Source organism: Rhinopithecus roxellana, chromosome 6 (assembly GCF_007565055.1).
Source record: "Rhinopithecus roxellana isolate Shanxi Qingling chromosome 6, ASM756505v1, whole genome shotgun sequence".
In the NCBI taxonomy this organism is placed as follows: domain Eukaryota; kingdom Metazoa; phylum Chordata; class Mammalia; order Primates; family Cercopithecidae; genus Rhinopithecus; species Rhinopithecus roxellana.
In genome coordinates, this window is record NC_044554.1 from 55796019 (window position 1) to 55940197 (window position 144179).

At 38.0% G+C, this 144179-nt stretch overlaps 1 protein-coding gene and 1 non-coding gene across 3 annotated transcripts; one reads left to right on the plus strand and one right to left on the minus strand.

Annotated features, from left to right (window-relative positions):
* The first annotated feature begins 5889 nt into the window (after positions 1–5889).
* On the plus strand, positions 5890–116157 carry PTN (pleiotrophin). Of its 2 annotated transcripts, none has more exons than XM_010356318.2 (5): positions 5890–6316; positions 89024–89139; positions 90395–90568; positions 92688–92849; positions 115426–116157. In XM_010356318.2, exons 2-5 carry the CDS (start codon positions 89025–89027, stop codon positions 115479–115481), a joined length of 507 nt encoding a protein of 168 aa, XP_010354620.1. In that variant the 5' UTR covers positions 5890–6316; position 89024; the 3' UTR covers positions 115482–116157. The 2 variants fall into 2 exon arrangements, with proteins under 2 accessions (XP_010354620.1, XP_010354621.1); XM_010356319.2 differs by having other exon boundaries at positions 115429–116157.
* Positions 62706–62783, minus strand: LOC115898466. Its single transcript, XR_004058193.1, has one exon. It is a non-coding gene; the product is annotated as a small nucleolar RNA SNORD81 (small nucleolar RNA).
* Positions 116158–144179: the final 28022 nt, after the last annotated feature.

The following is a 144179-nucleotide window of genomic DNA, read 5'->3' on the forward strand; positions in this document are numbered from 1 at the left end:
TACTGTATAATAATCTTGATTATTGTAGGTTTATAGTGAGACCAAGTAGAGTCCCCTAGCTTTTTTTTATTTCAATCTTTTGTTTGCCTAGTCTATGTCCTTTGCACTTCCGTATAAATTTTGGTTTCAGGTTGTCAATTTCTATAAAGGCACTTACTGGGATTTGGCTTTAATGATATTTAGTCTATAGATAAATATACAAAGAATGTATGTCATAACAATCTTAAATTTTCAAATTGCGGAACATGTTTAGGTGTTTTATAAGTTATCTCAGAAATGTTCTGTGGTTTTCAATGAATAAGGCTTGAAAATATTTTGCTAAAGTTATCCCTAAGTATTTCTTTCTTTCCTTCTTTCTTTTTTTTGAGATGGAGCCTCACTCTGTTGCCAGTCTGGAGTGCAGTGGTGCGATCTTGGCTCACTGCAACCTCCGCCTCCCAGGTTCAATCGATTCTCCTGCCTCAGCCTCCCAAGTAGCTGGGACTACAGGCGGGTGCCACCACGCCCAGCTAATTTTTGTATTTTTAGTAGAGATGGGGTTTCATCATGTTGGCCAGGATGGTCTCGATCTCTTGGCCTCGTGATCTGCCCACCTCAGCCCCCCAAAGTGCTGGGATTACAGGCATAAACCACCAAATATTTCATATTTTGATAATTGTTCATCATTAGAAATAAAATTGATCTTTATAATATTGACTTGTATCCAAGTAAAGTCACAAATTAGTTCTAGAAGCTTTTCTGTGCATTTTTGATCAATGTCTATGTATATACTCAAGTTATCTGAAAATAAAGTCAACCATGCCCCTCCTTTTCATTTTTTTTTCTTTTTCTGGACTTATTTTATTGGCTAATATTTCTCATTTAATATAGAATAAAAATGGTAAGAGTGGCCATTCTTGCCTTGTTCTTGATTTTAGGTAGAAAGCATTTACTTTTCCTATTAAGTATCCTTTAGCTTTCTGTGGATATCTCTCATCAGAACAAGAGTAGTCATTCATATTCTTAAGTTGATGAATTTTAAATTATGAATGGATGTTGAATTTTGTCAGATGCTTTTCCTATATATATTAATGTATTCCCTTTTCCCCCTGCTTAATCTTTAAATATGAATTTTACTTTTTACATGTAAAACCAAACTTGCACTCCTGAAATAAATATCCAATATGATGCATAGTATTACACTTTTTATACATTAATCACATTGATATAATGATATTTGTTAAAGACTTTTTCATCCATGTTCATTTTATATTTTGCTCTGTATATTTGGTTTTCTTGTAATGTGTGATCAAACTTCTTTTGACATTTCAGGTCTAGTTTTCTGTGTAAGTCTGAGTGAGGTCATTGTCTAAGACCTGCTCTTTCAGAACCTTGATTTTAGCAGTTCTTGGCAAAAAAGACAAGATTGAGGGTCTTAAGTCAAGCTGCTTAGATTCATAAGACACTGATAAAGTCCAAATTTATAACTTTTTAGGGTGAAATTGTAGCAAGCTTTGTTTGCTTCCCAAATTCTGTTTACCTCTTCCTTGTGCTGACATAGTCTATGTGGCTATGTGACTAGAGAAGCTGACCTATTCTGCACTATAATTTCGGTCTATTTTAAACTTTTTAAGCCAAATATGATTGGAGCTCCTTGAAATCATATTAAAGAGCATTGGGCTGCAAATTTGAAAGTGCCGAGTCAAAAGATAAGAAGACTTCCGTTCTTGAAGACTTTGAAGCATTGACTATCCACTTGTGTTGTTTGTGAGATAAATTCCTAGAATTTCTAAGCCATCTTTATGTTTTTTAATGAAAAATCGTAATTATTATGAAAATATATCTAATATAGAAGTAAATTTTGTAATCTTGCCACATCAATAAAAAACAAAGTAAAAGGTTTGTTTTTAATACCTTTCAAATATTTCAGAGAGAGGGAGAGAGATGTATTAATGGGGCTTCTAGAATGCTGTGAAAGTTTGATGAATTGTACTTTTACATTCTAGGGATACTGAAGAACCTGGAGTGGCAATTAAGAATTCTAAACGTCCTGTCAAGTAGGCAATCAAAGAGACAAGCTGACAAATTTTTCATCAGGTTCCTTCACCTTTTTTAACTTCATGCTGATCACACTGCTCCTTGCATTTGCCACTGCAAAATCAGCAACCTCATTTTCAAAATACCCTTGGGACATGTTATAATTTCTGTGATTTCAAATCACCTTGCATTAGTTATATTTTGGCCTGGTAACACTCATGCAAGGGGCATGTTCATTACACCTGGAGAGGCTGAGAGCTGACATTAGCAAACCAAAGATACTGCTGACAGGAGCTTGCGTAGGCAGAGAAAGTACTAAAGAGCAAGTTTGGAGTTGATTATTTTGCACAAGAAACAGGAACAAGGGGAAGACTTTTGAGGAGTGGGTTAGTGTAGTAGCCTCCTACTGTGCTCTCTGCTTCTATCCTCATCCTCCTGTGCTCTATTCAACACAGCAGAGAGGATGTTTTAAACCAGAGTCAGGTTTAGTCACTCTTCATGGCGTCCCACCTCATTCAGAGCAAAAATGAAATTCCTTACAGTGGACAAAGGTCTTAGGTGATCTGGCCCATTACTTCCCTTAATGCCTGCCTCCTCTCACTGAGTTCCTGCCATGGTGCCTCCTTTTCTTCCCCAAAAAACTTGGGGCAAGGTCAGACATCAGAGTCTTTGCCTTTGTTGATGCCTTTGCCTACAAGCTCTTCCCCCAAATATTTACTTGGCCAGCAGCCTCAATTCTTCTAAGTCTTCTGTCAAATATCATCCCAATGAGACTTTTCTCCCCCAAATTGACACTTTATCTTCCATCATTGCCTTATTTTTTCATGTTACTTATCACATCTATTAAAAAATTTTAATTGACTCATTAAGAACAGCAACATAGGGCTTGATACAGTGGTGTAGTACACCTATAATCCCAGCATTTTGTAAGGCCAAGGTGGGTGGATCACCTGAGGTCAGGAGTTTGAGACCAGCCTGACCAATATGAAGAAACCCCATCTCTACTAAAAATACAAAATTAGCCGGGCATGGTGGCACATGCCTGTAATCCCAGCTACTCGGGAGGCTGTAGCAAGAGAATTGCTTGAACCTAGGTGAGCCAAGATCACGCCATTGCACTCCAGCCTGGGCAACAAGAGTGACACTCCATCTCAAAAAAAAAAAAAAAAGAAAAAGAAAGAACAACAACATAAGCTATCTGAGAATAGGGATTGTCAACAGTTTTTCTTCATGGTTCTATTAAGCTAAAGACTTAAGTGCTTAAAGGATATTAGCCTAATGAATGAAATCACTTGGACTCTGGAATCAATAGACCCTAGACTATGCCCTAGAATGAAATTTGGATTTGAAATTGAGTATTTCACTGTGTATTAAAAAACATATTCTACTTCAACTTTCATGAAAATGCTGGATTGAATTAAATTATGACTAATCTCAATCTCATAAATTTCTATTTATTAAAAAAAAAACAAACTCTCTTTAATCTGTCTTTGCATTTTAAAAATACCATGGTGAATAACATTAGGTTTTCTTAACCTCAGCCCTGTTAACATTTTGGGCCAAATAATTCTTTGTTGTGGAGGTGTCAGAGGCGGTAGAACCAGAGCAACTCCATCTTGAATAGGGGCTGGTTAAAATAAGGCTGATACCTACTGGCCTTCATTGCCAGGAGGTTAGACATTCTAAGTCACAGGATGAGATAGGAGGTTGGCACAAGATACAGGTCATAAGGAACTTGCTGATAAAACAGCTTGTTGTAAAGAAGGCAGCCAAAGCCCACCAAAACAAAGATGGCCAGGAGAGTGATCCCTGGTTGTCCTCACTGCTCATTATATGCTAATTATAACATATTAGCATGCCAAAAGTCACTCCTGTCAGCACCAGGACAGTTTACAAATGCCATGGCAATGTCAGGAAGTTACCATATATGGTCTAAAAAGGGGAGGAACCTTCAGTTCTGGGAGCTGCCCACCCCTTTCCAGGAAAACTCATGAATAAACTACCCCTAGTTTAGCATACAATCAGGAAATGACCATAAAGGTGGATAGCCAGCAGCCACTGGGGCTGCTTTGCCTGTGCAGTAAGCATTGTATGATGTTTAACTATGCATTGTATGATGTTTAACAGCATCCCCAGCTTCTACCCACTAGATGCCAGAGCAACCTCTTCCCCCAATTTGCGACAACCAAGACTATCTCCAGACATTATTCACTTTTCCTGGAGGGCAAAATTGCTCCCAATTGATAATCACTGATGTATGCAATTTTAGTATATACCTATCTGAATAAAGGGTGATATTTTTGATATAACATATGTAATTGAGTAGAAATCATAGGAATCTCCTGCATACTTTATCAGCCCTATAGAGAGCACCTCAATCAAGCCAGCATTGTTCACCTAACTGGTAGCTAGCTGTATGTTACATTTGTATATGTTAAAATAAAGCTGAAGAACAGAAAGAAAATGGATAGCTCTTTGTTCAATGCCTTAGAAATTTTGCCCCTGTGGAGTGTTAATAGAATGCTGAGACATCTTTTTCTGTAAAGGGACTGGGCAAAATACTAATAAAAATGACAATGTGCATTCCTCCACACTTTATACAGGTGAAATCCGATTAAAACAAACAATGCTTTCTTCATACGGAAGTGGAATCACAAAAGGAAAATAGGTAACCTGAAGCCTGTGTATAGAAGAAAGGAACACAGCTTCCTTTTTTAGTTATTTCATTTGAGAATTGTATGTGGTATGTGTACAAAGGTTTTGGGAAGGGGGATAAACTGTACGTGTGTAAGTGCATCTCTGATGCTGTTCCTTTTGAAAAGCTTGATTGACTGCTTGATTGAGTTTGTAGAGCCACCTCTTTGGTTCCAGCTAACTTCTCCAAGGGACATTTCTACAGGTAGCAGTCAATATAAGAGCCCCAAGTCCCTAAAAACTACTTGCCACAAGACAATGCTGCTAGTTTGGGGGTTTAAGAATACTTCCAAGTAAATACGTTGCTTAATAAATACTTGTCAAATTGAAATGAAGGGATGTAACCTCAGAACTATGAAAAATGCGAGTCTATTTTACAAGCAATTTGGGATGGACACCATCAAATGATAAGCTGAGCTGTAAAAGTAGGTAAAAGGAACTAGCCAAGGAGCAGGAAAAGCTGATAAGTGGCAGAAAATGTTGAAATTTATATTTTGAAAATGTTTGGGTGAATTTGTGTAATACGTCTTAATCCTTTTACACAATACTTTTATCTCATCTATGTCATAAATATTTACCTATGCCTTGCCTTAGCATCTTTCCTCAATTGAATGAAATGAAAATTCCAGAGATGCAAAGCCCAGCCTCCAAGTTTTACAAACCTCAGAGTTTGAGCTACATTGACGAATCCTCTAAATTCTTGGGTGTCAAAAGCATGTTACTGAATAGGTTGCTAAAGTCGCCAAGGAAACCAAAAAAGGAAAGAGCTCTCCCTAAAGGTAAGTAGCACTTAATTGGGAACTTTCAGACGTCTGTCACTCTTTGTGACAATTGAGGAAAAGTACTTTGTACATTTTGTGCTTTGCAGGTGAGATGTGACTGACAGCTGAGTAACTGCCTCTGTGTATAGGGAGGGCTTTTGTGGGTAGAAGAAGAGGCTGGTTTGAAGAGAGTGCTTTTTCATCCTGAATATCATTAAAGGATTGTGGGGGGCCAAAACTGTAACCTAAAATGCCATCAATTGTCCATTTAAAATATCTTATTTGGCAAAGTGGCTTTGCACTCATCTGAAGAATAGATCATGGGTGGAGTTTGGAAAAGAAAGGTTGTGTTTGGTCTCTGCTAGAAACAAAATAAGGTACCATCTCATGGCCTCTTGGTTCAAATCCGTTTTCTTTCTTGCTCCGCGGGGAGAGACTGCCCCTGGAGTATTCTGCTTTTAATAAGCTTCCCAATCAGCTCTCGAGTGCAAAGCGCTCTCCCTCCCTCGCCCAGCCTGCGTCCTCCTGGCCCGCTCCTCTCATCCCTCCCATTCTCCATTTCCCTTCCGTTCCCTCCCTGTCAGGGCGTAATTGAGTCAAAGGCAGGATCAGGTTCCCCGCCTTCCAGTCCAAAAATCCCGCCAAGAGAGCCCCAGAGCAGAGGAAAATCCAAAGTGGAGAGAGGGGAAGAAAGAGACCAGTGAGTCATCCGTCCAGAAGGCGGGGAGAGCAGCAGCAGACCAAGCAGGAGCTGCAGCGAGCCGGGTACCTGGACTCAGCCTTAACAACCTCGCCCCTTGCAACAAAGGCAGACTGAGCGCCAGAGGGGACGTTTGCAACTCAAAGTAAGTGAGAGGAATGTGCGATTTCTCGAAGGGCTCTTCGATCGAATTTGCCTTCACCCTGTGCCACTTTTCTGGGTACCAGCAGATGATGGTAGTAGGAGTGAGAGAGGCTGCCTGGTGTCTTTGCTGATAGGACTGCTTTCAAAACTGACTTGCTCCAGAGGCTAAGGGAGGCGTATTTTGGGGGTTTCAGGTTAGGTTAGTTAGGGTGTGCTTAGGTAAGTGAAAGGAAAGAAGTTTTTGTGATGTTAAGCGTGCATTTGGACCGTGTTCCAGCTACCAGCTGGAGAGCAAGCCAGGGTGGGCTGGAGAGTGCATCTTTGCTTTTTGTAAAACCTGGAGCTTTAGTAGGTGTGTCTCTGGCTGGGTAGTTGGAGAGAAAGTACGGCGGCCTGAACAAGCAGCTCTCATTTTCCCAACCTCTCTCTGGTTCTCTGATTGCCCCAGGGCCCGCCAGCCCATGACTCTTAGCTGGCATTTCTAGGTAAGCTGTGGGGGTTTGTTCCTCCCAGTACTAGCTGACATGGAACGTCTCTCACAGAACTACTGGCACCCGTCTTCCCACCTGACAGCCCAGGAATGGTTCCAGAAATGGTTAGATCCGAAGTTTGGAAGACACACCTGAAGTCCCGTCTCTCGTTTGAATGCAAATTTAAAGAACTGCCCTGTACATAGACCCCTTAAACTTTTAATTTGACCCACATAAATTTAGGATATATTTGTTACTAATTTACTAGATTTTTAGAGTTTCTGAGTTGTTGTTTCTAATAAGTTAAGAAAGTATTTTTTGAGAGGAATATATTCAACTCCTTTCTTACTTAATAGATGTAAAGTGAAGCCTTCTCTGTCCTCTCCATACACACACACACCCCTTTCTCCATGACATAACACAACACAACGCACACACACAGGAACACACACATGCAGTTTATATACACTCTAGTGTTAACTCACCCTTGTATTTGTTAAGAGCTGCTTTGTAAGTTTGGGGACACATTCAGAAAATAGGAGGGGTAGGGTTCCTAAGAGGAGAGAACATTAAAGCTCCAGTCCTTGAGCATCTCTCATGTTAAGAGTTATCAGGCATTTTGCTTTAGCAGCTTGAGAAAGGGGTGATGTGTGCATGTGCGTGTGTGTGTGTGTGTGTGTGTGTGTGTGTGTGTGCTGGAGAGAGGGGTATGGGAGGAGATTCAGGAATTACCAAAAAGAACTTTTGAACTAATAACATAATGAAGCAATTTTATGATCTTAGGCAAATGTGGAATTGATGAAACAGCAGGGCAGCAGGGCCCATGTTAGCCCCTTAATTATCTGGGAATGCGTTGATATGTAGGAATATTAAAAGGTACTGACAATGAAACAAAACAGAAGTCTCCCGATGCAGAAAATAAAGCTGTGTTTTCCATCTTCATTATGTTTCTTTTTAAGTAAATTATGCACTTTAAAGGCCAAGTCTTTTAAAAAATATAGTCCAGTTAAATTCAGAGGAAATTTGAATTTTTTTTCTTCCTTTGGGACATGAGTTATTTCAGACAGGCAGTATTTGTACTCTTTCATTTAAATTAGAAGGTGAGAGTTTTAAAACTTGTATTTTTTTAAAAAAAAAACTCTAATGCCATTCTTTTGTGCTTTAAGAAACTTGGGCCTTAAGTTCTCGTTCTCTAATTGTACTTTAAATACATAGAAGGTGATCTTTTTTCTGCCACTGCTCACTGGTTCCCTTTAGACATCTTTTTCTGCATTTAGTGAAAAGCCACTATAAGGAACTCCCACCTGAAGTCACATATAACAGCATTAGGTGCTGTGTTCCAGCTGTTTACTTCTGGATGCAAATGCATTATATTCTCAAAGCTAGAGCTTGAGATAAATAAAAGCACTATTAAATACATAACTTTTTAATTATCTGACTTTAAATGAGATATTGTAGAGAATTAGAGTAAAAAGGTATACCTAACTATACTTATAGTCTAATGTATTATATGTATTATATATAATTCTCTGTTTTTTTAGGCCTCTTTCCATAAGATCGTGAGATTTGGAATAATAAACTTATTAATTTATTGATATTTTCCACGTGCCTTATTTGGGCTTCACATATAGCAACATATAACAAGATCTACATTTCTTTTTAATGAGCATTTTCATTTTTTTAAAATTTCAGTCAAGTCAATGGCCTGGTTTAAAATTTCATAAAACCTAGTCGTTGAAAACAACAGAGAGAAATAAGATCCCCAGATAGCTGAATCATTTTTTTAAATAAAATCAATCATAGATATCAAATATTTTAACTTCAAATATTTTATTTTTCCTTTGAAGATGTTTTTGCTTTCTCACTTACATGGCATTCTCACATGAATTCTGATCATCTTCCCATTGTGGTGTTTTTAATTACCATTCAAAACTTTCCCACAAAACTGAGTTTACCTGGCTCATTGAAAATGGTGTGATAAATTAACAATAGATTGAAGGCCTGAAGTCGGAATTCAGAATACAAATTCCAGTTCTCTAAACAATTATGCCTTTTAATATGGCAGCATAATGATATGGGGAGTTGTTCCTGACTTCTCTCCGGAAGGAGGTGTCCAGACTGAAACCACCCAATGTGATGAGTGCAAACGTCCTCCACACCTGAGTGCAACTCGGCCCAGTTTGAGATGTGCTTTTCTCTGGAGCATGAGGCTGAGTGGGAGCCCTCCAATGGCCTTTGTTCCATGGCTTTGCTAGTGATGTTGAGTTGGGCTTCTTCACAAGGGTGAGGAATGTTTTTTCCTCTGGTTTCTTTTCTAAATGAATATCGAAGAGATTTTGTCTCCTTCTGGCACGAGGTCATGTCACTGCTGTGGGAGGGGAGGTAAGATGATACTCAAATATGAACCTTCTTTTTATGAGCTAGGCTTGCTTTTTTCCATCCGGAGTCAATTGGCTTAAGTGGAATTTGGGCCATGGCCTCATGGAAAGTTGTCTTTCCTTCTGATGTTTATGGATAATTCAAGTTTCCACCCACTGGGCAATTTTTCCATCCACTTCAAGCCAGTCTAGTGTGCGGCAGAGTTTTCATGGTGTCATTAAAATATTTCTAGATTGTAAAATATAACAAGCCTCTTTTTTTTTTTTTTTTCTATTTTGGCATTTAGTAAATAAGAGATTAAAACAGTAGCTTAAAAGGGTAGCTATGCTGAAATCTTATCAGAGGGTATTATAAACATGGTAATATTGTGGACTTAATTATGTAGATCACATTCACCACAAATCCCTATTTCTTCAGGGTGGACAAGGAATACAATGACTCCTTCATGTTTGAGATATTTTTAGAAATAAAATTAATTCATTTTTCTAGGCTTTATTTATTGAACCATTTTTTTTTCATAGTGGTTTGGATAAAGTGATATCTCAAATAGAAAAAACATCATATCCAGTTTTCTAAAAATAAAATTCTTAGATTTTTTTTAACTTCACACATGGTGTAACAAAAAATCAATTTCTGTATATTAATCTTGAGAGAACTGAGTCCTAGTAACTGACAATTGGGCTCTTAATTCTAAGAATTGCTCTTAGCAAAAGCCAAAACATCATTTTAAAACACAAATAGCATTCTGGGTCTCTAACCCTTTGCTCCCTTTTCTTCCTGCTTTTATGTTTACCTATTTCTCCTCCTTTCTGTCATTTCTCTATTAATTCTGTTGCCACTATTTCCTACCCACAGGTCCCAGAACGTCTTGCCCAATTCCCTCTTGCTATAATGGTATACATTTCTCTATGTACAGATATACCAGGAATGTCTGCCCATATGTTGGCATTCTTGGAAACTTGGACCTTCCTAGCTGGTGTTTTCAACACCAATGCCCTCTCTACTGATTCAGTGGTATTTTTCCCTTTTCTTTTTTGACTCAAGACCCTGGCTAAGCGTCAGCCAACATTTTCATCACTGCAATGTGTTGACCTCATTCTCTTCTCAGCTTCCCAGTATCAATGTAGCGGTGCAGCTAGAGTTACTCATCTCCATCACATCCTCTTGGGGTCCTACTCCAACAATACAATTTTTCTTGCTCCTATGGGCAGCCAGTTTAACAATATTTATTGTATGTATGTTGGATGCCTAATACTACATTGTGCTAGATAATGTAGCATGTTTAAGAAATAGCACATGGTGTCTGTCTCTATGGTTCGACAATATCTAATACTTTGTGTTTGGTAAGTGGTGTGAACTTGTGAAATTCTTTATTAGAAATGTATTTAAAGGAGATCTCAATTAAAATCCATTATACCCTCAACCATCTCTGGAAAAGATGCTTTAAAAGTCACAGGTTGCTAACCCCAACCTTTTATGATTATCTCATACTGTAACCTCCTTGATATGTTATTATCTTAATGTTTTCCTAATTTCTTTGGGCACTCCTTTTTTCACATTTTGTTTTGCTTTTTTTCCCCTCATCTTCCAAATGTGTACATTTATTTCCAAATATTTCAGTTTCCTGCCTTCCTCTCTCCTCTCCAAATGCCTCAGTATTGTCACAACTGTTCTTTGAGCTTTAACTCTTTCGCAAGGAAAATTCTCAAATCTGAAGAGAATTGAAGGAAGATTCTCTCTAATGAGCTCTAGACTTACATTTTTAATATTTTTTCAATGAATACTGAAGGAAATCATTCGGGCACAATTCTATTTGGAGGAGGAGATTGAAGTAAAGGACTTCCTGTTATTTTATTTTTATCCCTACCAGACTTTTATGGATAGTGACTGCCATACTCTATGGTAGGTGGTATGATGAGGGACACAGGACAAATATGTCTTCAAGCGGCTAATGATCTATTCAATATATATGTAAGAATATTAAAACACTAATTACTACAACACAAGTTAGAATAAGATATGTACAACTGTTGCCCTAAGCAGTTCCAATGACAAAGGGATCACATTTTTATGAGAAAAAGGAAAGTGGAGCTCACAAAAGGCTAAATGGTGCCCAACATCTATTTCAAAAGCATTATGTCTGTTAATTCCTTTAATGCTGTTTATTCTGGAAGAGAAATTGAACTCCTAATTCCTTCATGTTTTCATTTCACATTTGCCACATAATGTAGCAGAAACAAATTATTGGAAGTGACATCTTAAGAATTCAGACTGAGTTTTATTTAGAATCAATACAATTTTTAAGACATGGCACTCACTGTAGATGTCCTTTTCAGGAAAATTTATACCAGACGAGAAGAGTGTCCTTTAATGAAAACATATACATGAAGGAAAAGAAGGCAAATCCTTGTACTTCAGCTGTGGAATTTGGATGAAATCTTGAGTCAGAAATTGATGGCACTAAAGGTTTTCCAAGGCAAATGCCCCTCTAGGTGGAGCTGTATTTCTCCCCTTCTCTTTTCTTCAAAGTTTCCTCGTCACCCCTTATAGTGACTTCAGCTCCTCCTTTCTCACCATTTGACACCAGCCCCACCCCATCCAACCTATGTACCCTGTTAAGGCAGAGGCTATCTCTCATTCTCTCAAGAACCCTAGCGTATTTAGCATAGAACCATTGAAGATGGCAAATGAGCGAGAAAATAAATAGGCAGCTCTAAATGCCATTCATTCTCTTTGCCCATGTTGTTCCACCCACCTTGACCGTCTGTGTTCTATGCCCAGTCCCCTCACCTTACCAAACAACCTGGTGCCAATTTCCTGTTTAAGCCCAAGCATTCTCATGCTCAACTTTGAACTTCCAGAAACTTCTCCCACTCTCTTTCCTTCACTCTCTTCATTCCAAATGTCATATAGGCTTGCCAGTTCTCTAGAGTGTCTTCCTAATCATATTTCACCTTGATAATTTTAACCTTTTCATAGTTTCTGATTCAAGACTACCTTCAGAATGCAGAAAACCTTACTTACCTCTTCTTTAACAAACCATGTTATTCAAAGTGACAAAGCTAGTCATTTGAAGCATTATTTTCATTATAATTTCTATGTAGCTATAAGATCTTTTTCTCAGAATGTTTCACATTTATTTTTTCATCATATTTTTGTAACTCTACTCAGGTAGACTGAGTGGGATTTTTAAAAAATTGATACAGAAATGCAGGCTTAGAGAAGTTAAGGGGGCCACATTCAATGACATACAGATATGAAAACAAAAGTCTTAAAATTCCTGGTTTGAGTTTATTCCTCGGTAATATAATGCCATCTTTCTTAGGCTAATAAATTGATTTTATCTCCCATTTGTCTCTCATGTCAAACCCCAAGTCCAATGTATGTACAGTTAGAGGTCAAATAACCTACAGAAGCAGTTGCCTGTCTTCAATGTTTATCAGATTAACTAGGGTCATGTGTAGGTGCCAGCTGCCTGGAGCCCATCTTCAGTGGTTCTGATTTAAGAGGTGGAATCAAGGAGCCTGGACATATGACAGGGCATTTGGATACAGATGATACTACCTTTTCTACATTAGAAAAGGTAGCCTTGGCCGGGCGCAGTGGCTCACGCCTGTAATCCCAGCACTTTGGGAGGCCGAGGTGGGTGGATCACGGGGTCAGGAGATCAAGACCATCCTGGCTAACACGGTGAAACCCCATCTCTACTAAAAAATACAAAAAAAAAAAAAAATAGACGGGCGTGGTGGCCTGTAGTCCCAGCTACTTGGGAGGCTGAGGCAGGAGAATGGCATGAACCCGGGAGGCAGAGCTTGCAGTCAGTCGAGATCACGCCATTGCACTCCAGCCTGGGCAACAGAGCAAGACTCTGTCTCAAAAAAAATAAAAAAATAAAAAAAAAAAAAAAAAAAAAAAAGAAGAAACGGTAGCCTTGGTGGCTCAATATTTGAGCTACAAGGTCCAAAATATTGAGATATAAAGTACTACACTTCTTAGTAGCTCTGTGACCATGAGCAAATATTGTGGTCTTCCTTATTTCAATGTTTTTATCTTTAACATGGGAGCACATACTTACCTTCTAGGACTGACGTCTAAGTAGTAATGGAGAAAATCAATATGAAGTACTGAACATACAGTCTGATTGCTGGGAGTGTTTGAGCAGGAAGGTGAAAATAATGATCAAGGTGAAGCAGCACCAGATGCATGTTCTCACTTCTTCCCCCTCCTGAATTGCTTTTCTTTCTCATGCCCACTTGGCATCTGCAACAAACATACAAGCAAAATCCTAGGTGGAATTCCATGCTTCTTGAAAGGTCTCACCCCTCCACATGCTCATACCATTTTCTTCCTTCTTTCTAAATGCAGATTGAAAATCCTTTCTTCTGGAAGGAAACATATGGAGCATGGAGCATGTGATCATGCTCAAGGCCTGGGGGTTGGGCAGGCAAAGTCTCCAATACAGACTCTTTGACCTTATGCTTTCCCATAAGGTCTAGGAGAGCATTTTGCATACAGGAGACTCCCAGTCCAAGAGACAGGCACCTTATTGCTGACCTTAGTGATGCTCATAACCACATTCTCTCTGACCCCTGCTGATAGAGGTTTCAGTCCAGGGAAGGAGTTAAGATTTGGAGTCAGGAACCAGCATTTCACCACAGTCCACCTGCTGTTTGGTAAGGGCTGTTGAATGTGTTACTGAATCTCCTGGAATCTTAGGTTTTTTAGCTGTAAGTGAGAAATGATGATGATGTTACTTATTTTGCCAACCTCATAGGTTGATGGTAGAGGTCAATGGTCACGATGTAACGTCTATAAGCTCCAAATTGTTATACTGAACATGAACTGAACTTAATAAAGTCAGTGGGGCAAGTTCTGCCTTTCTGGTTCCCCAATCCTGCTGTTGTTATTGTCATTTTCTCAGGACACCCAGAGATTGCCTCAGATGCCTGAAGGTAAGTTTAACTGACAAAGTGAGGAGGAGGTAAGATGTGTGACAGGAATGAAGAAAAAGAAATGAGTCATACTAAAAAAAAAAAATAGCAGGAAGACATCTTAAATGAGGCTAAACTGAAACAGGCATGCTTTCTTTTACTTCAGATCATGTTATAGTTCCTTCTGAAGTGTCTTAGAAGCTACATGTCACTTTTTTTGAATTGGTTATTCTCACTAAATCTAACCCTTAGTAATTGGCTAGCAGCAGTTCATTTACATGATAGCTGGATAATTGTGCTTCTCAAACTTTCATGTGCTTACCAGTCACCCAAGGTTCTTGCCAAAATTCAGTAGGTCTCCAATGAAATCTCAGAGTCTGCTTTTCTATCAAGTTCCCAGGTGACTGCAGTGCTGCTGGCTTGGCTACCTCTCTTTGAGTAGCAAGCCACAACAGTTTAATTCAACAAACTTGAGGGAACATGAGACAAATCAGAACTCTCCAGTCATGATGTCCATAGCTTAATAAAAACAATGAGGATCATTGTCAGTAATGCTTCTTGCTATATGCAAAATCTTCTAAAACTTATATCTTTCACCAAATAATATTTACAATGTATGATTATTTATGAAAGAAAATTGCGGACACCACCTGATTTGCTATTGACTTCACTGAAGTTCCCTTAAGCGTAAAAAGACCCTGGCCAGATGTTGCACTTGGGCCTCCTTCCCAGTGCTTCTGCTGGGGTCTTTCTCTGAGAAGGTGTCAATGATCCAAATGTTGCCTTCTTCATTTGCTTTAAAAGCTAATGAAAAGTGTTTAGAAAACTTCATTCTTAATATGAAAAAGATACATGTAATATGTTGACTTAGTGTTAGAGTCTTCCCTACTTTCACATTTTAACTTCTATAACTGCATTAGACTCTTTCCTTCCATACCATAATGGAACTAGACCACGAATCATCCATCTTTGTGACTTCCTTGAAGACATTGGGCTGCCCAGAGAAAGAACCAGGGCTTTTTGCTTCAGAGTCCAGATTTAATTAATAAGGAGCATATTGTGGTAACAGTCTTAGGTAACAGAGAAAATCCTCACTCAGGCTAAAACAAATAGAAGCTATCTTAGTCTGTATTCTGTTGTTATAAAGGAATACCTGAGGCTGGGTTATGTATAAAGAAAAAAGGTTTATTTGGCTTATGATTCTGCTGGCTGAAAGTTTCCAGATTGGGCATCTAGTGAAGGCCCCAGATGGCATCCACTCAGGTAGAAGGTAAATGGGAGCAGGCATCACACAGAAAGAGAGGAAGCAAGAAAGACAGGAAGGTACCAGACTCTTTTTTAACAATCAGCTCCCAGGGGATCTAAGAGTGGGAACTCACTCACCCCCCGTCCCAAACCACACCAGGGAGGGCATTAATCTACTCATGAGGGAATCCACTCCCATGACCCAAACTCTTCCCATCTGGCATCACCTCCAACATTGGGAAATCAAATATCCTCATAAGGTTTGGTGGGGACAAGCATCCAAACTGTAGCAGAAACCACACAAAACTTTAGAACAGTGTTTTCATAATGGCTTTCCTATTTGATGTGAATATGGCTTTTTTCAAGACATAGCCATGGGATCATTGTACCCAGTAGCAGAATCATCTCTAAGGTTTTAACATATGGTGACCCTCATTTGTGAGCTTATGAACATCAGATCGTTGACTTAAAAAACATATCTTGCATCTTGAAAGAACCTGTTTTCAAGGGTCAAGTCAGCTCCTCAAAAAATATTTATTACAAAAACAAATTGTCCTCTCTGTGCAATGTATTTCTTTAGATATGTTTCAAGGGATTCAAATGAGCCAGCCTGAAGCTGCTAGAGGAGAGAAACGGGTAGTTTATTAGGCTACTTTTAACACGTGTCTATGCTTATATCTTGAAACAATAAAATAAAGCCTTTCTTCCCATTATCTTTTCTTATTTACAATATACGTTTCATTATTGAATAATGTCTCTGGGAATATGCAGACTCTCAAATATAGCTCAATGCAGGTCAAATGTGTGAAAAGTTTGATTAATTTTAACGATGTGAAAAATAATGAAAGATTTTTTTTCCACTATGAGGTTGCTTATTAGGAAATCACAAATGTACCTGAAGAAACACATTATTTTTCCCATTCTACAAACATACATGTTCGTGGTACAAGATATTCAAATTTTATAAAAAAAGAAAACTTACTTATAATTCTTAAAATAGTCTCCACTATTAGCACCCTGATACACCTTTACAGTTTCTCTGATGTAACTTTTAAAAATAGTTAGATGTGTAATTGGGTGTCCTGCTTTTTAACAGTGTTATTGATGCATGCAATATGTCTTAACAGCTATGCACATGTTAACATGTGCACTTGATTCTACCAAATGAGCCAATTAAGATGGAAATTCAATTTATTTAGCTTGATATGGGTAAATTAGAATCATAAAAAATGCTAAGTAAATTAATGTTATGAATGCTCATAAAAGAGCCAGCACTGGAAAAATGCAAACAAACAAACATCTCATAAAGCAAACAAACAAATACAAATCTTTGTCCCTGCAAAGGATGTGCTGTTTAGATGGGAACAAATAATCCTGGGGAACTTAGTGTGTACCAATTAAAGGTCAAGCTGAGTACACATTGTCTTTCTTTCTTACCCTAAAGGACCCTTCCATATATCCAAGGGTAAAGGTCTCCCCAGGGAAGACACAGCTGCCTGGTCCCACCCAGGTTGGATCCAACCCCTTAGCTCCTCTCAAGAGCCTGAGAAACTTGTGAGTTGCTGTGGGGCCCAAGGGAGTGGGCCTGATGCACTGCAGGTGGGTAAACTGCAAGATCAGCAAACCTCTTTGATGCGTTGTCGCTCCAGGGCTTGGCATCCTTCAGGGAGTTATTTGCTCTGTTATTATTTGGAATGACTAGTGAACAATTGGCTTGAGTTTAAAGTGAGTCAGATCAAATTTGGGTTTGACCACCACATTCCCGATTGCAGAGGAGGAGTGAAAGTCAAATGCGTTTAGTATCTGTGCCAGTATTGGGATTCCCACCAACTTTGGCCTGAAGTGATTTTTTAGCCTTTTTAAATTGCGGCTTTAGTCTGATGGTTAGGGAATTATAGTTGGCCTTCTGATACGTGATATCTGGGGATTTGAAGATGTGCTTCAAGGCTGTCCTAAGTGAATGTGGTTTGGAGAAGCAGATTAGAAGCAATTCAGCAGGAGTAAGTGGGTAGATGTGCATTTCTACCAATTTCTCTCTAAACAGACAGATCCACATTTCCTAAAAGCAGGCTGACTCTGTGGGTTTCTAATGTCTCATCCAGTGACATTCTTTCACAAGATGTTCAATGGAAGCCCTTTATATCAAAGGCAGCAAGACCAATAAGACAAAAGAAACAGCATTGGACTTGAACTGAGGCTTTAGAGAAAACATCCAAGAATTCCATAGATAGAAGCCCTGTACCTGGAGAGAGGAACTGCAGACCTCACAGAAAATTCTATCAGATAGCACTGAGGCTTCTGCCACTAAAAAGGAAGTATTAAGCATGCCATAGGGCCCTTATGGCCCATCTGGCTGTCATGGTGTATCCTAAGGAGATTCCTCTAGGGTGAATTTGCCTTCTTTGTTTTCCACATCTGCTCGGCTCCAGGTGCATCTTGCCATAAAAGTCCCATGAAATCACTCCAGCTCTGTGGAGCAAACCTGGTCCTCTTCTTGTTCTTCTCAGAGGGAGTGTTTCAAGACAAAGCGATATCTGCTGTTCTAATGAAGAGTTCCTTCCCAAAACAGGGCCTGAAGAATCTTGGGTGCAGAGTCTGGAGTTAGACAGTCTGGTCCCTGAAGCCAACTCTTCCATAAACCTTTCTACCCTCTAACACATTGTTTTCATTCATGTCCTCCCCACCTTTAGTGGCAGATCATGAAAGCAGGAGACTGAAATGTGCTTTTTGTGGGCTGGAGCACATCAGGGTTCCTTCAGCCAGGGCTTTGCTGCACACATGCCTTCTAGATTTGGGGACTGGTTTTCTGCCTTGATTGCTATTTGCTATAATGTGTGATGTTCAACATTCTGTTTCAGTTCAGAAAAAGTTTAGGTTGGGTATTTCTCCCCTTCTTCTTCTTCTTCTCCTTCTCCCTCTTCTTCCTCCTCCTCCTCCTCCTCCTCCCTTCCTCCTCCTCCTCCTCCTCCTCCTTCTTCTTCTTCTTCTTCTTCTTCTCCTCCTCCTCCTCCTCCTCCTCATCCTTCTTCTTCTTCTCCTCCTTCTTCTTCATTTTTTTGAGACAGGGTCTTGCTGTGTTGCCCAGGCTGGAGTGCAGTGGTGTGATCTCAGCTCACTGCAACCTCCACCTCCTGGGTTCAAGCAATTCTCTTGCCTCAATCTCCCATGGAGCTGGGATTACAGGCTCATGTTACCACACCTGACTAATTTTTGTATTTTTAGTAGAGATGGAGTTTCACCATGTTGGCTAGGCTGGTCTTGAACTCCTAAACTCAGATGATCCACCCTCCTCAGCCTCCCAAAGTGCTGGGATTATAGGTATGAGCCACCGCACCCGACCGACTGGCATTGTTTTCATTTGGAGGTTTCCATAAGAAGCTACTTCAATTGCCAATCTTGCATCACTGTCTTTTATATTTAAAGGAAGTCACTATATTAATTTTGAGTTTCACTGGCTGTGTTTCTTGTTGCTGAACCCCATTGTTTGTTCCTACGATTGTGTCTAGGTCCTTCACTTTACCACTTCCTGAATATGCATTGAATATGGATATTGCTGAAAATGATTGAGTACCCACTATATGCCAGTTGCATATAGTACTCAATCCGTGCTTATTGTTGCATAGAATTGTAGTAACCTTTTACTAGTTTCTATTCCACTGTCTCCTAGGTCTGGACCTCCAGAAACTCTGGCAAGAATTAATATTAACTGGCCGGCCTAGTGCAAAATTGTGACATGAGTAATCATTTTCTTTGGCATCTCCAGCTTTTTTCTTCTGCTCTGTCCTTTGTACTTAGAGGATGGTTCCATCATTAGTGCTCAGGTACCTGGAGCCAAGCTTCTGCTGTTGTCTGAAGAATACCTTGTCCTCTACCTTCACCCTGGACAGTGGCATCTCTAACTTCCCTTGCTGTGTTCTGAGGACCCATGGCAATAAGTCAAAATCAAGACCTGCCAGCACCTCTAAGACGTTGTTCATAGGAACTACTGAGAGCAAGGAGACTTGCTCTCTTATCACCAGCTAGTTATAGAAGCTGAAGACCTTGCTTTCTGTTCTTATTATTTCTCATCATTTTAAATTTCTGAGCACAATTCACCAGCATTAATAGTACTGTCATAATAGCTACTACTTATTGAGTGCTTTCTATACAGTGGGTAGCTCAATACTAGAACTTTACATTCAGTGCTGGGTTAAATGCTCCCAACAGCCCTATGGGGTAAAGGCTATTTTTCTTCCTAAATGAGAGAACCGTGTCTCAGAAGTAACTTGTCCAAGATCAAAAGCTAGTAAAAAATAAAACTGAGGGTGTAGTCCAAATATTTCTAACCACAAAATTTTTAAATGTCATACTCTTCTACCTCCATTCCCCTATTCAATGTCAAGGGTCCAGTGAGTACCTGAAGATATTTTGGTTCACGATTCCTTTCTTCTCTCTAGCCAGTATCCAGGAATATTTCTTCACACTATGTCATTTATTTCTACCTCCTTATGATCAAGAGATTACCGTGTTTTGGATAAAGAATTCTGCCATTAGATTACCCTCCTTGATTGTATATGATTGTTTCATTCCCATTGTTTTCTCAAATACCAGTTTGCCTGGCGTGGTGTTTCAACATGCCTGCGTTGAGGAAAGGGACCGCTGGGAGTACAAGCAGGAGGGTGTCTAGGAACTGCTCAGTCTGTTTCTCCGGCCTGCTATCACCTGACTAAATTGTTTGTTGGATTGCTGTGTTCTATCCCTGGGGGACTGCCACAATGCCGGGTTTGTTTGTGTTGAGAGTCTCTGGCTTTGATTAGCAGCTAGCTCCAGTGCAGCTGAACATACAATAGGGACCAAAGGATGGGAAAAAAAAATCCTGCTACAGTTTCCCATTGGAAAGCATTCACTGTCAAGCTTGGACATCCAACAGTGGGGACACAGATGAACAGAGGCTGGGAAAGGTTAGGTGATGGATTCTCCATGCCCTGCAGCCTGTTGTGTGTGATAGGTCATTCCTTTACATGAGCCTTGAGCCTCTATTTCTCTAAAATGTCTTTTATGATTCAGGTTTGAGACTGGTATTGATGTAGTTTGACAAAGGGCAAAACCTAGAAAGCTGCAAAGCATGAAGGAATCCCAGGATTACAACAGCTAGGGCAAAAGCAGTGAAAATGATGCATCTATCTTAAAGGGCTAGTCACACAGTAAAATTTATAAAAAGGTCTTTAATCTGGCAACATGGAAGAAGTTAAAATAACTAGGACTATAATTCTTCAGCTGAAACAGGGAAGTAAGACATTTTTATTTTATAATATAGTTAGTGATTTCCTTTACCAAACTGATAACATAATTTATATTTCTTCTCACTGAATTAAATATTAAATCTACTGCAAGTACCCATACCCCCCATCCAGTAGCTGAATAACAAGGTGTCTACCTGAAGTCAAGAGTCTCTCATATATCCTTAGAGGGCTGCTTCAGTTATCCAGGATTTTTAATCAATAGAATGTCTGTCTGAGACACTGGGCATGTTCCAACAAGATGCTGTCCATGATCCTGGCCTGTAGGCATCTTAGTTGCATCCTCATAAAAGGGACAAAGCAGACTTAGAGCTGGAAAATCGAATATAAAATGAAATGATAAAAGAGTGGTTCGGTGGGTTTTTTTTTCAGAGAAGGAAGACATTCTGGTCTGGAGTGAAAAAGGGTGGCTGCATGTAAAGGATAGATTTTCTTTTAGAAATGGGATCTCGCTATATTGTCCAGGCTGGTCTTAAACTCCTGGCTTCAAGTGAGCCTCCTGCTGTCGCATCCCAAATTTCTGGGAAAGGGTAGGATTTTCAAAGGCAGAGTTGCATTGTGTATGGCAGAAAGTCATGAGGAAAGCATCTCAGGTAATGCATGAAGAAAGAGGAAAGCCAAAGAGATGATCCAAGGCAAGACCTCAGAGGTAGAAAACAGAAGGGCCTGATTTGTGTAGAGAGTGAGTGGCCAAGAGTGGAAGCGAGGGTTAGAAAAACAAAAAAGGAATGATAGCAAGACCCTTCAAGTGGAAGCTAACCTGCCTGAATTATATCAAGTTAGATGGTAAGGAATCACTGAAGGTTCTCCACAACAGAGAAGAAAAGAATTGGTAAAAGTAAGGCATAAAAAGATTATTTTTAAAGAAGTAACAGATCAGAGGTGGAGAGAATCAGTTATGTTTTGAAAAGTAGTGCTTTGTATACCACCCCTCATCCACCCCTTGATCCTTTCACATTCTGGAAATCCTGTGCATACTTCAATGTTTTGCTTAAATACCGTCACCTCCATGAAAATTTTACCTTTATTCCCCTAGTTAAAATGATTACTTACCCCTTTCTCTGTTTCACAACTTTCTGTGGTTTTCCTTTTATAGTCATTCATTCATTCATTCATTCATTCATTTAAAAATATGCAATGAACACAATGAGCTGGGCTCTATGTTAAGTATCAGGAATACAGAGATGAATACTTCACAGTCCCTGTTTTTGAATCGGACAGTCTAATTGGGGGGAGCAGGCAGGCACAGGAATAGCTAATCAGTGCAATTTCAGTGCAGTGAACTAGATATGCACATATGAAAGCCCATTGGAGAGACATTTTAGTCAGCTGAGGGTGGATTCAGGGGAGGCTTCCAGGAGGTAGTGTCTCCTGACTTGTGTTTAAATATTGAAAAATATAAGGAAGAAAGTGTGAGTTCTGGTAGAGGCAACGGTGTGAATGCTTACTCATTCTTATCTTATAACAGTTATCTTAGATGACTATCTCTCCCCACTGCACTATAGATCTCTTAGCCAATACTTTATACAATAACAAATGAATGAATAAATAAGTGAATTGCTGCTGCCTTGGTGTAAGTAGGTAGTTAGGACGGATTCTTTCTGGACACACCATGAGGTAAAATAAAGGCTATCTGTAGTCTAGACATTACAATGGGAGGGTGAGTACGTGAAGGGTGAGTAAAAAATGAGATGTTGAAATTGATCAATTTGGGAGAATTCTAGTGCCATTGATAGAAAGGGGAAATCTAGACAAAGAGCTGATTTGGGGCAAGAGAGTGTTGCAAGCCTAAAGGAATTGTGGAGAGACAGGATTATCCTAAGAACTGAGCATGAACTAGGTGCAGGTTTCTGAGGTCTCTCCGAACTGTGGACACCCGCGATGCCTGGGAGGCCTTTTAATGAGAAGTAGCCTCAGGCTTGTAGCACTTGGTAATTGGTGACTGGGTTCCCATCTAAGCTGTAAATTTCTAGTCTCATTACTGCACCTTCCTCCTCCTGAGCATTCACAGCATACTTTCACTAGAAAATGTGGTAAGACCGTATTCACCATTTAATTTTCTGAGAAAAGCTTTTTATTACTTTGCTTCTTACTTTAAATGTTCCTTGGATGCATCAGCTTTCAAGAAAACTCTAGAATCACGTCTAGACATTTCACATGCACTGGAATGGTTTGAGGCCATGTCTTCCAAAAGAGGCCAACTGGCCGAGGAGAGGCTTCTGTAATTTCAGTAACTGCATTTTAGATTTGCACTGATTCACCCATGCAGAGAGGCCAGCTCTTTTCTTGAAACTGCTCATTTTCCTGTACTCAAATGAATGACCTTCTGCCAATCATGCATGGAGTCATGATTTCTGCAGCCAGTGGAAAAGGTAGTTACTCATGGAACTCAACCCCAGGGTGACAGCGAAAGCCAGATTGTTATGGCTTGGTAAATATTGATTAAAATATGTGGAGAAAAACAAAATGTTGAACTTTTATCAGAGGCAGAAACAGTCTCTTATGCTCCTTGTTGAAAAGGCCCCTGTCCTGGGTGAGTGTTTCGTGTTGGTGATGTTGCTTCTTGCTGTCCATAGTCAGCACCTCCTCCTCCTCCACGTGCCCCGCTGGGACGTGAAGACACTCCCTTCCTTTTCTGTGTTTTCTTTCTCACTCCAGGGATCCTTCTTCCTAGAGAGGGCAGAATCAGTGGTAAATGGATCATTTTCAGTTTTCTTCCTTTAAAATTATTTTTTCAGCTTTGCTAAAAGAAAAGAACGCTCAGGAAGTAAATATTGTCTGGCTTCCAATCCCCAATTTAATTATCAGTCAGAAGAGGCAGGAAATGTCCTGGGGACAGAGATCAGACAAGATCTTTTCTAAGAAAGCCATTTAACACAGGGCATGTTATACTTAATGTTGTTCCAGATTCAGATTTAGTCAGCAATTCCTGGTCCAGATAATCTGGGGCCTGGGAGGGTAAAATCTTGCAATTTCACTGAAGCTTTGCCTTATCTGCTTCCTTTGACCAATCAGGAAGCTTCTGCAGGATGAGCCTATTACAGTACAATTAAAACTCTTTTATCTGCAGATGACCCAATTGATATTTCATACTCTGTTTCATACTCTGAAACAATTCATACTCTGTTTTGGCCTTCCATTAACAGCTAACATCCATGTAACGTTTTATTATTGACAAATTGCCTTCCTATATCTCATCTCATTTTATCCCCCAAACAATTCTATGAGATCCATTTTAATATTATTACCCTCTCCATAGATGAGAAGAAGGAGGTTTCCAGAATGGAGAGTTCTCCAAGATTTCTTCAAAAAGGGAGTGTGACAGTTGCCTCACTGACCTTACAGGATCTTTGGAGGGAATTATCATAACCTGTGAAAGTATTTTGCAAAAAAATTTTTTTAAAAGTTGGCATTTTGTTATTTTCTGTATATGCATTATTTGGCTTAAAACATCAGCATACACAATCATAGAACATTGTCTCTTACAGGCGGATCACGAGGTCAGGAGATCGAGACCATCCTGGCTAACACGGTGAAACCCCGTCTCTACTAAAAAATACAAAAAGCTAGCCGGGCGAGGTGGCGGGCGTCTGTAGCCCAAGCTACTTGGGAGGCTGAGGCAGGAGAATGGCGTAAGCCTGGGAGGCGGAGCTTGCAGTGAGCTGAGATCCGGCCACTGCACTCCAGCCCGGGTGACAGAGCGAGACTCCGTCTCAAAAAAAAAAAAAAAAAAAAAAAAAAAAGAACATTGTCTCTTAAAGAACAGTTTACCTGTTCTTTAGAATCTCATGGGGCTGTGGTCTCAAATTGTCCCATACTTTATCTATGAATCAGAATTTTTAGGTGAGGGCTTAGGAAGGTTAATTTTTGTTTCTATTTTTTATTGTTTTTTTAGAGACAGGATCTCACTGTGTTGCCCAGGCTGGAGTGAGTGCAGTTGCTATTCACAGGCATAATCATTGCACACTACAGCTTGAGCCCAGGAGTTCACTCCTGGGCTCAGGCGATCCTTCTCTCTCCACCTCCCGAGTAGCTGAGACTATAGGCGGGCACCACACTGCCCAGCTTAAGAATGTTAATTTTTAGCAAGGCCACAGGACTACTTTCAGACACACTAAAGTTTGAGAACCATTTTGTGTGTGTGTAATACATTTGGCATATATCAATTGAAAATACGACCTACCATGGCACTAGAAGTCTTCCAGATTTTGTTGGAATATAATAGATTCTATGTTATAGACCAGCCTCTACAACTGGCTAATTTTGTGTTAAATCATCTGAATTTTTCAGGCTTCTATTTCTTCATTTGTAAAACGAATGACCTACACTAAAAGATCTCTAAGATTCCGCTAATTTCTTTGATTCAGTGTCTGTGCTCTTCCTAGATTATGATCTGTGGATTCTCTTCTCTCTCCCCATGGAATACTCTTCTGATTGTGTTTAAGTTGGTGGCTCTGCAGCATCAGCTTCACCTAAGAACTCATTAGACATGCAGATTCTCAACTAGTAACCCTAACTCTGAGGTTAGGGCCAGCAATCTGGCTCTTTAATAAGCCCTCATGGTGATTCTAATACATGATCAAGTTTGAGACCATTGAGATAATCCTGATTAGTAAATTCAAGCATATAACTACACAGTTACAACATTTTGTTTTCTTAAACTTAGGCTATGGCTATGACTATCTACTGCTGTCTGTCTCACAGGGAAAGACATTAAGAAAGCAAAATCCCTCTTTGTTTTTAATATATGACTTCCAAGGGTAAAAACTGAACTTTCCATGTTTTGAAAGTAGCTTCTCTCATACATTAAGGTATTCAGACATCATTGGAAAGTTTGGCAAAGAAATGAAGTTTTAAATTACTGACAGTCTTCACTTTACCATAGTAAAATTAATTCACACCAGTCCCCCAACAGCATAATTTATTAGTATATTAACTAAAAGTATATAAAATACTTAAATTGCATAAATACAAATTTCACTGCTAGCTGCTCAATCTACAAATCACCACATACATAACAAATTTGCTTTATAATTAGTGACCCATCACATCCCTTCTTTCATAGTCTGTCTGTAATTGGTCACCGTGAATCTGTTATTCACTTTAGGCACAGGCAGCAAACCATGTACTTTTGTTGCCTCCTTGTCTCACAATGATAAATTCACAAGACGTTTTTCAAAAATTGGTAATCCAAAGAAGAAACTGGCCAACAAAGATGAAAGTGCAGGCAAGAAAATAGGAATAATGTAACACTGGAAGTGAAACTCAAATCAAACATAAGTGGAGTTACAGAAGTAACTGAAGGTGGGAACATTGATGCTGCTGCCACTGGAGAGACTCTCCACGTGCAGCCAAAGGCACTTAGGAAAGGCAAATTAATAGCTATAAATAAGGAAATTGTATTATGACTAAGAGGATGAAACTGTCCTGAGGGAATTGATGCTGACAGTAACTCACTTCAATGGATTCTTGGATTTATTTTATGACACTGAAAGAGTGAAGAATAAAACGTTGGAAGCTAATCCAAACGTAGAAAGGTGTATGATGATTTGCCAAGGCACGGAAAAATGCTTATTCTGCATTGTAATGTGTACTATGAGAAAAGAAAAGCAAGCTGTTCTAATGACTCTTGATAAATATTTTACAAAACCAAACATTTTTACATCTCAATATTTCTAATGTTTTATGTGGCAATATACTAAATAAATATCAATTTTACTATATTTTAATTTTTCTATACATTTATGAATACAGAGTTTTTAATGATAGGTCATAGAAAAAACATAATTTTCCTATAGATAGTTAAGGTTGATCTTAAAACAAGGTGAGTTTTATGGTCCTAAACTACTATGCATAGCAGGAACTGCTTGAATATCTTAAGTTTCAAATATAAATACTTTGAAAGCAAGTGTATTACTCCAGAACTCATACGTCACTCCTAAAAAATAACTGTATGAGCTGATATGTTTTATATTTTTAAAATGGGCTATAGATGTCACCAATTGAAAACCTCCATCCATTGCTTCCCTCAATTAAATATTTATTGAATGCCCACATGTTATTCTTCTAAACCCTGATAGCACAGGAGTAAACACCTATTAGGTATCTGCTTTCATTGAGCTTTTATTCTCAATTAAGGAAAAGCAAATAAGTAGGAAAAATTTCAGCAAGTATTAAGGAAGAAAATAAAGAGGATAATGAGATAGAAAATGACTGTATGTACGAGGGAAGGAGGGCTGGTTTAGGAAGGAGAGTGCCAGGGAAGGCCTCTAAGCTTCAACCAAACACATTTCTGTTCATAGGCTGAGATAAAATAACTGTTTCAGTGATTAAGTCCAAAGTTCTTACTTTATAACTTATTGTACAATGTGTTTTTGAAAATTAAATAGTTAAATATTTAATCAATATTAAACACTTTTTTTATTTTTAATTATCCTAGTCACATACAGCCTATTTTAAGTAAAACATATTTTAAAAGCTAATAATTAAGTTATAAATAGAACATTAATTCTATGCTATGGTAACTTCCATAATTTGAGCATTAAAGAATATTTTATTTTTGCTGATTACATATGTTTAAATCTGGAGTCACACATTTGAATTCCGAAGACTGTGGCCGTAGCATTACTGAGAAATGATTACTAAATAGTGTTGTGACAAGAAGAAATTATTTCTGGTAGTGATTAAACAGAAGAAAAGCCACCCAGTCTTTAATTACTATCAAGCAAAAATCACATTGTTATACAGAAATAATAAACCTATATATAAAATATCTTTGAGCATCTACCATCCAAGAATTTGGCATCAATGATAAACACTATTAGTGCCAGAAGAAATATTGCCACTAATTTTGCAATTAACACATGAGCATGACTAAAGACACTGGATTTCCTTTTTTAGATGATGAAATATGAACTGTGATAGGGAGAAATCGATATAAAAGATGTGGTTAAAAACGATATTAAAGCCAAAGAAAGATGCAAACCATATTTGGTTTAAAGGATTTTATTCTTTCAAAACAAACATCTCTTTGATTCTTAGCCAAGCTGTGAGCAGGTATAAAGTCTTCCTGTAAGCCAGTTTGACAAATGGTATTAACCTCAGAGTTTAGAGGAGAGAGAGTGTGGTGAACATGCAGGGTCTTTGCTTGTTTAGCTGTGCATGTGTTATATAATTCAGGACCGCCTGGAGCATGAAAACAAGCTTGGCAATAGCAAGGGAGCCCTGATAGCTGTTGGGTTGTTTTCTTAACTGTCCATTAGCCTGGATGCTCTGAATGGGACACCTGTGGACACAAAATACATTGTTGAATATTCATTATAGAACCACAACACAGTTGACCTCAAAGCTTACTTTGAGTCTGTGAAAAATAAAGCCAGAAGTTATAACACAGAGGGTTCTTCCAATCCAGCTTGCTCTGCAAGATGAATAACCACCATATCAAGATGTGTGAAGAGGAATGACAGGGTATCCTGTGGGGCAGGTTGACAATGAGCTGCAGGACTAGAGAAGGCAGAGCAGGTTTCCGTAAGGCAACTGCTGTTACAAATAAAATTCAATTGACAAGCCAGTGTCAGAAAATCAAAAGAAAGCGTATAATGCAAAATTTTTTTAAAAAATCCCCAAACCTATAAATGTTATAAAAGTTCATTTTTCTGTATTCAGTATTTGGAGTCCTTTTTTTTAAAAAATAAATTCTAAATTTTGCTTTAGTTCTCTTTCTCCTAGCTAAACACATTCCCAGGGAATTTTTCCCATTTTTATTTCTGTCAACAATAGCTTTAAGTTTGCCATGGAGCAAAAGTGCTCTAAATCTCTATAATAAATACAAGTCACTACATACTTGATTGTGCAAGGAAGAGTGTTAAAGAGAAAAGCACAATGCTAAATTTTCCTAGAATTGTGAAATGATCCAGTTACGGTTGCACTACAGTAGATAAGCTAGTTAGAAAATGGAGTCTTCATTTTAAAGTTGACACTAAAATGTTCTGTTTTAGAGAAAGATTTTACAGTCCTATGTGTGGGCCTTATTCTTTCCATCAGGAAGGTAAGAAGTAAGTATGAGCATTAGGAAGAGAGAGTGCCTGTGAGTGTGTGGGTGAATTTTGGTGAAAGATGAGTAGAAACAGAAACAATTAGAATACTGTTTTATTCTCCCATGGCATAAAGGTATAAAATAATAATCACACAGCCGGGCGCTGTGGCTCAAGCCTGTAATCCCAGCACTTTGGGAGGCCGAGACAGGCGGATCACAAGGTCAGGAGATTGAGACCATCCTGGCTAACCCGGTGAAACCCCGTCTCTACTAAAAAATACAAAAAAGCTAGCCGGGCGTGGTGGCGGGCCCCTGTAGTCCCAGCTACTGGGGAGGCTGAGGCAGGAGAATGGCGTAAACCCTGGAGGCGGAGCTTGCAGTGAGCCCAGATCCGGCCACTGCACTCCAGCCTGGGCGACAGAGTGAGACTCCGTCTCAAAAAAAAAAAAAAATAATAATAATAATAATAATCACACAATTGAGGATGCTCAATGATTGTCATTTAAATATGAATGCATATATTTATGTCTTCCAAATTAGCAGAGACATATCGTGCAAGGGAATTTTGGAGCTAGAAGGAGAGAGAGATTTGTTTTCTGCCTTTTTGAATATCCTGGGAACACAGACATACAGACATGCGGCCTTTTAATTAGCAGAATACTTGTGGAGGGGATTACCTAGAAGTATTGAGTATGGACTGAAAAACTGACCTAGACCACGTAAGACTCCCTTTGGCCCTTGGATGTTACACTATAAGCTAGTTGAATGCTATCCTAAATGTACAAGACCGTAATGTCAAGGAGTCCCAGCAAAGCTGTATGAAGCTGCAGTACAGGTACCCGCCCAGCCCATTGTGGCAAAAGTACACAGGTCTTGCCCCTAGCTTTGGGGTCTCCAAGTCGTGGCAGTTTGTCCTGCTTCTCATCTGTACAGGTTTCAATACCTTTGTGGACACACAGAGACATTCTGAGATCCTGATAAAATGGAAAACAAAACCCCCCAGGGAGACCTCCTGAGTTTTCCATTTCAATGACTATAGAGGAAGCTGAAGGAGGAGGACTGTGGTCTTGGTGAAATGACAAAGATGTTTGCTTTCAGTCCCTTGGAGTGCCTTGATTCAATGTCAAGTTTTAAGGAATGTCTCCCCAAAGAACTCTCGGGTTGTGTGGTATTAAGTCTCCCTTTTTGGAGACTTAAGTTTTCTGAGAACAAATGGAAGAAAGTAAAAGATAACCCTTTGTAATATCTCACATTTACCAAAACCAGAGACTGATAAATGCTTTATCTGTGTGACTCAATTAGTTCTCACAAGAATTCTGTAAAGTGTGGAAACTAATTAATCCCATTTTACAGATGAGGAATTCGAGGCTGAGGGATGTTAAATAAACTGCAGAAGGTCTTTGGGTTTCAAATACAAAGACTTTGAAAGCAGTTATTTCCTATTACTCCAGAACTCAAGTAGTCAGCAATGATGCGGTATCTGTTGAACTAGAAAGCTTAGGTCTTTTTAGGTGGACAAAAAGTAGAGAGTGGTGGATAAAGTAGAGAGAAAGATAGATGGATCAGAAAAAAGTCTCCCTACAGTAATTTAAACAGGAAGAAGCATGACAGTAGTCACTAAAATGCCAGAAAGCTGACAAAAAATCTTGGTGTTGGTGATGGTGGTGGGGAGGGAGAGTTTATTCCACTTACAGAGGGCAATGCTTACTGCTTTTACATACCTTATCTCACTTGAGGCACTACTATTCCATTTAGAAATAAGGAAACTGAGGTCTCAGGCAGGTTAAGTAGATTTCTCAATGATTTCAGCCAATAATTAGCAAAGGCTAAATTTGAACTTAGGCTGTCTGACTCCAAAATCAATGTTGTGTTTACAACTTCATGGTGAATGAAGGCAGACACCCAGAAAGATGGAGGAGGAGGACCATATCATTCAGATAAGGCCTGTAGTCATTTGTTCATTCATGTATTCATTCACAACGTACACATTGACTTGTCTCACCTTTCAAAGTCATGGCAATAGAAAGTTAAATGAAGCGTAGAGCCTACCATTTGTTTTCTTAAAATGATATATGATGAGTGCAAGTATATAAAAAAGTTAATATTTAATGTGGAACCACAGATAATAAAATGCTGTATGAAATAATCTGTAGGATTCTACCTGACTTTTCTGCTCTTTGAAGTCTCTGGAATTGCTGGAGTTACAATTAGGGCCAGCCTGAGAGAGATAAAGTGCTGGAGTACTTGGTTCATTCACAGCCTTTTCTTCAGTGTGCTCTTGGCCACTAGATTACTCTGTTATTGTATTTATTTTTAAGACGAGTCTTACACTGTTGCCCAGACTGGAGTGCAGTGGCATGACCTCAGCTCACTGCAACCTCTGCCACTGAGGTTCAAGCAGTTCTCCTGCCTCAGCCTCCCAAGTAGCTGGGATTACAGGCATGTGCCACCATGCCCGGCTGATTTTTTTATTTTCAGTAGAGACAAGGTTTCACTATATTGGTCAGGCTGCTCTCAAACTCCTGGCTTCAAGTGATCCACCAACCTTGGCCTCCCAAAGTGCTGAGATTGTAGGCCAGAACCACTATGCCTGGCCATGATTCCTCTTGTGGAGAAAGGGTCAAGTCTATCTTGTCTAGAAAATTTTCTTTCATCCCTCCAGCCTACCTGGCCACCCACTCCTTGAACTCCCAGGGCACTTACTCATCCTGAACCTTCCTCATCTGTACTTGGTCACTCATGCCTTGGTTGATGCATCTTCCTGCAAAGACTATAAACTATAATATTTGAGAGAGGGACGATGCCTTCCCCCACCCCCTGAAAAAGAAAACCAGAGTCCTCTACCATGCAGTATTGTTTACATATTGAATGCCCTACATGTAATTATCATTTAAGTACAGAATTCTTTCCAGAAGGCCCTATGCAATTCAGAGAAAGAAAGAAAATAAACACATGATGACCCATCAAAGCATTTGTTGATGTAGGACTAGAACATTTTACAATTTCTGAGATGAGAAGGAACTCAGTAAAGTTCCAAAGTCTATAGGATTTCCCAAAGATGGCACTCCCATGTGTGTGGTCAGGAGATGTGAGATAGGGGTTGCTAGATGGGGGATCTCTGGGATTCCTCTCACACTCTTTACCCACATACTCACACAGACTGCTTGGTTAGAAAATTTAAAGAAGTCATTATGATTCTGGAGGTGCTTGGGCATTTATAAAATTCTTGATATTAAAATTTAACTTTCACTAACTACATAGGAAAAAAACGTAAAAATCATATTCTGATTTCTGCACTAAGGGCACCCAAAGATGGAATGAAGATAGCCCCCCATGGCTGGAGGCAACTCCCAGGAACAGAGGAAGCACAGCCTGAATCTGAATGGCCAGCCTCTGCTCTCCCTGACTCACCCAGGCCGATTTTCATCAAGCCTGACATATGGAGTGATAGATTTACAAACACAGCCTCAGAAACACTCTAGGTGTCTGATGTAATTTCTGATTAAGATTGCATGCATTTGTGGAAATGAGAGAGAGAGGGGGAGAGAAAGAGAGAGACCACCAACCTGAGAGGAACCCCACCTCCAATGGAGAGGCTGGGCTTGGAGACAGACAAAGCAGTTAATTGTGAGCAGTTCCACTAAGGGGCCTGGGAAACTCTAACACTGAGGAATGGCTGTGACCCATTTGGCACGGGCGCCGCTGCCTTGCATATTTCCACATCCTAGACGGTCAAACACCTGGGTTACCTCATGAGTGCAGCCCTGTTCTTAGAGATTTATGATGTTCACCCAACCTGGCAGCTGGCTAATTTGCTGGAAAGGTAATGCTCTGGCAGCCCAGTCTGCAACCCAATGATCCCCAGGAGGGCTTTCCTCTCCTGCTTATGCTCTTGCTGAATTGCCTGGCCATTTTCTGCAGAAAGCAAAGTAATCTCCACTCTCTTTTGCGACTGCTCAATCCTCTGGTATCTGACATGGGTCATTTTCAAAATCTGCCCCCTCCTGTTGGAAAGGCATGAGGCCCCTGTTATTAATGAAAGGTGACCTTGGCCTGCCTTTATAAAAAGTTATCTTCCATTACATCACTTGACAGATGCAATCATGAAAAATGCTTGACTCTGAATTTCTCAGGAACACTTGTTAGGCCTCCAAAGAGGCTTTCTTGTAAGACTTACATTCCCTGAATATGGACGATGCCCTCAAGATCAAAATTCTAGGGGCAGAAAATGAGGTGTAGGATTTGCACCTTGCTCTAAGTTTGCACAGAAATGAATGGAGAGACTGAGAATGGAGCTGAGGCAGTTTGAGTTTAGGGTTCTCAGAATTTTGATTTCTAACAAGTTCCCAGTTGATGGTGATATTGACCGTCTGGGAAAAGTATTTCAGACCTGCAGAGAGAATCTTGGAATGAGTTGCCTTGAGAGCAACAAGGGCTTTCAGAGCTGATTCTCTTCAGAGGTTTACTGACTATATTCAGTGGAGGCTGAGGATTCTGAAGAGGTGCCTCAGGGTAGATGCAGCAGGCAAGAGGAGATCCCCCAGTTAGCACAAGAAATGATCAGAGCAGATATTTTTATCAGTTGTGTATTTTGGAGTTTTAGACATGGTTGTATTTGATAGGAGGTTTTTGCTACTTAAAATAAAAGTGAAGCTACCAATCTAGTAGAGTGCATTTTATTTTCAATGTGCAAAAAAAGAGGCAGAGGCAGAGACTTAGGATCACAGAACTGCATACCTAGGCCACCCCAGCATATAATGCTACCTCCCATCAGCTATACCATGGGATATTTTTACTACATTCTCGTGTCCCAGCTCCAAAGTCGCCCTTCTTTTTTTTTTTTTTTTTTTTTTTTTTTTTTTTTTTTTTGAGAGGGCGTCTGGCTCTGTCGCCCAGGCTGGAGTGCAGTGGCGCGATCTCGGCTCACTGCAAGCTCCGCCTCCCAGGTTCTCGCCATTCTCCTGCCTCAGCCTCCCGCGTAGCTGGGACTACAGGCGCCCACCATCACACCCGGCTAATTTTTTTTGTGTTTTTAGTGGAGACGGAGTTTCACCGTGTTAGGCAAGATGGTCTCAATCTCCTGACCTCGTGATCCGCCTGCCTCGGCCTCCCAAAGTGCTGGGATTACAGGCGTGAGCCACCGCACCTGGCCTGTATACTCTACCCTGGAGTGCTGAGGATGTGACCCTGCCAGAGAATATTTCTGTTTCTCAGTTGGCTCCACAGCAGGCTGTCAGTAAGGAGTGTGAGAGGGAAACCCAGAGTCACTAGGTGGTTTAGGATTCTGGGTGTTTGAATCCAGCTAGATCTCCCCTTTCCACATTTCGGGAACTCCCTTTCCAATGTCCCAACTTGCCCATGAGAGAATTGGTGAAACTGTGACTTCAACTTAATTTGTAATTCTGCAACACACACACTTAAATGCTGTGCTTGCTGTTCAATAATATCAGTCCAGAGGTTACAAGAGATGAGATTCATTGAAGGCTACCACGTAAGTCCTCATCTGTGGTTTGTAATAAGAATTTAGACTTGAGCTTGCACTTTTTTTCTTTTTTTCCTGTAAGTGTTCTGGGGCATTCAGGAGAATCCATCCCACACCACAGTCCTCATAGTAATCATTACTTTTGTAATGGTCAAGGACAGCAGCCATCTGGGCTCTTAAGGCACTTTCTTCAGGAGGTAATTTGTCACAATCAACCACAGGTGTTCATTTGATTAGTGGTGTTACCATTGCATGGCATAATTATTAGCATCCTATTTTGCATTGGCAAGGAGCCCATCACCGTTCAAGCCCGAGTACACAGCCAAACCAATCCCTCTATCCCACCTATGAGAGTCTGATTCCTGACCTTGTGCCGGCTACCAATTTCTATGTGTCAGGATCAGCCAAGAAATACACCACATCAATTACTTTAATAGAATGAGCATGAATAATAGTTAACAATGTCTAAAGTTATTAATTATGTAACTGAAATAAAACATGGAGGAGTCATCTAGTATCACAAAGCAGCATGGGCTGGGTGCGGTGGCTCACACCTGTAATCCCAGCACTCTGGGAGGCCAAAGCAGGCGGATCATGAGGTCAGGAGTTTGAGACCAGCCTGGCCAACATGTTGAAACCCCATCTCTACTAAAAATTAAAAAATTAGCTGGGTGTGGTGGTGGGTGCCTGTAATCCCAGCTACTTGGGAAGCTGAGGTAGGAAAATCATTTGAATCTGGGAGGCGGAGGTTGCAGTGAGTCGAGATCACGCCATAGCTTGCATTCCAGCATGGGCAACAGGGTGAGTCTCTGTCTAAAAAACAAAAAAAAAAGCATCATGCAAAAAGCTGGATTTGAACCTGAGAGATAATACCATAAAAATAGGCATAATGTGTACCGCACATCTGTATATACCGTTTCCCGTGACTTCTAAGTCCATCCAATCTCACGAGAGTTTGTGTTATTGCAGCACTTTTCACTTGCTTCTGCCATGTAAATTTTGCATTGTGCTACACATATTTTTATATATGTCTACCATCCATCAATTGCTGGTACCTCATTGGTGATCTTATTTGTCTTTGCTATATGCCCTAGTTCGTGGAACAAAGTAAGTTAATGCACACAGAAAAGAGGAATGACCCATGATACTGCTAAGGCCACTTTAATGAATGGAGTACTCAATGTACGCCCTATTCTGGAGAGCCTGTCTTCCTGTCTTGGGGTTGTGTCTTTTAGGGTACTACAGAGCCTTCTGGAAATTTTAGCAATGCTTCCTTGTTTAACACTGAGCCACAATGACTCTAAAAATAGATATTTTCTTCTGCCTTTCTAAATGAGATTTTCTAGTCCTGCTCATCACTCAGCAGCTGAACAATAGAATTACAGATGAAAATATAATAAATAATACGTAATTTAAAATACAATAAAATAGGTGAGACTATCTTCTGCTTCCCAAATGTGATTTCTCAGACCCTTCTCAGAAACCAGCACCTGATGAAAAAGGCTGAATAATAAACCTACGTCTGGCCCGGTCCGGTGGGTCTGTGCATGGTGAACATCCAATTCTGAGGAGATGTTAAATTCCAAGAAGGCATAGGTTCTTTTGAATTTCTAAGTGGATTAAATGAAGCTTATCCGTACAACAGATAGGATATCTGTAGTACATTAGCTTTTATAACCTTGTAGGAGATAAGAGAGGATCTTGCCTCCTGATTTTCAGATTAGTTACTCGTGTGAGTTGAAATTTTAAAAGCTTAGTGTGAATTTATTTATTTAATCCTTTGATAGTTATGAAAGTGTTGGCTGGGAGCAGAATTTGATAATAAGGGAAAGAGTGAGTATAGGTCAATTTTTTAAAGTTGCAAACAATACAATTTCCTCCAGCTATTAGAGTTTAAACAGTGAGAGATGGATTAAGGGGGAGAGCTAGCTCCCACAATTACTGGGATAGCTGAATGAATAAATTCAAAGCTGGACTTCTGGGAATAGCTCTTAAAAACACACAGCGGAGACACAGGCCTCACCTGCAAGCCAGATGCCATACACCGTGCCTGTGTCCCCTCGTGACTCAATTCCCTTATGAACGCATCTGAATGGCAATTCCCTAAGTCATCTCCAAACTAGTTGTGAGTTAGGCTGGGATATGTAGTTGTTATTTCTTTTTAAAAGTTTGTTTCATTTTGTTTTCTGCTTTTTACTTTTCCCTTTCTGCTTGCTGGAAGAGAGTTGGAGTGGATATTGAGCAAGCCAAGACATGATATATACTTGGAGATGGGGAAATCAGAAGGCCCTCAGTGAAATGTCTCTTTGGAGACATATGTGGGGAGGGCTGCCAGGAGGGCTCAGTTTCAACAAGATGGGTGAGAGCGGGGGACCTGAAGGGAGCTAAAGGAATCTACTAAAAACCCTGTAGGAAGTACCTAGAAGTATTTTGTAACAATACCACATTATAAATAACACCTGGCAGAGTATATAAATTATTAAATATCGCAGTATAAAATTATTTTATAGTTTTCATGATTATCACAATAATACTGTGTGACAGGTAAAGAGTAGTAAATTAGTTTGAATTAGTTTTAATATCACCTAATTCATTCACTACCCAATTTATATGTTTTATACATTCGTTGTATAGGTAGTTATTTTAAACTGGAGTGTAACTTTTTTGAAAATTTAAGAGTTTTCAATTTTTTTTTTTTTTTAAAGTGGCATTTTCTAGCCTTTTTCTTACTTTTTTGTCTGTTTTTGGACCAGGTGTTGAAAATCTCTCCTGTAGTTAATAGCTTCATATTATTCAATAAATATGAGAGAGGGGTGGAGGAGTGGTAAAAAAAAAATTAAATGGCAACAGTTTTCCAAAAGATGAATATTTAAGCTGAATCTGAAAGCTGAGAAGACTGTGGAGACTGCAAGTAAGCATCAGGTGAAGGAAGTGAACGGGCAGGATAAGCCACCCGGGCAAAATGTCAGCAGGCATAGTGTGTCTTTGAGCATCTTCTATTTCTCATTTTAGTAGGCTCCTGCTGCTTAGTTCCTTGTCTCGTTTACCTGCTCTCTGTCACTGGTAGAAAAGCAAGTAAAGCACCCTTAAGCAAAGCTGTTCTAAGAAATGTGCATCACAGAAACTCCCAAAAGAGAAATGGACGGATTCGTTTGAATGCCTCATTGCTGCACAGCCTAATTTATATTCACTTTCACTGGAGAATGATTAAAACTGTATAATTAAAAAATTGCCTTCGCTATTGGCACTCAAAATTAATTTCCTGTCCTTTAAATGGGGAGACATCACAGTTCTCTCATTAGCAATGTCAGGTAGGTTTTATGGATTAGGGATTAGGGATTTTATGGATTATGCATTAGGGATTAGGAGTTCCCACCTGTGTCTTAAAACCAAGTCCATCAACTTTGTATGACATGGTCCATTGATGATATACAGGCATTCCTCATTCTGTCAGGCTTTGCTTAATTGTACTTCTCAGAGATTACATATTTTACAAATGGAAGATTTGTGGTAATCCTGCATTGAGCAAGTCTATCAGCATCATTTTCCAATCGCATGTGCTCACTTTGTGTCTCTGTGTCATATTTTGGTAATTTGTACCATATTTCAAAATTTTTATTATTATTATGTCCTTATGGTGATCTGTGATCGGTGATCTTGATGTTACTGTTGTAATTGTTTTGGGGTATCATGAACTACACCCGTATAAGATGGCGAACTTAAAATAGATAAATGTTGTGTGTGTTCTGACTATTCCATTGATAGCTCATTTCCCTGCCTTTCTTCCTCTTATTGAGCCTCCTTATTTGTTGAGACAAAATAATGTTGAAATTCAGCCAACTAGTAACCCAACGATGGGACAATGGCCTCTAAGTGTTCAAATAAAAGGAAGAATTGAACATCTCTCATTTTAAATTAAAAGCTAGAAATGACTCCTCTTAATGAGGAAAGGCATATCAAAAGCCAAGATAGGCCAAAAGCAAGGCCATTTGTGCCAAACAGCCAAATTGCCAAACACCCTTCAAGCAAAGGAATGGTGCTTGAAGAAGATTAAAAATGCTACTCCAGTAAATACATGAATGAAAGCAAAATAGCCTCATTGTTGATATGGAGAAAGTTTGAGTGGTCTGGATACAAGATCAAACCAATCACAACATTTTTTTCTGTCCAAAGCCTAATTCAGAGAAAGGAGTTAACTCTCTTCAATCCTTTTTTTTTTTTTTTTTTTTTGAAATGGAGTCTCCCTCTGTCACCCAGGCTGGTGTGCGGTGGCACGATCTCAGCTCACTGCAACCTCTGCCTCCCAGGGTCAAGCAATTCTCCTGCCTCAGGCTACTGAGTAGCTAGGGTTACAGGTGTGTACCACCATGCCCAGCTAATTTTTGTATTTTTAGTAGAGAGGAGGTTTTGCCATGTTGGCCAGTTTGGTTTCGAACTTCTGGCCTCAAGTGATCCACCACCTCGGCCTCCCAAGGTGCTGGAATTACAGGCTTGAGACACCGTGCCTGGACTCTTCAGTTCTATGAAGGCAGAGAGAAGACAGAAAGCTGCAGAAGAAAAGTTTTAAGCCAGCAGAGATTGGTTCATGAGGTTTAAGGAAAGTAACCATCTTCTTAATATAAAAGTGCAAGTGAAGCAGCAAATGCTGATGCAGAAGCTGCAGCAAGTTATCCAGAAGATCCAGCTAAGATCATTGATAAAGGTGACTACACTAAATAACACATTTTCAATGTAAATGAAACAGATTTCTATTAGATGGCCTGCGGTAGTGGCTCATGCCTATAATCCCAGCACTTTGGGAGGCTAAGACAGGTGGATCACGAGGTCAGGAGATTGAGACCATCCTGACCAACATGGTGAAACCCTATCTCTACTAAAAATACAAAAAAAAAAAAAAAAAAAAAAAAATTAGTCGGGCATGGTGGCCTGTAATCCCAGCTATTCAGAAGGCTGAGGCAGGAGAATCACTTGAACCAGGGAGTTGGAGGTTGCCGGGAGCCAAGATCGTGCCACTGCACTCCAGACTGGTGACAGAGTGAGACTGTCTAAAAAAGAAGAAGGAGGAAGAAGAGGAGGAGGAGGAGGAGGAGGAGGAGGAGGAGGAGGAGGAGGAGGAGGAGGAGGAGAAGGAGAAGGAGAAGGAGAAGTCATCTAGCACTTTCATAGCTAGAGAGAAGTCAATGCCTGGCTTTAAAGCTTCAAAGGAAAGGCTGACTCTCATTAGGGGCTAATGCAGCTGGTAACTTGAAGTTGAAGCCACTGCTCACTGACCATTCTGAAAATATTAGGGCCCTTAAGAATTATGCTGAACCTACTCTGCCTATGCTCTATCAAAGGAACAACAAAGCCTGGATGATGGCACATCTGTTTACAGCGTGGTTTACTGAATATTTTAAACTCACTGTTGAGACCCACTACTGAGAAAAACTATCCCTATCAAAATATTATTGCTCATTGACAATGCACCTGGTCACCCAAGAGCTCTGATGGAGATGTATCAGGATTGTATTAATGTTTCCATGCCTGCTAATACAACATTCATTCTGCAGCCTATGGATTAAAGGGTCATTTCAACTTTCAAGTTATATATATTTTGCAATACATTTTGCAAGAAATGAAAACATTTTGCAAGGCTATAGCTGCCATAGATGGTGATTCCTCTGATGGATCTGAACAAAGTAAATTTAAAACCTTCTGGAAAGGATTCATCATTCTAGATGCCATTAAAAACATTCCTGATTCAAGGGAGGAGGTCAAAATAACATTAGCAAAAGTTTGAAAGAGGCGGATTCCAACCCTCATGAATAAATTTAAGGGGCTCACGACTTCAGTGCAGGAAGCAATTGCAGATGTGGAAACAAGAGAACCAGAATTAGAAGTGGAGCCTGAAAATATTGCTGAATTGCTGCAATCTCATGATCAAACTTGAACAGATGAGGAGTTGCATCTTATGGGTGAGCAAAGAATGTGGTTTCTTGAGATGGAATCTACTCTTGGTGGAGATGTGAACATTGTTGAAATGACAACAAAGTATTTAGAATATTAATAAACCTAAGTGATAAAGCAGTGGGAAGTTTTGAGAGGAGTCGCTTCCATTTTGAAGGAAGTTCTCCTGTGGGTAAAATGTTATCAAACACCATCACATGCGACAGAGAAATCACTCATGAAAGAGTGAATTGATGTGACAAACTTCATTGTCTTATTTTAAGGAATTGCCACAGCCGCCCCTGACTTCAGCAATCAACTGCCCTGGTCACTCAGGAGCCATCAACATCTAGGCAAGACCCTCTACTAGCAAAATGGTCATGTCCCATTGAAGGCTGAGATGATCATTAACATATATTAGCAATACAACATTTTAAAGTTAAGATAAATACTTTTTAAAGACATACTGCTACTGAACACTTAATAGGCTGCAGTGTAGTATAAACATAAATTTTGTATGCACTGGGGAACCAAAAACATTGTATGACTTGCTTTATTGTGACATTCACTTTAATTGCAGTGGTCTGGAACCCAACATGCAGTATCTCCAAGGTATGGCTGTAAATCAGTTTCCTTGGCCATTCCAGTCCTCCAGGTCACAGAAAATTGTATGTAACCCTCACTCTTTACTCTGCTGTAGGATCTATTTCAGTATGTACTTTGGATCCTGTCTTTCATATTTTTTCTTTCAGTCCCTGCATCAAATGGTCATTTGAACTGGTAGAATAAGTGAACCTCTTAGGTTTAGAGGTAACTTAATTTTCATCTGGGCCTGCCAGGGGTCAAAATGTCAGTCTCAGACAATTTAGGGAAACCAAGTAAGTTTAGGGTTATCTGATTGATTCAAATCTTCCTATCCCTGCTTAATATTTATTATCCCTAGAATAGTGTTTATGCCCCACGGAACTTACTGACAGCCGATGTGCTGAGGGGAGATGGAGACATGAAGACTGGATCAGGAGCATCTTGTCCTTGGTCATCATCTGCCTGCCATAAAGGTTAATTCTCACCACCTCTTAGGATATAGACTGTGATTATTACCAGATCACCCTACCATGATCTCAATATCTGTCACGAAAATTCACCTTACCAAGCTCTGAACCACAATACCCAGTAGCAGCCTGGCAGAATCTACCACGAAAAAGAAAGAAAGTAGATGGATATTCCCTCAAGTGGTTTCAAAAGGTTTTAGTCATCCAAATTGAGAAACTAGTCACTACTGTAGTTTGTATATATGTACGTTATGTACATTTGTATTTCTGTGACATAGTGATGTTAAATAGCAGGATTCATTCTGTACTGATTTTTCTTTTCCTATTGGTAAGTCCAGTCTTCCTATAACCTTTCTTCCTTTGGATGGCTAGACAAAATCATAATTTAGTTCTCAAGAGAGGGCAGAGCACAGGAAAAGACAATAAAATTCATGACTTTTGAGTAAAAATTCATGACTTTTCAGGGCATAAAATTCATAAAGAAAATAAACAATGAATTAGCTCAGTGAGAAGTAGTTCTTCCTCTCTCTGGGCTAGATAAAGATGCAGGCTGTAAGAAAAGCAGTCAGAAAGAGTAAGATTGCAAAGACATAGGTGTGTCCCTTACTAGGGATCCTGTACCCTTCCCTTTTAATAAAAGAGGACAGAAAATATAATCCTATGTGCTTTAGAGATTTCATAAACAGATGAAGCTGTTTCTCCCTTCCAAAGAACACAGAAAATCTTGTAATATCCTTTCCCTCTAACTCATGGCAGGAACAAGGGCAGAAGTAGAAGCAGCTGTGGATGGGATTGGAAGTGGAGTGCAAGGGTACATTCTGCCTCTGGCTGTGCCCTTCATCAGTGACTTTGGGCAAATTACTTAGTCTACCTTTCCGTTGGGCAGGGTTGTTGGCATTGGTTTGTGTTTGTTAAAACACACTATTAACTTGAATCTCAGAATCATAAGCCATATTATATACAGAAACCAACAAAATGGATTACTCACATTAAATATATGTGTATACATATCTGTGGATGTAATATATATTTATTAAATATATATATAGTCATAGACATATTTAGTTTGAGTTCTTAATTATGGACTGAATTTTAATGAGCTGTTTGTGGTCAGAAATAAAAATTTAAAAAATGGATTGTTGGAATAGAAATCAATGTGACTAAATCAGCTCTTCATTCAACTAGAGGCATTCTTAAATCAAGTGTAGGTGACCTTTTCATTAAAAAATTTGTGTAATGATTTCTTCTATTATAGTAATATTCAATTACTCCCAGGTACCAGGTTTGGAGACTCAGTGAATGATAACTTTACTAGTACAATATGAACAGGTACCTTTCCTGAGTTGCCCTAAAAAGAAACTTAGATTGTCAGGAACTGAACAGCTGTCAGATGCTGTGCTTCAGTGGGCCCAGCATGATGAAGTGTCAATGAGGAGGGACAAGAATAAGAATAAATTTTCGTGGAGGCTGAAACTATCCATAGGGAAGATAAAATGTCACATGAACCAAAGCCCAACCTTTAAATTTGATATTCAAAGTAGCTGCCACATATGCCATTGATAGCTGATTGAATTTCAGTTTTTCTACTGAGCATTGACTGCTTGTGGCATGTATGGAAAATTGGCACATTTCAAAGGGTTGCAGGTGGACCTCAAACCCATTATTTTCATATGAGGAATCTGAGGCACTGGAAGGTGAAGTGACCACCCAAGATTGTGTTCCAGGGAATAGTAAAGCCAGCACTAAAGGTAGATATCCCTGTTTCTAGTGCAGTGATTTTCCCGCCACATTTAGTCCTGGCTACCTAATAATGGTCTGCTCTCATGACATACTAACATGAATGTGATCTTTCCAAAACAGTAAGTCAGATTTTATTTTGAAGATGTATTTAGCTCAAGGGTTGTCATGTTTAGTGATGTAAAGTAAAGATAAATAAATTCTAGCAAGGAGGTAAATAAATTGTGAATACATTTCCAAATCTGCTGGAAGATGAAAACTCAACTATTTTTGTTATCCTTGGTTCAGATTTTTGTTTCTACAAAAAAAAAAAAAAATTGGTGAGTTGAGCTGTATTGGCTTTGGCATTTTTTCAAAGGGTTTCTTTCATTTTGCAGAAGACCTCATTTATTCCTAGCTCTCCCTGCTCCCAGGGGGTTGGAAACTCAGCCAGGGCGTTTGATTTATATAATTAGCCTTTCGTGAGTATGGATGGCCTCTCACTCCAGCATGAAGTGAGGTGAATTTGAGGAAAAACACTCTTCCTTTATCCTTCTTTCTACACTCCCTCCCAACTCTCATTCTCATTTGTAACCCGATTTACAAGGGAAAGCAATGATTCTGCAATCCAATGTGATCTCACCCTGTCAGAGCTTTCAGCTAGAGAGACTTAGAGCCCATCAATTTCATAATAATGGGTGAATAATGACAGTCCCCTTGGTATTGCTCTCACCCAAATCCCCATTTAAAGAGGGCGACTGGAAGGACAAAGGCTAGTGTTTCAGGAAGGGCAGATTTAGGATAGATCAGCCATGGAAATCAGCATTGGCTCACATGTCCAGGACCTAATGAGAATCTGGCAGTGGCCCAAAATGAGTTGAATCCACTTTGCCTCTGCATTCTAGTCCCTTTTTGGGTTCTTTTCATGAGAATCTGTAGAATTATAAGGGGAGGAGGTGAGGAAGCAGTGCAGGGAGTGGGCACTCACAAGAGTATTTGCTACAGATTCATCTCCAGTTTCCTTCTTATTACAGTGACAATGGATAGAATCTCTGATTCTTCTGTTAGGAATTCTTCCACACTTATTTCTATGTCCTATTTTGGAATTTTTGGAGATGCTGAAGTTCCCTGCTCCAGGTGGTGGTAACTCCGTATACTTGAAGTCCATAAAGCTGCCATTTGATTTGAGCTCATTTGAATTTGCCAATTTGACTGTCAGCCTCTTTTATCTTTTTCCAATCGTAATACATCATCTTCTTCATGCACATTCTTATATTCTTGAAATCTGACAGTCTTAGAAAATACAGTCAGAGAGTGTCAGTAGAGATGAAATAAGAGGAAGAATGTAAAAAGCTATTTAGGACTAATGGCACATATCCTGACGAAATACTTAAAAAATCTATTTGAAAGTAGCTGGAATATATCAGTGAAGAAGTAGGGGAACTTTATTTGCTGCAAGAACAATCTTTATCCAGCCCTAATGGTGTAGATGATGTCCTTTTGGTAAAAGGAGAATAGTCTGAAAGGTGATAGAAACAGCGTCTTGTCCCACCGTATTTGATCTGAAGCATGTGGTAGTTACTCTGATTCATATGGAATGAAAACGCTTTGGTGTACTAATCTCAGAGCCAGCATTCATATGATAAAAACAAAACAGGATTTCAGATATGATTAATAGGTTAAAGAACATTTTCATCTTGTGGAAGGGGAAGATGGTGAATGCTACAGAATTATTGAGCTCTACTTAGTTTTGAGGTTGATGTGAATTTAGTGCTGATTTTTATATTTTAAGCTCTAACATTCTCAGACTGAGAGGATATACTCTGTGCGTGTCAGCTTCTGTGTTGTTATCAAGTTGGCTGAACGTGAGGACATTGGCCTGTCTGATTTGCGTCACTTTCTTATGTTGTGGTTTGGTTCTGAGCACATCGAATTGCTCAACCATGCTTGTTAAAATACAGACTAACTGCATGAGTAGTCTAAATAATATAGCCACTATAACTTTCTCTCTGGTATGTAAAATAATTTCCTTTAGATGAGTGTTGAACTTTATGGGAGTCTTTAGTTCCCAACTCTTAGCAAATGTCTTTTTTCTGTCAGCTCCCAAACAGTGCCACCAGGATGCTTTAAGAAGACAAACTCAGAGGTTCTGTGGCTTTTCCTTTTGCTTCTCCTCTAGATGCATGCCTTTGTTTTAGGAAGATGTAAAACAGGTAGTAGGCATTCATTTTTGAAACTATTAACCCCTCAGTTTGGAGAGATGTGCTATGCTGCTTTTCATCTTCAGAGTTTTTATTTTTGAGAACTCACAGCTTGCATTCCACATGAACTTCCTTACTTCTCTCCATTTCTTTCCTTGGCATTCCTTCTCTTTTGCCCTCCCTGTTTTTTAGTTTTCTTTTTAGGCAATAAAGCTTTCTTCTTCATCTCCTGCTTATTGATGAATGAGTTTCATTCATCTTTTTCTCTCTCTTTTTTTGATGGGGAAGGGGAGCGGGGTGGTCTATGAATAGCTATAGACTTTGCCTGCTCCCATTTTTCCACTTGGCTATTCAGTTCCATGGAGACAGAAAGTGGAAGAGAGCAGCAGGGTGGGAGGCACCAGGGTCAGAGGTCAAGAGTGGCCACCTTTTGAATTAAAGTTTCTGATTTCCACTGTGGTTAGCATATTGTAACCCAAAGTAACTGTGCAAGTACTTGGCTGTCAGGAGGCTCAAAGCAAAGGGAAGGAGGAGAAAAAAGAAGGGAAAGATCAGAGGAAAGGAGAATAATGCAAATCTTGGGGTCAGTTAACAATATTTGCAGTGTTTTTAAAGATAGTATTTGGTAACTCCGTATGGGAGTCATTATTCTTTGAACCACGCTGCATATCTTCCCAAGTGTTGGACTTGGAAGTACATTGTGCAGTCTAGGTACAGAAGATTACAGCTTTCCCACCTTATACACAACTTTATTTAAAACAATTTAATTATGTGGCAAACTATTGTGCAACATCAAATCTTTTTTTGTGTTGGGGGGAATGCAACATATGCAATTTACTGTCACTTCTTACAGACTTTGCAAGACCAGCACTGAAGAGGCTATTAGTATCCTGTTGGGCGTTTTATATGATCTTAAGCTTAGCTGATTTAGTTTCTTAGTGGTTGTCTCATAGTTAAACTGCAAGAAATTCTATAGAAATAGTCAACGAATGAAATTTGTTTGCTTTTTCAAACTCATTTGTGCTGTTTAACACCCTAAATATAATTTTGATGAGAACTGGATTAACATCAGAATCAAATTATGATTTTCCTACTGACTTTTTAAGGGGTTACTTTCCATTTTATTTGTCTTTATGCCAATAACACAGACATCTACAGTGTTTAATAACTGTGTGTAGAAACGGTAAATGATGAACAGATAAAATTTATGTTTTTTTAATATCTTAAGCACTTTTATATGCTAGGATAGTACTTGGTTTATATCAAATAATCTCAATGCAAATTGCGAGTCATACTAAGAGAAGTCTCATGTGATCAGCCTTCTAGTTTTGTCTGGGGGAAAGGATTCCATTATAATAAGAATTATAATCTGACTGAATCCCAAAATATAATGATTGAACCTGAGTCTACAATAAAAGAAAAGGATATTACATAGAAAAATTCTTTTCAAATTGTATAGCTCATCAGAATTACCTAGGAAATAAATTTTTTCTTGCTAGGTCTCATAACTGGTGATTCAGATGTGAAGCTTATTTGTAAACTGCTGTCACAGGGAATAAATCTTGCAAGTAAACTCTTCAAGTCTGAAACACATAGTGGAATTCAGAGCCATATACAATAAAATTCCATTATGACAACAATGAAAAGTACAGTGAGAATGTTATAAAACAAAACATTTTCATGTCTCATGCAGCTGGCCTATGGAAACAGTGCCTTATTGATATGATTACAATAAATACTATACAATGAATAAACATGAACATCAAGTGCTTTCTTTTTGAGACCATACAAGTAATAGTTATTGTTTGATGAAAGAACTAAATTGCATACAGCTTACATTGAGAACAGGGAAAGCAGAGCTGAACTGATAGACTTTTGAGTTATTTTGAGCTATTTATGCCACTGTGTCCTACCATTAAATGGCACATCCTATATGTTCCAGTTACCCCCTGCACAAGAAAATGAGACAATTCAAATGTAAATGCCTTAGAATTATAAAAGCAGCGGATAAATATAAGATGGAGTTCACTATTACATTGTTCTTAACAAAATTTCACTACAATAACAGCACTAACAATATTGGACAACTTCTGACATTCCTTATCAAAAATATTAACCTGGAAAACATACCAAGGGAGTAGAGAGGAGAGGAGGGCACTGATAGTTTCATAAGACTCCTTGTGATATTTGGTATAAGTTGGCAATAAACCCAATTATTTTGCATCCATTTCCGAATTCCTTTCTTCATTGCTTTGTCTAATTTATCCTTCTGAATTTTTTTCACTGAATTTTGGCTGATTGCTAAAATCTGATTGCTGCTTCTTTTTATTTTAAAAGCAACCACATTCTTCCTTTTACCAGTAGTTAAATATTATGTTACCATACTGACAAGGTTCATGCAATTTGGCCACTAGAACTTAGAGGACATGGTACATTGCCTCTGGTTTTTTTCTTACTAGCTGTGTCAAATTATTGATGGCATTTAGCTGCTCTGAGGGTTAGGCTTCATGTGTGGAAGATGGGGATAATACAAGCTGTCCTGTGTGCTTCACAAAACGGTTGGGATCAAATATGATAATAAGCACAACATCTTTTTAAGCCATAAATTACTATATAAATAAAGTGACTTATTAGGGTTTACTTTCTTTCTTTACTTAACTGATTTCTTTTAAATCTCCAGATAATTTTTACTTTATACAGAAATAACTGTTAATGCTATTGATTTCTTGAAAAGAATGCTTTTAAGATTTAATGTTGAAAAAACAATAACAAAAATAGTCAGTTACTAGTAGTCTTAAGGAACATATACTGACATTTTCATTACTATCCTGAATTTTTGACAAACAAGAGTAAAGAGATTCACCGTTACCTCTACCTAGCTGGATCTTAGTCTTCAAATGCCAAGATGCATTTTAAAATTTTTACATTAATTAAAAAGCGAACAAAACAGGATAAAACATGCTTTTACTACTGAGTTCAAAGAACAAGCAAACTGTTCGCATGTTTGATTTTTTGTTTGTTTTAATCTAAGTTCCCAGAGTCCTGCTCATTCTGTGTCTATAAAGGAGCTCATTGGTACTTTCCATGGGAATCCAACATTTAAGCTTCTGTTCTGCATGGTGTTCTGCACTGGGTAGGCTTGCTATACATTTTTTTGACTTAATATACACAATTTCTCAGCTTGTCTTGGCATCCAAGGCAAAGCGATGGACCCTATGAGTTGTTACTACACTATCTGAATTGACCAATATTGTTCATTATTCCTGTCTCTTAAAACATCTAGTCCAATCTTTACATGAACTGGTTCACCTGTCATAGTTGTTCACGATGACAACTCTCACTGCTGTCTCCTTCCGGATGGATTTGTGAGCATTTACGGTAAAGGTGCTATGAGCAGCCTACCCTGTCTGCCATCTCCGGTGGTCTTTACACTGCCCTTGGGTTGCTCGTGGTCACTTAGAGCCATCTCTTTCCTGCATTCTCCCCATACCAGTCTTTCCCTATAGTCCTGCTTTAGTTTCTCATGCAGCTCTATTCCCCACATTGCCTATTTTATTTTTCACTCTGACACATATTGCAAATTGTTTAGGAGACTCTAGTCGTGTCAGGATGTTGTTAGCAGAAGCTACGTTTTACTAAATACTGTACTATACCCTTTATACATTTTATCCCTGGAACCTAGGCCTGACTTCTTTGTAATTACCCAAACTATCCTTTAAGAGGCTGTTTGGACAGCATAAAGAATGGGGAATGGATGAGAATTCAGCTTAAGGTATAGGTGGAAGGATGAAAACATAAAGGAGCTGATCCCCAATGAGATGGCAAGAGTAAGTTAAATGAACTTTGTGCGATATTCAGAATGAGATTTTGAAAATGGAAACTTCAGCTGATTGCAAGGTAATACTCAGAAATTGGAGTTAATGATTCTTTCGGGCTGAAGCAGGGTGGAGGCAGGGGAAAATCAAAGCTCTGTGAAGAGAATTTGAGACACAGAGAAGATATACCTTTGTGTTATTACTAGGGAAGTTTGTTCTGCAAACCCCCATATTGTTTGGGAGACCCACTATGCTGAGTAGGTCTGCCAGTTCCAAGCACCGCTTTGTCTCTGCTATCAAATTCGCTAATATCTGCTCATATCTTCCAGGCTTGGCAGGCTTTACCATCTCTGAAAAACTCCCTAACTCACCCCTGCCTCCCAAGGAAGAGTTAGGTTCTTGCTCCTGTCTCTTTCCACAATGCCCCAATATCCTCTCTGTTACTGTCAGCTTGTTTGTCAGTTTCTTCTACCAGGCTGTGATCTTTGAGGGCAGGTACTGCACTGTGTTTTGCCCTGTCTCTGGTCCCTAGCACCTGGGCTGACACCTACAAAGCACTTCATAAATATCCGTAAGAATGAATGCATGAAGAACTAAGAGAAAATCAAGTTTATTTGAAATACCTGATGAATTTTTACGCTTCTCATATTATGCTGCTAGAATCAGCCACCTGTGCCGTAGGCCCTAAGGCCACTCTGATGGTCACAAAATTCTGAGTCAAATGGGCTAAAAGATATAAAAATGTTCAAATTGTGAATTTTAATGTAATACCAATGTTCTATCCATCTACCTGTTCATCTATTTGTCATCTATCTACTCATTGAGAAAGAGAGATTAGTGTTGTAAAGAGAGAAGTGACATTGCTCTCATGGAGGGGCAGCCACTTCATCTTGGGCTTTTCTTCCTCATGTGCTTAGCCCAAAGACTTAGGATGAAAGGCCATGGGCTCTCCATGAAAGAATTTTAAATCTAGACCCAATGAAGGGGACTTTTGAGTATTTGACATGTATGATGATTTGGGTCTTCCCTGGCCTTTTAAGTGAGTGATGCCTCTTACTTGGAGGCTACCATGATTCTAGGGTCAGGACAGGGTCTCTGGCAAAAGAGTCAGATCTGAATTTTTCAGGGTTGATTCTTAAGCACAGTAACAAAAACTGGGAGTATACAATCAGAAGAGAAAAAGATGTTTGTCTCTTTCACAAGGGTAGGCACAGGGGCGAGGAGTCAGGGAACGGTGTCTCTTGAACGTTAAAGCTTGTACATTTGATGGAAGTGTGTCTTTCATACCAGAGCATGGTTTTTTGTAATATCAGCACTTTCTGTCTCCTCTTTGGAAATAACTGCCTCTCATATTTGGTGGGGTCGTCAGGAAGGCTCCTTTTTATTCTGCACTGTGCCATTAAATGTTCTCAGAGGAGCGTACCATGGGGACCCTATGGTGAGGAGTGCAGCACTGCCTACTTCAAGCCCTAGCTCTGTTCCTTATGAACCCGGTCTAATGACTGGATCTTTCTAAAACTCAGTTTCCCCATTTGTAAAATGGGGACTAACAGTCATCCCCTAATGGAGTTATGGTAAACTTAACTGAGATACAAGCATATAAAAACATTTAGTGTTATGCCTAGAGCCAAAGAGAATAACCATCCCCATCAATAACAACAAAATCCAGTTAATGTTAGCTATGATAGTTGAGAGTTTTGTTGTAGTTAGACGATATTCATTTTAGGCACCAGATGCCTAAAGGACGTGACCTCGGGAGCTATCAAAGGTTGGAAGTAGGGCTAGTCATATTAGCGATGAACAGTATTCTGGCTGTGAATACGATGTGCCCATGGAGACGTAGCATGGGTCCATAGAGGAAGTATGTAGGAATGCTCAGTGCACTTTTTCATTAAACCCCACGGGTAATGAATGTTTTCTTTGCTATCGGTACTTAATAAAACACTCTTTAGAGTGTTCAGTTGCTTCAATTACTCCAAAGCTCACCAAGTCTTACCTGGAACTGATTCTCACAATGAGTCTAGCCCCAGCTTGGTGCTATTAACCAGGCCAAAAGCCATGTAATTTTTCCGAATCCCTGACTATATTATAGATCTTGCTCCATTTCTTTGCTTGCGAGCTGAATTTTGGATAAGAAACCAAAACAGAGTTACTTTTTTTGAAATTCCTGGCAGGAAACCCTAACCCCTGCAGAGAGGTGGTGCCAAGAGCAAAGGGAGTTGACAGAGTTGGATGCTTCCTGCTATTTTGGGCAGGAAGGCAGGAAATAGTCCTGCTTTACAATAATTATAGGCAACAGAGCTAGGAATAAAGTAGAGCCTCTATGGAAACAATCTGTTCTCAATACGGTGTGCTGAGCCACCAAGAGTGTGCACAGAATTTTGACCAGATCTCACTGTGTCTCAGTGACCAGCCACCCAGTGCCATGCATTTTTTTTTAACATGAATTATAAGAGGTTTATAACACTTCAGTTATTTTTATGTTAAAACCTGTGGAAGGATTAGAAAATTTGAAAAAAAAATTTCCACATTAGAGAAACTGCTATATTAAATAGCTTGGAGTCATTTTTCTGTTTATATATATATATATATATATATATATATATATATATATATATATATTTTTTTTTTTTTTTTTTTTTTTTTTTTTTAATCGGAGTCTCACTCTGTTGCCTAGGCTGGAGTGCAGTGGCACGATCTCTGTTCACTGCAAGCTCTGCCTCCCGGGTTCACACCATTCTCCTGCCTCAGCCTCCTGAGTAGCTGGGACTACAGGCGCCCGCCACAAAGCCCAGCTAATTTTTCGTATTTTTAGTAGAGACAGGGTTTCACCATGTTAGCCAGGATGGTCTCGATCTCCTGACCTCGTGATCTGCCCACCTTGGCCTCCCAAAGTGCTGGGATTACAGGCGTAAGCCACTGTGCCTGGCCTCTGTTTAATATTTAATCAGAAACTCAGTAAACTTTTGGACAGTTTCAGGTCAATATTTGGCTAAGTTAAAAGAAAAAGAAAATCTAAAGCATATTTACTGAACTAATGAATACAGAGTTGAGGATTAGTTCAATCAAAATTTAATCAAAATTTGGATTAACACAAACCTCAGGACTGTCAAAAATTCAAGATTAGAAACAACAATATTTTTATACTTAAGAATCCTTACAGGCTCTTAAAGTTGCGTGTGGATCTATGTTTTATCAATTCTTGCTCCTTAATCCTTGACCCAGGTACTTTATGTTGGAACTCAGTAGGAAAGCTTCTGGTCCCTGTTCTTGCAGAGTGAGCTATTTCTGACACGTGAACAATTAGAGATAGACGTGGAGCAAGCTCGTGACAGGGTTTGTGGGTGCAGACAGTAAACAACGCCTGTAAACATTCCCCATTCCTGCCCACCATGGGAAAGCTTCTAGCCCCTTAGATATCCTCTTGATCTAACTATCAGCTCTTCTGGATATCTTCTATTGGCACCTCCAGCTCTACTCTCCTACCACCTTTTTTCTGCTCTATCAGGAGGCTGACCTTCATGGAAAAATCAATAGATTCATTTGCCATCTGGCTTCTGCTTTGCCTTGGCCAATGGAGGAACTGTTGGGAATTCAAAGTGTTGGATAAGAATACGCCTGGGCTATTTATTTCTCTCCCTCACTGCCTGCTTTTTTGTTGTTGTTGTGTGTATTTAGAGGTTGTTCCTCAGGCTGCTTTCTCCTTCTCTCTGTAGATTCTGACAATGACCCCTTCTAGTTTCCACCTCAGATCTAAAGGTGGTAAATCTTTTTTCTTTTGTTGCTCATCTAAGTATGTCCCAACAGTCTCTCCTTGGTGTTCCTTAACTCAGCTCATGCAATTTTAAATAATGCATTCATGAAATTATCCTCAATGCATCCACTTGAGTATGCCATCTGCCTCTTGCTGGGACTCTTCTTCCAGTGCTGCTATGTAAAACTTCTATTCTATTTAGACAGGTTTACTCACAGTGTCTTAGATATCCATGGTGGCTTCCCCACCTCCACATATGTAATGGCCTATGCCCCTTTATCCCACAGACTATACCCAAACCAAATTTAACTATGCTTATGTGAGCAAAATGACGGGACAGATTTTTTGGGAAAAAATGATCATGTACTATTTTATAACATGTCTTATTTTTAAAAGTATTTTTGTCAACATTATTTTGTCTGTCCATATCTTATGCAAGCTCCTTTGGGCAAAGTCTGTTTCTTTCCATTTTATGAATTTCTCTGTGGCATCAAGCTCTTTGCCATGCACACTGGAAAATGTATTTGCTGATTTAAATTAGCTCTGATTTGGAATACTTTTTGAATCTTTTGTGCATTCAAGTAAGCATAAAATAGCTCAACTTTCCACACTATAACAAACTTCCCAGACAACTACAAGCATAACCTACATCTACATAGGACTTCTTAGGCCATCCAATCTGCTTCGATTTGGGGGGTTTGGTGGAGAGCGAGGAATGTTAGGATCAGCTCTGATCCTCAGAAAAATAATGGAGCCTCTGTGTTTCACTAGTGTGCAATTATGGCCTAAGTGGTGTGGTGCCTGGTATTGCTAAGCCAGAAATTGTACAGAGTCCCCTCTGTTTCAATAAGCTTCAATTTATGCAGTGTGAAATCAGAGTTCTACTCTCCACCGCCGCCACCACAGAAATCCCCAAACAATTGGCCACAATATAAATAGGGTGAGAGTTTTATTTTTAATCAGTAGTTTTTAAATAGAAGCTAGAAGAGAATACTCATTGGAAAGGCAGATAATATCAAAGTGATCTCCTGGCATCTGGCAATTGGTAGAGATGTGAGCTCCAAAACCAAGTTGTCTCTACTCTTTCTCCTGTCTTCACTCTAGTTCCCTATTCCCTTAACTCTCTTCTTCCTTTATCAACCTTTCTATTTATACATTAGTATTTTAACATGTCTACTTGAATTTTTCTTGGTTTTGGAATTTCCCCAGGAGTATGGTATTTTAATCTTTTACGTCTCACAGTTTTTCTTGATTGCTTACCGAAATATTTATTATCATGATTATTATAAATGATGATAATGGCAATATGGTTTACAGCTTATCAGATAATTTCACAGACATTTATCTCACTTGCTATAATTATATCTGAAATAGGACAGATTCTTTTAATACTTACACTTAAAGAGATGGAGATTCGGCAAGATCTGATGATTTGCTTTGGAATTTTCATTAAGTGAGAAAGAACTCTGAGATCAGAGGAATGAGATTTCCAATTAAACTCTACTGCGTCTCCGTGGCATCATGCTACCTAGGCTTTTGAATCTTGTTCACTAATCGCTCAAGGCATTAGTGACCCTTCAAGTGACCTTTCTTTTCTGCTTCTTTTCAAGCAGAAGAGGTGGGAGCAGGGGCTGAGGCAGCTGACAGTTCTCTAGCTAGGTTCAAGTTTCTTCATCAGTTTGTTCCACAGCTTTCTGGAGGGCAGAACTCCATTTAACACTGGTGAAGTGGAAAAAATTAGTATATGAAGTACTGGCCAATACAAATATAATGTGAGCCACATGCGTAATGTTAATTTTTTATAACCATGTAAAAAAGGAAAAATAAACAGATGAAGTTAATTCTAATAATATATTTTATTTAATCCAATATATACAAAATATTATTTTACCATCTAAATCAATATAAACTTGTGAATGATATAGTTTATATTCTTTTTTTCATACTGCTTTTGAAATTCAGTGTGTATTTTACACTTACACCATGTCTCCGTTCGGACTAGCCATATTTTAAGTATTCACCAGTCACGTGGGACTAATGCCTATTTGATTTAAAAATGAGGCTCTAGAACAGATGAGAAATTGCATCTTGGCCAGGCAGCAATTGGTAAGGCACTCCTAGCTCACATCCCGGTCCTCGATATTTCAGCAGAGCTACGATAGTGTCTGCTTTGAGAATATCAGGCAGATAATCAAAATACTCATATGAAAGTCCAAGCAATAAAAAAGAACATTTTGAATAATATCTACTATAAGCTCCACAAAAGTCAGGACTGAGCCTGTGTTACTCATTGTTCTACGTGTAATGACTGATTGAATGAATAAGTGTATTTGAGATATTTTTACATTCTTTTTTTGTTCACAGAGTCTCTAAAATCTGATGTGTATTTCACACTTATAGTACATTTCCAGTCTGACTACTTACATTTTGTGGGCTTAATAGCCACAAGTGGCTAGTGACTACTGTGTTAGACAGGAGAGATCTAGATTGTTGGGAAACAAGACTGACTCTGTCATCAACATCAGTCACCAGATGGGTGACCCAGGGCAAGTTATTTTATTTCTCTTTTATTGTTTGCCAAATTCTCTGAAGGCATGAGTTCCAACTTAAAGTTCTGTGAGTCACTTTATATAAAAAAAGTAAAACAAAACAAAACAGCAGTGATATCTGATGCCCATACCTAATCCCAGACCCACTTAAAACAGCCACCTTTATTACTATTTCAAATAATTTGGCTAATGGAAATGGTATACATCTTTATTTGCCTTCCACGTATTCCTCCAAATGTACAAATACACATGCCACAAGAATACATAGCTAGAAGCACTGAGAGGAGTTCAAGACACAACATAACTGGGCTTTTCAGTAACTGCAACTTGGCCTGTTTTCTGGTAGCTGAGGTGGATGGCAGAGAAACTTGCTAACAAGCCAGACTCTCTTGGTAGGGCATGAGATGGCCTGGTAGGGAGTGGGTGATTCTAATTTGGCTTCTGACTAGATACTTGACTGCCAAGCAAAGCAGACAGAGTCTAAATTTAAAAAGGAAACTTAAATGTCAGGACCAAGGCTATTGTCCATCGTGATGCAAATTGTGCTCTGCACAAGGCTGCCCAAGCCAGAGAGAGAGTTGGGAGATCTTCTCTGTATGATACCCAGTGTACTCTTCTGCGGGCTTGTGTTCACCTGGAGGAAGAGGTGCCTTCTGAAATTTTGTTCAAGGGCACTTCATGGGCCATCACCCGCCCTACTAAGGACCTAAGCAGACTGTATTCAACATCTAAGCTATGGCTAGAAGGAAGAACTCCCCATCCAGCTAAGCCACAAAAAATACAACAATAATAAAAAGAAATCAGTTTGCAACTAAGGTCTAAAATATGGACGCTTTTATATATCTAAATTTTTGCTTGAATGAGTATTATTCCTTTCTAGGAAGTAAAATAAAAGGGGGAAAAGATGGTGAAACTCTGCAAATACATGTATAAGAACAGACTGAAGATATAATTGTAATTCTCCATTAACATTTTTTGCTTGCATGATATACCAAAACTTTTTTTCCTTCAATTTTAAATCATTCTGTTTAAAAAGGGAGGTCATAGCACAGAGAGTCTTTAGGGCAGTGGGACGTCTCTGTATGATGCTATAATGGTGGATACATTCTACATTTGTCCAAATCCATAGAATGTATGACACCAAGAATGAACCCTCATGTAAATGCGGACTTTGGGTGATGATGTGTCAAGGAAAGTTCATTAATTATAACATATGTACCACTCTGGTGGGAGATGCTGATCATGGGGGAGGTTACGCATGTGCGGGGGCAGGGAGTGTATAGGAAATCTCTATTTCCCACTCTGTTTTGCAGTGAACCTAAAACTGTGCTAGAAATAAAGTCTATTTTTAAAAAAAGTAAAGTCAGGACATGAGTTTGCCATCTTTATGATGCTGAGTATGGTAGAATCATCCACAGCTTCACATTCCAAGATAAAATATTTCTGTCATCCTCAGCACCCTGCACAAGTAACTCCACTCTAATTACTAGCATTTCAAGTATGCTAGCCCAGAAACTTTATCAATCATATGAGGAATAACTTCTAAAGGTATTTAGGAGTGTTTGCTTTTTAAATTCTTCCTCAGTATAGTTATACTGCCTGGGAGGTGGAAGGATGGCTGCCCCCTATGCACACACACTAGCTTCAATCACCTGTGTCTCATCCCATCAGTCAGGAAGTAGGAGCAAGTCAGGAAGTAGGAGCTAGTTCCACTCCATCTGTTTATGGATTCTACCTTTTCTCTTTCATCTCTCACCTTTACCATTGAGCAGTTTTAGGCCTAAGCCAATTTAGCTGTTCAGCTCCATCACAAGACCCAGTTTACGTTAACCCATTTAGAAGACCAGGAGTGGTTCGAGGAGAGGAAAGCCTTATGGCTTGTTACATTTTGAAAAGAATGCAAAATGGTAAGTGTCATGAGATGGCAACTATGTAAAAATGAATGAATATGCATGTGGGTAAAGGATAGAAGGTAATTAGAAATTAAAACAATTTTGGTAGGGTGTTAAGAATAAAGATTCAGTTATTTTCTTTTTCAAGTTTTTAAAATATTGTGTTATTCCACATTTTGATTTTTTTTTTTCCTTTTGGAAAATGATCCCACCAACATGCCAAAACTCACCCACCCACGTGAACCTAAATGGAATACAGTCAGCCCTCCCTGACTGTGGGTTCCACATGTGTGGATTCAGCCAATCCTGAATTGAAAATATTCAGGAGAGAAAAATAGATGGTTGCATCTGTACTGAACATGTATAGACTTTTGTTCTTGTCATTATTCCCTAAACAATACAGTATAGCAGCCATTTACATAGGATTTACATTGTTTTAGGCATTTGTATTAGTCTGTTCTCATGCTGCTAATAAAGACTTACCTGATACTGAGTAATTTATAAAGGAAAGAGGTTTAATGGACTCACAGTTCCACATGGCTGGAGAGGCCTCAAAATTATGTCAGAAGACAAAAGAAGAGCAAAGGGACACCTTACATGCAGGCAAGAGGGCATATGCAGGGGAACTCTCCTTTTCAAACGATCAGATCTTGTGAGACTTATTCACTACCATGAGAACAGCACCGGAAAAACCTGCCCCCATGATTCACTTACCTCCCACCAGGTCCCTCCCAGGACATGGGAATTACTACAATTCAAGGTGAGATTTGTGTGGGGACACAGAGCCAAATAATATCAGTATTATAAATAATCTAGAAATGATTAAAGTATGCAGACGATGTGTGTGGGTTATATGCAAATACTATACTGGTTTATATCAGGGACTTGAACATTCACGGATTTTGGTTTCCACAGGGGTCCTGGAACCAATCCCCCACCAATAACAAGGGATGGCCATGTTTTACATGAGTAGCAATGAACATAAAGTAATAAAGTAGCAAAATTCATGTGCATTTTTGTTGGTTCAGAGCAGGCAACAACTGACGGTTTCTCACACTTTATCAGAATCCTAGTTTTATTCTGCAGACACAAGGGAACACAGAGACTAAATGTCATTGGGTTACTAGAGGGGGATGCCAAAGAATCTAATTCCAATAAGGGTGAGTGGTTGAAACCCTGGCCAAGTTACATCTACTTCTCAAGTATGTCGAAAGAACCCACAGTCATTCTAATTTCACTGCCTCAGGCTAGAAATTTATGTTTCAACAATTCAGATGGGACACTCAATTCAGAGTATGGCATTTTCATAGTATATGAAGGAGAAGTAAAGTAAGACAATTTCCCTCAACTTACTTCAGTAGGAGCTTTGAAAAAATGGAGTCAGCACTTATGTCAGAGGACATACATGTTCCCTCAGGCTCACTCGGGTACTCTGAGTGTCTGACCAGATCTGGGATGCCGTTGGGGATGTCAACTGGCACTTGATACTCAAGTCAAAACTGGTGGTCAAGGACAATGAGAGACCTGTAGGCAGTGGTCACTAAAGCTGTAGATGCCCAGCCTGTGACTTACAGGTACCCAGCTGCCTTCATGTGAGCAAATAGTGATTTGATGAAGATGTGAGCCTTGCTCTACATTTAATTTTCTTTTCTTTTTTCTTTTTTTTTTTTTTTTGAGATGGAGTCTCGTTCTGTCACCCAGGCTGGAGTGCAGTGGCCAGATCTCAGCTCACTGCAAGCTCCGCCTCCCGGGTTTATGCCATTCTCCTGCCTCAGCCTCCCGAGTAGCTGGGACTACAGGCGCCCGCCACCTCGCCCGGCTAGTTTTTTGTATTTTCAGTAGAGACGGGGTTTCACCGTGTTAGCCAGGATGGTCTCGATCTCCTGACCTCGTGATCCGCCTGTCTCGGCCTCCCAAAGTGCTGGGATTACAGGCTTGAGCCACGGTGCCTGGCCTACATTTAATTTTCAACTTTCATAAAGACTGTTGGATATTTAATAATAATCATGTTGCTTTGATACAACTAGACTGAGGCACAGTTTCAATCAAATTATTTTGTGAAATGAAAATGACTGTAGTGCCATTTTCTTGATAATAAACATATACTATAAAATATAGTATTTATAAAATGTAGAAATTTTTGAAAAGTAATTTTTAAATGCCCCACATTCCACAGATAACTTCTTTCAAAAAATGGTCATATTGCATATGTGTGTGTGTGTGAATGTGTGTGTATACATATGCACTTTTTTAAAACAAAATGGGTTTGTAATATACAGACAGAATCAACAACTTCTCATGGGAATAAATATATATCACAATTTTTGTGCATAACTATAAGTCACATTTTATAGATGTATTTAATGAATCCCATTTTGGTTATTGACAATTTTTCGTCATTCAACTTCAACGATTTTGAAACCATAGTTCAAACTTTTATAAAACCAGTTTGAATATTGCTTTAAAAATACCTTTAAAATGTTCCACATTGTGTGATGAAGAGAAATGTTTGATGTGGGGGGAAAAAAACACTTATTTCAAGTAAAAATATATGTTATTTTTTATTTTTCTTTTAATTGGAAGAGAATAGGAAAGGGGAACATAATGCCATATTTTGCTGAAACATTTTAAGTCAGCCCTGAAAATGAAATGTGGTTTTGAGGGAAGTCAAAAGCCCTTGAATGTCATCTTCTGGCCACCCCAGCTCACCTCTAAATTCTTCAAGTTGGTTTTGAGTCAGTCGCTTGTCCTATGTATTTATTTCTTGCACTATAAGAAGAGATAATAATAATTTGTCTACTCTACTTGGTTATAATAAGGTCCAGGTGATATAATGAATGTGGTAATACATTGGACACTGTAAAGCATTACTTACATATTATTCATATAATCATTATCTATTTATAATTCCATATGATCAGATAACTGGAGGAATCTGATGAACCTAGTACTATTGATATTTTCTTGCAAATGTGTTTGTAGGAAATTGATTATATTTTTTACAGATAAAGCAAGCTCATTTTCAAGTTAACCAGAAGTACCCATTAAAGTCTCAATCACAGGTTAACCCTTGTTTCCTACTTAGAACACCATTTGTTTTTATTGCCATATCATATGGTTTGCCTGTGTCCCCACCCAAATCTCATCTGGAATTCCCACATGTTGTGGGATGGACGTGGTGGGAGGTAATTGAATCACGGGGGCAGGTCTTTCCCATGGTGTTCTCATGATAGTGAATAAGCCTCACAAGATCTGGCAGTTTTAAAAGGGGGAGTTTCCCTGCAGGAGCTCTTTTTTGGCAGCTGCCATCCATATAAGATGTGACTTGCTCCTCCTTGCCTTCCACCATGATGGTGAGGCTTCCCCAGCCATGCGGAACTATAAGTCCAATCAAACCTCTTTGTTTTGTAAATTGCTGGTCTACAGTATGTCTTTATCAGCAGCATGAAAATGGACGAATACACCATATAACAAATTACTATAAATGTAATGACTTAAAACAATTCCTATTGATTAACTCACAGTTACGTAAATCAGAAGTTCAGGTATGATGTGATTGAGTTCTCTGCTCAGGGTCTTGAAACTGAAATCAAGATGGTGGTTGAACTGTGCTTCTTTCTGGAAATTTTGGGGAAGAGCAAACTTACAAGCTGATTCAGATCATCAACCATATTTAGTCTGTTGCAGTTGCAGGAATGAGGTCCCTCTTTCCTTGCTGTCAGCTCTGGGCCACTTAGCTCATAGAGACCATCCTGGCCGTATGATCCCTCCATCTCAAAGCCAGCAGAATTTCCTTGGGTCAGCTCCCTCTCACACTTGAAATTTCTGACTTTCTCTGTCTCTGACCACAAGACCCAGATTTAATGGCCTTATGTAATTAGGTCAGGGCCACCTAGATAATATCCCTATTTTAAGGTTGACTGATTTGGAACCTTAGTGTCATCTGTGAAATCCCTTTACAGCAACACTTGGATTCATGGCTGCTTGATCGATAAGAGAAGTCGTGTGTTCTTGGGAGTATCTTTGAATTCTGCCTAACACGTACCTGAAAGCCAAAGCTCTCTTCCAATGATTCACAGGACTGCTCTTTCCCTTTGATAAAAAAAGAAACCCTCCAGTGTAAAAGTCATTTGAAAGATAAAGTGCTAGGGTGCTTCGAGATCACATTTCAATACCAAGGCTCTAATTTCATGACAATAGCTATGTTCCCTTCTTTTATCGATCCTAAGAGAATATGTTTAGAAGTCAAACATACCAAGTTCCAATCTTGCTTTTACCACTTCTCCTGAATTGAATGACATGCTAAACCTGTTTGATTCTCTTTGCCATCTGTAAATGGTAATAATTCTACCTACTTTGCAAAGTGATTGTGACTATTAAAGAAGAATATGTGTGCATATAAACACATCTTACTATAGCACCGGCATGTAGGTGCAAAATTAGAAGTAATCTTAACATTGTTTCAGCGGGGAGGTTTATATTATTATCCAGTGTGGAGGCTTTCGTTATTGTCTGATTTGAAGTGTTTTCTTCTCTTGGTGTTTTAAAATTAAGTCCACCATCCAGCAGAAGGTATGATTCTGCCCTTTTTGTACTTTTACTGAAAGTCTTTTCCCATAATAATATCATTATTAATGAATACGTTATGTATAACTTTAGTTTTCTTGAGGAATAATAGGTCTAAAGTTTTCAAACTTCAAATAAAAGGTTTCTTCCCCCTAAATAAATGTTTATTTCCATCTCTACACTTGATCTTAGCCAAAAGGCTGAGAAGCAAATTTTTTCTTTCCTTCTCTATGCAAATATTTATTCTTTGATTTTAAGGTCCCAATGCTAAATTTAAAAAACACATTTAGCTTTAGATAAAATTCAGTAAATACATCTGATGATAAAAATCTGTGCTGTTTTCATTGGAGGCCCTTGGAATGTGGTCAAATATCCTTTAAAGCATAAACAATAATTACAAATTTCATTTAGCATATTAGAAAACTGGGTGGGCAAGGTGTGTTTCATGTCTCCTGAGAACCAAGGGACAGAATTAAGATGAAGACCAGGCAGAGCTCCTGAGTTACTCCCATTATTTTAGCAAATGTTGGGCCAAGAAAATGAGGCAGTATAACCAATTCATAACTTTGTTGCATCATAAAATTTTTGAAAGCCAATATATCCAAACATTTAACTCATCTGGGCAAATTATTTGGGGCAACAGTTTATTAAGCAATTCCTTTATTAAGACTCACCCTAAGACCTTCACCTCACTGAACTATTATAATATGAACTTTACTGAATCCTAATCAATTCCCTGCTTTGAAAGATGCAAGTTATACCACTTGAGACCTGACCCCAAAGCCCTGGAAATATCCTCTTTTACCTATACCTTCTGAGACACTAAGATGTAGTCCAGGTTATCCTCTTTGCTGCTGCTGTAGGTTTAATAAAATTAGCTTTGCTTAGTCAATAGATTTTTTTGGTTGGTTTTCTAGGGGAACTCAACTGTTGAAAGTAATTATCATATACATCTTTTATAGTCTGGAAAAAACATTATTAAAGAAAATAAGTCATCTAATAGCACCCCCCCACACACTCTGGCTTCAGAATGAACTGTACCATAGACATTTTGGAGCACATACAATGGAAGCCCTTTTTTTTCTTTATTCTTTCTTGACACAATATCAGATCTTTTTATTGTCATCAAGTAATCAGTGAGAGAGTTCAAACTGAGGTGAGATCATCATGTATTTTTAATACTTTTAATTATATGGAATATTTTGTCATATTGAATATAGGCACTATCACATGTTCATGAAAACCTTCAAGTTTTAGTTTAAGTTCTTTATGAATGAGGGTCATATAGTGTATTTTATATGTCCACAGAATCTTGTATATAACAGAACTAAACAAATTCTGGTTGTTGGATTAGGAGTTTAAGGACCAATTTAAGGTCACTCCCCTTTTAAAAATTATCTGAAAAAAATGCATATTTTGTCTTACTTATTTCACATCCTGGGTGACCCTAAGCAGAAAAGAACTCCATGTCATACCAACAATAGCCAAGAAGCTTTAAATATACATAGTGATCAGGTTTGGGCCACTTAAATTACTTTTTACAAGTCCTCTGGAAATAGAAGTTATTTGAAAGAAACACTGTAAGTCGAGGTGACAGCGAATTGTTCATAAATTGTGCATGTGAAATGCCAAAGGAAGCAGCAGAAACATTTTTACTAACCAAACAGCAAATATCACATCATTTGGGGGAACAAGCCTCGTTTATTCAATGTGCTGCTTTGTAAACATAGCACAAGGATTTCAATCTATGAAATGGGATAGCTGATGATAACCTTCATGAAACACAAATGAGAGTTTTTACATAATAAATAGAATAATTAGGACTCAAATCAAGTTAACTTCTTATCTGGCTTCGGTATTAACTATCTGTGTGGTTGGGAGTAAGTTATGCAATCTATTAAATCTTCAATTTTATAGTCTATTAACTGCAAATTAACAATGCCTGCCATATTTATCTCACAGTGATTTTGTAGAATTGAGCAAGATAGAATCATACCATTTGGGGACTGAACAGTAGTTAAGGCTTATTTAGTCCAACTAAGTATGGAAACACGCTTTGAAGAAGAAAGTTTAGTACCATATATATGGTAATTTCTGATTTTTAACTCATTCTGAAACTATTCTTCCAAATATTTATGTATTTTTCCCAATCGAGGTGCTTATCTCTACATTTGCATCACTCAGCCTGGTACCTGGTATTTATTATGCATTCACACTATAAATTTTTTCAGTCTAAATGAATAATTAAGTAAAAAAATTATTTATCTTCGATGGATAGACTGGCTCACTTTTCTCCTGTTTTACTCTTATATGTGTTAATTTGGTTTACATATTCATAAGTTGGATATGATGTTCTTATTCTACCCCTCTCAGGTATTATGATAATTGAGGTGAAAATAGGAATTGATCATAAGAAAAATCTCTTGCTGGAAGCTGGTAACATAAGTTGCTATCGAGATTTTCTAAAAGTGTAATGAAACAGTAGGCCAGAGGGAGCAAGTAACCATGAATAGTGGGATTTGTTTAGAGAGCTAAGGGTTCATGCCTTTATGTACTACTTTTTTCAACTAACAAACCTTGCAGGTATAGTCTTATAAAAGGTATTGCAATACTTTCTCGTATTGCTAATTACATAATGCCTTACAAATATACCTCAATGGCTTTATCTATCTTAATATCAATATTGTGAAGTCTGTGGGTGCTTTTATTAGGGTAAACTGAGTTATTGAGAGTTATTTGACTCTACCCTAAATGACTCTAAACTAGGTGCATATGAGTTTTAAAAATAATTTCCCCATGTTTTCCTTTATTTTTTTTGGATACCAATATACTTGGCTGTAGCATTTATTTTTCTTCCATTTCCTACAGACTTGAAAACTAGATAACTAAGATTGTAGAACATACATAAAATTCAAAAGATAATGATTGGTATTCTAAGAGTATCAGCCACATGCTATTGTTTCATTGGGTTTGGCTGATCAGTCTTTTAAAATTCATTCACTTATTCACTATTTGCCACATGTCTAGGCACTTTACTGGAGACAGGGGTAGGAAGATTATATAGGACATGTATTTCTAGATACATGAAGTTGCTGGATTTACACTCTAATTAAAAAAAGATGTTACTTTGTGGTCTAAAGGAAATACTGTGATCTAGGTTAGCAACTACTTTATTTTTATTTTTGAGATGGAGTCTCACTCTGTTGCCCAGGTTGGAGTGCAGTGGTGCCATCTCAGTTCACTGCAACCTCCACCTCCTGGGTTCAAGTGATTCTCCTGTCTCAGCCTCTTGAGTAGCTGGGACTACAGGCGCACACCACCATGTCTGTCTAAATTTTGTATATTTAGTAGAGACAGGGTTTCACCATGTTGGTCAGGCTGGTCTCGAGCTCCTGACCTCAAGTGATCCACCCACCTTGGCCTCTCAAAGTGCTGGGATTACAGGCGTGGTCTACTGCGCCTGACCTAGGTTAGCAACTACTTTACATTCAGTTAAAATTTGCAACTGCAAGGTAATAGTCTCTAATCTATTTGAGTGTTAGTTCCTGCTTCATAGTCACATCAGGTACATTATATTATAATCAGAGTTAATTCTGTGTCCTATGATCTATGTATGAGTTGCTAGGAATTCAACCTCATTTCTCACTGAGAAAAATTAAATGAAATTTAGTGTATAGAATCCAGCTCAATATAAGGAAGAACTTTCTAACAATTTGAGCTTCTCAAAAATGGAACATACTGATTTGCTCATTAGCTTTGCTTTTTTATGTATACTTACCATCTCTGTCTCTCTCTCTCTCTCTCTCTCTCTCTCTCTCTCTCTCTCCCCGTATATATATATAAAACTTGTAGTCAAGTAATACCTTCAGTGTATCCTATGAACTAATGTGAAACAAGCTACCTTCTAATATTTATTTAAGTTGTTGATTTAAATGTATTCAAATGCAGGATTTTGAAGTTATTCTCAGATGTTAATTTATTTCAGGTCAGTATTTACTTCACTGAGAATATAGTTAATATTGATTATCTCACCAACGTAATTCCACATTTATTCCAATTTTATGTTCCTGCTTGAACTAGAATCCTTTTGATGTTTTTTATTCTAATTATTAAGTCTTTACAGAACAGGTGAAGGAGGGCATCTTCTATCAGTTTCTTGTAGACACCTCTCCAAGTTGACTTCTCCAGAATGTAGTCATCTAACAGTGCATGTACCTCATAATATTATTGTCTAACTAAAACACCACTATCTCAGTGGTGTATTTTCAGACTATTTGTCAAATAATTTCCTGAAACCAAGATACTCTATGGCAATAAAATCACTATTATTAACCACTTTCTCACAGAACGAAATGAAGTTTATTTGTCATGACCAAAGCATTTTGATCTTTTAGTTGCTCTTTGATAAATTTCCATGGTAGTTTTGCCTTTAGGCTAATTATTTCTGAGAAAGAGATAGGTCAGTGAGTGGGAGCATTTGATGCTTCCAAGGAAAGAAAGCTATAAAAAAAAGAAAAGAAAAGACCTCTCTTCTGACATGGTAATTGTGCAAAACTTCAGAAGACCAGGAAGGGTCTTTCTGAAGGGTCGGGAAGCAATCGATTATTACATACCATTATAAAATCTCATGCTCATTTTCACATTCATTTATCAACACTGCATGCATTGAATCATTAGGTAGAAGGAGATGGAGTAGGACTATGTGTATGAGGGAGGAGGATGGTGAAAATGAGGTCCAAATGACCATGTTAGAAGGAAAGAAAAGTGGACTTTTAGAGGACACATTGAGTGATCAGAATCATCGTCCCTGATTTTAGCATTCCTAATTTCTAATAAGTCACATTTCCTTCTTTCTTTTGGCATACTTTTTAGTAGCAAATCTTTCACCATTGCGAAAAGTATGATGAATGCAAAGAATGTAGCAGAGTGGATGAGGATGGGTATCCTTATCAAACTATAAGGCTACTTGAAGTTTTAAACTAACCTCATGTAATGTTCTAGTTTTGGAAGATGTCACTGGGTCTCTAATGAAATAAGTTTGCCAGGCTTCTAACAAGATTTTTCTCTTTCCCAAAGCAACACTCTGAATAATCAATGAAGCCTTTCCTTGATTTCTTTTCTTGTTTTATCTTTTTTTTTTCAGTTCTTCTTTATTTTTTTAGTCAATGAGCTCAGCCCTAAATGAAAGCTGGAGTTGTATGAACTGAATCGGCTGGAAATAGTAGCTGAAAGGCATGCAAATCAAAGCTGGCAAGTTCAGCTCTTCCGTTCTTGAAGGAGTAGCTAACTTCAATCCAAATGGCTTCCTGGGCAATTGTTTGATTATTCTAGGGTTTTGTTCCTGGTATGGAACCAGGCATTAATAACCTATTTTTTGCCAGTTAAACCAAGAAAATACACATCTCATCTTTACCTTGCAGTGCCTTAGTACCCATGTGGACACTTCCTAGCAGTGTGGGAACTGTGTGGGAAGGGATTTTACATCATTTGTGGAGATAGGAGTGGAGGGGGTAGCCTTCAGGCTCTTTTGATATTTCCTGCTCCACTCTAGCCTAGCACACGGCCTAAATTAGACAGTGAAGAAACTAGGAGCTCTGGAAATCAAATAGCCTCATCCTCATTCACTTTGGTACCTATGCTAAGGGCCAGGACTTCTATTTTTGTGGGAGATACATATGTCTCCATACACACACATACACACCCACATTTTCTGGAGTAGAAATTATTTGCAATTTTGCTTTTGGAAATTATTTGCCTCCAACTAATTTACTTTTAGTTCATCACTAAGTATATTGAAAAATCCTTGCAAAGAGAGAACATCTAATCTAAAGATGACTTTTAAATATAGCAAACTTTCTGATTGTTAAATATCATACTTTATTAAATTAATGTAATGCTTTGTGATGTAGCCCTTTTTAATCACGTTATCAATTCAATTATTGGTATTTTCTTGTTTTAGTTACATCATTTTTTTTTTCTTTGTATCTCAAATATTTTTGATGACCTCCAAAAAGCCTAAGGTGCTGGCTGCTCTATTATGGCTAATGGATAAAGTGGACATGATGAGGGAGCAAGTTCCTGACTCTCTGTTCTGCCTCTGTGCTACTGCTTGTACACCTACCTCCTCATTTTCTAGTTCAGAATAATAAATTATCAGTCACCTATGTAAAGTTTGTATATGATTAGGCTAAAATATTAAAAACTCTCTGGATATATTTTATATACACATTAGCTAAGAAACAGGACCTTAATGTCATGGTATGCATTTCATTCTGTTGAGGTTTTACATAGCTCACACTTTTGTAAGAATACATAGCTTCTTGGCTGGGCGCGGTGGCTCAAGCCTGTAATCCCAGCACTTTGGGAGGCCGAGACGGGCGGATCACGAGGTCAGGAGATCGAGACCATCCTGGCTAACATGGTGAAACACCGTCTCTACTAAAAATACAAAAAACTAGCCGGACTAGGTGGCGGGCGCCTGTAGTCCCAGCTACTCGGGAGGCTGAGGCAGGAGAATGGCATAAACCTGGGAGGCGGAGCTTGCAGTGAGCTGAGATCTGGCCACTGCACTCCAGCCTGGGCCACAGAGCGAAACTCCGTCTCAAAAAAAAAAAAAAAAAAAAAAAAAAAAAAGAATACATAGCTTCTCTAAAAACAAAAGTGATAACTCTCTTCTACCAAACAGTTAATGTTATGATAGGCAGAACATTAAATACAGACTTTCTGAATGTTGTAATCACTGATATTTTCTCTTCACATGAGCTTCTGAAAGTTTAAAGCCAAATGCAGGGCGAGTCATTATAAATAGATTTGAGTACATAACAGGTAGTTTGTATTTTGACCTTACTGTTTAATTTTATGATTGAGAGCACAGGTGTAGTTTGGTGTTAAGCAGGCCTGAGGTCAAACTCTGTTTCTAACATTTTGTAATCTTAGGCAAGTTACTTAAATTCTCTAACTCACATTTTCCTCACCTGAAAAATTGAAATAATGTTGATTACTTTCTAAAGTTATTGTGAAAATAAAAGTTAGATATAAAGCTCTTAGCACAGGCAAAGTCTTTAATACATATTGATTATTAAATGTTCCTATTCTTATTTCCCTTGGTCTTTATTTTTTTATTTTAAATTGTTCTAGAGTGCATATATATCTTTAAAAAGTGTCTTAAACACCTATTTGAAGAATTTGGGCTATAAATAAATTAAATAAGTCAACAAGCAAATAATTACCAAATATTGAATTTTTTTACCCTTAAAGAAATTGTGGTTTAGAAGAGTTTCTCCAACTTACATGCACAGAAATAAGAGTTCACCTGGGGATCTTAATCTCATCAAAGTGGAAATTCTCACTCAAAAGTGCTGGAGTAACACTTGAGAGTCTGCATTTCTAACAAGCACCTGGGTGAGGCCCACACTACTGACCCTGCCCTGAGAGTAGCCTTGCACAGGGATTCTGAAGAGAGATGTGGATGTCATCCTCGGAGCTTTATAAAAGACACAGTAGCTGATTTTGTTCCTTGAACTCCTTGAATCATAAATGAAAGCAGTGAGATGGTCTCTTATATCTGACTCTTTTATGAGTAAAAGCTTTATCGCTTTAACCAAAATCTGAAAGAATCACATAGGATTCTATTTCTAAGTTGTGTTTTTTTATTTTTTTTTCTGTCCTTTTGAATGATACCAGGCCCCTTAGTTGGCACTTGGTCCCTTGACTCTTGGACAGTCTTTTCCCTTATATTCTATGAGTTCCTGTAGACTTTCATTAGGTCATGTGGCATATTTATTAGGCTGTTCTAACATAACTTGGCTGAATCACACAGGCTATCCAGTAGCCAAGAAATAGTCTCTAGACCAACGTTATCTTAAATGAATGATTGTTTCTGAGATGGCTATGTGATCTTTTAACTTCACAATTCCATTAAAACTCTTCTCATTAAGGTTATTAGTGACTTTTTATTGCTAATCCCTATGGAGAACCTCTCTGAAGAATTTGGCCTTGGTCTGCGTTCTTATTTTTTTGAAAATTTCCTTTTTTTTTTTTTTTTTTGAGACAAAGTATTGCTCTGTTGCCCAGGCTGGAGTGCAGTGGCACGATCTCGGCTCACTGCAGCCTCTGCCTCCTGGGTTTAACTGATTCTTGGGCCTCAGCCTTCCAAGTAGCTGGGATTACAGGCACGTGCCACCATACCCAGCTATTTTTTTTTTTTTTTTTTTTTTTTTTTTGTATTTTTAGTAGAGACAGGGTTTTGCCATATTGGCCAGGCTGGTCTTGAGCTCCTGGCCTCAAGTGATCCACCTGCCGCGGCCTCCCAAATTGCTGGGATTTCAGCTGTGAGCCACCACACACAGCCCCAGTCTGCATGGTTTCTGTTTGCTATCTTTGCTTGTGTCTTATTACTCTTCTGGCTGCTACCCCTAATTCCCCTAATTCACTTATATAAGAACTAGAATTCTCGCCTCTTGCTTACTTCTTCAGTCCTTGCTCTATGTCTTCTTATTCTATGGTGTCCTTGGGCAATATCAAATCCTCCTACTTACTCAAATATATTTTGACAATGCTTTAATTTCTATCTCCAGACTAGAGCTCTCTTCCAGATCCATATCTACCAACTACTTCAACCCAGATGTCCTACTGGCACCTTAAATTAAATATATCCAAACAGAACTTTACCACCTTTCCTTAACTTTACTTACTTATTTAAGCCATAATTATTAGTATTAAAAGTAGAGAGAGTAAAAGAATACAAGTAATTAGATTTTCTAAGAATTAAATCACATTTAACATAAGTCAGATACTTGGACTATTTTCCTGAGTATAGCTCATAGCATGCATTACTTAGGGAACTGTTTATGAACCCATATTCTATATGTTGACAACTTATCTCTGGATTGAGGATCAGAAATCTGGGAGATATGCTAGATTTCTCCTTTCATCAAATATTCAATTAATTTGATAAGTCCAATAAGTTTATCTCCTAAAAAAATTAACTTATTTTCTTCTCAGCAACTTTTTTCAAAGTCACAGTTTAAGTCTGTAATGTTTGGCCTGTACTATGTCAAGTGGCCCTCTGTCAACCTGTCTGGCTTTAGCCTCATCAACCACCACTCACTCTGCTTATTGCCTGCTGAGTGTCCTTTCAGAAATTCACATCTAATAGTGGCCTTTCTTTGTTCAAAATTCTTCATGGATCCATATTTCTTAAAATATAGCGTCACTAAATTTTTTACATAACCCTGGTATATGACAAGAAAGAAACATAAGCTTAGTCTTTTCTACCTCTATAGTCTATTTCTTATTTCCAATTTTTCTCATGGATGCTCCAGCAATACTTAACTAATTGTTGACTTCTGAAATAGATCACACTTACTCAAATCCACAACTTTTTCTGAAGGTTCTTCCTCTTCTAACTTAATCTGCTAAGTTAGACTAAACTCAAAATTATGCTCCTCTGGAAGCTTTTCTTAAATTCTATGAACATACTTGGGTAATTATTAAATTCCAATTTAAAAGAAAATTTTAATACAGCAGTTTTCTAATTTTAGTGCTTGTTAATTTCATCAGGAAACAGTATTGAGTTTGATCAAATAATTTTACTGTAACTGATTAGATGACCATGCAATTTTTCTCCATTATTTCAGTATTATATTAAAGTGGTAAAATACATGGACATTCCATTGTTAAATCAACCTTGCATCCTAGAGTAAACATCACTAGTTATGATTTATTAGCTTTAGTTTTGCATTTGTTGGATTTGCTTTAATAACATTTTTAAAAGATTTTATTGTTTATGTTTATTAGGATATTGGTATACAATTTCTTGTAAAGTGTTTTCAGGTTTTGGTATCAGGTCAGGTTCATTCATACTGAGTTTTTTCCACTCATGTGAATTTCTCAGTTTGTTTTTAAACTTCAGATTATGATTCTGGATTGGCCTGTTTCTTTATTATTATTATTATTATTATTATTATTATTGTTGTTGTTTTGAGATGGAGTCTCACTTTGTCACTTTGCTGGAGTGCAATTATGTGATCTCAGCTCACTGCAACCTCTGCCTCCTGGGTTCAAGCAATCAAGCAATTCTCCTGCCTCAGCTTCCCGAGTAGCTGGGATTACAGGTGTGCGCTACCATGCCTGGCTGTTTTTTTGTAATTTTAGTAGAGATGGGGTGTCACCATGTTGGCTAGGTTGGTTTCAAGCTCCGACCTCAAGTGATCCACCTGCTTTGGCCTCCCAAAGTGCTGGGATTACAGGTGCGAGCCACCCTGCCCAGCCAAGTTAATCCTTGTATTTTGAAAGTTTGTTGTTTGCAAATCCATTTGATAGTGTTACGTTTTTTGGATCAATATAAACCTCTCTAATTATAAAATAACCCTCTTTATTTTGTTAATTCTATTTTGAAGCCTAAATTGACTAATACTGCTATAGCTACACCATCTTTCTTATGATAACTATTTATGTGAAATAACTTCTTCCGTCCTTTCAGATTCAACCTTCTAGAAAATATGTATATTTAAAGTAGATCTCTTCTAGAAAGCATACAATTGGGTCTTGCGTGTTTATCTAATTTGAAAATCTGGCTTTCTGATTAGTAGTCATTTTTTTAAAAATGAATTTATGGTTAACATTTTAGTTTAGATCATGCAACATGTTGTTGCATCTGTCTGTCTATCTAGATTTATATTTTTTGGCTGGGAATGGTGGCTTATGCCTGTAATCCAAGCACTTTGGGAGGCTTAGCCAGAAGGATCACTTGAACCCAGGAGTTTGAGACCAGCTTCAGCAGCATAGTGGTACCTTGTCTATATGAAAAATAGAAAAATTAACCAAGTATGGTGACATGTGCCTGTAGTCCCAGCTACTTGAGAGGCTGAGGTGGGAGGATTGTTTGAACCTGAGAGGTTAAGGCTGCAGTGAGCCATGATCATGCCACTGCACTCCATCCTGGGTGGCAGACTGAAATCTTGTCTCAAAAAAATTGTTTTTCTTGCTTGAGATAACATTATTTGACTATTCTACAATTTATTCATCAATTTACCTGTTGATAGACATTTTGGCTGTTACAAATAAAGCAAGCTGCTGTAAACATTTGTGTATGCCTTAGAGTAGACCTAAATTTTCATTTTTCTTGGGAAAAGTGGCTGGGTTGTATGATAGGTGTATTTTAATATACTTAAAGGAAAGTCTAAAATGTTCTCAATACTGGTTGCAATGATTTTATAGTCCTACCAGCAAAGTATGAGAGTTAAAGTTCCACATTTTTGCCAACACTTGGTTTGGTCAGTCTGTAAGTTTTGGTTGGTTGAGTGGGCTACATAGTGGTATCATATTGAAGTTTTCCTAATAGTGCTGGGCATCTTTTCATGTCCTCATTTGCCATCTGAGTATCTTCTTTGATAAAGTGTCCAGTTTTTTGCCCATAATTTTTATTAAGTGTTCTTATGACTACTGAGTTGTAAATATTCTTCTTATGTTATAGATAAAATTCATTTGACAGATACATATTTTGTAAACATATAGTTATATAATTTATATATGTGTACTCACCTTGAATCCTGTAACATTACTAAACTCACTTATCAATTCTGGTCATTTTTTTAGTGATTCCATTGAATTGTAAATAAAATACTATTTCATTAAGGCTCTGATAATTCTAAGTATCAAATTGAGAAAATTGGTACAGCTTTTCAGACACAATCAAACTTTACTGAGTAAATATTTTCTGTGATTTTTTTTTCTGTTAAAAGCAATAATTGTGAAGCAAGTTCACTGTGCACTGGTATACATCCAAGAAGAGGACTCTAAACACTTCACCAATACCATGCACCAGTATCAGTCAACTTGCATGAGTCTGGTGAAACAAAACACTCACACAAGTGAAACAAAGCAACTATATTACTCACAGATAGGCAGCAAGGGACAATAGATGCCTGGAATCAATGGCAAGCCAGGCCCCCAACCTCATGAAAACTTCCCAAGGCAGTTGAAGTCTTATGTATATGTGCCCCATATCACACTGCGGCTGAGGGTTCCTCAAAACCCATTTCACCCTGGTTTTATATCCAGGGGTAACTGGAATTTCCGAGCTAAAGCATTGCAGCATATCCTTTTCTAAGAGGGTTGGGAACAGAGCCTGGACTGTTCTAATAGTTTCTCTTTATCTCAGGACGCTGCATTCTCAGCACATTCTGCAGTTGCTCTTGAACTACATTAGAGAAAGGAGGAAGATCTGGGTCTCTAGGGTCATCCAGGGACTTGTCTTGCAATAATCGATTCCTTTTCTGGCACAAATTTAATAGTCTGTAACAGATCAATTAACAAATTTAGATTCATCTTCAAAATTCTCACTTCCCGGATGGGCACTTTCATTAGGTGTTTGACCTTCGTAGGAGAGGTTTTTCTCTGAGTTGGGGCTTGATGCTGACCTGAGACATTTCTGCCTCACACACATAACCAAGAGCAGCCATGCAATAGCTATTTGTTACTTCCTCCCAAATACACAATAATGTGGGACACTCTTCATTTGCTTAGTTGTATGGCAGTGAATTTGAAAATCTGCATGCTGTTTTGTTAATTACGTTTTTAATTGAGTCACTTCATCTGAACAAATAAAGCCACCAGTTATTAGAAATGCCATCTGAAGTCAGTAGCTAATAAAGGTATACTGAGTTGTTTCAGAAGTGTACGAAAATGTGGTGGAATAATGACAGAAATACCTTTTAATCTGAAACTGAGATCTATACAATTTTAAATGTGGTTTCTTACTGAGTTAGGCTGAATGATTATGGATTTGTGTTTTTAGTCAACATGGGGCATTTATTTGCAACTTGCCAATACTAGAGAGTCTTGCCTTCAGAACCCAATTCAGTTTGCCAATACAGACAATTTTTTTTAAAAGATTTACTGCCAAAAGTTGAGAAGTGTCCTTTTAATTTCCCACAAGAGATTTTGGCAAGAATATTATCATAAACACTTTGCTTTTAGTTACAGCATTTTTATACCTTGCACAAAGACGTGGTATATACTCTTATTGTCTCAACTGTCTTAATGAGCCTGTAATCTTGTAGGGTTTCTAATATCGTATGTAATTCCCATCTGTATCTCCCTCATAACTTGGGATATTATCTTGGGATACTATCTTCGTAGGTGGTCTACGAAATAGTTGCTGATACTAATGATAATTCCAGTGCTTCAGCTCATCTGTACTATACTTTCTTCTTTTATTACTAAACTGACCTATATACTTGCATTGTTCTCTTGATTTCTCACCTGAAACTTTGGCTTATTCTATTTCTTCCACTGGAAATGCTTTCCAGTCTAGATTTACTTATCAAAGTCTAAACCATCTTAAAAGGCTGCATTATCACCCTCTGTGAGAAGCTGCCTGACATTTTTGGGGGGAGATATACATTTCTTCACCTCCCCTCTCTTCCTCAAAGAACCACAAAGGCTACCATTTGATGGAGAACCGATTGTGTGTCCCACAGGATGCCAGGCATTTCATATGTTATCTCACTGTACTCTTCAAACACATTATAAGCGTGCATATTAAAACTCTGCGTTTCCATAGATGAGGATACACACACAAAAGAAATGGACTACTTTGCCTACATATAAGTGATGAAGCCAATGTGAAAAATTCTGACTTCAAAACCTTTTCTCTTTCCACCATATTAAAATAGGCCTCTAATGCCTTATGATGTTCTGTCATAAATTCTTCATGATTATAATCATACCTGTTAGGCTATGTGTTTGATCTTTGATGACAAGATGAAATCATTTCAGACTTTATAAAGTATAGAATAGTTAACTATAAAATTTCTATTTTTAGACATAATTTCACAAATATTTTTGAGTACCTAATGTGAGCAAGGCATCTTTCAAACTAATAATAGATTTCATATTTACATCAGCATCTGTGAGGCATTTTTCCTATTCTATCTTTTAAGAAAATACTTTTCTGATGAGAACACATGGACACAGGGAGGGGAACATCACACACCACGGCCTGTCGGGGGGTACGGGCCTAGGGGAGGGACAACATTAGGAGAAATACCTAATCTAGATGACTGGTTGATGGGTGCAGCAAAGCACCATGGCACGTGTATACCTATGTAACAAAACTGCATGTTCTGCACATGCACCCCAGAACTTAAAGTATATAAGAAAAACATTGTTCTATGTCACTATTGTATCTCTTAACTAGATAGACCTTGACATTGGGTAGACCAGTGGCTTTTAAATGTGTTTTCCTTAGCCGGGCATGGTGGCTCACGCCTGTAATTCCAGTACTTTGGGAGGCCGAGGCGGGAGGATCACGAGGTCAGGAGACTGAGACCATCCTGGTCAACATTTTGAAACCCTATCTCTACTAAAAATACAAAAAAATTAGCCGGGCATGGTGGCGGGCGCCTGTAGTTCCAGCTACCCGGGAGGCTGTCAGGAGAATGGTGTGAACCCGGAGGCGGACGTTGCAGTGAGCCGAGATCGTGCTACTGCACTCCAGCCTGGGCGACAGAGCGAGACTCTGCCTCAGAAAAATAAATAAATAAATAAATAAATTTTCATTTTTTTGACAAATGGAATTTTACAAGGAAGTCAGTGAATAATGAAGGAGGTGCTGCTGTAGGCACAGCTGGGGTAAGGAGGGGGCGCTATTGGGTGTGGCGGGGTGGTCAGGGCACCTTCTCAGGCCCCTCTTAATGCCTTGCTGCGGCCCTTGGTGCTTCCTTGTGGAAACACCAGTGCTCTGTTTCCTAATGAAAATAAGAGGCTATTTGTGTGTGTGTGCATTTCTGAATTTTTGAGGGCTTAGTGCTTATTCTGGACTCCTAATTATAGTACTTTTGTAATAAACAAATAAGTAAAAGTGAACTGAAGTACCTAAAACACCCACAAAACCGATAAAAAATAAAGACAAACCAGGACAATAACCACAGAACTATGCAAAGGCTATCTTGAGGAACTCTTGAATATGGCGGCTGACCCCTTGGTGGTAACTTAGGGTTTTAGTCATGTTCCTACAACTCATAGCCTTTTCCTTTCTCCGTGGTCTTTCCTTATCTCTTCTCCAGACTACTTAATGACTCTGTCTCTATTCCTCTCCCCCTCACAGCTCCCAGAATTAACTCATTCCACTGTCTTCTTTTGAGGTGCATCCACTGTTCCTTGCTACTGTGTGCTCTAGACTCTAGACATTTGTCACTGAATATTTTATAAATGCCACCTCCACACGTTTGCTTTCGTGATCCTTCTACTTGAGTTTTCATGAAATCCGATGGTTTCCTAAGTATTTGGTAGTTCCTCCTGCATTCATTCTCCTTCCTGCCGTCTTGTCCCTTCGACTTCCGCCATGTTGGTACCTTTCCTGTGGCATCCCCAGCCATGCTGAACTGTGAGTGAGTTAAACCCTTTTCCTTTATAAATTACCCAGTCTCAGGCAGTTCTTTATAGTAGTGTGAAAACAGACGAATACAACATCCAACATTAATTCATGCTAAGGGAAAAGTAGAGCCCGTGAGGGAACAGAGATGTGTAGGTGGGTGTTATTTTAGATACCATAGTCAGTTATTATATTGACTACAAAGGCCATTTTTCTTCTTTATTTTATTCATTTATTTAACAAATATATAAATGAAATCTATGTGTCAACACTGTTCTAAACCTTACAAATAAATAACAGAGAGATACTGTTCTTTCCCTTAAAGGATGTATTGATTACTGAAGGAAGATGAATACAAGTGTTTGTGTATACACACACACACTATTATATATACACATACACAAACACAATCACAATCACACATGCATGCACAGAAAATTACATTATTATCCAAAGGCTTTTGATAGAACTTCATCAGTAGACAGTATTCTAAATGTCAGTTATTCTAATAGGACCTCAAACGTCCATGACTTGTGTTGCTGGTAGTTTTTACTTATTGGCTAGTGTATGTGAACCAATCAATCAGCTAGTAAGGAACTATAGTGAACTTTCAGTATCTACCTTTCAGGACAGCTTTGTTATTCTCTACTTCCTTTATGTATTACAATTATAATGTGGGACTTTATTTTTAGTGAGTTTTTTAAGAGAGAAATAACTCCTTAAAATAAAGTCAATTGCTAGCATTGGTAATCAAAGAAGAGAAATTGAAGAGGTTTAAAGACATGATAGTTACTAAATATAATGGTCTCGATGGCTCACTGTCATTTCCTTTTCAGTTTTATATGCCATATTTTATGGAATCAATAATATGCTACGTGCACATTCAGGGTTGTGAATGAGGAGGGTCCGTGGAATGGATGTGGCACAATGTATTCCAGAGATCGAGATACTATTATTTTGGCAAAGGCTTTGTTGAGGGTGAAAGCCTTGAGCTAAACCTTGAACAGTGATAAGGATTTGCCAGGAAAGGGGATTGGGAAAGAACTTCTAATCACACAGGATAGCATGAGCAAAAGATCAGATGATGAAAACATTTCTGGCTTTAAATAGTTATAAGTACTTATTTCTGGCTAAAGATACATAGATTGGGTGCAGGAGGGGGAAAGACAGACTGAAAGGTGCCTCCAGGAAGGAAAGCTTTTAGTGGTTTAGAAGGAAATAAGAAAGACAACAGGAAGATGAATTAGGAAGATAGTACAATAATCTGGTAAAAGGAAGAATTGGATTGCTATTTTTACCCAAGGAACATTTAGTGTTTTGCATGCTGGTATACGGGAATTATAACCGCTGTGTCCGTTTATTGACTTTGTAAAATTAAAGAAGAAGGAGCAAGGGTGCTGCAATTGAAGTTAGAAAAGCTTACTGAGAAAAGATATTATGGGTCTGCAGTGTGCCAGGAACTGTGCTGCTTAATTTTCATATGTAATCTCTAATCCCAGAACTTTGTGGGGAAGATATTATACCCAGGTCTATTGCTAAGAAAAATAAGTTTCAGAGAAATTAAATGTATTGCTTCACATTCCCTAGCCGGAGCTGGGATTCTCACTCAGGTCAGACTTGGTCTAAAACTCTAATTTGCTCCCCTATACCACGTTGCAGCAGATAGACATGAAAAAGAGTAGGAGGAAACTAAGCAATTCTATGATTCTCAAAGTCAGTCTTCAGCCCTTTTCAATTATAATAAATCAAAGCAGTAAAGGAATAATACAAACAGGCGAGTCCTCTTTGAACTCATTTGGCTCCCCAGAATAGTTGAACAAACATACCTTTACTATCGCAGTTATATTATAAAGAGAAAACCCAGTACGTTTCCTTTGAATACTTGTTTTGGTTGCTTTATTTGTTTCTTTCTTACGCCTGTGTGCGTCTGAGTAATTAGAGATGAATCTGAAGCAGAAGACCGTTTTCATGAAACCTGCTCATCCTTGTCAAGATTAGTAGGGAGCAGAGGTGATAAGACTCCACGCTTTTAGTCGAAACGGATTTTCTACTATATTACCAAGTCAGAACACATGGGAAAAGAATACTTTGTGATACCATGTTTAAATTTAAAAAGGGTCATTATTTTTCTTGGGAAATGTAAACGTTTCTTAAAACTATGATTTGTTTTTAATTCTGAAATTATATGACATGGGATATGAATACAGATTATGAATTGGTACAATTTCACATTTGATCAGATTGCCTACTAGTGAGCCAATAAGAGTGAGAAATTATTTGATGTTGGTCAAAGCTAGGAAGATTATGTGGATGCAGAGCCTGCAGTAGACTGGGGAGAACAATGTCAATCAGAAGAAATGGATGGCTAACTACTGACTTCTAGAAGCTTGTTAAAAGCATGGGGGCCTTCTAGTCTCAGAACAGAATAATGAGGAAGGAAGAGTTATAATTTGGAGTCCATGATGCAAAATATTTTCAGTAGAGATACCATACCTCACTTGCTCTTTCTGTAGGTATGAAGCCATCCATAACCCCTTACCTAAATAGTCCTCCTTGGGTCACTCTTTATGATATCATTTTTATTTTCTTTTAACAAATTTACCATAATCAAAAATTACCTTGTTTATGAATCTCTTTACTCGTCTATTTGTTTACATGTTATTTTCTCACTTGCCCACTAAATATAAGCACTGTGTGGTCAGGAATCTTGTCTGTGTTGTTCAACTCCTTATTTTTATTGCCTAGAGTAATGTATGCCACAAAGGAGGCAACTCTTACAAATACAAAGTTTTTGAATAATTTAGTAAATGGATACACTATTTGTAATGATCCAAATATCACTTAATATTACCATGAGTCAATCTTTATAAAGTACTTAAAACAGATCCTTGAATATGGTAAGTACTACAAATAAATTTGTTAACTAAATGAATACTGTAACTTCTTAAACTAAAATAAAATTATTTCTGGTGAGTAAGAAAAGATAAGCATTTGACTGTATGACTAAAATAATCAGGACATTTATTAATAGCTAATACCTTATAAAAGAACTGCTACCTATAAGTGATTTTGTTCACTTGATAGGGAACTTCAGGGAAATTAAATCCTTGGCCTTAACTGAATCCCTGTCTTGAAATTAATTGACAATCAAAAAAGGGAAATGCAAAATAATTGCCCTTCCTTTATACTTCATGACATTCTGTACTTCTTATGAGAGGACAGTGAATTATAATTAGCTATTTACTTGTTACTGATGCTTTATTAGAGTGCAAGCTTCATGAGAACAAGCCAAAACATCTGTCTTATCACGTCACTGTTGTGTCTTGAGAATACCACCCAGTGGTTGGCATAGGGTAGGTGCCCCCAAAAAGTTTAATGAAAAAATATGTTAATTTGGAGTGGAAAGAGGTGTCAAGATAGTTTTGGAAACTTCCTGAATCTTCACATAAAAATAGATGGAGCAGGCTGGGCGCAGTGGCTCACGCCTGTAATCCTAGCACTTTGGGAGGCAGAGGCAGGCGGATCACGAGGTCAGGAGATCGAGACCTACCCTGGCCAACATGGTGAAACCCTGTCTCTACTAAGAATACAAAAATTAGCTGGGCATGGTGGTGCATGCTTGTAATCCCAGCTACTTGGGAGGCTGAGGCAGGAGAACCCGGGGGACAGAGGTTGCAGTGAGCAGAGGTCGTGCCACTGCACTCCAGCCTGGTGACAGAGCGAGACTCTGTCTAAAAAAAAAAAAGAAAAAAGATGTAGCAGCTTGACAAATAGCAAGATCAAAACCCACGGTCAAGATTTAAAGCAAAAATGAGTACAGTTTTTCTCTGACAAACCTGAAAATGAAAGTAGATGGGAGCAAACCACTGGTAACCACAAGACTTGCATGCTATTTGGTGTTTAAACAAAACAAGATAGGGAGAAGCAACAAAACATTAGACAGATCTGACAGGGAGAGAACCCAAAACAGCCCACACAAGTGCACTGCAGATCATGGTGAGCCAATGTGAGAATAAAAGTTGACCCACAAGGACTCCCTTCTGGGACAGGAACCCACTGTAAGGATAAACTGCTATGAACAAAATGAAAATTGATCAAGAGAGCAACAACAGAAACAAAAGAGAAAGATAAAGATGATAAAAGCAAGAAGAGAACAGAACCTGAAAATCTCAGAAAGATAGATACCATATTTTCACCATTACATGAAAGAACAGAAGAACAGATTTAGTGAAATTAGAAAAGCTATATGAACATAAATATGAACAAGAGAAATGTATTGAGGTCAAATCTCACATAAAGTAACTTAAAAGGAGAGAATGAACAGAAAAAGGGAAGACCATTATTTATATGGGCAATGCAAAAATTTCTGAATATGCTCAAGAAACAGAACAACAAAATTCTTTGTAACCTACTGTTTCAAAATGAGATAGAATCACTAAGAAAACGATATAAAATATAAAAGAGCATCACAAATCATAATTAGAAAAACTCAGCAATGAGGTGACAAAACTAGGAAAGAATAAGAATTATAAGAAATCTGTTTTAGAAATGAAGACTAAACTAGAAGGAACACAAGATTGAATACACACAAGTAATACCTTAAGATAAATTGAAGATAAAAAAGCAATTGCTTTTAAATAAAAAATATAAAAGGATTTGAGATAAAATGACAAATATTGAAAATAGGCAAAGCAAAGATTCTATCATGGTCTGAAAATATTTAACCAAAATGAAAAACACCTAGTTATTTTTCAGGAAAATTTTGTACTTTAAAGAAAAATATCCTTTGGGCATCTCAGCTAAAATAATACTATATTTATAAGGGAAAGTAAAATAGATTCTGAATAGTCATGGAAACTCTTCCGCAAGGCATGTCATAGAAGCTAGAACTCTTTTTCCCCAAAACCAGCCATAGAACCTAAAGATACTACTCTAACTTCCCTACACCTTCTGTGTAAAAAGTGGCCATAAATAAATTATCTGACCTACTTTGTTTGAATGTAAATCATAAGATCTCCATTCCAGAGAGGGCCCTGCCTGACATGCAGAGAAAGCAAAGGTACACAGAGAGAGAACAAGAAGACTCTAAACAGTGGGGCCTTGCTAGGTTTCCTCATTCAGCCTGTTGTTAGCACTAGATTATACCTTTTGCCTAATCATACTTCTACAAAGCTGTCCATATTTTGTTGAGCCTAGGCATAAAAATAGATAGTTTTTCTCCTGAATCTTTAGGTCTTTGTTCTGAATGCTCCCATGTCACATAAAAATATGATCAAGTAAATTGATACGCCATTTCTCCTGTTTATTTACCTTTTCTCAGTGATTTTTAGGTAACCTTTGCAGGGCAAAGGGGAAATTTTCCCTTGGGCCCTCTAAGTATGTAATGACTAAAATGTCTGATTACATAGATGTCAAGCAATCATAAAAATGAGAGCCAAAAGGAGATCACCTATGTAAAATCATTTTAACTGCTTTTAAAATTCATAATTGGTAGGTTTAGTATTGATATTATTATCATGAGACTAATGTTTATGTAATGTAAGATAAATGATTGATTTTATGTTTAGTTCTATCATTTCCTTTGTCCTTTTCTCACTGTGCTCACAGAAAATGGCCTGGAAATAAAGATGAACTCATCAAAGCTGAGCATCCCTAGTGCCCAGATTTTGATCTTAAAATATCATTTATTATAATCAAAATGAACAAAGATTCTTGAAGGATAAACCTGGAAAATCTTGATATACCAGAAAGCATGGAACTTGTAAAAGATTATAAGGCTAGTGTTAAAATAATTCACAAGACAACTTAATTTAGTGAAGTTTACACAGGCCAAAGATGGGACAATTAGAGCTTCAATAAAGATAAAAAGAATGTAATGGCTTAAAACCTATCAAATTTGAATAAATGCACGAATTTATAATAACATTAAAAAAAGAAAAAGTGATTGGCCATATTTTAATAATAGTAGAGAGCAAATTCATAATCTTGAAAACTAGATAAATAAAAGGAAAGAATCAAGCATTTATCCTATATATCTTTATGAATTTTAAACAGCTTAACAAAATGTTAGATGAAGGAAAACATTTCTTTACGGAATTATGTCAAGTATTGTATGAAAATGAAAGACTAGAATGAGAATATCACCATTTTGCAACCCCCATCCATACTCATTAAGTACCAACGGCTGTTAACATCACAAAAGAGCAAAACCCAAATATTTTGTAGCTCATGGGGAAAGAACGCAATATTATTTACGTTCTTACCAAAGGGATAGCACCTGAGTCTGATTAAACCTCTGCCTCCAGCTGCCAATTTGCAACTGAACAGAGGAATATTGAATTGCACCATGAATTTGCAATCATCAAAATCTTGACTATGGGATACTAATGATTAAATGGCCTGGGTTTTGTAAAAGTAAAAAGCAAAAAAAAGAAAGTGGTGGAGGGTAATCCTGTATAGTAAAAGCAAATTGAAAGATGTATCAGCTTAAAAATAAAATAAAATAAAATAAAATTAGACAAGTCTAGGGAAGCGCCCTTGAGTAAAACCTTCAAATAATACAAATAAATAATTACTATATGAGTTACTTTTGGAGGGATGGGACTGTCATTGGGATGGGGAACATGTAAAGCCTTCTCATATGACTGGAAAAATCTTATAATAATTTGCTAAGCTCTTTAGTGGGTTTATGTAGTTTTTCTATAACTTGTGTTTTGTTTTACAATAAAGAGGTCAGAAAATTACTATTTCATGAGCGTTTACACAACTGAATCACACAATATCTAGAATGATCTAGCAATGCGAAACAAATAATGTAGAAGCATCACAAATCATTTACTGTCATATGAGGCTGCTTTCAAAACTGATTGTTTCCAGCACTTTGGTAAATTACATATCCCCAGGTATTGACAAAGGACAGAGACAATCTTTTATTATGGCTATTCATTCCTCTGTTTAATGCCATGTTTTGGTGATATTTTTCACTAGCAAAAAGTGTAATGAGTAGTAGCTATTTTAAAATCTTACGTACTTTAAATAAAAAGTGGGAGGTATAATAGTTTTATCACATGAAGGGTATAATATGTAGTTGTGAAGTGAGATTTTTTTCTCATTTCATATAAGTTAAGTTGCCTTTACATATTTCCTAATTATCAACATTGCAACATTGGACCTCTTGACTTCAGCCAACTCAAAAGGAATACTGGGGATGAAGGTCCTTGAGTTCTTATTAAGCTTCCAAAAAGCAAAGGCAGATTTAATTTGTGCCCCGATAAGGCTGAATACAACTTTAGTTGGTCCCAATTAAATAATGTCTCTCTCTGTCCCTTTTTGTTTGTTTTGTTTTGCTTTGGGATAATACTAGATAAAACAAAGTGTAATGCTTATTTTTTTTTTTTTTAGTAAAAAAGCACTTCTTTGTAGTAAGTAATAAGAGTAAAGGGGTACACTAATTTTATTCAGCAGCTAATACTATATTTGTTAATATTCTGGTTATCTCTATGTCTATATCTTGTAATCTTCACGACAAGTCTCTCAAGTAATTGTTACAACCACCCCTATTTTGCAAATGTCAAAACAGTTCAATCCGTTGTGATTTGGTAATTTGTTGAAGGACACTCTCAAAAAGTAGGTGGTATAGCTGAAGTTTGGGCCAAAACTTTTCCCTCCAGATCCTGTATTAATCCCCCAAATAGATTGCTAAAGTACAGTTTCCAGCATCATTTCCGTGTATTTACTTTAGATATTACCATTTGAAAATTCTACATCTCATTAAAATACTAAGGAAGAGGGGAGCTTTCTTTTCCTAATCAGCTATTCATCCAGAAAAGAGATTGAGATTTAATAGATAAACACATTCCCTTAAAGTTGGTTTCTTTAATGTCCTTTAATCATTGAGTTTCAGATTTCACTGAGATAACTTAACAATAATTTCCAGGCACCAGCACCCAAATATGGTAGTCTTCAACTTAATTGTTAATATGCAATTAAGTCTATTAGGGCAAGTACAAGAATGATGGCAGTAGAAAAAAGGGGGTGAGAAATAAGTAAATTTTTCAAAAGAATGGAGTCAATTTAGTAAGGCTTTATTCTTGCACTATTTTATTTTCCCCAGATTAAAAAAATATGACACGATCCTGATCACTTCCTTAGAATCAATGTTTTTGCCTCTCCTCTCATTTGACACTCAGTCTGTTGGAGAACAGGTAGGGTTAAACTTCATACAGGAAGAGCTTTTGCCCTCATTTGGTGCTAAATAAACAATCAACTATGCAAATATCACAAGCAAGGGGAACTGTTATCTACCCATATACTAATTACTCAAGTATTTACTACAACAGCAAGGCACCAGCAGGCTAGTTGGGTATTGTTTTGGGCATACTTGAATTTTTGGATAAATTTAATCATTGCATTTTTAAACCTCCTTACTCTCTTCTTTTAAATAACCTTTATTGATTTCTGTACCCAGAAAAATCTAAACTCTCAAAATATAGGCTTAAGTAGAATGATGGGCAAAATAGAAGGAAGGGGAGAAGAGGTTGAGAATGATATTCTCCAATTCAAAGCTGTTGGTGAACACGTATTGTACACAGGTGACCCACTGTACACAGGGACTTGTGTGCATTTTTTTCATAGATTTAAGTGCTGAAATCCACCATTTACTCAATTCTTAATATTCTTAATTACTCTAAATTAACATCAGAGGCAGATAGAGTGTATTTCCGTTCTACTCTCTCTCCAACTCCCATCCATTACTTATCTTTCCTTCTTTCCAGTCAGCTCATATTTCAGTTGTAATGACTTGTTTAGTAGACTATTCTATACTAAAAAATTTATTTGATTTGGAAATTCTGACCTGTGTGTTTTTTTTTCCTTGAAATCAGTGAATAGAACTGGATTAAGAGAAATATTTTTGAAAATAATCATGAAAACAAGAGTTTAACAAAATAAAACTAGAACTGCTGAGGTTAAAACTTGCCAGTGATAGCACCTTGCCATGAATAACTCTGTGTGTGCATGTGTGTGTATATGTGTGTTATTGTATTATTTATAGAAGGTAGAGTCTTTCTATTTCTGCCAAGTTATCATATTTCTCCCGTGGGCTCTGAGGTGCTTCTGGCCTCTTTTCCTGCTTGTAGTATCATAGGACTATGGAGGAGCATCCCATGGCTTGGGCAGCAAGTTCTCTCAAGAGTTCTGCATTCTCCATGGGAATTTCCAAATTCTCACAGTAATCTAATTCATAACAACCTAAATACTTCTGATATTTGTAAGTAATTGTTGAAAATGCAGGTAAATTTTAACTTGGAAAGAAATATATTGTAATTTAAAAGTTCTGAACCAGAAAGTTAATTTGCCCTTTTAAAAAATTGAAATGAAAAGTTTCTGCCAAAGTGGCAGAAAGAAGGCTCTCAGGCAGCCTCTGGGGAAAGCTCAAAGACTTCCACTTTGGTTTACTTTACACTTAATAATTTTAAATACATTTGAATACATTATGAAAAGATATAGCAGTACTGATGTGCCAGTGCCCAACTCAAAGAACTCTGAAAAAACTTGCAAACTAGTGAGTCTAGAGTGGCTTCTTTTATCATTCACACCCAACTAAAAGCAGAGGAAAAGCCTCAGAATCAGTAGAAATTTTTCTGCATGACCATTCATGAGGAATTAGGTTGGTGCAAAAGTAACTGTGGTTTTTACCATTGCTTTAAGGGTGAAAACCATGATTACTTTTGCACCAATCTAATATAATAAGAATTTAGCCTCAGGAGGAAGACCAAAGCACCTTATCTTATATTGTAGAAAGTGCTGGAGATGGTGAGTAGCTAAGCTAGGCTTGTGATTCAGGGAAAAAACTAAAGATTCAAAATATTAATTTTAATTGATAAGTGAAGTATGCTTCATCTATATGCTGGAATTCAAAGTCATCAGTTTTAAAAAACAACACTAATTTACATTCCCACCAACAGTGTAAAAGCGTTCTTATTTCTCCACAGTCTTGCCAGCATCTATTGTTTCTTGACTTTTTAATAATTGCCATTCTGATTGGCGTGAGATGGAATCTCATTGTGGTTTTGATTTGCATTTCTCTAATGATCAGTGATGTTGAGCTCTTTTTCATGCTTGTTGGCTGCATAAATGTCTTCTTTTGACAAGTATCTGTTCATATCCGTTGCCCACTTTTTGATGTTTTTTCAAAAATAAATTTGTTTAAGTTCCTTGTAAATTCTGGAAATTACAGAATTTAAGTTCAACCATTGTGGAAGACAGTATGGTGATTCCTCAAGGATCTAGAACCAGAAATACCATTTGATCCAGCCATCCCATTACTGAGTATATACCCAAAGGAATATAAATTATTTTACTATAAAGACACATGCACACATATGTTTATTGCAGCACTATTTACAATAGCAAAGTCATTGAACCAACCTAAATGCCCATCAATGATAGACTGGATAAAGAAAATTTGGTACATATATACCATGGAATACTAGGCAACGATAACAAGGAATGAGATCATGTCCTTTGCAGAGACATGGGTGAAGCTGGAAGCCATCGTCCACAGCAAACTAACACAGGAACAGGAAACCAAACACCGCATGTTCTCACTCATAACTGGGAGTTGAACATTGAGAAGACATGGACACAGGGAGGGGGACAACACATACCAGGTTCTGTTTAGGGGTGGGAGGTGAGGGGAGGGAACTTAGAAGACCGGTCAATAGGCGCAGCAAACCACCATGGCACATGTATACCTATGTAACGAACCTGCATGTTCTGCACGTGTATCCCAGAACTTAAAGTAAAATTAAAAATAAATAAATAAATAAAAATAACACTAATAAGAGACAGCATATCCAATGCCACAGAAAAGTAGAGAAATTCACTGGCAAGGATATCATCTCATAGATATTTTTGAATGAGAAAAATAAATTAGAGAACAGAATAACCTCAATCCCTTATATACATGAAATGTTTTATTGTTCACACTAAAGAGAATGTTAAAACACGTAAACTAATCTATTATTACTTCTGTAAAAAAAATTATCAGCCTATGATCATAGATCATTACTACCATTTTTACATGAAGTGTAAAACACCGCTAACACAGCAGATGTAGCTCAATAACTGCCAGGCAAGTTGCTACAGCCATGATTTGGTATAGCCATTGGGAAATGGATTGTCCTGGAGCTTGGACTAGACCTTCTCAAGGGTGTTTCCGCCAAGTGACCATATTGACACTAGGCTGTCACAGGTGGCTTCAAGTTCTAGGAGAGTCTTTCCAATGATATCTTGGGATTTTTGATTCACATCAAATGTGAGCATTTCCTATTATGGGTGAATGTGAAGACTTTACCATATCCTAACATTTGAGGATTTTTAGCACGTGTGAGTTTATAAGTGTGTTTGATATGTGTCACAGGTGTGCTAGCTCTACTGGGATTCATTCTTTGGTAGATCAATAAGTAATGGAATAATGATAAAATGATAGTGATGATTATGACAATGATTTTAAAAAGGTCAGAGAGATTGGTTGTTTTGTATGCATCTAAATAGAATCAGTAAACATATACTTGCATAGGTAATTCATTCATCATGTCTACTCAGATTGGTCTTGTGTACTGCGATGCCATTGCTGTGGTTGTTTCTAAGATTGTCAGAAATTTTGAAGATGGCTATAGTTGTCGATATTACCAAGTGATGCTATCAGCAAGGCTGTAGAACTGTGTTCAAATGCATGCCTTCAAAGTTCTTTTGCTTCCATAATTTCTGAGTCATACTTAGCAAATGGTTGTGAAGTCTTATGTGAAGAACTGTTGCATTTTGTCAGTGAATACGTGATTGATTGCAGAAGAGCACTTATTTCAATGGCTGTTGGTGAGAATAGATAAAATTCTACCCAAGATAATTGATATGAATCTTCCTGAAATCTAACATTCTAGAAATGGAAAGTGGAGCCTTTCATCAAGGGGTTCAATGAGTCTTCCTCTGTGACTTAGGTTAATGCCACCTTCTTCTCTTTCTCTGTTTATTCCTAGAATGCAGGCTCAACAGTATCAGCAGCAGCGTCGAAAATTTGCAGCTGCCTTCTTGGCATTCATTTTCATACTGGCAGCTGTGGGTACTGCTGAAGCAGGGAAGAAAGAGAAACCAGGTAAGCAGTAGGGTTCTGAAGGCAAGATGCTTCATTGATTAATGTCCATCTAGCCTAATTACCTGCTTTTCCTTCCTCTCTTCTACTCTGCCTCTCTCCCTTCCTATTCCTCTATTCCTTCAATCTTCCCTTTTTAAAAATAATTATTTAGAGGAACCTAAGAAATATCCTGTCTCCCATTGCAAGTCCTGGATTGCATGACGACGATGATCATTAATATAATGATCAAATTAGCAGCTACTATGTATAGAACATTGACCAGCAATCAGGTGCTTTATTATGTTACCTCTCTATCTCAAAAAAAAAAAAAAAAAAAAAAAATGCACTGCAACTTGTTTTTCTCCTTAATTTCAGATTTACAGAGGAGGAAACTGAGGCACAGAGAACCTAAAGCACCTTCTCTATGCCACTCACAAAGTCATAAGTAGGCTGTGGAACTGACAGTCTGTTTAAATCTATGATCCACCATATATGTATGATGTCATTCCTTCTACAAGACAGAGAAAGGAACAATAACTTGCACTGAAATGGCTCATTTGACAACTGTTATTTCTTTCTTTCCTTTTTTTTTTTTTTTTTTTTTTTTTTTTTGAGATGGAGTCTTGCTCTGTCACCAGGCTGGAGTGCAGTGGTGCAATCTCAACTCACTGTATCCTCCATCTCCCGGTTCAAGCAATTCTCTTGGTTCAGCTTCCAAAGTAGCTGGGGCTACAGGCATGCACCACCATGCCCAGCTTATTTTTGTATTTTTAGTAGAGTTAGGGTTTCACCATGTTAGCCAGGATGGTCTCGATCTCTTGACCTCATGATCTGCCTGCCTCGACCTCCCAAAGTGCTGGGATTATAGGCATGAGCCACTGGGCCCAGCTGACAACTGTTATTTCTAATAGAATATTTTCTCGATTTTTAGGCTTAACTATTTTTGATCATCTCTTCTTTCATAGAAATATTTGCTTCTAAAAGGAGATGCCACTAAATCATTTAGCAAAGTCTCTGGCACATAGTAAGAGGGAGTTAAATTAATACTAGTTTTAGCTCTTTTCTCAGTTTTCTTTCTCTCTTCTCTTGATCATTCTTTGGTTCAATACTTTGGTTAATATTCATCATATTTCTATTATTCACTGGACAATAAGGATAGAGATAAAAAAAAAAAAAACACAGATCCTGCAACTAAAGTTCTCAGGAATGAACTTGGTTATATCTGGAAGTTAAGGAGTTTTCTGTATGTTGATTAGGTTTTCTTCCTTTCATTCAGAAAAAAAAGTGAAAAAGTCTGACTGTGGAGAATGGCAGTGGAGTGTGTGTGTGCCCACCAGTGGAGACTGTGGACTGGGCACACGGGAAGGCACTCGAACTGGAGCCGAGTGCAAGCAAACCATGAAGACCCAGAGATGTAAGATTCCCTGCAACTGGAAGAAGCAATTTGGAGGTAAGCTTCTTGCTACTGAGTTAATCTCCTACCCTAAGATAATTCTCAAATTTTTCCACCAAATGTCTTTTTAAGGATGAGTACTTTTTATTTTAAATAACTTTATCTTATCAGACATAAAGTGACCAGGCATCTTTCCCAACCCCAGTGTTTCTCAACTTTGACACTGGTCCCATTTCAGGCCAGGCAATTCTTTGTTATGGAGGTTGTCTTGTGCATTTTAGGGTATTTAGCAGCATCCCCGGCTTCTATTCACTAGTTTCCAGTAGGATTCCTCACCCACTCCAGATGTGAAAACTAAAAATGTCTCCAAATATCTATGGCCAGATGTCCCCTTGTGGTCAAAATCATCCCTGGTTGGGAACCACTGCCTTTCCAAAGGGACATAAAATATATCCTTGATTCCTCCTAATAATGTTCGTTGATCTATCTTCTCTCTCCTTTCTTCTATTTCTAAGTTCCTTTGATTTTTCCTTTCCCCTTTTCTTATTTATTCTCCTTCTTCTCCATGTCCCTCCCTGTCACTTTCAGGCCTTCTCTTTCATTTGATCCCTCCCCACCCTCCACACAGGTTCACAGATTCACTTATTGAGTCCAGCAGGGCTGCTCACAGCCACTTTTCGTAGATCTTTCTCCCACTGACTAGAGTCAGTCTTATGCTGGCCTGATCTATCTATCTGAGACAGGATCTCTCAACACTTTCAACTTTATATCCAATATTGAACCCTCAAATAACCTCTTTCTTCCACAGTCCAGACTTTTTGTCTTTCTTAGCCATGGGGGGACATGATTCCTGAAATGTCCTACCTGTGTTCTGTGGAAATGCACTGTGGCCTATAGACAAGTGAGGAAGGACAATGGATGTATACACGTATATCTTGTTCTCCCTCTGTAATCTTTGGGGTATTTTTTATTTGAGTGGAGATAGATAAGTTCTATAAAAGTGTGATGGAGAACAGGTACATTTGGTCTTAAATTGTATCTGGGCACCTTAAAAACCCATTTTCAAAAAGTTTAAAAGGTCTATCTTAAAGACTTATATTGAGAATATTAAATAACTCTCAAACTCAACAGTAAACAACAAAACAACAGCAACAAAAACAAAACAACAAAACCAAACAAACCAAACCTAGCAGTTCAATTAAAAAGTGGGGAAAAAACATTAACAGACTTTTTACCAAAGAGGATATATAGGGAACAAATGAACTCCTGAAAATGTATTCAACATCTTTTCCTTATTAGGGAACTAGAAATTGAAACCATAATGAGATATCACTCTACATCTATCACAGTGGCTAGAATAAAAAATAGTGACAAGACGAAATGCTAGTGAGGGAGCAGGGAAACCAGATCCCTCATATGTTGCCAGTGGAAATTGTAACGTGGTACAGCCACAGTGGAAAAAGAGTATTGCAGTTTTTTACAAAATGAAACATGCATTTACCATGTAACACAGCAGTTTCTTGGTCATTTATCCCGGAGAAATGAAAACTTACGTTTCCACAAAAACCTATACATGAATTTATGCAGGATTTTTATTTGCAATAACCCAAAGCTGGAAACAACTCGGATGTCCTTCAACTGATAAATGGTTAAACAAACCAGGGTACATTGGTACTGTAGAGTACTACTCAGCAATAGGAAGAAACAGACTACTGATGCACCCGACTTGGGTGGATCTTCAGGTAATTATGCTAAGTAAAAAAGAAAGCCGATCTCAGAAGTTTACATAGTGTAGAATTCCATTTATGCAACATTTTTCAGTTAGAAAAATAATAGAACTAGAGAATAGATTAGGTGTTGCCAGGGATTAAGGAGGTGGGGAAGGAGGAAGGTGGCTAGGCCATGACTATAAAGAATGACCCAGTGTTGTGTTGGGACTGTATATTAGTGGTGTATATTAATGGTGTATATTGATGGTGATTGCATGCATGTACACATGTGATAGAATTGAACAGAACTCAATACACACGCATACATTCTGTATTATTTCTTATAGCTGCACATGGATCTATAATTATTTCAATAAAAAAAGTTACAAACAAAAGTGTGCCTTTATTATCCTGGAAGTACAATAGGATCTTTCAAGGATTTCTGTTTGGTTCTACCCTGCCTTTAGCGGAGTGCAAATACCAGTTTCAGGCCTGGGGAGAATGTGACCTGAACACGGCCCTGAAGACCAGAACTGGAAGTCTGAAGCGAGCCCTGCACAATGCCGAATGCCAGAAGACTGTCACCATCTCCAAGCCCTGTGGCAAACTGACCAAGCCCAAACCTCAAGGTAAGTCCTTGCCATTATACCACAATTTTAATGGATTGATGGACTCAGGCAAGATCTGGAAAACCCACATTTTCCAGAAGGAAATATTAGGTGAATTGCCTGAAGAAAGTGACTGAAAAAGTCCCCTACACAGAATCACAAAAATACTTTTAAGCAGGCAGTCTGTGAGTGCAAATTGAAGTCCTCTGCATAAATGAGGGGATTGGTACAGTCTCCTAACCCAAATAAATAACATAGCAAAAGAAACCAGCTAAGACAGTTGTATGATGACCATATATTCCAAACTCTTAATTGGAATTGTATCCTGACAAGAAAAACAAACTCAGAATGTTTACAAAGGGGACAATTTTAACTCAAACTTCTCCCAGATTATCTGAAATATGGTTTTCACAAAATCAGGAAAATTATTTTACATTTTCCCTTTATTCACTGCATAACTTAATGGGTTCTGCACTTCTTTTCAGAGCCTTTATATTTTTTGAGTTCAATTTGATTACCAACTACATTCATCACAATTTTTTAATGACAGGGATCTGTATCTCCCAGAAAGTCGGGCTCTGCTCGCTTGCTGGAGAAGGTAAAACCAATCATTATGGCCATGAATTCATACATACAAGGATCCCAACTGAGGGAAATAAACTCTTTTATCATGGATGTTATGGTCTGAATTGTGTTTCCCCAAATTCATATGCTGAAGTTTTAACCCCCAGTACCTCACAATGTCACTGTATTGGAGACAGGGTCTTTAAAGAGGTAATTGAGATGAAATGCAGTCACAAGGGTAGGCCCTAATCCAGTGTGGCTGGTGTCTTTATAAGAAGGGAGATTAGGACACAGAAATACGTAGAGGGAAGACTGTGTGAAGACAGAGGGAGAAGAATGCCATTTATAAGCCACAGGGAGAACCTTCAGAAGAAATCAGCCCTACAGATGCCTTGATCTTAGACTTGTAGCTTCCAGAACTGCAAGACAATAAATAAATACATTTCTGTTTTTTAAGCCACCAACTCTGTGGTACTTTGTTATGACAGCTATAGCCAACTAATAAAATGGGCCTCAATGAACTCCAAATTCAAATATCTTCTTGGCCTTTACTCATATATTTCAACTCTAAGATGGTCCTAAAAATTCATACTGCCAGAGAAATTGTAAGGAGAGATTCAGAAAAATGACCATGTAAGAAATGCTCATAATAAATAAAAATAGAAAAAAAATCTGCAGAAGCTGAGGGAGATTGGCTGGTTTCCTGCTGGTGACCAGAAAAGACTTTATTTTTCACAGGCCTGGCTTTTTGGCCTCTGATGGAGTTGTCCATAGAAATGATTATCTCCAACTTCAGGATGGCCAGGTACAGGCTGGACCTGCGAATGGTGAATCTAGGATTAAGGCTGCCCTTTCCAGATCATGGAAATCTCTACCTGTTGTCCTATGGTTTTAGGAAGGCATGAAGCAGGGCTGGAGTGACTGCAGTGAGTACTTATGCCGACTTCCCAAAAGTCATTTGTCCAGAGACAACCACATAAATCTAAGCAAAATCAGGGCCATAACTACTAAGTGAAACATTTCCAAAAATGGCAGAACTCAGAGTTACTGTCATCAAAATAATTTATTTTTAATCCAGTTGTAGAACCAAAATATGCAGCATAAATACAGAATTGAAAGGAAAAGAAATTAAAGAAGCTTCCACATTCTGGCACAGTGATGCTCAACCTGGACTGCACATTAGAATATTGTGTGGGAACGTGCAAAATTCCCAGTGCCCAAGTATAGCACAGACTAACCCAATCAGCATCAGTAGTTTAAAAATTGTAAATACATCTCAGAAGGTTTCAAGATGCAGCCAAAATTGAGAACTGCTGCCCTAGTATGGAATCCATTGACAAGAGACCACACACACATGCATACACATGTCGCATGCACACACACACACACAGACACACACACACACACAGACACACACACACACAGACACACACACACACACACAGGTGCACTGTCCTGTTATTTCTTATGGGAAAGAGAAAATTCAACTTAATAATAGGGGAGAAAAACTGGGGACATGATTAGGTGGAAGATGGTGGGGCTAGATGAACACATAAAATGGTGAAAAGTTTGGAATAAATGGAACACAGCAGGGAACATGATTAAGAGAGAACCCTAAAGGATGTGTAGGAAATAAGTGAAGTCTTCCTTTTACCTGAACTGTCGTATATTTCACCTTTATACAGTATCTCCTCTAATAATGAAGGTTAAGTTTGTTTCAGGCTTTCAGCTTGAAAAAATGACACTAAAATATTTCAAGTGGGTAGACATTCTGTAATATTCATATATAAATAAATTATGGTATATAATTAATTGATATAATTAATTGAAAATGTGATTACTCTGAGTTCTACATTTCGAACTACCAGTTATGCAATTTATAGGTCGTTAAAATTCATCCTTCCCTTTGTGTATAACATACCTTTGCTAAAACTAACCAGTCTTTTCTATCCCCACAGTGGAGAGTTTTATAAATGCTGTTTTGGCACTGAGACACTCTGCAAAAAGAATATATATATATATTTTTTTTATAGAGTCTCACTCTGTCACCCATGCTGGAGGGCAGTGACGCGATCTTGGCCTACTACGACCTCCGCCTCCTGGGTTCAAGTGATTCTCCTGCCTCAGCCTCCCGAGTAGCTGGGATTACAGGCATGTGCCACCATGCCTGGCTAAATTTTTGTCTTTTTAGTAGAGACAGCAGTTTCACCATGTTGGTCAGGCTGGTCTTGAACTCCAGACCTCAAATGATCCATCCGCCTTGGCCTCCCAAAGTACTGGGATTACAGGCGTGAGCCACCGTGCCTGGCAAAAAGAATATTCTTATTGTAGGAGCTGAACCAGGAAGATGTGTCAGATATAACATCTTTGTAGGGGACACACACACACACACACACACACACACACACACACACACACACATTCCATGGCATATTTTTCCTAGTTTAAACCAAAATGTAATGAGTGGCATATGTGAGTTGTATTTATTTTTGTACTATTTTTCTCAAATAAACTTGGATAGATATTACAGCTTTTCCGTTGCACATCTCTGACTTTAAGATAGCTCACATTCTACTAGTCAATGGGAAAGCAAATAGTAATGAATGGAATCTGTACTATCATTATCGCTATTCAGTTCCTACTGCTATACATTGCTCTAGGTGTTTTCCATACAGTAAAGTCCATATGGGGCTTAGAAAGTCCCATATATCCTTGCAGGTGGGTATTATTATGAAGGAAACTGAGGAACACTGGTTAATTTATTTGACCAGGGGTATATCTCTAATAAATGACAGTGCCAAGATTCGTCTAACTCTAAATCCATGTGATATTTTGTATTCTGCTGATTTTTCACCTAAATCACAAAGGGGTATGAACTAACCTCCATGGGTTTTAATTTCCTTTGAAATAGGAGAAGGTGAACTTCGCCTTTTTTCTTTTTAATTTTTGTGGATATATAGTAGGTGTATATGTTTATGGGGTACATGAGATGTTTTGATACAGGCCTGCAATATGAAATAAGCATAAAATGGAGAATGCAGTGTCCATCCCCTCAGGCATTTATCATTGGAGTAACAAACAACCTAATCACACTCTTTACGTTATTTTAAAATGTACACTTATTATTGACTATATAGTCACCCTGCTGTGCTATCAAATAGTAGGTCTTATTCATTCTTTCTACTTTTTTGTACCCATTAAGCATCCTAACCCCTCATCACTACCCTTCCCAGCCTCTGGTAACCATTCCTACTCTCTATGTCCTTGAGTTTGTTTTGATTTTAGATCCCACAGATAAGTGAGGACATGCAATGTTTCTCTTTCTGTGCCTGTCTTGTTTAACTTAACCTAATGACCTCCATTTCTATCCATATTGTTGCAAATGACTGAATCTCATTCTTTTGAATGGCTGAATTGTACTCCATTGTGTATATGTACCACATTTACTTTATCTGTTCATTCATTGATAGACACGTAGGTTGCTTCCAAATCTTAGCTATCGTAAACAGTGCTGCAAAAAACACAGGGGTACAGACACCTTTTCAATATACTGATTTCCTTTCTTTTGAGTGGAAACCGCAGTAGTCATTTAACTAAGCTTTTCTCAAAATGATGCATTTATAAATTATTTTCTTCCTTCAGGAAAGAGTACATCATCAAGATTTTTTCTTATTTTAATTCAATATGTGAAGGACATAGGGAGAAGTCGGGAACTCATTAATTTTGAATTGGACACTGGGGTAGGAGCTCCCAGTCATTTAATTTAAGCCTTAAAGCAACTTTAAGCATACATTTTATTTATCCTACTTTATACATGAAAAAGCATAGGCTCAGAAATGTTAAGCAACTCACTTGAGGTTTCACAGCTTGCAAGCTGCACAACCAGATTCAAATTTAAAGTCAGACGGATACCAAAGACCCGCTGCCCTTTCAATTGTACAATACTGCTTCTTGGTATTATAAACTCAGGCAACTCTGGTCATATTTATTAGATGAATCTTTATGTCTAGAAGGTTTAAATGGCAGAGCTTCTGGGGACCTTGCCTAATGTCTGATCTAATACCCATAGAACAAATGAGGACAGAGAAAATCAATGACTTATCCGTGTCCATTCTGTTTTCTGGTAGTGGAGTCAGTCCCAGGTTTTGTTCTCTTTTGATGTCATTTTTCTGCCTTATTTCCAACATGAGAATGATAGGAAAGGGGCTTTTTATAGTGATTAGTAAAGGGCATTGCAGTCATGAGGAAAATCAGTAGTTTTCAAAATTTGAGTTTAATTACAGTCATGTGTCACTTAACAACAAGGATATGTTCTGAGAAATGTATCCTTAGGTAATTTCATTCTTGTGTGAACATCATAGGGTGCACTTATACAAACCTAGATGTGTAGCCTACAGTGCACCTAGGCTGTAAGGGATAGCTGATTGCTCCCAGGCTGCAAATCTATACAGCATGTTACTGTACTAAATACTGTAGGTTAAGTGATAGCTATTTGTGTATCTAAACATGTCTAATTATTGAAAAGATATAGCAAAAATATGGTATAAAAGAAAACATGGTACCTCTCTGTAGGGCACTTACCATGAATGGAGCTTGCAGGACTGGAAGTTGCTCTGGGTGAGTCACTGAATGAACAGTGAGTGAATGTGAAGGCGTAGGACATTAGAATACAATACCATAGACTCTATAAACACGGTACACTGAAGCTACACTAAATTTACAAGACGGTATTTTTCTTTCTCCAACAACAAATGAACCTTAGCTTACTGTAACTTTTTTAGCTTATAAACTTTTTAATTTTTTTAACCTTTGGCTCTTTTAAAATAACGCTTAAAGTTCAAACACATTGCATAACTATAGCAAATATATTCCTTCTTTATATCTTTATTCCATAAGCATTTTTAGTTTTTTAAAACATTTTGTTGAAACTAAGACACACACACATTAGCCTACGTCTACACAGGGTCAGGATCATCAACATTACTGTCTTCCGCCTCCACATCTTGTCCCACTGGAAGGTCTTCAGGGACAGTAACACATCATCTCCTATGATAACAATGCCTCCTCCTGGAATACCTTCCAGAGGACTTGCCTGAAGCTGTTTTACAATTAGCTTTTTTACTTTTTTTTAGCAAGAAAAAGGAATATATTCTAAAATAATAATTAAAAGTATTGTATAGTAAATACATAAACCAGTAACATAGTCATTTATTATCACTGTTAAGTATTATGACTGTACATAATTGTCTGTCTTACTTTTATAAAACTAGTAGTGCAGTAAGTTTATTTACATCCGCATCACCATGAAAATGTGAGTAATGTGCCGCCTTCCAATGTTAATCAGTGATAGGAATTCTTCAGCTCTACTGTACCCTAATGGGACCACAGTTCTATACATGGTCCATCTTGGTTGAAACATTGCTATGTGGTGCGTAACTGTATTACGTATAATCTAGTCACTCAGCTCATCGTCAGAAAGTGCCTTCTTTTCCTGTCTTTATCATTCTAATCAAACGTACGATCAGGATCTGTTTTGTTTGACTTTTGTTTGTTTTTCATTTTAGAGAACTTCTTTGCTTAGTTCCTGACCACTTTTGTTTTGGGAAATGGCTGTGGATTAATATGCAAACCACTTGGTTTTCAGTGTGAAAATCATACTCTTTAAATTTTAGAATGAAACATAAATATGTTGGCAAGTCGGTGAATACCCAGCATTAAATTGAGGAAAGGCTGGAGAATATCTTTGCTACTTGATTGGTAATAATAAAGCTAAAAGATTAAGTGACTTGGTTAGGAGGTAGGGAGAAGCGTAATATCAAGCGTTGCTATCCAAACACCAGTAAATTACTAAATATCCCACAGACTTTGGTTAAAAATTGCCTTAAAATTCATCATAGTCCATTCTAACAGCACTACCTCTTGAAGTATAGAAGCAATCCTTCCTATTGCTATGTCAATGTCATACAGATTCCACACTCTAGCCTCAGTCTGCAATTTCGATGATATTAGATGTGAAGTTGGAAACCCTTGGTTGAAGATTGTCTTGGGTTGGAATCCCACTTAACCTGAGGAGAGCTTTTAGTTATCCACTTTGATATTCTATACTAAGAAGCAGAGAGAATATATTCATGCTCTTATGCAGAAATAAGAATTGAAAGGTGCACATCTGGAATTTAGCTATCCCAGGGATGGAGGCAATATTACTCTGGGAAAGGTTCATTGCTTGACTGAAAGATTGTAGCTGGAATTTGCTTAATGATTACCAGAGTCTGGCAGGGATAAATTGGTGAACAATTGTGTTGGACACTTGAGATTTTAATTTCTTAAGAGAAGAGATTGAATTTAATTAATATAGATTAATTTAATTAGTTAAAACATTGTATCTGTCAAAAGCTTTTAGATACAGCGAGATCTACTCTAGCTCGTTAAGCAAAAGAGGTCTATTCAAGGTTATTATACAGCTCAAAGAATCTCTGGGAGGGCCAAAGATCTGGCTTGGATTGCTGCAAGACCAGGAATAATGCAGCCAAAGTCAACAGATCTGTGAGAAATATCTACTCACACCACATGTCACTGATCTAGCAGAAACCCTTCTGCTGCAATTACTGTCTGTTCACCACATACAATACTTAGAACTGAACACTGGAAAGTCCACCACAGGTGTCCTTCCAAAACCAGACACTTCCGTCCCCTTTCTTGAGGGACTATCCAGTCTCCCCACATTTGACCCCTATTTTTAGTTGGTCACTTCTACCTCCACATCTCATTTAAGCGTGCGTGCTTGATAGAAACTTGGTCACATGGAAAATCCTGCTATGAAGGAGCCTAGAAAATGAGTATTTAACTTTCTAGATTCTACCTCTAAACACAAGAAGGGAAGCTTCAAGGGTCTTGCATGGCATGTAGTGAGCAAATCTACCACAGTGTGCAAGAATGTCAAAATGTGGTGGGGTATATCATTAGACTTACCCCTCTCTCCTCTGGGGCTAGATGACGCTTTGATGCCACCCCATGGCGGAAAATTGCCAAGGGTAATCTTATATTAGAACTGGTGATTACACCATTGTACACAGAGTTGGATCTCTCCTCATTGGAATTACCAGTTACTTTTTATTTTCTGCAGGAATAATTGATCTGCGAACAATGAAGAAAGTTGGAAAATAGAGTCTGTCTCTGCTAACAGCTTTGCATAAAATGTCAGAGTAGGCCGGGCACAGTGACTCACGCCTGTAATCTCAGCACTTTGGGAGGCTGAGGTGGGTGGATCATGAGGTCAAGAGATTGAGACCATCCTGGCCAACATGGTTAAACCTCATCTCTACTAAAATACAAAAATTAGCTGGGTGTGGTGGCGCATCCCTATAGTCCCAGCTACTTGGGAAGATGAGGCAGGAAAATAGCTTGAATCCAGGAAGCAGAGGTTGTAGTGAGCCGAGATCGCGCCACTGCACTCTAGCCTGGTGACAGAGAACTCTTCAGAGGCCAAATCACTCTTCTCCAAGCCACACGTGTTTTTCAGTGGTCCCTTTAGATGATGGCTCACAATGAATTAGAAGATGGCAAGAAAAAGCATCCCTGCCTGGATGGACCCATCTGTGGGGGTGCTGTGGCTCTTCTATAGGCAGTCCTGTCTGCGTGGGTCAGGGTATGGTGCAGCCCATGAAGCAGGCTTCTGGTATTTGTCACTGGAGTGCAAAGCCAAGCTGAAGCAGGGGCTGTGGCTTGTGTGAGAGGCTCCAGTGAGAGCTGAGAGGATCCTTCCAGCCACAGCTGATATTGCCTAATGACCATCTTGGAACATTCTAGTGTCTGGGGTTATTGTTCACCTGGCAATTATTAGTTGTTGCTTTTTTAATCAGATGCATAAATGAAGGGTACTGTGAAGCCCTTTTTAGTACAGATAAGAAGTTTGTTGGGAAAAGGGAAATTCTCAGATTGTTTCTGGGACAGCAGAGATGGGAACACATGGAGAGATGTCTGTGCTACAAGTGAGTCAGGGAATGAATGTCAGTCCCTCCTGCTGTCCATACGAAGCCACACACTGCTGTTACCAGATCCTCATTCAATTTTCCTGCTCTCGATAACCTCAATTCTTTTTCTTTCTTCCTATTTCTAAAAGTTTTGCCATCTTGCTGCTCTTTTTTGGAAAGCCACCTAGCCCTCTCTTATGTTTAACAATTCATCTTTAAAGATCAAAAGAACAGAAACTGTTTAAGTGCAAGACTCAACTGTGTGCAGGACACAGCTTTTGGCAGCTGATTATTACATGGGAAAAAAAGGGGTCAGGAAAGTGATATTCCCAGCATTCTCAATTCTCTCCCCAGCTAAATAGATTCTTTTGTTAGTTCTTTTAAAGATAAAAGAAGTTCCCCCCAACATTTCTGTCTATGTTCTGGGCTCTGACATCCCTTAGGAGTGAGCATGGCAACACTGCATGGATGGGCTTTGCTAGGCTGGGAGACTTTTAACTGTGTTGAGAGAGGTGAGGGGGCAGAATCCCACCACAGGCTGGCCTGGGACTGGTTCCCTCCCCTCCAAGGCCCCCTAAAGATGTTGATGATTACTGCCCTTGTACTTGGCCAGAAGAGGCAGCATGGGGTACCCTGTGGGAATTCTGTTCCTCTTGATCAGAGGAAAACACTTGTACTCCGTTGGGTCTCAAGTTTTTATTTCTTTTTTATTCTGCTTGAGAAAACGTCTTTCAACACCTATGTTTTATTTTCCATCCATAATACCGTACTGGTAATGGAGAGATCTAATTCTGTCCTTTTCTTGGTAGAATGATACCTATTTTGTCTTCTCTAAATTAGAGTTGACAGTGAATACACCATAGCATTGTTCTAAAGATAAAATGAAGCACTATAAGTAAGAATGCTTGGTAAATATGCCGTATTTTAAAGACTGTTTCCTTTCTTCCAAATGCATTTCTTGAAGTAGGTGTTTTTCCTTTAGCACCTTTTCAGGCAAAAGGAGAATTATGGTGATTACAACAATAGTGATTATAGTTTATATTTATGGAGAGCTTAGTGTGTTTTGAGTAAAGTTTAGTTCATTGCTCACACAGGGTGTCATTTAATATTCACAAAGCTCTGTGAAATAGTTACTGTTATATCCAATTTTATATACAAGGAAACTGAGGCTATAGAGAATTTAGACAATGATATAGCTCTGTTTCCCCACACAAATCTCATCTCCAGTTGTAACCCCTAGGTGTTGAAGGAGGGACCTGGTGGGATGTGATTGTATCATGGGGGTGGTTTCCCTCTTGCTGTTCTCCTGATAGTGAGTGAATTCTCATGAGAGGTGATGGTTTTAAAGTGTGGTACTTCCTTGCTCTTGCTGTCTCCTGCTGCCATGTAAAACATACCTTATTTTCCCTTTGCCTTAAGCTATGATTGTAAGTTTCCTGAGACCTCTCCAGCCATGCAGAACTGTGAGTCAATTAAACCTCTTTGGTTTATATATTACCCAGTTTCAGGTAGTGTCCTTATAGCAGTGTGAAAATGAACTAATACATATACCTAGCACAAGGTTATACCACTAATATGCAGAAGACTTAAATGCAAGGCAGTCAACTCTATGGCTCTGCAGCATGCACAGCTCCTTCCTCTGTGTCAATTTTATACAGGTATCTAAGTTTCTTACCTCAGAAAGCGAATGAATTTTAGACCCGCCCTGAATCCTTACCAGGGTGTCTTGCTAATGTATCTTCTTGGCTGGGTACTTGCCTGATCCTTCCTCTAGACATTGCTTACAAGCTCTGCCCCAGCCATACCAAACTCCCAAACTCCAGGAGACGGCAGACTGGGCCATGATGTCTTATGTGTCCATTTCTTTGCATCTGTAGTTCTTGAAACCTGGAACTGTTTTCCTTCTTCTATTCTTTCACACATTTCTACTGTTCTTTCAACAAATATTTTAGCGAGCAAGTGCTATGTGCTCTAGTTAGCACCAGGGATAAATTAGTGACCTTACTGGTCTTACAGTGTAGTAGGAGAAGCAGAGGGATAAATTCCAATGTACCACATAGAGTGGCAAATGCTATGAGAGAGAGAAGTGGAGAGTCCTTTAGCATTGTTTCTAATGTATTCAGGTTTTTATAAAATCTATTAAGAGCCTGCAATGGAGCACACAGTATGTTAAGTGCTAGTGATATTAGACAAACATGCTTCCTTCCCTCTGACTGCTATGTTCTACTGGTGGTGGTGGTGAGTAGACAATGAAGGAAAGAGAGAAATAAATAATAACAATAAAATAAATCAGTAAGCACATCTTGGCATAAGTGACCTTAAAAACTAAACAGAGCCAAGTGATAAGAGTGATAGGAAAGGAGTACGTGGGATAGAGTAATCCGGGAAGGCCTCTTGGACAAGGTAACTTTTGAAGTTGGTTTGGAAGCGAGAGAAGGGACTAGCCATACTGGTGTTCTAAATGAAACAAGGGGAAGTTCAAAGTCCTTCAGGTCAAAAACGTATTGTTTTGCTCAATGACTAGAAAAGGGATCAGTGTTAAAACTTGCCAGATTTCCCTTCCCAAATATTAAGTCACTGTCTCCTCTGAGAGGAGATGTCACTCCTCTGATAAGGCATCCATTATGCTGTACCGAGGGCATGTTTGCCTCTCCTAACAGGAAAACTCTTTGAATACTACCTCTTATTCACCATTGAAAATTGAGTTAATGGGTACAGCACACCAACATGGCACATGTATACATATTTAACAAACCTGCATATTGTGCACATGTACCCTAGAATTTAAAATATAATTGAAAAGGAAAAAAAGAAAATTACATCTCATAGTCCCTCGCCCATGAGAAAACTCAAGGAAGAATATTGAATGAATGAATGATGTATCCAACTAAATTGTCCTGGTAAAGCTCACTAGACTACATCATTCACACTGGCTTCAAAAATGTGTAGAGAAATCACTGTTAAGGCACAATGAGCTCACCTGGAATCAGTCATTTTTGTGTTTTACTTCCCTCCTTATTAAAGAATTTTTGGTCCTAATTGCTGGGGCAGATGTGAGAACTAGGAGCTTTAAATATTTGTAGGTTTACTTCAAACTGTGTGTCTGCTTTCATCTCCCGGGGCACATTCCATGCTCAAGGGATCGTTAGCTGTATACTCACAAAACAGCTATAGAATAATTAGTACTAAGGAAAGCTGCATATTAGTTATTGGGTTTCGGGACCTCCTTTTTCCTTCCTGAAGCTTTTGCATTTCTCTCTTCTAACTTCTGAATTGAGGCTTTCTACTTGTATTTTAAGTTATACCTGTTGTTATTTATTGAGTATTGTAAAAGTTTATCCTATTTATTGAGTATTTATGATATGACAGGCATTATATAAGCCCTTAGCCTGCATTGTCTCGCTTAAGCCGCATGGCAGCCTAAAGTAGTTATCTTCGTATTTTACAAAATAACACACTAAGGTTGCAACTTTCACGAAGTTACCCAGACAGTGAATGATCAGACTTGAACTTGAAGTCAGGACAATCTGTTTCGAGTTCTTTTCCATTGTACCAGTGCTACTCAAACCAACTGATCACTGCCGGATCTCTTTAGGTATTCTAAAAGAAATTAATAATTTTTTTTTGTTTCCATGATAATCCTAAACATTCATATAAGCATATTCAGAGTTATTTATGATTGATTGAGTCCTGTTGGATAATTTCTGGCCTGAGCTTGTCTTTGTATAAAAATTACTCTGAAAACAAATGATCACTCTTAGTGCTGCATTTTCAATCCGGGGTTCTTTACAGCAGCTATGTTCCTTGAGAGTAAGGGTGAGCAGCAAGGTGCCTTGTTAACCCAGAGCTCTCCCAGGCTGGGCCCTGGCCTGGATTCATGATTGTCTTCCCTCCGCTATGAGATTCCTAGCAATTCTGGTGCTTCACCACGATTCAAGGGATGGCTCTCCTGGTAACTGGAACTGCTGGTGGGGACACTTGGCACATTCCCAGTCTGCTCTGCTTCTCACTGATACAAACCTACAGGGAAATCAGAGCAGGCTGGTTGTTGCTCAGTGCAGAGAGGCCATGAAAATAAAAGAATAAAGACTTTTTCTAGAGGAGCAAACAGTTTGTAGAACTCATCAGGAAGCCAAAGAGCAAGAAGGAAGTAAAGTTGTTCTAGTGTCCTAGTGTTCATGCATGCAGGCGGCAAGGCCCACAGATATTGATGGCAGGTTAACACATTCATGTCCCTCTCTCTTGCTAGGCTTTCAAAAATTATTTTTACTCTTACAGAAAATAGAAAAAAATGTTTTTGGATCTTCACCTAGATGTACAAGAGTAATAAATTAAGCTGCTCTGAAGGCTGCTGTCTAAAAACATGTAAAGTATAGACAAAGATCTTTAGATCCACCTTTTGCTGCTGCTGCTATAGACAGACAGCTGGGTCTCTTGGGGCAGAAGAAATCACGTAGCGGGGAATAACTCACCTGCTTACAGCTGGGAGGACATGTTTGAAGAGGGTGAAAGAATTAATGCAGTAAGATTTGTGAAATCACTGGTGAGCATAAAACCTTATATTACTTAGCACCTAAGTTACATATTTAAATGACTGAAAATTTAAAAATTAATTTAATTCTGGAGGACAAATTTAAAAATAACAGTAAACTAACATCCTATTTTGCACCTCTACAGCTGATGAGAATGCTCTGAAGGTACACAAAAATGAAATATAGTCTGAAATCGAATTCACGGATGCATTCGTCTGCTGGGGCTGTCATGACAGAGTACCATAGACTCAGTAGATTAAATATAACTTTATTTTCTCATAGTTCTGGAGTCTGAAAGTCTGAGGTCAAGGTATTGTTAGGGTTGGTGCCCTATGAGGCCCTTATCCCTGGTTTATAGACAGCTATCTTTTCCTTGTGTCCTCACTATATGTGTCTGTGTTCAAATTTCCTCTTCTTGTAAATGCACCAGTCACATTGGATTAGGGTCTATCTGAATGCCTTCATTTTAATTTAATTGCGTCTGTAAAGACTCTATCTCTAGAATATGTTCTCACTCCGAGAAACAAGGGTTAGGAGTTCAGCATGAATTTTCGGGAGGGATGCAAGTCAGGCCATAACAACTGATTCTATTTAACTATATATATATATATATCTGCAATCTTTTGAACCAAAAGAAACATTTATTTGGTAATGAATAGGAAAAACATTTATGGGACTGTACCTACTAAAATTTTAAATATATTGGAGTTCAAACTTTGCCCTTTTCTCACAAATTATAATTTGATTTCCTAGGGGTACTGGCTGTATTATATTAAAGTAAACATTAGATATGATCATAGAAAATAATGATTAGCTAAGTGAGAACTACTTATTACTGTTTATAATACTACATTTCATTTCTAATGTACAATAATTTATAATAAGGCAAATTTTCTACCTCTGCCCTCATTATTGCAGAAATAAGCTCTTAAATGTTTAAATGTCATATCAGAGATAAATCATTCTTTTGTGTTTGGGTATAGAAGTCGATGAATCTTGTGGGATGGTCACTGTCAAGAAATGTAATATCTTGAGAGTGGTCTACAGATAGAGGAAGGGCAGAGGCTTTTGCTAAACAAAAGAAACTCAGCATTAATTCCACATCTGTGGTTTTCTCTCTCTCTGTGTGTATGTGTGTGGGTGCACGCACACATGCATGCATGTGTGTGTGCATAAATAACAAATAAGGATGATATGCATGTTTTGAGCTACAAATAGGAGTTTAATTGACAATTTTCTACTTGGTATACATGTGCGTATGGGTCGGATCAGGGACTGATCCCAACACACTCATGTGTGGCTAATTCCCCCACCCCGACTCTACTGTATAAAGAAAGTGCACCGTAAATGGGCCCTTTATGACTTGGAGAAGCTACAGATACCTCAATTCCTTCTTATAAAGAAGGAGAAATGTAGAGACAGGAGTGGGGAGAGTTTGAAAAGATGGTAGAGAGAAGTGTTTGGGTGAAGAGAGATGGATTAGTCTACTGATACAACTGGTGAGTTCATTTGAAAAATAACCGACATGTTGGGGACTTTTATTAATTTTGTTCTGCATGGTTGATGAAGTAATTTCATCTTCACTAAACCTTCTATTAAATCTGCTTTATTCACTAGTGCTTTCATAGCTAAACTTTCTATTTTGAGGAGATGCAGTTAAAAGCTGAGCCGGCTCCCAAAGTGAGTGGGGACAAAACAGGTCCTGAAATTGTCTAGATGTGTTTTTTAGTCTGCATCTAGACACAAATAGGTGTACTATCTTTTATTCACATATACTTGATATCAGAAAGCAAATGAGTGCGGAAGAGCAGATAGTTGAGCAGGAGTAGAAGGTATTGTTATGAAATAGATTGATGAATGAAGAGGAAGTTGGACAGTGAGGGAAAGAAGAGGTGTGGAGGAAGCAAAGTATCAACATGTGGGTAGCACTGAGGGACAGTATGCATATACACATGTTTTCCACGCATATCATAGAAGTAAATGCACTGAGTCCATAAAAGAGGAAATGAAGGAAGTGATACTACAAAATAAGAAATCAAAGAAGAAACAACAAAATTATTACATAGGCATTAGACTGAACTATATCTGTGAATAATACATTAAGCAAATGTTTAAAAGATTATACTTTTGATTTTTAACAGAATTATTTTTCTGTACTGTGCCACTTAATTTATGCTACTCCAATTTAAACTGAAATATTTGGAAACTGAATGAACAGTGCCATGTTAGGCAGCCTAGTCAACCAGTACCTGGATTTTAGTTCCTGAATCACCGAGCCGTATGTTCACAATTCGACAAGCTTTTTTTTTTTTTTTTTTTTTTTTATCAGTTCTGAGGCATAGCTGGCATGGGGCGAGGGATTAGGCAGTTCTAGATGACTAGGCAGTTAATTCTTAAGCACAGGTGAGTTACTTTAAATAGGTTCACAAAGCATTAAAAAGATCTTGGTGATATCCAGGCTTTTGAACATATTTACATTGTGATAGTACTGTTTGACAGGGATATGATCCTTTTTCTGTAATAAGTCCTTGTGATTTATTGAACATGTCTTCAAAAGTGAACTTTCAGTGGTCTCGATGGTATGCTTCCAGCTGTTCCTTTTCAGCTGTCTCTCTTGACCTCTGCAATGTGCATTTCTGAATGATTTTAGCTTCTTTTAGCTAAAGTGAATTCTGTCTCTTAGAAGGTGCAAATTTTATATTTCTATTCTAATCAATACTTCCTTTCACTGCTTTAATGACCCAAAGACACTTTATTTAAGTCAGCAGCAAACAGGGGCTGACTCACTTTAGTTAAAATCTGGGCTCCCCTCAATCTGAAATCATTTCGTCTCCTAATTTCCTTTTTAGTTTTTCTGTATACACAGCAGGCCATCTGAAAATAAGTAATCAAAGCAAGACCTTTTACTGAGAAAATGAGATAAGCTTATTTCGGAATTCTCTACTTTCTTACTTCTTGAAAAATATCTCCCCTTAAGGTCTTTGAAAAATCTTTAAATAGATGTCTTTCTCTTAAGGTCCACTTCCAATCTGATTTCTCCGAGATTTTCTTAATGTTGAAAGTGGGGAGTTGATGTTTACTTATACCAACTACATGGCAATTCTACTTCCAAAGGGCCTGTTAAAAGATGGAAAACAGATGATGCATATTGTTTGATTATTTGCTGTTCAAGAGTAACTTTGCTGTGACAGACTCATATAAATTGCTGATAAGAATTTAAATTACTACTTCCTTTCAAAGATTAAATTTCCCAGTACATATCTAGAGTTTTTAAAATGTCTTGCCCTTGGATCCAGTACATTCTTTTATAATAATCTATACTAAGGCAAAATTTAAGCATTCAATGATTTGTGAACAAAATCAGCATTGCATCATTATTTATAATAACAAGAGGTCAGAACTATCCAACTGACCTACAAAAGATAAAAGGTTACAAAATATATGGAGTAGGATAATATAAAGGAATATTACTTGGTCACATTTCAAGGTATATGCAATGGCATGGAAAATAGATACAATTGAAGTTTTAGCATAAAATACTATATCAACTGTCAAAGTATTCATAAGTAAAGTCATAGAAAGAAAACATAAATAGAACTCATTGTTAAAAGTGTTGTTTCTACATTGTGAAGTTAATCTCTGTGTGTGTGTGTATATCTGTGTGTGTGTGTGTGTGTGTCTGTGTTTCTTTGGTTTTTATGAGTCTGTAATACTTTTTAAGTGAGACAAGTAATTAATATTTTGTAAGAAAAATGAAATAACCCCGAGAGGGGGAACCCTCCTTTTCCTTCAGGGTAAATCTACTGTAGGTATACTCTTTCTTTCTAGTAATTAATCCTCCTTCTAGCTGCTCTATTTTTCATAACACGTGTCTCTGGATTGTAGTAGTAAATTAGCAACAAGAAAACTAGGTCTCAAAACCATGAAAATGGCTGTCACGTACCCATGATCTTTAATATTAGTATGTACTTTAAAGCACTTTACAGTTTTGAAAGACTCTCCCATAAAGCCACCTTGAAAGTGTTATTTGTAATGTCAGCTGTGTGAAGGCAGAGTTTTGTCTTATTCACCTTTATACCCTAGCATCTATAGTAGTGAAGATGGAGTGCATATTTGCTGAATCAATAAATTAATGTGTTTTGAACATTAGTGGTAAGATGAGATTGCAGAGGACGTAATCTCACATGATACTAACAATGGCCCCCTGAGGAGGATATAGGTTTTATTATCCCCAGTTTATAGGAAACAGAGGCAGAATGATTGATTTGCACAAGATCACAGAACTGGTAAGTGGCAGACATCTATTTGAACCAATTCTCTAGATTAGGACTTAGTTCTTAGTATGATTCTAACAAAAACTTCATGATTTTTTCATTGTCTCACTGTACCTAAAGGCCATGGTGTCACTTAATACATTAGCATTTATCAAGATTTTGTTTTCTATTCAGCATGGAAAAAACCACACGGGCTCAGAACTTACTGTAACATGGCTCATCTTAATTTCTACTCATTTTTCTCACTGTATTTACTGGATTAGCCTATTCTCGTGCTGCTATGAAGAAATACCCAGAACTGGGTAATTTATAAAGAAAAGAGATTTAATTGCCTCACAGTTCCACATGGCTAGGGAGACCTCAGGAAACATACAATCATGGTGGAAGGCACCTCTTCACAGGGTGGTAGGAAAGAGAATGAGTGCAAGCAGGGGAAACACCACTTATAAACCCATCAACTCTCATAAGACTCACTCACTATCACAGAACAGCATGGGGGAAACTGCTGCCATGATCCAATTACCTCCACCTGGTCCTGCCCTTGACACATGGGTATTATGGGGACTACAACTCAAGGTGAGATTTGGATGGGGACACAGAATCAAAACATATCACTGCCTGTCTTCTTTCTTATCAGGAGTTTTTATGCATTGAAAGAATTTCCTTGGGTAAATTCTGAGTTTTCTGGATAGAATATGGTGAACATGGCCCTTTGGATCCTATGATTCATAGCAATATAAGAAGCCGAAATCCTTTCTAGAGCACTTTTTCTTAGGAAAGACTTAGGACTTTCTGAACACTTTCAAACATACCTTAAAACAATGTATTTATATTTTTAAAAACCCACAAATTTACAGAAATACAAAAATACACACCTACTATTTTTTTCTCATCTCTGTATCCCAATTATTATGAATACTAGCCTCTATCAACTCAAAAACTGGCCAAAGAAAGGATGAAAGTTTGAAAATCCAGGAAGTTAAAATGTACCCAGGGCACTACTGTGGTATTCCAGTGCAGTGATGTCCTGGTAGGAACAGAATAAGTCACCTTTCAGGCAGGTGCCCTTTACTCTCACTTGTTGACAATGGCTTATTCTCTGTTTGCATCCGTTTCTGCTTTGCAGCCTCAATCCAGGCAGGAACAAGGGACATGTGGCCCTGGGTGTTATTTGATGTGTGGTGTGTGTGTACTCCCTTCTCTTGATTTGGCTCTGTTCAATGTGAACTAAAGTGCCCTACTGTTCACATCAGGGTAGGAATCCTATTGGCTCTCAGAACCTTCTAGAGTAGCCACTATATGACTTCAATAAAAAAGCATTTGACTTTAACTAATTATAGCCCTGCTCCAGGGTAATTTGTGACCTACATCTCATAGTAAACATTTCTCTCACTCTAACCTTGAAAGGCGACTAAACTGGGACAGTTTTACCCACAGAGTTTAATCAGGTCTCTATTCTAAAGACAAAGTGTTAAGAAACCTGGATAAATTTTGTATATATGTGTTTGTAAATTTTCTTCTTCATAAAATATTTGTCTTTAAAGATAGACTGAAATTTGACCAGATTCTAATTGGATTTACACTCCCTACTTTCCTTGAGAAACACTCTTTTCTACATAGTAATGGGTTGAACTATTTCCCATTCAGGTATTCATTTATCCACTCGGCATGCAGCAAGTATTTCATGAGTGCTTGTTATGTCCCAGGCACAGAATATACAGATGCAAAATACAGATAGGGTCTCTGTTGTCATAGGAAGGGAAAAACATACTAAATAATTAGAGACAAAATTAATAGTTCAGTTCTAATTTTGGAAAAATCAATGAGAGGCACAATGAGAGTGTCTGTGCATGGAATCTGCTTATCTGAGAGCTCTTGGAGGGCTTCCCTGAGAAAATGAAGCTGAGGCTAAGATTTTAAGGATGACTAGGTGCTGACGATGCAAACTGGGGTAGTAGGAGAAGGAACACTCAGGCCAAGAGGAAGTAATATGAAAAGGATAAGGTGGAAAGAAGCTAAGAAAATTCAAAGAACCTTCATAAGGAAGACGGGTGAGACATATCGCCATGTTATGGATCCATTTGTTTTCACTAAAGCTTTTCTAATCAGCTTTTTTACACAAGGCCCTGTGCCATGGGCTGGAGGTACAACAGAGAGTAGAAACTGCACCCTCTCACAGCTTGTATTTTGGTGGCAATTACAATACTAGAGATAGGTGCTCTAACAAGAGCAGGAAAGAGAAACAACTTCTAACTCAGACTGAGAGGTCAGCAAACTAGAAGTGATGTCAGTGCTGGTACCTGAAGAATGGGAGGCATTAATGAGACATATGTAGTTGTGGAAGTGTGAGGTTGATGGAATGAAGAGTGAATTTGAAGGCCAGAGACTAGAGAGGGGGAGACAAACAGGAAAGATGTATTTGGGGAACTAAAATAAGCATAACTATGAAGATGGAAGTAAAGAGGGATGATGTGAATGTTTCAGTTTCTTCATCTATTACATAAGGCAGTTGGACCACATTTTTTCTAGATCATAGATTTTGTGATACTATTTTAAACCCCTCATGTATACTAGGTAAAGATTGAGAGGTTGTTAATAAGTTTTTGAGGCCACAGAGATAAGCAGTGACAAAGCTCATTTAGTCTGTCAGTTGAATGCACATAAAAGTAACAAAAAACTGCTTTTGATTAGAAGCAATAATACTGACCTGATTTTTTTTTTCACAAAAATTTGAACACTTTTTTATGTAAGAAACTAAACTGGCCTTATTGCAAATATGAATTCTTCCCTCCTTCCACTACTTTTTACTGAAGAGTCTTCATTTTTCTCTTTAGATTGAGCCCAGAGTGGACTCAAGTTCTGCAAGGTGTCCAGGCAGTGCCATGATGACTTGCCACTTGTGTCAGAAGAATAAGTTGATGAAGAATAAGTTGATTGACATTGTGCAGATTTAATAAGCAAGTGGTTGATTTCCTGGGATTTAGAAAGTTGTCAGTTAATGAATAAAACACCAATGTCAGGCTCAGGTAACAGAGAGTGTGCTGTTGCCTTTACCAAGAAGAATTTGGTGACAGATTCCTATTCCCAAAGTGTTCTTTGAAATGGACAACCTTACATGAGCAGATAAAATAGTGTCCTATGTTCAGAATAATTTTAAGTTTTATGAAACCTTTACACAAAAACCTGATTAGTGTGTCATCCGCTCAGACTTATGTATGAAACAGGAACATGTTAGCCAAAATATGGAAATTGCTACTTAGATATCCACTCTACTGGAGATCTAAAAGATAAGTTCCTGAGGGTTTCCCAGGAAGGGACATGAGGAAACTGAGAGAGGAAAAACCAGAGTTAGGTCTCAGTTGAAATCTGACATTGTTCTCTGAAGATACCATCCTAATATACAGCTGTTGCCTAAAATGTTGACCAAAAATTGGGAATTATTACATTTTCAGACACTGAATAACTTTTCAGAAATTACACAGAATATCTCCTTTGACCTAAAAGATATCTTTCACTTGGAAATTCTGGTTATTACACCTTTCACAGGGTGAAAGAAAGATATTTGAGAAAACGAACAAAACTAGAGAGAGTGAAAGGTTAAATTTCTTTAGTATAGAAGTGGGGCAAACTTAGGAAGACATGAATGAAATGAATACAATTATGGGCAACAATTTAGCCTGGGTTTAGAAACTGCTGACCCAATTGCATATAGTGTACCCTTGAAATTTGAGTAAAGGAAGATTAGGACAATTACATTGAACAGAAATACCACTAGGGTATAATGGACTTTGGAACCTATTTGAAGAGGTCATGGAGATAGTACACAGAAATGGAAAAGTTTTCAGTGCTACTTAAGTATGAGCTGAGAAACATACAATATTTCTGTTGGCATCATATCATATCTTCTGTCATCATAAGTCTTACGGTCCTCTTGGACACAGGCTGTATGCTCCAGTGAACAATGACCTAATCCCTGTTGGTCATTGTTTCTGTCCCAGTGACCCTATGTTGCTTAGCACATTCATTGACCTGCTCAATCAATATGTCTTGATGATCATTAGGGATTTTAATTATACAGGGTAATGATTTCTTGTTCTTGCTCTATTATCACACTAATGATAAATGCTATCCTTAATTGACCACATGCTCTTGTATCATATTCTGTTCTCAGTAGATTTTATAGAATAAGTTTAATTTGGATATAAACTCTGTGGTTACTATCATATGCTATGATACTTTTCATATGCCTATGGAAAGATTAGTAATCTAAGAAACAAATACATTAATTAACTTTCTCAGTGTCTCACAGTAACTTAATGATGTGGCCAGGATTTAAACTTCAGTAGTCTGACTCCAGAGCTTGTACTTAACCAGTCTATTTCTACCGCTACTATGGACCAAATTGGAGAAGTGGCTCAGAAGTATTTAGCAATATCCACTCACTTGCTAGCCCAGTGACTCTGACCATTTTTGTCTTTGGAGCCAAATTAGATGTGTTCTATTCTATATTGCACACTCCTGTTAGGAAAAGAGAAGTGGAAAGATGATTGAATTTCTGAAAAAGAATGGAGTCTTTTGATTGAAATCCTGAATGTTTTACTTTCCTACAGCCTATGTTGACACATTCCATTTGTTTTACACCAAACTAGGAGTTCCTGTAGGCAAAGCTTCAGAGAGAGTACATATGGTTTATAGCTGGTTCTTCCTACATAGATAGGTGGCCAAATACATAAGCAAAGGGCCGACCTGGAGTGGAACCACTTTGGCATTGTTTGCTCAGAAAATATACTACTAAAGAGTCCCACAGAGAGGGAGTGGGGGAAATGAGGTGCCAAGCAGAGCTCTCATAGCTTTCCATTGAGCAGTGACCTGGGTAATTTACTAAGAGATGTCTGCTGTATATCTATTTTCTAAGCAGGACCGCAAGTCAATATCTTGCCTATCAAGCAAAGGCAACCAGTAAGATAACAGGCATTTATAGAATTAATACAGAAGCAGGCTATGTTCCTCCTGCCCTCTCTCACAGGTACTCTTCTGGCAAAAGCAGACAGACAGACAGACAGACAGACACACACACACACACACACGCACACATAGTTTTTTCTCAATTTACCAAGAGAACTGCCAAGAGCAAGCAACTTGCGTATCAATCTGATTTTTTCTTTCCTGGTCAATTATAAGAAATGTGGCTATTTCTTCCCTGCAATTTAATAACTTGACATTTTTCTCTTTCTCTCTCTCTTTTTTGTAATCACAGCAGAATCTAAGAAGAAGAAAAAGGAAGGCAAGAAACAGGAGAAGATGCTGGATTAAAAGATGTCACCTGTGGAATATAAAAAGGACATCAGCAAACAGGATCAGTTAACTATTGCATTTATATGTACCGTAGGCTTTTTATTCAAAAATTATCTATAGCTAAGTACACAATAAGCAAAAACAAAAAGAAAAGAAAATTTTTGTAGTAGTGTTTTTTAAATGTATACTATAGTACCACTAGGGGCTTATAATAAAGGACTGTAATCTTATTTAGGAAGTTGACTTATAGTACATGATAAATGATAGACAATTGAGGTAAGTTTTTTGAAGTTATGTGACATTTTACATTAAGTTTTTTTTACAGTTTTTGGGCAACAATTTAAATGTTATGACTATGTAAACTACTTCTCTTGTTAGGTAATTTTTTTCACCTAGACTTTTTTCCCAATTGAGAAAAATATATACTAAACAAAATAGCAATAAAACATAATCACTCTATTTGAAGAAACTATCTTGTTTTCTGCCAATAGATTTTTTAAAATGTAGTCAGCACAATGGGGGTGGGGAAGCAGAGCATGCCCTAGTTCAACGTTGACTTTTTTTTTTAAAAAGAAAAACATTAAAATATAAAATTCTTTCACTTTGGCAGAAGAATTTGTTTTCTTGATGAAATTATTTTTCCATCTGAGGAAAAAAATACTAGGAAAATAAATCAAGGTGATGCTGAAAAAAATTTGCTTTTGTGTTCAATAATGTGATTTTTGTAACCCTACTCCTTTAGTCATTTATACTCCCCCAGTCAACTTATTAGCACAGAGAAATTGTCATACAAACTAGCTAAGTCACTCTTGGGCACAAATGTCACACAGTTTTTTTTGTACTTTCTATCAGTAATTAATAGGTTAAATTGGTACTACTGAATTCAACAAAAGTTTCACAATAGTCTAGGGTTTGGTGGAGCAGGAAAACGCTCTTACAGTGGATATATTTGGGTTCGCACCAGTCCAAATCAGGATCACTGTAATGATGTGCAAAATAGTAGTTTGGGCTTAGTTTCCATAAACCAAAAATTTTCACTTTTTTACATGCCATGAGTGCCAAAGGCAATCTGTATAACTTTCTTATCTGTTGGTCTCTAAGCACAATTTTTAAGTAAACAAGTCTGTTCTCCCATTATTCAGGGAATAATAGAAAATTCTCTGGGATTATCTTTAAAGTGTTTCTCTTGACATACTCTTTAATTCTAAAGTGATAAGACTCAATAAACAAACACCAATCTACCAAGATAATTGCTAAGTCCGTTTTGGGAAATGATGATTTCAGCCTAACCTGGGCTAACTATAAAATACACAATTACATGCTGGTCTAATGATGCAGCCAAAGGGTCTTAGCAGCTAAACTACTTTTGCCGTCTAGCCTATGACTGTACTTGAGCTAGGAATGTTGAGCAGATCCATTTCTCCCTTCTACATCAAAGCCACCTGTCAGTGGGGAATAGAAAAAAAGGATGAACTTCCAGGCATTTTATGGACTGGTGCTTAATAAAAAGAGTGCCTTGTAAAGTGCAAATGATAGAAACATGAATAGTAAATGTAGTCCTTTTATAAGCTGACCTTAATTGGAAAAAGTACTCATGGGGACGGATGGAAGAGAAGAAAGAAAGGCAGTGTCTTGAATGGATTTTTTGACAGCAAAGTTCCAAAAGGATGGGAGGATGGAAGAGCCTATTGCAAATTTTGATAACCTCTCAGCTAATGTTGCTCCTCTAACACATTTAGCCAAAAGCAGCAGCCCATGAATCAGTAATGAGTTAAGGTGAACTAGAACTAAATCTCCCAAGGGAAAAACAGTCCTGTAAATAACTGTGGCACACTCCTTTATTCACAGGGCATGGCAGGAAGCCAAAAGTGAAAGATTTCTCTGCTGTGTCAACTATGATACTTAGCAAGCCCTAGAATAGCTCCCTGATTCTCCCCTAAAGCAAAGATTGGTATGCTAAGCTCCCTTATATAGAGTGTGAAATTCAACATCCCTTAAGTCTCAAGAATTATTCTACCCCAGTCTCAGCTTTAAACATCTTGTTAATCACACTGAAGTGTTGAAACATAAATGCAAAAGGACAAGCTCTCCACATCTCTGATTCTCACAAATAGGAAAAAATAGACCGTCATCGGGCACTTCACAGTGTTCTCGAGCAAGCTCTCTGTTCTGGGCTTTATAAACTTCACCTTAAAGTTCATTAAGCCTTGAAGAAGGGAAGGAAAATGTAAAGAAGTCATCTGTGTTCCTTTAAATGGCCTTAGGGGGAAGACAAACTTTCTGTCCAATAATTGAGAGGGTAAAAAGCAACTTTACCAAGATGCAGGCAAAAACAAATCTTCCCTGATGAGAAAGTGTCCTCATTCAGCTCAGAGTTGGTATCTCTCACACTTGTTCTCTGATAGACTTTCTAATTTATTCAGGATATATGAATGCCGTCACATTCTTCTATATATAGGTTGTGAAGAAGAGGATCTTGGATAGACATTTTGACTTCATATATTCCTGGAATGACATATTAATATCTTCTTAACTTAGTAGAAGTGGAACTCAACCAGAGTTTAAAGCTCTAAATATTTTTTAAGAGAATTTCTCCTAAATTGGGAAGATGTGGGTATGAAAAAAATTGAATAATTTTACTTGACCATGAGAAATCTTATTGAGAAAGAAAAGGCTATATTTCTTTTCCATTGAGGAGACAGATACTTCTTTAAGAATAAGAGATACAGATCTTTTTTTTTTTTTCTGTAACATCTATTGGTTCCATAATTCTGAAAGTCTTAAATGAATTAGTATATAATTTCCTTAAGTGAATAACAGAGGTAAATAGGCTATAGAAAGCACTGAAAAAGGAAATAGAGAATACTGTCTTTAGCAAATTGAATTATTTTAAAGTAGTTTCCAAATATAAAAATTAGAACTTTATCTACATTGAGTCGTGGGGTTTTCTAATAGAGTGAAGCAAAGGGACTTTCTTTTCATTAACCTCTCCAAAAATAATGAGGCAGATCAATATCCTTGGATATAGAATATCAAAGCATTCAAGCTACTTTTTAAACAGTGGTAAGAGTCTTGGAATATATTAATATAAGAAGAAAAGGGCATAATGTTATTCTAAGCATTCAGCAAGGAATGCCTGCTTCAAAATTTGCACTGTTTTTTACCAGAAATAAAATATATGGAGCATTTTTAATCAGAGGAAAACATGTCTTACTCTTAGAAACTCACCTGTCCTCTACTGTTTCTGTTCTTCCCAATCCTTTGTTCTTCTAAGCAGAGAAACAAAGGGAAAGTAAAAATGCTTCATCCTGTTGGGGTCACAAGTAAAATAATGTAATTCGTAAGCATTCCAGTACTCATTAGAAAAGCAGACCTACTTTAAAAACTATTATTATTTAAAAAGAAAAATAAAGAATTAGCTCCCAACATTTAATTTTTGTAAATCCATTTTTTAAAAAAAGAACGAAACCATGACAGGTAGAACATTGATGTATTTCTTACACATGTATCTATTACAATGATTGTATTAAGTTACTCATGGGGTTGGCTAAAGAGGTTTATATGTAGATTATCACTTCATATTTTCTTTTGTTCTTTGAAAATGTGCATGGAAGCCATATTAAACCTTATTAGAGAATGAAAACATGAAAAATCTTGACCATCCTATCCCTGAACTCCTGGGATAACTTAGAGAACACACAGAGATTGTATCCACACATTCAACTTGCTTTTAGTGGAGATACAGATGTTACATAAGATAAATAATCACAGAGAATAATTTTTTCCCTTTTTTGATTGTTTGATTGTCAGATCCATCAAACATAGGGCAAACCTTCAATTATCTTTGTTTATGAGATTCTTGGATAATTACATGAATGCATCCCTTACTGTGAATAATCAACAGATTGAAATATTGGCAATGAATGACATGAATTTTAGACTTCTAAATCCTAAAAGTTGCATGCTTTTAAGGTAGTCATTTTTGCCTGATAATCTTTCTGTTAAAAAAAAAAAAAAGATACCACACTATTTTTTAAAGAACGTGAATGTAAATTAAACTGCTCTTGAAGACTTATTACTGTCACCATGAGTATCAGGTTATTATTTTTTGTTATCATGGCAGTTGTAGTTGTAAATATTTTCTTGTGTGTTCCTCATGGATCATAGGATTGAATGAATACTCCACCAGGATGTAACCTTGAACTCAATTTGAGGGAGTAAAAAACTAGCAACAAGACCCTTCAGAACGAATGTATCTTCTTTTAAATTTTGTCTCTTAATGAAGATGGAATAAAGTATATACTACTCTCTGAGCTATTGGATAGTATCACGTGGTGACTTTTATAAAGGAATATACAATTAAATTTCAGGATTAAGCAAACATTTTTTTCCTGGCCTTTTAGAAAAAATAATCCTTGCTGTCCTTATCCTTGGACTTGTCAGATATATTCAAGCATTATCTATTATTTCTACATCAGCAACCACTGGTATTATAAGCAATCTCTGCCTTTTTCAACCTACATTTTGTCTCACTTGTATTTCACATGTTGATTGGATATGAAGGAGCACTACTAAGCATTGATCATTTTGAGAACAAATAGAAATTATTAGTTATCATAATAAAACTTCTCTAATAGAAAAATGTACCATCATTGTTTGTAAATTAGCATTTTTGTTTTAATGCCATACCCGTCCCTTCTCTTCCCTTCCCTTCCCTTCCCTTCTCTTCCCTTCTTTTCCCTTCCTCTCTGTCTCTCTCTCTCTGTCTCTCTCTCTCTCTCACCATGATTGTATTTCTGGTATCTTCTCTCTCCTTATACTTCTTTGTGCACAGAAGAAGTATATAGCACTCCTGGTTATTAAGAAGTAAATAGTCCTTTGATTAAACTCTTTATTTGAGCATGCCATCTATTACCTGCTAGGACTGTGACTGACATAGGAGTGTGATTTACTTTGAAACTCTAAAGTATTCTGCTAATTATGTTTTTGGGGGTCTTTCCGGTAAAAGTGAAGCACCGTGCCTACCAAGGAAAAGAAATCCTTCCTCACGTGGTTTGCTTTTAAGATTAGTAAGTCCACATCAACTCAGAATTAATTGCCCCCTCCTGACCTGATTAGCAGAGTTTCTCCACTTCCTGCTAGGATAAAAGGGCTTATTTTGATGGAAACTTCAGTTGAACTTCTAGCATTCTAGATTTCAAGCTTTCCAGAATCATTGGATCTGCCAGGTCACACAAGACAAGTGGAAAATCTGCTTTTACCAACTGTAGTGCCTGCTTCTGATTTGGGACTCATTCAAGTGTGTAGCTTTTCAGATACAGGTAAGTAGGGCAATTAGGACTCCAAATACTGCATATGTTCCCTCCAAAATCCAAGGGGGGCTATGAGATAATGTACTTCCTTTCCATTGTTAGGGTTTGTAAAGTCCATAATTTGTTCTTCATTTTGAAGGGAATATCTTCACATGTCCCCGCTCATTGTACCCAGGAAAATTTACTATGGTGACTGGTATTGTGAGTGATAACATGAATTTTGAATATACAAATGAAACTTTTCCATTTAAAGGAACTGAATTGCAGGAAGATACTTCTTTAACACCCAATCCTATAAACTTTATATTACATCTGAGTATAATATTAGATATATTCCTAGATTTACCTTTTGGTTAGCAGGGGCATGAAGATCCTCATGACAGTTAAGGAAGATTAGATGAGGAAGATGCATAATCATAAATTAGCATACTTCACATATGCTCTTTGAAAAGTGTAGCCATAAGTATATGAGAAAAGACCTACTAGCAAAATATTTAGAATTTGTAAAGAGGTTTCAGTATTCATCTAGGGGAAGAAAACATCAAAGATCTATAACAGAATCATAATGTTTGTCCTGGAGAGCAAATTACTATGACTCTTCACTTTGGGCATTTTACTTTTGCCATCACTAAAAAAAGAAACGTTAAAACCCGCAATTGCTTTTGCACCAACCAAATAAATATGAAGTTCTGTTGACTATTGTGAAGCAGTCTTCATTTGTAACAAGCTTCTTTCTTTTTGCAAGATTTAACTCCTGCCATTTGCACATTATCTTACCAATCCATCTGGAATATTTATTCTTTCCAACTTAAGTCATATCAGCATGTTGCTGTAAATGCTGTAAAACTTTATAATATCTGGAAGTACGTTGAGGAAGTCAATGAATTAGATTGTGACATGGAGTCAAAACAATGGTGTTTTCTGCGTCTAGGGTAAAAGTGAAGTACCATGCCCACCAAGCAAAAGAAATCCTTCCTCATGTGATGTGCTTTTAAGATTAGCAAGCCCACATCAACTCAGAAATTAATTGCCCCCTCCTGTCCTGATTAGCAGAGTTTCTCCACTTCCAGCTAGCATAAAAGAACTTATTTTGATGGAAACTTCAGTTGAATTTCTAGCATTCAAGATTTCAAGCTTTCCAGACCAAAAGAGAATAACCAATAATGGAAATTCTTTCTGATTCATTTAGAGAATCATCACTCTATTGTCTCATAGTAAAGATGAAGGGAGAGATTCTGAGGTGTACTCAAGAGAAAGAATGGGCAAGATGTGAGTAATTGCTCTTACCTAGCATGCCTGAATTCTTTGACTGACTTTTCTTTACAATAAGATTAAATTTCTCTGGCCATCCAAGGCATTTTTTTGTTTAGCAATATTTGGGTTTGGTTTTCATTAATTGAATGAGGAAACTTGACTAGAGGAAATTGAATTCAGACTTTCTGGTGAATTCATCCTTCTCAAGAAATTATAACATATCCCAAATAATATTCTATCTTCTTAGAAATTTCATTCTCCAAAGTCTACTTGAACAAATACAATTCTATGTTAATTATATAGACTATGGTGATTAATTCATGAAAAATCTCTTTGGGTATATTTCCTTTTCCAAATTCTGATTATGCATTTCACTCCATAGACTACTATTACTAGTTTAAATTCATTAACTAATCCATGGTTTCCTTTAGTTAACATGTTTATTAAATGCTCAACACTTCATAGATTCTGGGAATGCAGCAAAGAACAAAATTGACAAAAATCCGTGTTCATGGAGTTTACATTTCTGTGGGGGACACAGAAGGGAGTAGAGCTTTGTTTATCTACTGCTGCATGAAAAACCACCTAATGGTTTCAAACAACAATCATCTTATGACTCCCTGATTCTCCCAGTGGTTTGACCAGACTTCTTGGGGTAGTTCTTTTGCTTTATGAAATGTCAGCTTGAGGGGCTGGTATGTATCCATCACATGTCTAACTTCTTCGTGGAAATAGTTGAAAATTGGACTCGGGTGGGATACTGAATGGCTAGGTCTCTTTCTTTCTCCATGTAGTCTCAAAGCTTCACTCTTCCCACAAGGCATCAATCTCTCTCTCCATGGTCTGTCTGTCAGGGTACCCAACCATTTTATGTGGCAGCATAGAACTCTCCAAATCACACAATTGGAAGCCATCAAACCTTCTTCAGGTTTAGGCCAGGAACTGACCCCACACTATTTCTGCCACATTTTAATAATTAAATCAGTCCCAGGTCCAGCCTAGATTTTAGGAGAGTCGACTATGCAAGAAAGTGAATCTTGGGAGGTATAGTTAATCAGAGGACAAGTTTGGGAACAAAGTATACAAAAAAGTAAAATGTATGTTGGATGATGGTAAATTCAATAGAAAGAAAGCAGGGAAGAGTAGTGCATAGTATTGGGCAGGGGTTGGAATTTTAAATGCAGTAACCAGGCAAGGCCTCCTGAAGCAGGCAACATGCCAGTGTTCAAAAGCCTGGGGGAGGCAAGGGAGTAACTCATGCGGTTACCTGGGAAAAAGAACATTTCAAGCAGAGAGAGCCATGAGGGCAGTGAGTACAAAAGCTGTGAGATGAAAGTTTCTAGCAAATTCCAGGAATAACAAGGAGCTGGTGAATGAAGTAAAGAAAGCAAAGGAAAAAAGGAGGAAGAGATCATCAGAGCAATGAGAAATGAGGCCCCACTGAGGTTTGGGTGTTAAAGGAATCATTTTATTTTTCTTGTGAGAGACACTGCGTCCTCAAGCAAGGGATTCAAAGTAGGAATGTTGAGGAGAGGTTTGGTGGTTCAGGTTTTCTGGTTCCTAAAATCCTCACTAATAAAACTCCTAAACTGCTTATATCCCATTATTATCCTCAAGATTCATGTAAGATATGTGTCAATTCACCTTATCAAATTTAACAAGCGATGTGATTCATTTCTGAATTTGGTTTTCATCAGCCTCCATCCTATGACAGCTGTCAAAAGAGAGACATAGGGCATGGCGACAGGAAGGCTCTAGATTTTAGTCCATGCCTCAAGTTGAAAAATTTAACATTGAGCTCATCATTTTCTCAGTTTAATTTATCCATCTATTGCAACAACTACTAGTTCAGAAGAATTTCATCCTTAGTATCCCAGGCAGTCCAGTCAATAACATTATTTACCAGCTCTCCACTATATATCAATAGTCTCTTAATTTCTCAGCTTAAAATACTAATAGCAGTTCTATGGCTTTTTTATGACATATAGCTCAATAATTAATTCCATTCTCCACCCTTATACTTTTTTATTGATTTTTTTACTGCAAGCAATAGAAACTACTCTTCTCAGACTGAAGTGTGTGTGTGTGTGTGTGTGTGTGTAAAGAATTTTCCTAAAAGGATATTAGGTGGCTCACAGAATTGAGTAGAGAGTCGAAGGAGGGATAGAAGATCAGGAACACTGAGAAAGATAAACGACACATGTACTCTGAGCATCTCAGCAATTCAAGAATTTCTCACATGACTCAGTTCCAATCAGTTTTGGTCCCTACATGTCTTTGCATTCTTGGGATATTCCTCCCGAGAAAGCAACTCTGGTTGGCCTAACTTGGACTGTGTGACACCCCTGTTGTCAAAACTTGATGGTCTTCAGATTGCCTAGCTGTATTAGTCTGTTCTCACGCCGCTAATAAAGACATACCCAAGACTATGTAATTCATAAAGGAAAGATGTTTAATGGACTCACACCACATGGCTGGGGAGTCCTCACAATCATGGCAGAAGGCAAAGGAGAAGGAAAGGCACACCTTACAAGGTGGAAGGCAAGAGAGCATGTGCAGGGGAACTCCCTTTTATGAAACCATCAGATCTCGTGAGACTTATTCACTATCAGTAGAAGAGCACGGGAAAACCCATCCCCATGATTCAATTACCTCCCACCAAGTCCCTCCCACAATACATGGAGATTATTATAATAAAGGTGATATTTGGGTGGGGACACAGAGCCAAACCAATCAGCAGCCCATCAGAATCATACAGAAATGAAGTAAGTAGGGCAATTATTCAAAGAAAGGCACACCTGTAGAAATAGAAATGAAATATTAACAATGAAGTATTAACATATTAAACATTTAAATTATTTTAAATATTCAATATTAAAATATTGAACAAAAAGAAATAGTGGGAAGTACACATTGACATGAGTCAATGTCTGTCCTGTACAGAAATGTGAATGCAAAGAAAAGGATCTTATTAGGCAAGGAAGAGTTATTAGTATTTCTACTAAGACTGAAGTGAGTGACAGTGTTTACACTTGAAGAATTTTAGTCTGTCACCTGGAAGTGGCTTATAATATAAATTTGAATAGTGAAGCACTTAAGATGGGAAGGCAATTTAGGAAGTTATTGGAATTTTCCAACTGAGAAATAATGAAGGCCATTTGGATCTGTCATAGATTTTGCCTCTGGCCACCCAATTATTTTCTCACTTGATTATTGCTTTTTCTCTGCTTCCATCACTGTTGCCATACTATTTTCTTTGTGATCCAAGGAGATCTGACTTAATAACACATTTTTGCTGCATGCATTGTGGGCCTAATGTCATACAAAGTGGTTACTGCTCAGAGAGTAAAGCCGATTTCGAGAGCTGACAAGTTGTCATAAACTTCCTGGTGTCCTGCTTCCATATCCCTCCATGCCCATTAACATAAATCAGGTCACCAAGACCAGAAGACTCAGTCACAATGTAAGCTTTGTGAACCATCCTATCCTCGGTTATTTAAAATGATCTGATTTAATGGAAAATTCAGCATCAAGCCAGTCTTACTTCTGTCATGCTCACATTGTGCCCCAGGTATAAGAATTAGGGACATGTCTTATACCTGAGAGAGTTTCCAGCTTATTACCCTTTTCTACTGTCTTTAATTAACTTTCTTATATTCGGCCCAGTATTCTGTTTTTTTTTTTTTTTTTTTTTTTGAGATGAAGTTTTGCTCTGTCGCTAAAGTGCAGAGGCATGATCTCGGCTCATTGCAACCTCCTACTCCCTGGTTCAAACTCAGCCCAGTATTCTAATCCTTAGAAGACTGGACTCTGTTTCTTCTTTTAATTGCCCTCCCCTCAAGTACCATCACCAACTCAGGGGCAGGTTTGTTCTGAATCCCTTACCAGCTCTGGACAGACTTGTGTGATGCAAATTGTATCTCCAGGTTTTAAGGTATATCTCTGCTGTATTTTTGTCTGATCTTAGAGTACCCGCTGCCATGTTCTCTGGGTTACGTTTTACTTCTTGTTGGACTTCCTTGATATCAGCCTCTGGGCAATTTCTGGCCACTCCTCCTATATCTTATAGGTGCTGGGTTCTGGGTTCTGTCTGCTCTGCTGATCTTTCCTCCTACAGTACTGTCTGAAACTCTGTCTCCTCCTTCCTAACCTACCTTTCTTTTCCTCCCTTTTGGCAACTTTCATCCATTTGTGGAGCTCCCTACTTCCAAATATAAGCTGTTCTGAATCTTCCCTAACATCTTGAAGTTATCTCCTTCATCTTCAGTTGTGTGCTGAGATAGGGAATTTACTTTAATGGAATGAAAATGGACAAAAGAGAGAGTAAAGAAAAAATAGAAAAAGGGGATGTAAAAAATTATTAATCTTGTCCACACATACAACAATAGGAACTATTTACCTAAGAATCCTAGAGATACATAATACTTATTAATAGCTTGAGTTCAATGGAGACATTTGAAGAACTAATTTGATAGAGAGAGTGGTGGCAGTTGCTAAAACCAAAATGCTAGTTGTAACAACGAGTTCTGAGCAATTTTTGCTCCATGACCCACTTTGGCAGTCTGGAAAAACCTACGTGTTCCTTCACAGAATAGTGTTTTTAAATGCTAGAGATAAATTATATTGGATTATAAATGATTTCAATGACATCGAAATAGAGTTGTCACCATATTAAGAAAACAAATTTTTGATAAGGAAATATTTTGCTTCACTATTAACATATTAAACGACAGGGTCTAGAATTACTGAAAGTAGGGATACATATAGATGGTACTTTTATATATATTTGTGACAACTGTAACAAGATAATCTGCAACTTGTATGTGTGAAAAAAATCAAAAATACTGTCGTGGTTTATTATCCACATTTGCAATGGAAGAAAATGTTGAATTTCAGTTTAGTTAGAGATGAGTGAAAATAAGCATGTTTTTCCCCCCTTCTTAAGTCATGTGCCACAAATTCACTTCACAAATTAAGAGCTCTATTCTAATGAAGACCAGAGGCATAGGCAGGACTGGAGAACTGTAATGCATCTATGTCAGTTGCACTCTGTAGTGGGCCTATTCACTGCTTTTTCAGACAGGGACCTGCCTTTTTTCCCCAAACACTAGCCTGTCTTCCATTCCAGTCCCCAAATATACCACTTTCTTTTCTCCACAGTGCCGTTGGTTCTTCTTTCCTCTTTGCACTAGACTGACCATAATGTTTTTTTTTTTTTTTTTTTTTGAGATGGAGTTTCCCTCTTTTGCCTAGGTTGGAGTTCAACGGCACAATCGCAGCTCACTGCAACCTCCGCCTCCAGAGTTCAAGTGATTATCCTGCCTCAGCCTCCTGAGTAGCTGGGATTACAGGTGTGTGCTACTACACCTGGCTAAGTTTTGTACTTTTAGTAGAGACGGAGTTTTGCCATGTTGGCCAGGCTAGTCTTGAACTCCTGACCTCAAGTGATCCACTTGCCTCAGCCTCCCAAGTGCTGGGATTACAGGTTGTTCCAATTATTTAGCCAGCTTCCTTTATACTCATTATTCTGTGTTATATATTGATTTAGTTGTCAACAATTTTGTGCTCTAAAAAGGCATGTTAAAATCTCTGTTCAGGCTAGATTTCATAATCCAAGCCCCATCTGACAATTCTTACACTTTACCATCTAATTTCTTAACTCCCAGTTCTTAATTCTCAGTTGAACATTTATCATGCTCAACATTTTTAATATATAGAAAGTTAGTTACAATTACATATTATGTACATTTGCAGATGTGACAACTTCTGGTGGGTGGACATTAATAATAATAGTAAATAATAATATTTAAAAATACTTTTCCTTTCCTATAAACCGAATTCTATAATAAATTTCAAAAATGTAGAATTCTTTGAGAACAATAATAATAATAACTTTATTGAGTGCCTACTAGGTTCAAAATTCTGTTATAAGTACTTATTGTGGATTATCTCCTTAATTCGAATAACAGTTCTTGGAGATGAGGGCTAACAAAAGCTTCATTTTATAGTTAAGAAAACTAACCTGCAGAGAGGTTAAGTAATGTGTCCAAAGGCACTCACAAAGGAAGAACAAAGGAATTGTATCAATAATAATGTCTTAGTTGCTTTTCCACCCACCATTATGTGAAATAAAAATTATATAAACTCAAAGTTATATAAATATATACTATAGTAATTAGCCGTATTTAAATAAAGACCACTGGACTCCATTCTGCTATTCAAAAATAAATTATTAGGTTGAATAACAGCTTTAAAACACAGAATAAGAAAATGAATCTTCCGATGCCCTTAAGTAGGTAATATGTACAAATATCAACCTTCAATTGTATCTGTGCAGGAACTTCCACATTAATATGCCTTAATGCATACATTAATAGCAGCTACGAATTTTGCCGTATTATATTTTCTGTTGTACTTTTTGTTTGTACTTTGTTATAAACATGTTTATGTTCTATTTTTTAAATATAAAGGAATTGTCTTCACTTCAATGATAAGGCAAAAATCATGCATTATTTTACAATACTATAACAATGATTATTAGTTTTATTAGGTTAATTCAAGCATTGTAGACTAGGGAAACAAGATAAAGAAAAACTACCTACAAATTATAAATAAGAATTAGATTCTTAGTGGAAGTTCTACCCTTATTTCTTTCTCTTTTTTTTTATTCACTTATTTTTAATGGAGCTATCAAAATGAAAATATATTAGGAAAAAGCTAATAACTCCTCAATAGTTTCTTGCGGCAATGTTAACATTTTTATGCATAGCCTTCCAAAATATTCCCCATGTACACATATATTCTGTGGCCCTGAAGTATGCAGCCAACTCAGATTGGACTGGGACATTGTGCAAGATCCAGCCAAGTCATCCCTGTTCACACTGATTCACATCTTAAATACGAATTTATCTTCTTTGCTACCCTCATTATTCAAGGGCTTGTAGAGTTCCTGATTGATTAACAATGCTTATAATATTGCCTCAAAAAAGGGACACAATTCCAATACTCAGCCCAAAAAGACAGGCACCACCATAGGTGAATCATCACCACAGGATTCAATGGTCCTAAAATATGTACCATTGTCTGAAGCTGCTCATCTAATAGAAGCTTGTAATCAATTTTTAAAAGCTTAGCTAAGGTGTACACTTATGGAATATACCTGTGGAGTTTTAGCACAGAATTCTAGGACATGTAAGGTGCCAGGTTTAGCAAATAAAATACAGGATGCCCAGTTGAATTTCAATGTCAGATAAATAATGAATGGATGTTTTAGTATAAGTATGTCCTTATTGCATGGAACATATTTATACTAAAAAATTATTCATTGATTACCTAAAATGTAAACTTAACTGTGCATCCTGCATTTTGCCTGGCAACCATGGGATATAGTATATAAACTGAAACCATGGTCTTTATATGGTGCTGTGCCTCTGCAGTGGCTGAGAAAATGTACTGTTCAGATACTCTGCTAAGGGGAACATGATGTAATAATGGATAAGCAAGATTTCAATGACTTGCGCGAACTTTCTTGGGACAAAGTATTTAACATCCTAGCAAGAATCCTAGGAACCAAACTCACTGTTAGAGTGGCTCTTAGAACCCTGTAGAAAGCAAGGATTCTGTTCACAATGAGTGAAGCAAAAATGTCAGAGTTTTCAAGACAGATAATAAAGAAAAATATTGAGAAGCTTAGAGAGGTACGAAAGTGAAATCAATATGATATGTGAGACCAGACAAGCCATAGAGGATCATGTTACACTTTGGGCCCACGGGAGGTGCCAGTCACCTAGGCCATCATGAATACACTGGTAAGAGGAACTAGCTTCGCTGCAAAATTCAGTGACTGTTCATGCTTAAAAGCCAACAGCCAGGAGGATGAAGTTACCTAATGATGAGGAAAGCCCAAGGGGAAGCCAATTGGACTCTACCTTCAGAGAATTTAGAAAATGGTTAATGGAACCTGGTGTGCTTAGCAGAAAAATTGTAAGGTAAGCCAGGTGATATCAGAGACACAGAATGTTTCCAACCAGGGAAAGTTATGAATAGAAGAGCTGGGGGCACTTGTCCCTCAGAATAGTTATGATTCCTAGTTTAGTTCCTAAATCTGAGCTAATTTTTATATTTAGAACCCAATGACTGAAAACATGTTCAGGCCACTTGACTCACTTGAAGGAAATACTTTGCAACACTGTGGCAAGAAAAGACCAGGATGATCCCTTTAGTTTTTCCTCCATTGGATCTATGGGCACTTAAAAGGGTAACCATCATCATGGCCCCTTGTTTGAGTTGGAGCTTACAGGAACAAGTAAAATCTGGTGCCCTGGAGAAAGTCTGGGTCACAGATGGGCCATTCCATCTACAGACCCACCCAGTGGTCATTTTCTGAGTCCCAAAGTAGAGAGTTAAAATCGATATCCTTAGCAGTGGCAGTAATCCCTACATAGAATTCTTGGGCTCAAGTAAACACTGTCATAGGAAATCTCTGAAACTGCCCTCCCACCACCATCAATACAGCTGATCAAAACCAGAGTTATATTCTCAAAAAGAATCATAAAGGTTATTGCCACCATTGTAAACCTGAAGGACGTGGTAGTGGTTCCTACCTCTTTTTACTTTGACAGTCTGCCCCACTCCCTGCTGCAAAATAAAATGACTTTGAACAATTATTGTAGAAGACTGCAAGAAAAGAAGTCCAAATTGAAGCTGCAGTGCCAGACCTAAAGTCATTGTGGAGTAGATGAACAAAGCTGCATGTACATTGCAGGCAGCCATTGATTTGAAAAAAGTGTTCTTTTTGATTCCAATTAGGAAACAAATTAGAAAGAATTTGGATTTGTGGAACACATACTATTCGTTTATAGTTTTGGTGCAGGACTATATAAATTCTCCCATTCTCTGTCATAGTCTGAAGGAGATTTGGACTCCCTGGACATCCCATAGAATATCAAGCCAATTTTTTATATCAGTGATACTGAGGAAACTAGGTAGGATGAACAGAAGGTGGCTAGCATGTGGGGAACCTGCTAAGACACTTATATTCCAGAAAGTTGGAGATATACCCTACGAAAATTCAAGGAACTGAAACTTCAGTGAAGTTTTTAGGGACCCAATAGTAAGGGGCTTACCAGGATATCCATCATTCTAAAGTGAAACAAATTATTTCATCTTGCATCTCCTACCACATACACACACACACAAAAAGAGAGAAAGAGAGAGAGAGAGAGAGAGAGAGAGAGAGAGAGGTAGGCCTCTTGGGTTACGGAAAATATGCATATTCCACCTAGCAGTTAGTTGGTCCATATATCTAAGCCTTATTCATTAGAAAAGGGCTTAGTAACAGGTCCAGGGTGTAATGCACATGGCCCTGAAGCTTGGGCATTATAATCTTGCGGATGCTATGGCAGTGCAAATGTATGTCTGTAGTGAGAAAAGATGCAGCAAGCACCTGTGGAAAACTCTAAGGAAAGAATTACAAGGCAGGCCCTTGAGATTCCAAAGCAAGGAAATTCTTGCAGATTTGTCGTATAAAACTTGCATCCTCATTGATAAAGTATGGAAGTTTCCACTACTCCTTTATTTTGTCAATGGTTGGTGTTGTCAAACTTCTAAATTTTCTTATTATGAATATAAACTTGACTTTAAAAATATTATTTTATACTATTCACATAGAAAAATAGAAAATAAAATTTTTATCCAAACATCTTTGTCTCTTGTAGATGGCAGTCTTTTATTAGATTGAGGAAAAGTAGCTAAGGTCCAAGATTCCTTCCACTAAAATAATAGTTGTTTTAATGAGGGAAATAACATTTTTATAATATGGAAGGAAAGAAGCTTCAGAAGTTTTTATAACCTTTACACTAATTGATACTTTACAATTGTTTCTTTTCCTATAGTGTATGATTATTCCTACCCTAGATTCCTTGAAATATACAATATCCCAATTCTTGAGATTAGTTGCTAGGTAGTAAAATGGAAAAAAAGAAAAGAAAAGGAGAAAAAGAAAAGAAAGAGGAAGGAAGGAAGGAAAGGAAGGAAGGAAGGAAGGAAAGAAGGAAGGAGAGAGGAAAGAAAAAAAGAAGACAAGAAAGAGAGAAAAGAAGGAAGGAAAGAAAGAAAAGAAAAAGAAAGAAGAAAGGAAAGAAAAAAAAGAAGGAAGGAAGGAGAGAGGAAAGAAAAAGAAAGAAAGAAAAGAGAGGAAAAAGGAAAGGAAGGAAGGAAAAGAAAGAAAAAGGAAGAGAAAAAAGAAAGAGAAGGAAAAGGAAAGAAAAAGAAGAGAAAAGAAGGACGGAAGGAAGAAAGAAAAAAGAAAGAAAAAGAAAGAAAGAAAGAAGAACGAAGAAAAGAAAGAAAAGAAAGAAAGAAAGAAAAGAAAGAAAGAAAGAAAGAAAGAAAGAAAGAAAGAAAAGAAAGAAAGAAAGAAAAGAAAGAAAGAAAGAAAGAAAGAAAGAAAGAAAAAGAAAAACTTAGGTAACTGAGTTGTTTGGCATTCAAGACATTCAGACCTATTGAGGATTACTAGACCCCTGGCCCCAAGTGTTTGGCTACGTCTATGAAATATGTAAGTCTAGAGGATGCTAGAACATCTGAAAAAAGTAAAAAGTATATTCACATATTAAATGAGATAATACATAAATGACCATATTCTTTACCTTTCCTTTTAATGCCTGTTTTTACATTGAACACCCATTATTTGTGGCTGAGATTCTTCCACCTTGTAGGAATCTCTCTTCTCTAAAGCAGAATCATAGACATTCCCCCAGGCTCTCATGGACCATGTTAGCTATGAGACTTTAATTAAGGAGCACACAGATTCAGTCTATGTGTGGGATAAGGTTAGTTTAGTCTAAGGAAGTAGATAGTAGATAGTAATCTCTACATGAGACAGAAAATTAATTTCACATCAAAGTGATTATTCTTGCTTGCAATATCATTATTCTTTTCATTACAAAATAACACTAGGTTGGGAAAATTGTTCATAACATGTATTTATCACTTTTTATACTCTACTGTCTACTGTATAGTGTTGGTAATATGTCTACGGTTCTCAAAAGGAAGTCATGTCATTCACAAGAGTCATAAAGAGGTTTTCTTTGACATCCACCTTAAACTCAGCTCCTTTCTTGGCTTTCACGAATTCTGCTTTATAATTCATAAATGTTTCTCTTTTCAGGCTTATTTTAAATTTAAATTTCTATTTCAATATCTGTTCAATTAGGTAAATTTGTTTATTTCCTACTGTCAGTAGTTGGATTCTGAAGAGACATTATTTCCAAGAATTGGAAAGTATATTTTAAAAAGAAATAGATTACTTTCTGAAAGTTAATCTACAAAGTCAGTGCTCAGTAAGTCACATGCAAATGCAACTGACAAGGAAGAATGGCTGTTAGATCAAGGAATTGAGTGGCATAAGATTGATGTCACAATGTTGTCCAACAGGGATGTTCCAATTCGAACCAGGAGCAAGGAGGGTGTGAGAGGGAGGTGAGAAAGATGGCTAGGACAGGGAAAGGGAATTGCAGTAATCCACATTGCAGTGCAAGCATGAGGAAGCACAGGAGAGGAAGACCCTTAAGTCAAATACCTACCACATTCATATCCACTGACACGCCAGAACTGATTTCAAGGAGAATATATCCATACCGCATATAGAAAGAAAATCAATACCGTGTCAAAGTTAGTATTACAGTCCAAGACAGTTATTTTCATAATTAATACATGGAGATCATTATTTTCTTAAGTCAGCTCTACAACATGGTTAATGTGAGCCCACACTGCCATATGTGGTCAATATAAGTAGGCTGATATAATTCAATCTTTGAGCTAGCTGGGGTTAGTTCTTGAGCCATTGAATATGATCCAAAGTAATGCTGCCCATGAGATTGATTTCTTTTTCTTTCTTTTTCTTTTTTTTTTATTGTTATTATACTTTAAGTTCTAGGGTACATGTGCATAATGTGCAGGTTTGTTACATATATATACTTGTGCCATGTTGGTGTGCTGCACCCATCAACTCGTCAGCACCCATCAACTCGTCATTTATATCAGGTATAACTCCCAATGCAATCCCCCCACTCCCCCCTCCCCATGATAGGCCCTGGTGTGTGATGTTCCCCTTCCCGAGTCCAAGTGGTCTCATTGTTCAGTTCCCACCTATGAGTGAGAACATGCAGTGTTTGATTTTCTGTTCTTGTGATAGTTTGCTAAGAATGATGGTTTCCAGCTGCATCCATGTCCCTACAAAGGACACGAACTCATCCTTTTTTATGGCTGCATAGTATTCCATGGTGTATATGTGCCACATTTTCTTAATCCAGTCTGTCACTGATGGACATTTGGGTTGATTCCAAGTCTCTGCTATTGTGAATAGTGCCACAATAAACATACGTGTGCATGTGTCTTTATAGCAGCATGATTTATAATCCTTTGCGTATATACCCAGTAATGGGATGGCTGGGTCAGATGGTACATCTAGTTCTAGATCCTTGAGGAATTGCCATACTGTTTTCCATAATGGTTGAACTAGTTTACAATCCCACCAACAGTGTAAAAGTGTTCCTATTTCTCCACATCCTCTCCAGCACCTGTTGTTTCCTGACTTTTGAATGATTGCCATTCTAACTGGTGTGAGATGGTATCTCATTGTGGTTTTGATTTGCATTTCTCTGATGGCCAGTGATGATGAGCATTTTTTCATGTGTCTGTTGGCTGTATGAATGTCTTCTTTTGAGAAATGTCTGTTCATATCCTTTGCCCACTTTTTGATGGGGTTGTTTGTTTTTTTCTTGTAAATTTGTTTGAGTTCTTTGTAGGTTCTGGATATTAGCCCTTTGTCAGATGAGTAGATTGCAAAAATTTTCTCCCATTCTGTAGGTTGCCTGTTCACTCTGATGGGAGTTTCTTTTGCTGTGCAGAAGCTCTTTAGTTTAATTAGATCCCATTTGTCAGTTTTGGCTTTTGCTGCCGTTGCTTTTGGTGTTTTAGACATGAAGTCCTTGCCCATGCCTATGTCCTGAATGGTACTATCTAGGTTTTCTTCTAGGGTTTTTATGGTATTAGGTCTAACATTTAAGTCTCTAATCCATCTGGAATTAATTTTCCTATAAGGAGTAAGGAAAGGATCCAGTTTCAGCTTTCTACTTATGGCTAGCCAATTTTCCCAGCACCATTGATTAAATAGGGAATCCTTTCCCCATTTCTTGTTTCTCTCAGGTTTGTCAAAGATCACATGGCTGTAGATGTGTGGTATTATTTCTGAGGGCTCTGTTCTGTTCCATTGGTCTATATCTCTGTTTTGGTACCAGTACCATGCTGTTTTGGTTACTGTAGCCTTGTAGTATAGTTTGAAGTCAGGTAGCGTGATGCCTCCAGCTTTGTTCTTTTGACTTAGGATTGTCTTGGCAATGCGGGCTCTTTTTTGGTTCCATTTGAACTTTAAAGCAGTTTTTTCCAATTCTGTGAAGAAACTCATTGGTAGCTTGATGGGCATGGCATTGAATCTATAAATAATCTTGGGCAGTATGGCCATTTTCACGATATTGATTCTTCCTATCCATGAGCATGGTATGTTCTTCCATTTGTTTGTGTCCTCTTTTATTTCACTGAGCAGTGGTTTGTAGTTCTCCTTGAAGAGGTCCTTTACATCCCTTGTAAGTTGGATTCCTAGGTATTTTATTCTCTTTGAAGCAATTGTGAATGGAAGTTCATTCATGATTTGGCTCTCTGTTTGTCTGTTACTGGTGTATAAGAATGCTTGTGATTTTTGCACATTAATTTTGTATCCTGAGACTTTGCTGAAGTTGCTTATCAGCTTAAGGAGATTTTGGGCTGAGACAATGGGGTTTTCTAAATATACAATCATGTCATCTGCAAACAGGTCCAATTTGACTTCTTCTTTTCCTAACTGAATACCCCTTATTTCTTTCTCTTGCCTGATTGCCCTAGCCAGAACTTCCAACACTATGTTGAATAGGAGTGGTGAGAGAGGGCATCCGTGTCTTGTGCCAGTTCTCAAAGGGAATTTTTCCAGTTTTTGCCCATTCAGTATGATATTGGCTGTGGGTTTGTCATAAATAGCTCTTATTATTTTGAGGTATGATCCATCAATACCGAATTTATTGAGCGTTTTTAGCATGAAGGGCTGTTGAATTTTGTCAAAGGCCTTTTCTGCATCTATTGAGATAATCATGTGGTTCTTGTCTTTGGTTCTGTTTATATGCTGGATTACGTTTATTGATTTGCGAATGTTGAACCAGCCTTGCATCACAGGGATGAAGCCCACTTGATCATGGTGGATAAGCTTTTTGATGTGCTGCTGAATCCGGTTTGCCAGTATTTTATTGAGGATTTTTGCATCGATGTTCATCAGGGATATTGGTCTAAAATTCTCTTTTTTTGTTCTGTCTCTGCTAGGCTTTGGTATCAGGATGATGTTGGCCTCATAAAATGAGTTAGGGAAGATTCCCTCTTTTCCTATTGATTGGATTAGTTTCAGAAGGAATGGTAGCAGCTCCTCCTTGTACCTCTGGTAGAATTCAGCTGTGAATCCATCTGGTCCTGGACTTTTTTTGGTTGGTAGGCTGTTAATTATTGCCTCAATTTCAGAGCCTGCTATTGGTCCATTCAGGGATTCAACTTTTTCCTGGTTTAGTCTTGGAAGAGTGTAAGTGTCCAGGAAATTATCCATTTCTTCTAGATTTTCTACTTTATTTGGGTAGAGGTGTTTATAGTATTCTCTGATGGTAGTTTGTATTTCTGTGGGGTCGGTGGTGATATCCCCTTTATCATTTTTTATTGTGTCTATTTGATTCTTCTCTCTTTTCTTCTTTATTAGCCTTGCTAGCGGTCTGTCAATTTTGTTGATCTTTTCAAAAAACCAACTCCTGGATTCATTGATTTTTTGGAGGGTTTTTTGTGTCTCTATCTCCTTCAGTTCTGCTCTGATCTTAGTTATTTCTTGCCTTCTGCTAGCTTTTGAATGTGTTTGCTCTTGCTTCTCTAGTTCTTTTAATTGTGATGTTAGAGTGTCAATTTTAGATCTTTCCAGCTTTCTCTTGTGGGCATTTAGTGCTATAAATTTCCCTCTACACAGTGCTTTAAATGTGTCCCAGAGATTCTGGTATGTTGTATCTTTGTTCTCATTGGTTTCAAAGAACATCTTTATTTCTGCCTTCATTTCGTTATGTACCCAGTAATCATTCAGGAGCAGGTTGTTCAGTTTCCATGCAGTGGAGTGGTTTTGATTGAGTTTCTTAGTCCTGAGTTCTAGTTTGATTGCACTGTGGTCTGAGAGACAGTTTGTTATAATTTCTGTTCTTTTACATTTGCTGAGGAGAGCTTTACTTCCAATTATGTGGTCAATTTTGGAATAAGTGTGATGTGGTGCTGAGAAGAATGTATATTCTGTTGATTTGGGGTGGAGAGTTCTATAGATGTCTATTAGGTCCGCTTGGTGCAGACATGAGTTCAATTCCTGGATATCCTTGTTAACTTTCTGTCTCGTTGATCTGTCTAATGTTGACAGTGGAGTGTTGAAGTCTCCCATTATTATTGTATGGGAATCTAAGTCTCTTTGTAAGTCTCTAAGGACTTGCTTTATGAATCTGGGTGCTCCTGGATTGGGTGCATATATATTTAGGAGAGTTAGCTCTTCCTGTTGAATTGATCCCTTTACCATTATGTAATGGCCTTCTTTGTCTCTTTTGATCTTTGATGGTTTAAAGTCTGTTTTATCAGAGACTAGGATTGCAACCCCTGCTTTTTTTTTTTTGTTCTCCATTTGCTTGGTAGATCTTCCTCCATCCCTTTATTTTGAGCCTATGTATGTCTCCGCATGTGAGATGGGTCTCCTGAATACAGCAGACTGATGGGTCTTGACTCTTTATCCAGTTTGCCAGTCTGTGTCTTTTAATTGGAGCATTTAGTCCATTTACATTTAAGGTTAATATTGTTATTTGTGAACTTGATCCTGCCATTATGATAATAACTGGTTATTTTGCTCGTTAGTTGATGCAGTTTCTTCCTAACATCAATGGACTTTACATTTTGGCATGTTTTTGCAATGGCTGGTACCGGTTGTTCCTTTCCATGTTTAGGGCTTCCTTCAGGGTCTCTTGTAAGGCAGGCCTGGGGGTGACAAAATCTCTAAGCATTTGCTTATCTGTAAAGGATTTTATTTCTCCTTCACTTATGAAACTGAGTTTGGCTGGATATGAAATTCTGGGTTGAAAATTCTTTTCTTTAAGAATGTTGAATATTGGCCCCCACTCTCTTTTGGCTTGGAGAGTTTCTGCCGAGAGATCTGCAGTTAGTCTGATGGGCTTCCCTTTGTGGATAACCCGACCTTTCTCTCTGGCTGCCCTTAAGATATTTTCCTTCATTTCAACTTTGGTGAATCTGGCAATTATGTGTCTTGGAGTTGCTCTTCTGGAGGAGCATCTTTGTGACGTTCTCTGTATTTCCTGAATTTGAATATTGGCCTGCCCTACTAGGTTGGGGAAGTTCTCCTGGATGATATCCTAAAGAGTGTTTTCCAACTTGGTTCCATTTTCCCCCTCACTTTCAGGCACCCCAATCAGACGTAGATTTGGTCTTTTTACATAATCCCATACTTCTTGCAGGCTTTGTTCATTTCTTTTTCTTCTTTTTTCTTTTGGTTTCTCTTCTCACTTCATTTCATTCATTTGATCCTCAATCACTGATACTCTTTCTTCCAGTTGATCGAGTCAGTTACTGAAGCTTGTGCATTTGTCACGTATTTCTTGTGTCATGGTTTTCAACTCTGTCATTTCGTTCATGATCTTCTCTGCCTTAATTATTCTAGTTATCAATTCTTCCACTCTTTTTTCAAGATTTTTAGTTTCTTTGCACTGGGTACGTAATTTCTCCTTTAGCTCTGAGAAGTTTGATGGACTGAAGCCTTCTTCTCCCATCTCGTCAAGGTCATTCTCTGTCAAGCTTTGATCCGTTGCTGGCAATGAGCTGTGCTCCTTTGCAGGGGGAGATGCGCTCTTATTTTTTGAATTTCCAGCTTTTCTGCCCTGCTTTTTCCCCATCTTTGTGTTTTTATCTGCCTCTGGTCGTTGATGATGGTGATGTACTGATGAGGTTTTGGTGTAGGTGTCCTTCTTGTTTGATCGTTTTCCTGCTAACAGTCAGGACCCTCAGCTGTAGGTCTGTTGGAGATTGCTTGAGGTCCACTCCAGACCCTGTTTGCCTGGGTATCAGCAGCAGAGGCTGCAGAAGATAGAATATTGCTGAACAGCGAGTGTACCTGTCTGATTCTTACTTTGGAAGCTTCCTCTCAGGGGTGTACTCCACCGTGTGAGGTGTGGGGTGTCAGTCTGCCCCTAGTGGAGGATGTCTCCCAGTTAGGCTACTCAGGGGTCAGGGACCCACTTGAGCAGGCAGTCTGTCCCTTCTCAGATCTCTACCTCTGTGTTGGGAGATCCACTGCTCTCTTCTAAGCTGTCAGACAGAGTCGTTTGGGTCTGCAGAGGTTTTTGCTGCTTTTGTTGTTGTTTAGCTGTGCCCTGTCCCCAGAGGTGGAGTCTACAGAGACAGGCAGGCTTCCTTCAGCTGCTGTGAGCTCCACCCAGTTCGAGCTTCCCAGTGGCTTTGTTTACCTACTTAAGCCTCAGCAGTGGTGGGTGCCCCTCCCCCAGCCTCGCTGCTGCCTTGGGGTTAGATTGCAGACTGCTGTGTTAGCAACGAGGGAGGCTCCATGGCGGTGGGACCCTCCCGGCCAGGTGTGGGATATAATCTCCTGGTGTGCCCGTTTGCTTAAAGTGCAGTATTGGGGTGGGAGTTACCCGATTTTCCAGGTGTTGTGTGTCTCAGTTCCCCTGGCTAGAAAAAGAGATTCCCTTCCCCCTTGCGCTTCCCAGGTGAGGCGCAGCCTCGCCCTGCTTCAGCTCTCGCTGGTTGGGCTGCAGCAGCTGACCAGCACTGATTGTCCGGCACTCCCTAGTGAGATGAACCCAGTACCTCAGTTGAAAATGCAGAAATCACTGGTCTTCTGTGTTGCTCGCACTGGGAGTTGGAGACTGGAGCTGTTTCTATTCGGCCATCTTGCTCCGCCTCCCTGAGATTGATTTCTAATGTGCAGACTGCTTTTTTCCAAGTAATAATGACATGTCAGGTAACTGTTTTTGAAATTTCTACTGTTGATATAGGTGATTAAAATTATCAGACTAGAAAGTGCTCTATATTAAATCATTTAAGATAGCATCAACTTTATGGTAATACATTGCATATTCATAGAAATATTTCCATCTTTATTCTGATATCTGTTGAGATGAATAGAATTACATGCAAGTGAGGAAACACATAAAATTTAAATCACAAGGAAATCTCATTCCCAGTCAGTAGCCTATGAAACAAACTTCAATAATCTGCTGAAAGAAGCCTCTTCTCATATTTTATGGGAGTAGAGAGAAAAGGGAGACTTCAAGATAATTAGGGAGAGAAGAGTTTTTACATATCAAGAAAAATCTTAAGACTGAAATGGCACTTCTCACAGTATTCATATAAACTGCATGAAGGTTCATAGAAAACGTGTGAATGGATTGTGTCATTATCATCATAGTATTAGGCTATGTTTTGGCTACTTAAGAGATCAGTTTGAGAAAGCAAATTCAGTAGGGGAGAGCTGGGGAACGTGTAGCAAAGGAAGATTTATTTTCCTTTTATCATTCTGTTGCATAATGGGTTTATTTTTAGTGATCCCCAATACAAACTAAGCACAGTAAGTATTATTAAGGAATAAAATATCTGGGCAACGTGAAAAAATATGACACATGTTATTTCTATCAATAGCTTGATTTGTTGGATAAAATCCACAGCAATTTGTATTAGCCCTCTGGGCTTTCCAGAAAAATCTCTCACATATTTTTCTTATCCAAGAACACAAATCAAACTGTCCTATTTTATTTATGTAAATTATTATTTATTTGAATAATATTTCAACATATTGCCAAATGAGTGTCTACACACACACACACACACACACACACACACACATTTGCTGTGTGCTGCCTCAAAGAACAAAGCATGACCTATATTGCTGTCTTAGTCAGCTCAGGCTGTTATAACAAATTACCATAGACTGAATGGTTTAAACAACAAATATTTATTTCTGACTGTTCTGGAGGCAGGAAAGTGCAAAATAAAGATTCTGGTGGAGTTTTGCTATATCACTAATATCTCTCTTCTGCAATTGCTTTTTAATGTTAATTGCAGGTTGCTTTGAACCCCCTAATATCATTACTGCAAGAGGTACCCCCTTACCTGAAGTAGTTGAGAATGATGTCTGTGCAAGCATGGTTCAGTTAAACTCTCAGCTTCATTTAGTAATTGTAGTCATCGTAGTCAGCGTCTTCACCAAACCTGGTTTTCTATTTATACAAAGTAAGTAAAACTTTAGTAGGATGTCCATGTATATCACTTCTACATTTATCAGGATCAACTAGCCAGTACCAAAATTTTCTGCCAACAAAACTCTTTCTATTACTGATGTTGCCTCTGCTTCTCATCCCAGGATTCATATATTTCTTGTTTTGGGTAAATTAGTGCCTCCACATGGCTCGTGACACCCAGCAACCACATTGTCCTCATTGAAATCAGACTACCTAGTCTGATAGCAACAATTCCCACCACCAAACCTGGCCTATAGAGAATAGCCACAACAATATGCCAAGACTCCTCTCACTAATGTAGTTTATACACTCCTAAGGTGGCTTATGATTTGACAAGATCCAAACATGTATTAATTGCGAGGTCCAATTCTAAAAAGAATCAAGTTTTCAAGGATCAATTTGATTAACTTATTTGCCCATTTGTTATTTTCATGTGTTTACACTTACCACATACTAGGCACTTTTCTAGGTCCTGAGGATAAAGCACTGAACAAAACAGATAAAATATTCAGGTAAAATTTATTCTAGGGGATTCTAATGCATAGTGGATCTTAGGGTGTAGTGTGCTTTCTGGGGTAGAAAGAAAAGACTGTGACAGTCAGGTAACACCAGGATTCTTTTAAATGGTGATAATTAGTGTTAAGTTATTGAAGTAGAAATCCAGATCCCAGTAATTCGTTCAGAAGACGATCATTTACATAGAAGATACTTGCAGAGTCTAGAATGACAAAATCTGCATTTTCCATCAAAAATCTTCACACCTCAAAATCAGAATCATGCGTAATTGAAGTCTAGACCTTTCTCTTCATTTTCATTTTTAGGCTATTTAAAAGAAAAAAAAATAACACATAACATGATTTTTGGTACAAAACAGAAGGTACTTCACAAAACAAAACGTATTCATGTTCTCTTCTCCATGCTGATCGCAGCATATAGAAATCCCATTTATAATCAGTCTTATTCACAATATTTTTTTCTCCAGAATTAAGACTGTTTATATTTATGTCTTTTCAGCTCCTACTAAAAATTCAATTTTTCCCCCAATCCATTTGTCCTAATATTAATTTCTCTTATTCTCCTCTCATTGCGTGATTGCCAAAACATGAAATTGAGGAAACTAGAGTGTTAAAAGGACTTTTCTACTTTTCCATCTTTTGATATGCTTCAGCCCCAATGAAGTATAGAACAGAATAGCTAGGGGAAAAGAGTAATTATTAAGTGGTCCTGGGAAACTCGATTTATTATTTTGAAAAAAAAAAAAAAAGGGACTGCTAAAGTTATATCCCCGTTTCATATCTTAAATTATAATAAATATTAGATTAATTGAAATCTTAAACCAGAATGATGTAGAGGGGATGGGGATAAGTAAATAAAAAAATAAATATTAGATTAATTGAAATCTTAAACCAGAATGATGTAGAGGGGATGGGGATAAGTAAGTAAAGTGCATTTACTAGAAAGGTGATATCTGAACATTTCCTCACTATTGCTTATTCTGCTAGTGTAAATCTCTCCTGCTTCCACTTTAAAAGCCCAGTATTCAGCAAATTATACTGCCATTATGAATGCTTTGACTGGGTAGATACATGTATGCATAGATTTGTAGGGGTATAGGTATGTACTATGAATATAGATGACAAAATGTGGCTGAGTTTACATTCTAAATTCTAACACTATGGATCAGCGAAGTATATACAGAGGCAGGAGTTGGAGACAGAAGGAACCACACAACCGTGGGCTTCGGAAATAATTCTTGATAAAGGTTTTCTTGCTTGTATTAGATTCCCATGATGGCTGCAGCAAATTCCCACAAAACTGGTGGCTTAAAACAACACATTTATTCACTTGGAGTTCCACAAGTCCCAAATCAGTCTTACTGGTTTGAAATCACAGTGTCACCAGTGCTGTGTGCCTTCTGGAGTATCTTAGTTGGCTTGTAAAGAATAGAAATTTCGGCCAGGCGCGGTGGCTCATGCCTGTAAGCCCAGCACTTTGGGAGGCCAAGGCAGGGGGATCACTTGGGGTCAGGAGTTTGAGACCAGCCTGGCCCACATGGTGAAACCCCATCAGTACTAAAAATACAAAAATTAGCCGGGCATGGTGACGGGGGCCTGTAATCCCAGCTACTCGGGAGGCTGAGGCAGGAGAATCGCTTGAACCCAGGAGACGGAGGTTGCAGTGAGCCAATATCTTGGCATTGCACTCCAGCCTGGGTGACAGAGTGAGATCTTGTTTCAAAACAAACAAACAAACACAAATAGAAATTTATTTTTTCACAATTCTGGAGGCTGAGGCATCCAAAAACAAGGCACTGGCAGATTCAGTGTCTGGCGAGGGCTGCTCTCTGCTTGCACGATGATGGCTCTTGCTGCGTTTTCACGTGGTGGAAGGGAGAAGGGCAAAAAGGACTCAAGGGAACTAGCTAGTCATGGAGCCCTCATGACTTAATCACCTCCTAAAGGACCTACCTCTTAAAACTATGACATTGGGTGTTAGTTTCCAGCATACGAATTTTGAAGGGACACATGCATTCAACCATACAGGGGAGGCTCTATAGGACTATCTGTTCCTTGCCTTTTCTGGCTTTGAGGTGATGCCTGCAGCCCTTGGTTTATGGCCACTTTCCTGCAATTGCATCACCAGCTTCTGCTTTCATTGTCACATCTCCTCTCCTGACTCTGATGCTGCTGCCTCCCTCTTTCACTTATAAGAACCTTTGTCATTAACCTGAGTCCACC

What these genes read in the sequence shown, in the direction of transcription:
- PTN (XM_010356318.2), top strand. Translation starts at nt 89,025, where the DNA reads ATGCAGGCTCAACAGTATCAGCAGCAGCGTCGAAAATTTGCAGCTGCC. An exon ending in AGGGAAGAAAGAGAAACCAG is followed by an intron (nt 89,140 to 90,394) that starts GTAAGCAGTAGG and finishes CCTTTCATTCAG; the next exon opens with AAAAAAAAGTGAAAAAGTCT. An exon ending in GACCAAGCCCAAACCTCAAG is followed by an intron (nt 92,850 to 115,425) that starts GTAAGTCCTTGC and finishes TTGTAATCACAG; the next exon opens with CAGAATCTAAGAAGAAGAAA.